Here is a 144179-nt window from a genome sequence, read left to right on the forward strand (position 1 = left end):
GAGCATACTGAAGAGACTGCCTCCATCTGTGAAATAACAGTAGTGGACGCACAAAGGCTGGTACGGGAGTGCGTTCACATAGTACAGTAATAATTGGATATTAAACTGATTATGGCTGAAGGCCGAGTATGGCAATAGTCATGTAAACACCTTATTCTGCTTATCTTCATGGGCGTATGGTCAAAATCGAAGTAAGCATACGATGACTAAAATACCTGGTTTTCAGATCAATTTTTCAAAATATTAGGACATGTAAACACCTTTATCGGCGTTCCAGCGGTTTGATCTGCGCATGTCCTAGCATCAGACCAGCCCTCTATAGGGTGAGTGAAGGGAGTTCGGAACAACTGAATGTATGCGTCTTAGAAGTAGTTTTCACATACACGCTATATATGTCCGAACTCAGAATCAAATATGCTTCCCAAAAATAACATGGTCGCTGTGGTAAAACGTTTATTTTGATATGGCGATTTTCTGCATTTATCAGTGCCATCCGTTAGCCTGATTTCAGATGTGTCCATGTAAACAAGATTATTAGGGAAATAGTTTTTCTTGCAAAGCATGTAAACGTTTTAATCGAACTATTATATGAATCTGACTATCCACAATAATTGCATTATTGTGTGCATGTTACCGTACTCAGTAAATCCTCCTCATGTTTAGTTTATCACAGGTATGTCATGTGTCACCTGTTTGGAAGAAATGTAAGTGAAGTTTATTAAGCAGTAAGTACCCTGTACTCAGTAAATCCTCCTCGTGTATATGTAACAAGTATCCCTTATGGTCATCTCTTGTGGACAGACTACGCAAACATAAATGGTACCGTAGATATGTCATGATACAACGGGGTGCGTTCAATAAAGTGCAGCATTAGTTCCGATCCTTAGATTTTCGTCACTGGTTATTTGGAGAAATCCCGATTTCGCAGGCGTTAGCATCTTTTGAATTAAGGAAAGGTTTCCGATTTTCTTTCTCTCTCTTCTCTTAACACGTAAGGACCCAGAATTTAATCGAGCATCTGACCAATTACGCAATACATTAGTTCTAGGTTAATTTAGGCAACATGCACTTCTTCCTCAACTAGATGTCTACCTCTGTGGATGAGAAGAAAAAATAACTGAAATAGCATTTCTAAAAGGTATTGTTCTGAATCCAACCAGCCTTTATAGATTAATGATATAAAATGTGCCATACTCTTGACATCAGACAGCAAGCTATGTCAAGTCTAAGTATACCCGGTCTATAATTATACTGCATGTTATATTCAGAAAGCCAAAAAACAGAAACCAGAGACTCTAAATAAAATTAAAATCATCTCAATATATCTAAGAGTACCCTCTTATCCACAGCAAATCATCAGTGCATTCAGTACAAATTCTTCACAGCACTAAAAATAGTGCACTAGCAGTGCAGAAGTTCTTCATGTTAAATACCTAAGGTCATAACTGAAATTGTTATTTTATCAAAGACATTTCCTAATTTCCCCAGTTGACATGAATTAGCATGCTATCTAATATCCTTGTCATCACATTAAGCTATCTGAGCTTGATTTGTTGAAAAATGACACACTCATGTCAGATCAGTGTCACAGATGCGTAGCTAGTGTTGCCTTACTCCCCACGGTAGAGCAGAGCCAAGTAACAAAACATACTTGTGTGTTAAGAGTAAACCCATGGAAGAAAGACTGACTGCCAGACATCACTGATTGTTTGGCTTGTATTCATGTTATCCTCCTGATGGCACTGACACAGATAGAGAATCAGCTGCCAGCCCCCTCCCTCTCTTCCTCTCTTCTGAGGAGTAGGCACTGATCTGCCAGAGGACCCTGTACCTCTCTCCGTTTATCTGACAGTTGATCCTCTTCCTCTGGGCACTGCCGCTACTGCCTTCCATCTGTGGAGGCGACCGTCAGGACAGGACAGACATGTCACTGTGGCGTGGCGACTGGGGAGGTCCCGTGCAGAGCTGCTTGTGATTTAGAAACTTGGCCTTGCCAGAAACCCTCCTCCTCACATTAATTTGTCATGCACAAGTTCACCACTCAACGCGCAGACGCACGCACGTACGCACGCACGCACGCACACCCCCCCCCCCCCCCCCCCCCCAAAAGGAGATCTCAAGACATTATAAGCAAAATGGAAAAATACAGGAAGCACAAATGATTGCCCAACAGGGAGAGAATGATAATCCTAATCAATATACTACTCTCCTCCACCCACCCAAATCACTAAGCTATAATCGGCACATTTGCCTGTATCATTCAGCCAGCTCTGGATGGTGATATGATGTAATATCATCAAGGGAAATTCAGATTCTTCCCTGATTCTTTTGTCAGTTCTGATAGGAGGCTACGTAAGGGGGAGAGGAGTTCCATGTAGACGGAGAGTAAACAAAACCTTATGACTGAAACACAGCGACTCTGTCTCTCTGTCTGTCTGTCTCCAGGGCTTTGGTCACAGTCACTTTTCTCATTTCTAACTTGTCAGACTCGGCTTCATCTTTTTTATCGCCATTGAAATCCCCATTCGCACCACGAGGCACTGGATGGAGCAACTTGATAGTGCAAATATGACAATAACACATTTGGACCGAAGAGCAAAGAGAATGTATACAGACACCACCACCAAGGCCTACTGAGACTGTAGACACTGGAGCCTATTACAGCCCATCTTTAATAGACACTATATCAGTGTTCTTTATCTATGCTGTCTGTTACTACGTAAAAGCTTCAAGAAGTGAGAAAGTAATCCACCTATGCCATGTTGTATAGGCTAAATCACAATCCTCCATCTTGGCCCCGGGGGCAGTAATATAGAATGAGGGTTTATTTCTGTGTCACTGCGGTCGGGTGAGACTGAGTAAGTACACCTTTCTTTCTTCCGTGCAGGTGAGTGTGTGATAATAGTTTGTGCAATCCAAGGCTGCTGGAGATAGTGCCTGCAGCACCCTGGTTAATTTGCTGTTGCCAGTGATGTGTTAAATGGCCATCTGTGAAAAGGTGAGAGCCTCAGTAATGACTTCCTGTCTGGATGAGAAGGAACGGTGGAGTTTGGGTCTGACTGGGAGGGGGGGGGGGGGGGGGGGGGGGGGTACTCACACTTGATGTTCCTGGTAAACTGGTATCATACTCACTGTACAGGGCAAGTTGAAACTGCATGCAATTGTGCCACTGGTGCTACACAACCAGAACTGTCAGTCAAAGTTACTTCCAGTGATATGGCACCATGGGGAATTTGAGAGTGAGTTTTGCTCTATTTCATTAATAAATTAAAACATGTTCTGTGTTTTCTGGTTCACTAACCACATTCGTTAATGATGGTTAGTTAATACAAATATATGCAGTATATCTATTTATGATTTAGAGCTCAGCAAAATTTCAGCAAGTAATTTAACCATTTCCAAAATCCCAGAACTAGATAAAATGCGTAGTGAGGAGTTATTACTGCACATGTTTTACTGGTCTTACCTCACCAAGTATAGTATAGATTGAAAGGGCCACATCAGCCATACTCAGACATTGCAGTTCAACTCCTGCCCTGTATTTGAGGGTATTATGCTGGTCACCTCTGAAATAGAGTTCTCCCACCTTAGAGAACGTTCACCAGTGGATAATTATCCCTAATCATCGCCTCAACAAGCCTACTGTGTAATTTTACAGTAGTCACTTTGGACAGCTACAGCTAGCTAGCATTCTGCTTTCAGCTTGATCAGCAATTCTCTGTGTAGGTTTGGTCACAGCAAGGTCATACCAGATCGACTTCAGTATTCAACGTTTGTCAAAGTCCCCAGGACGTTGGGAGATGCCTTTAATGCATCCACTAGGGGCAACGTGAGCGCCTATTACCATCTGGTACAATGGTTGCCAACTCCAGGCCTCATGTACCCCCAACAGTACGCATTTCTATTGTAGCTCCGGACAAGCACACCTGATTCAACTAGTCAACTAATCAACAAGCCCTCATTTAATATATGTTTTTTTATTAAAACATATTATTTGTATTTCATCAGTGGTCATGCTGCCCCCCCCCTATGATCATTCCACTCCACCTCCTCAACACTCTTTACTCTGCCTCCACACCACTGGACATTTATATGCCACAGTTGTTATTATTATTATGTATATAGTGCTATTTCTATTGTTTTATTACCATTTTCATGATTTTATTTAACTTAGTCCTGCATGTTGGAGCTCGAAAATTAAGATTTTCACTGCACCCTGCAACCCTCTACATGTGACTATTATATCATCTGAATCAATGAGTTGTCTGGGGGCTACAACAAAAATGTGTGCAGTTGGAGATACTGGAGGACTGGAGTTGGGAAGCACTGGTCTAGTAGTCTCAGAGGATCACAGGTTCAATCCCAGGGCTGGAGTTGGGAAGCACTGGTCTAGTAGTCTCAGAGGATCACAGGTTCAATCCCAGGGCTGGAGTTGAGAACCACTGGTCTAGTGGTCTCAGAGGATCGCAGGTTCAATCCCAGGGCTGGAGTTGAGAACCACTGGTCTAGTAGTCTCAGAGGATCGCAGGTTCAATCCCAGGGCTGGAGTTGAGAACCACTGGTCTAGTAGTCTCAGAGGATCGCAGGTTCAATCCCAAGGCTGGAGTTGAGAACCACTGGTCTAGTAGTCTCAGAGGATCGCAGGTTCAATCCCAGGGCAGGGCACTCGTTTTCATTTTTTCTGTTTCTACCCTATCCCAAACCTTAATCAGTTGGAATGAATGTCTAAACTTAACCCCCGGACAAACGTTGAATACTGAAGTGAGATCTTATTGGTAATTTACCTTTCACTCTAGACCGAATACTTTATGTGACGTGCCTGATATAAATTCTAATGGAAAATGGCACTTGCTGATTTATTGAGAATACAAAGCGTGTTTGACTGATTGGGATTCTACCTTGTTCCGTTTGATGGTGCGATTTCATTGAAACTAAATTGATAATTGAAAAGTTGGACTGTAAGAAGCAAACAAAATGTAACCGTATTAGATACTGCTTATCTGCCTCAATTGTTCAATACGGACCATGAACTCTGAAACAGAATCTAGCATGGGAGTGTTTGAGTCACAGTAATGACATTGTAGTCTCAGGGGGGAAATTCTGGGTTGATGCATGAACTAATTACATGCTTATCACACTATTTTACAAGGGAAATATTTTAAAGCGAATAACTAATAAAAAAAAATCAAAACAGTCCAAAAATCTGTGAAAAGGCTTTAACATTCAAGTGTTGATTTCTAGATCATTCAGCACAAATCTTTCTAAGGAGTGTTGTCACTCAGCTCTTGAGTGTGGTGGTGTGTGTGTGCGTGTGTGGAGAGAGAGAGAGAGAGAGAGAGAGGAGAGAAGGGGACTGCTGCCTGTACTGTGTTTTGTTCGATGGGCCACTCTCCTGGAGAGAGGCAAAGTGAGGACACACTCGCCAAAAGCGCTGTCCCCAGTCAGCCATGAAAACAGCATCAGTGTTCCTGCTGCTAAGCTGCCAGCGCTGAAATGAGACTGTCTAGTGACACAATGCCCTAGGAAGGCTCAGGTCAGCAGCCCTGCCTAGGCCCTCACAGAGGGCAGCCTGCCGTGTCACTTCAGCTGGCCGGCCCACTCTCCACACAGGGACGAAAGTGAGAGGACTGAGAATGTCCCCATAACAATCTCTACCTCTCAGAATGGGTGTTATTACTCAACAGGGACCAGTTTCTGTTTCTGAAAAGAACTGCATGGGCAGTTAACGATCAAATGTCTTAATTACTTTTTAATGAAAATTAAAAAAATGTTTTACCCACATAAGACAAAGTAACAAAATATCATGAAGGCAATGGTCTGAGCTCTAAACCCCAAAACATTCCAAAATAGTTTTGATGTTTAACATGCAGTCTAATTCTGTTTGCTCCCCAGGTCAAATAAGCCAGGTGCTCATGAATATAGAAGGAATTAAAGATGCGAGAAGTTATTAATTACAAGTTGGAGATTTTTAACAAGGTTATTCTTTCATTTTGCTTTCCAGTCAGAGACACGGCTGTCAGGTCATCTCCTGTTCTCTCTCCCCAGGTGGCCCTGAGGGCTGGATACTCAGACAGCAACAACAGCCCTCGCAATTCATCCAAATGCAACAGTCAGCAATGGTTCTCATAAAGGAAGGTTGGTACAGGAGTGTACATGGTTCATAAACACAGGTCAATGTTGAATGTGAAAAGGGCAGAACGATAATGAATACCGAAATGAAAACTGCACTTTAAAAAAATCTACTCATTGTTCATTTTACTTACTGATAGGAGTAAACAAATGTAGCAAGATTACATTTTCCAGTAGATGGCCAGTTAGAATCAAATTCCCAGACAGGAAATTAAATATTTTCTGTATCACCAGTGTGCATTGAAGAGCTCTCTCTCCCCCCATCCCAGCTCCATACATCAACCAGCGCATGGCTGTCTCATTGGGAACGCCAATTAGTTAAACTGAAATGTTCTGTTAGGAGGGTATTGTGATCAAGGCTGCTAACAATGGATAAATAGCAATCTCCACATGATTGCCTGTCAAACTGATTTATAAGAAGGAATTCGGAAAGAATCCCCCCCATGTAAATCCCGACGTCATTATTTACTTCTTAAAACCTGAATTCATACTTTTATTTCTTGGTTCAAAAATGCTCATCTAGACGTTACCACAGAGATATGCTATGAGATGGATGTAATGGAATTAAATCAAGAAGGAATACATAGAAGTGAAATAGCAGCAATGCTGCAGAGTACTTGGGTTGTGTCTGAAAACACAAGCCATCAAATCCTTGCTTCCTCCGTCCTTACCTCAATATACCTCTCAAAGCAAATGAGGCGTCGCTCCTGCTCCTCCCCAGAGCTTTGAGGAAACAAGGATTTAGGACAGCTAGGAACATTTTCAGACACTATTATGGACGCTGAGGAAACGAGAGCGTTCTGATAATTGAGCAGTTGCCAAGGACACTGATAACACACTGCAGAGATGGCAACACCCTCCTGTGTCCTGCGAGGTACGCTAATCACAGTGTTTGAGAGTGTGAACACAAGGCTTCATCTGCGGCGGGATAGAGACATCTTCATTCAGATTGCTCTTCCAAAAAGCAATGAATGTTACTGCTAGAACTGGATGTAATGCCACACATCTGGTGATAAAGCTTTTCATGTAATAGTGTAAACGAATTAGCGGGCAAGGCTAGATTTCATTCTCCTCATTCGTTCAGCGTTAACCATTGGGTATTTCTGAATGCCAGTGTACTGTGCTGGGTTTATACAGAGGTTGGTGCTCAGGATAAATTATGTAACATGGGCTCCACATAGTGGTGGCACAGGGAACAGGAAAATCAGACACCGTCACTGAGTAAAAGGGCAACCAACTACTGCAGTGCTCAGCAGAAAACATTGAGGAACATTCTGATGGAAATATATGACGTTAATTAGAACATAATGTTCCAGTGACGTGCAGACTGAGGAATCACGTCAGTTCTATTTATGACGCTGTCCCACTTCTATTGCGAGGAAGTATCGCTAATGTTGATGAGATGTAGCCGTCAGACAAGTCAGTCAAAACAAGAAAAAAAAAAAAATGTAATTCTCCTCACATGCTTGCACTGAACTTCTGTCCTCTGAATGAGACAAAATGCAAGGGGAGAACCAGCAAATTAATTCAGTGACAAAGCAGGTCTCCAAATGTCTCAAAACAGTAAATCAGTGTCATGTGTTTTAGAGACAAAACCAGAAATTCAGAATGTTGAAAAAAAGTAGAATTTTATTAAATTAGATTCTATTTTATCAAAATGTCAAGTTTCCAGGATGAAGAACATAAGTGCAAAACAGTTATTTTAGACAAATATTTACAAAACAGGTAGCATTCAGCCAAGTTGAAATAAGGCAGCTGTTTCATGTATCGTGGCATTTTTCAACACATCTACAAAAACATCCCCCACATATAAAACATCTAGGTGAAAAGGACAGTTCATTTCCCTATGACAGCATTTCACATTTTAAAGGCCATTTCATAATTTCCTTATGATAACATTCAATAGTTCAATGGCAATAAACACATTTTACAAAACAACTTAATACAAAAAGCTTAAATTCATATTTAAAAAACAGCTTACGAAAATTCATCAAAGCTTTCTCTTGTATTTACTCTGAGGGAATACTTTAGACAAGGCAAGGCGGAATACTGTAGGCAAGGGGAATACTGTAGGCAAGGCGGAATACTGTAGGCAAGGCAAGGGGAATACTGTAGGCAAGGCAAGGCGGAATACTGTAGGCAAGGCAAGGGGGAATACTGTAGGCAAGGCAAGGGGGAATACTGTAGGCAAGGCAAGGGGGAATACTGTAGGCAAGGCAAGGGGGAATACTGTAGGCAAGGCAAGGGGGAATACTGTAGGCAAGGCAAGGGGGAATACTGTAGGCAAGGCAAGGGGGAATACTGTAGGCAAGGCAAGGGGGAATACTGTAGGCAAGGCAAGGGGGAATACTGTAGGCAAGGCAAGGGGGAATACTGTAGGCAAGGCAAGGGGGAATAGCGCAACACAAGGCAAGGATACCAAACATAGTTGAATGGCAACCACTGATATACGCTGTTCAATAGTGCAACCCCATAGACTTGGAAGGCGTGCTGATTGTTGTCAGCTGATCTTAGTGTTGGCCATTTCAGCAGGTTGGGCATTTCAGCGGGTGTTCATGGAACAAACCTGTGCTTCGCTGAGGCTTCTCTCCAGCTCCTGAATACAAGGATAGATCAACTGACTGTGCAGCTGTGCCATTTTAAACCTGAAGGAAAGAGTTATAGAAAAGAAGAGTTGAAAGGAGCAGTATTCCCACTGATTTATCTTCACAGGTAGAAAGGGCCTGACTTTCCCCTCCCACAAAATAACTGTAGAAGCTACAGTGGCAAGAGAAAGTATGTGAACCCTTTGGAATTACCTGGGTTTCTGCATAAATTGGGCATCAAATTTGATCTGATCTTCATCTAAGTCACAACAATAGACAGTTTGCTTAAACTAATAGACACATTGTATTTTTCTTGTCTATATTGAATACATAATTTAAACATTCACAGTGTAGGTTGGAAAAGGTATGTGAACACCTAAGCTAACGACTTCTCCAAAAGCTAATTGGAGTCAGGTGGCGGCTAACCTGGAGTCCAATCAATCAGATGAGATTGGAGATAAATTTGATTAAAAATAAAAAATAAAAATAAAAATCACACAATTTGAGTTTGCTATTCACAAGAAGCATTGCCTGATGTGAACCATGCCTCGAACAAAAGAGATCTCAGAAGACCTAAGATTAAGAATTGTTGACTTGCATAAAGCTGGAAAGGGTTACAAAAGTATCTTTAAAAGCCTTGATGTTCAAATTGTCTATAAATGAAGAGCGGCACTGTTGCTACTCCCCCTAGGAGTGGCCGTCCTGCAAAGATGACTGCAAGAGCACAGCGCAGAATGCTCAATGACGTTAAGAAGAATCAGCTAAAGACTTACAGAAATCTCTGGAACATGCTAATATCTCATCAGTTGATGAGTCTACAATACGTAAAACACTAAACAAGAATGGTGTTCATGGGAAGACACCACAGAAGAAGCCACTGCTGTCCAAAAAAAACCATTGCTGCACGTCTGAAATTTGCAAAAGTGCACCTGGATGTTCCACAGCAATACTGGCAAAATATTCTGTGGACAGATGTAACTACAGTTGAGTTGTTTGGAAGGAACACACAACACTATGTGTGGAGAAAAAAAAAGGCACAGCACACCAACATCAAAACCTCATCCCAACTGTAAAGTATGGTGGAGGGAGCATCATGGTTTGGGGCTGCTTTGCTGCCTCAGGGCCTGGACAGCTTGCTATTGTCGACGGAAAAATTTATTCAAGTTTATCAAGACATTTTGCAAGAGAATGTTAGGCTGTCTGCCAATTGAAGCCCAACAGAAGTTGGGTGATGCAACAGGACAATGACCCAAAACACAGAAGTAAAGCAACAACAGAATGGCTTCAACAGAAGAAAATACACCTTCTGGAGTGGCCCAGTCAGAGTCCTGACCTCAACCCAATTGAGATGCTGTGGCATGACCTCAAGAGAGCGGTTCACACCAGACATCAAGATTATTGCTGAACTGAAACAGTTTTGTAAAGAGGAACGGTCCAAAATTCCTCCTGACCATTGTGCAGGTCTGATCCGCAACTACAGAAAACGTTTGGTTGAGGTTATTGCTGCCAAAGAAGGGTCAACCAGTTAAATCCAAGGGTTCACATACTTTTCCCAACCTGCACTGTGAATGTTTACACGGTGTGTTCAATACATACATGAAAACATAATTGTTTGTGCGTGATTAGTTAAAGCAGAGTGTTTGTCTACTGTTGTGACTGAGATGAAGATCACATTTTATGAACAATTTATGCAGAAATCCAAGTATACTTTTTCTTGCCACTGTCGATGTCTTTTACTCCCAGTGTTGCCATTAGGAAAAAGTTGTGCTGGTCAAACATATTTCAACTTGCCAGACTGATGCCAATGTGCAGTTTCTCTAGAGATAAATCAGATCAAGCCCGGACTGTGCGATGTAGTAGGCGGTTGTAATTTCCAACAGGCCAATGTTCTACATAGTTCAGCGCAGAAAACGTGGTAATTAACTACAATGACCATAATCCATTTGTCCGGTTTGTGTGTTTTCACACAACTTATTTACACATTAGGTAATAAAGCTAGAATCTATAACGTTTCTAGGCGCACTGGTGCTCCTAAATTAGAACTCCAGGCCGCACAGCAGAATATTTAGGGGCATATGCGAGTACAATGGTCGCACTGTGGAGCCCTGAGCCTCGTCTGTCAGACTCACTTTGTGAGCCGGTATCAGGTAATACAGTGTTGAAAGTTTGCTATAGCAAGAGCTCAAGACTAACAGGCAGAGTTGACAGACTAGAGAGATACGATTTAAAAACAACCAGAACCAACCTCCATGCATAGCCAAAGTGATTTATAAAGCACATTTATTTATCTGGTTTTATGCATTTTTACCATCCAAACGCTGCCAATTCTCAGTCAACGGAAACACAGTTTAAACCCAATACAGTGTTAACCTGTTAGGGCTAGGGGGCAGCATTTGCACGTCTGGATAAATTTTTTTTACCCGATTTAATCTGGTTACTAATCCTACCCAGTAACTAGAATATGCATATACTTATTATATATGGATAGGAAACACTCTAAAGTTTCTAAAACTGTTTGAATGGTGTCTGTGAGTATAACAGAACTCATTTGGCAGGCAAAACCCTGAGACATTTTCTGACAGGAAGTGGATACCTGATGTGTTGTATTGACTTTAAACCTATCCCATTGAAAAACACAGGGGCTGAGGAATATTTTGGCACTTCCTATTGCTTCCACTAGATGTCACCAGCCTTTACAAAGTGTTTTGAGTCTTCTGGAGGGAGATCTGACCGAACAAGAGCCATGGAACGATGATGTCCCATTAGACACCTGGCGCGCGAGTTCATGTTGGGTACCCTCGTTCCAATACGTTATAAAAGAGTATGCATTCGTCCACCTTGAATATTATTCATGTTCTGGTTAAAAAAGGCCCTAATGATTTATGCTATACAACGTTTGACATGTTTGAACGAACGGAAATATATTTTTTCCCCTCGTTCATGACGAGAAGTCCGGCTGGCTTACATCATGTGCTAACAAGATGGAGATTTTTGGACATAAATGATGAGCTTTTTTGAACAAAACTACATTCGTTATGGACCTGTGATACCTGGAAGTGACATCTGATGAAGAGAATCAAAGGTAATGGATTATTTACATAGTATTTTCGATTTTAGATCTCCCCAACATGACGTCTAGTCTGTATCGCAACGCGTATTTTTCTGGGCGCAGTGCTCAGATTATTGCAAAGTGTGATTTCCCAGTAAGGTTATTTTTAAATCTGGCAAGCTGATTGCGTTCAAGATATGTAAATCTATAATTTTTTAAATGACAATATAATATTTTACCAATGTTTTCTAATTTTAATTATTTAATTTGTGACGCTGACTTGACTGCCGGTTATTGGAGGGAAACGATTTCCTCAACATCAATGCCATAGTAAAACGCTGTTTTTGGATATAAATATGAACTTGATAGAACTAAAAATGCATGCATTGTCTAACATAATGTCCTAGGAGTGTCATCTGATGGAGATTGTAAAAGGTTAGTGCATCATTTTAGCTGGTTTTAGTGACCCTGTCTTTGACTTGACAAAACATTACACACAACTCTTGTAAATGTACTGTCCTAACATACTCTAAATTTATGCTTTCGCCGTAAAACCTTTTTGAAATCTTAAAACGTGGTTAGATTAAGGAGATGTTTATCTTTCAAAGGGTGTAAAATAGTTGTATGTTTGAAAAATTTGAATTTTGACATTTATTTGGATTCAAATTTGCCGCTCTTGAAATGCACCTGCTGTTGATGGAGTGCACCACGGGTGGCACGCTAGCGTCCCACCTAGCCCATAGAGGTTAACAATTCAATCAGAACACCTACGACCTGTGAAAAGGTTCCAAAGAAAGGAGGACTCTTACCTCCTGTGCAGCTCTATGGCTTTGCTGGGGTCTGGGCAATAGTGCTGTAGAGCTGTGACGCAGTGTGCTGCCAGCATGATGTAACACTGTTCCCTCACCGAGTTGTGGCTGCTGGTGTCCCACTGTGGCAGCTCGCTGGTGTACCTCCACGCCACTAGGGCGTGCTCCAGAGTAGACTCCCACTCCTCGTTCTGCAGCAGCAGCTGACCCCACTCCTGGCAGGAAACCTGGGAGGAAAAAGACAAGGTTCGTTCAAACACATAGCAGGTGATGCAGCATCTTACCAATCACCATGACAACCCATAATTTCTAGCTATTAAACCATCTTAGAAGCACTTAAGTCAAACACAATCAGCTTGAATAAAGTTAGTGTGTAAATCTTAAAATACATTATTTACTGCAAGGAGATTCAACTTCAGGTCAATTACCCAAGTTAAATTCACATAAGGGCAACTTAAAGAGCATAAAACAAAAATGTTGATACTCACTTTAAACACCACCAGGTGTGGATATGCCTTTCTGTAACAGTGTGCGTCTCTGTTGGACCCCAGGCGTGAGTAGGGTATAGATCTATAGACATTGGTCTTCTTCAGATGCAAGTCCTCCTGTATCGGTTTCAGGTCCGTAGTGAGAGCTCTGGGCTCCTGCCTCTGCCCCTGTTCTACTAGGATGAAAGATCTTATGAGCTGCACAAGCTGCTGGTTGGACAGGGGTGTCTGGTTGTCTTCCATTCTCTCACTTTGGGCCTCACTCCGACTACTCCCTGTTCTGTATATGGCTGGGTCCACTGCAAAACATACACCACCGTATTGGTCACAGGCCAACTAATATAAGACTACAAACTGAATGACATGATCCATTTAATTTGCTTACTAACATGAATGCCCACGTTTTGAGTTGCTGGTCAGGTTTCTGCCTCTAGAGGTGGTTGAGAATGGAGTTATGCGTGAACTTAGAACCTCCAGGTAGGACCTTCTCAGTCGAGCTGCAAAGAAAGATTTGGCATAACTTTAAAGTGCATTTGTGACTAACGTTACAGGATCATAGTTAACCCAGTTACAATATTACTCTATTTGTACTAGATAGCAAGGCAGATGCAATGTTTTGGTAACGTTACTTGCATAAAAAAAGAAAATAAATGGTCATGTCTTGCTGAATTAAAAGCTACCAACAGCTCACCCACAATCAACAATCTTTATTACTTAGCTAAAAATGTCCAATATCAGCTCGTTTGCTAGTTATAACTAGGTAAAGTTGTTATCAAAGGCTAACAATAGGTACCATGATGTGTCACTGCAATTGCTAACTCAAAGCTGGCTAACTAGCTAGTTGACCACACCAGTTAATATTGACTTATTTCCATTATTAGCACATTGACACGATTTGTTTGTTCAGACTTAGTGTTTTAATGGATCTTACTGGCTGACTTCATTGTTATGATTTAACATATTTAGAAAATAAGGTAGCGGTTACTTAGCTAGTTAGCCACATTTGTTCCCGGCGCGCGCTTACTTTACCAAGGACAGCTGTTATGATGCTGCAGTTGGAGGGAAATTTAGCGGGCTAACCAGCTAACGTTACCTACTTTATGAAGTTGTTGAAGTCAGACGTACCTGCAATTTTCGGCTGTGGAGCTGGGATTTCCATCAGGGCACGTCTTGAGTGACACATGGTTGCCATATTAGATACTTTGGATCAAAACGACAGACCTCTTGCAAAAAGTTTGCCAGTTATGTTGTTAGCTGTCTAGCTAGCTAGGAAGCTGTCTAGTAGTGTGCAGTCAACAAACTGTAAAGGTTGTACTAATAACGCGCAGCTATCGCCTGCCAAGTACCTCAAATAAATGCCATAAAATGTAATAGTTGCTGACAAAACTTTGCAAAGCTCTTCTCCCGCGAATGTATGACAAAATACTGCCGCAAGAACATAGCGCGCGGGCGTGTCTTCATTACCCATCAACCTGATTGGTCATTGTCGAAACAGGCGCGTGCATTTTTATTGGAGAATGGGATCTTGAATTGCGCTGTGTTGAAATACAAAAAAAATTAGCCGCTTCAGTACAGTAGGCCGACACATGTACTGTTGTGAAATATGACTTACATAGCCATTTGTGAAGTGGTTGAAGTCTGACATACCTGACCTTTTTGGCTGGGGGATAGTTAGCTGGGGGATACTTGCAAACATTTGACCAGTTCTGTTGTGGGCGACCATTGATGCACTTTCTTTTAATAACATGCAGCTGCCAAGCAGCAAACAAATGACAACAAATGTATTATGGCAATAGTCATTGCTACAAATAAAAAAAATCTTCTTCTGGGGGGTTTATCGGAGGTTGGCATCCAACGTTATGAAGCATTACCTCCAGCTACTGTACTGGCCTCTTACGAAAAAAGATTGCAGTAAGTAAGAGTGCAGTATAAACTGGGTGGTTCGAGCCCTGAATGCTGATTGGCTGACAGCCGTGGTATATCAGACTGTATAATGACATGTATTTCTACTGCTTTACTTAAGTTGGTATCCAGTTTATAAAAGCAATAAGGCACCTCGGAGGTTTGTGTTATATGGCCAATATACCAGAGGTGTGGACTCGAGTCACATGACTTGGACTCAAGTCAGACTCGAGTCACAAATATGATGACTTGCAACTCGACTTTGACTTTAACACCAATGACTCGTGACATAACTTGGACTTGAGCCTTTTGATACCCTCCCCAAGCCCAAATATAAAAAATGATGCTATTAAAAAAGGTGTGCAGCGCATCAACTCTTCATTTAACGGATTACAGTTTGAATCTGACAGCAGCCAATCAAATTGTGCCAGCTGAGAAAAAGTTGCACGTGGCAGTGCAGAGGAACGTCGGTGGGTGAATTCAGACGGAGCCCTTGGAAAGATGATACCCCAAATTATAATTTTCGGATATAAATACGATGCTGTAGTCATCAAAAACGGATTGTAACTTGCAAAACATGCGGGAAGAAAATTACAGACAGAGGCAACAATTTCCAACTCTTTTCGACATTTGAAGCTGCACAAAGAACGGTAAGTCGTGGCTAATATAGCCGACAGCTATATATAACTTTGCTAGTGTAGCATGTAGGCTAACGTAACGTTAAATCAATGAGCCTCCACACAGTCAGTCAGTGCAGGAACGTGATCATTGCACCCAAGATTGAGCTACAACTGGCCAGGCAGTTGGTAGCCTAAATCCTGCCTGATGTTACTGCTGTTCCTAAAACCACTGACATACGTTAGCCTACTGTAACCACACACAGAGAGGGTGTGTGTGTGTGTGTGGTGTGTGTGTGTGTGTGTGTGTGTGTGTGTGTGTGTGTGTGTGTGTGTGTAAGGTTGGGCGATTGGGTACAAGCCTACATCGCCCGATTGCGCGATCCTCGATAGTCGATCGCTATGGGGGGCGGGTCTTTCTCATGGCTACCCATGTATTTCCATGGAAATATAAAGTTTATTTGGAAAGTAATAAATATATATATTTTTAAAGCATTCATGATTTGCGTAAATGTAATATACTAACTATTACTCTTGGTAAAAATATGAATGGTATTACATTTGGTGAAGAGCACATAATAACTTGTTTAGGACTCGAAACTCAAAGTTTAGGATTTGAGACTTGACTTGAGACTTGTCGGTCTTGGCTTGAGACTTGACTCGGACTTGCCTGACTTGACTTGGGACTTGAGTGCTAAGACTTGGGACTTACTTGTGACTTGTAAAATAATGACTTGGTCCCACCTCTGCAATATACCACGGCTAAGGGCTGTGTCTAGGCAATCCGCGTTGCATCGTGCTAAAGAACAGCCCTTAGCCGTGGTATATTGGCCATACTGCAGTTCAACTGCAGTACACTGCATTTATTCTGCAATTACTGTGTCCAAAATCGACTGCAGTAACTGCACTTTTACTGCAGTTTCAAAACTGCAGTCTTTATTTGTAAGGGGCCTGTGGGCCAGAGAGGGAGGATCTAAATCCTACCTGCCAGCCCCTTTTCTCTTAAAAAATATAACAAAATATTTGAGACTGTATATCTGCCACGCTGATCCTCAACACAGGGGCCCATCATGGGTGTGTGCTCAGTCCCCTCCTGTACTCCCCATTCACCCATGACTGCATGGCCAAGCACGACTCCAACACCATCATTAAGTTTGCCGACGACACAACAGTTGTAGGCCTGATCACCGACAACGATGAGACAGCCTTTAGGAAGGTGGTCAGAGACCTGGCAGTGTGATGCCAGGATAACAACCTCTTCCTCAATGTGATCAAGACAAAGGAGATGATTGTGGACTACAGAAAAAGAAGGACCGAGCACCCCCCACCATCCCCATTCTCATCAGCGGTGCTGTAGTGGAGCAGGTTGGGAGCTTCACCAACAAACTAAAAAAATATATATATTTCACCTTTATTTAACCAGGTAGGCTAGTTGAGAACAAGTTCTCATTTACAACTGCGACCTGGCCAAGATAAAGCAAAGCAGTTCGACACATACAACAACACAGAGTTACACATGGAATAAACAAACATACAGTAGAAAAAGTATATATACAGTGTGTGCAAATGAGGTAAGATAAGGGAGGTAAGGCAATAAAAAGGCCATAGTGGCGAAGTAATTACAATATAGCAATTAAACACTGGAGTGATAGATGTGCAGAAGATGAATGTGCAAGTAGAGATACTGGGGTGCAAAGGAGCAAAATAAATAAATAAATACAGTAAGGGGATGAGGTAGTTGGATGGGCTATGTACAGGTGCAGTGATCTGTGAGCTGCTCTGACAGCTGGTGCTTAAGTGAGGGAGATATGAGTCTCCAGCTTCAGTGATTTTTGCAGTTCGTTCCAGTCATTGGCAGCAGAGAACTGGAAGGAAAGGCGGCCAAAGTAGGAATTGGCTTTGGGGGTAACCAGTGAAATATACCTGCTGGAGTGTGTGCTGCTATGGTGACCAGTGAGCTGAGATAAGGCGGGGCTTTACCTAGCAAAGACTTATAGATGACCTGGAGCCAGTGGGTTTGGCGATGAGTATGAAGCGAGGGCCAGCCAACGAGAGCGTACAGGTCGCAGTGGTGGGTAGTATATGAGGCTTTGGTGGCGGATATCATAAGGTGAATGCACCAATTTGTAAGTCGCTCTGGATAAGAGCGTCTGCTAAATGACGTAAATGTAAAACGGATGGCACTGTGATAGACTGCATCCAATTTGTTGAGTAGAGTGTTGGAGGCTATTTTGTAAATGACATCGCCGAAGTCGAGGTTCGGTAGGATAGTCAGTTTTACGAGGGTATGTTTGGCAGCATGAGTGAAGGATGCTTTGTTGCGAAATAGGAAGCTGATTCTAGATTTAATTTTGGATTGGAGATGCTTAATGTGAGTCTGGAAGGAGAGTTTACAGTCTAACCAGACACCTAGGTATTTGTAGTTGTCCACATATTCTAAGTCAGAACCGTCAAGAGTAGTGATGCTGGACGGGCGGGCAGGTGCGGGCAGCGATCGGTTGAAGAGCATGCATTTAGTGGAGGCCATGGAAGGAGAGTTGAATGGCATTGAAGCTCGTCTGGAGGGTTGTTAACACAGTGTCCAAAGAAGGGCCAGAAATATACAGAATGGTGTCGTCTGCGTAGAGGTGGATCAGAGAATCACCAGCAGCAAGAGCGACATCATTGATGTATACAAAGAAGAGAGTCTGCCCAAGAATTGAACCCTGTGGCACCCCCATAGAGACTGCCAGATGTCTGGACAATCATAGTCCAAACACACTAAGACAGTCGTGAAGAGGGCACAACAACGCCTATTCCCCCTCGGGAGACTGAAAGGATTTGGCATGGGTCCTCAGATCCTCAAAAACTTCTACAGCTGCACCATCGAGAGCATCCTGACTGGTTGCATCACCGCCTGGTATGGTAACTGCTCGGCCTTCGATCGCAAGGCACTACAGAGGGTAGTGCATACGGCCCAGTACATCACTGGGGCCAAGCTTCCTGCCATCCAGGACCTCTATACCAGGCGGTGTCAGAGGAAGGCCCCAAAAATTGCCAAGGACTCCAGCCACCCTAGTCATAGAATGTTCTCTTTGCTACCGCACGGCAAGCGGTACCGGAGTGCAAAGTCTGGGCCTAAAAGGCGAGAAGCCTTCTACCCCCAAGCCATAAGACTCTTGAACAGTTAATCAAATGGCTACCCGGACTATTTGCATTGTCCCCACCCCACCCCCCATTTTTACGCTGCTGCTCCTCTCTGTTTATTATCCATGCATAGTCAATTTACCTCTATCTACATGTACATATTACCTCAATTACCTCGACTAACCGGTGCCACCGCACATTGACTCTGTACCGGAACCGCCTGTATATGGCCTCGCTACTATTATTTTATTGTTGCTCCTTAATTATTTGTTATATTTCTTTCTTAAAACTGCATTGTTGGTTAAGGGCTTGTAAGTAAGCATTTCACTGTAAGGTCTACACCTGTTGTATTCGGCGCATGTAACAAATACAATTTGATTTGATTTTGTATCTAATGATGTTCTACTCAGTATGCTCTTTAAACTCAATTCCTGCACCCCCTTCTCCCTCATACTGCATCTCTATTTCCCTCTCATACTCCCCACACTATCAGTGCATGCTCTACTATCTCTGTTTCCTGGCAGTAATCATACCTTCCTGTGGTTGGGGATTAGAGGGAGTACAGCTCTGACCGGAAGTTACTTTTTGTAGCAGGTTAGCAGAGCATTTGAGCTAAACCTAACCCTTTTCCTAACCTTAATCTAAGTCTTCTAACCTGCCACGTTAATTATCCTAACCTGCTGCGTAAAATATCCTAACCTGCTACAAAAAAGTCTGGTCTTAGTGAGAACCCCTTCCTGTTGGACGCTTTCCTATCACATTTAATGTCTTATTCAACCTACAGTGTCCCACCCTTAGCCTTGTAAAGATGTCCTCCTCTCTTCTGTCTCTTCCTGCCGTCCTCCCCAACTTTCCTCTGTACTTGGAATAGATGCCTGCCCTTAGTGTTGCTGTTCCACTGCTCCTGCCATCTCTGCCCCACAACTGTCCTTATTACTCCCTTAAGCCTCTTCCTTGCTAATCGGCATCTCCACATCCACCTCCTCTCTCCTAAGGGCCTGTTTAGCCAGCACATCTACTTCCTCATTCCCTTCCACCACCACATGGGCTGGGACCAAATCACAACCTATCTGGATACCCATCTGTCTCACCCGGGCATGAATTTGGAGGATCTCATATAACAGGTTGGAGGCTACTGCTAAGAAAACTTCACAGATAATCTGCATCTCCCGCAAAGAATGAACCACGCAGGTGTGGTTTTCTGATCACCTGACTGATCCATCAACATGATTGGTCATCATCGAAACAGGTTTGTGCCTTGCAATTGGAGGATGTAATTTTGAATTGAACCATGATGAGAGCCTCTGATATACAGGTAGGCCTGCATTTACACAGTGGTGAAATTATGGGATGGAATACTGTGAGAATTAGCAATAAAAAAAACAACACAATTATTAGCTTGCACAATTCATATTCCCACCAGATTGGGAGTTTTTTTTTACGTCCCATATTTCAGGCAGAGCAAGCTGGGTTTCTTATATATAAAATAAAATGTAAATGTGTATATGTATATGTAGGTATAAAAACAATATTTATTGATAACCAAGTAATAGGCTGATCATTATATTTCAGAGATCATCACTGAGGACGTCGCATTCAACATAAAATACCAATAATACACACGTACATTATTGAAACTGTTAATAGCATTCCTTTTTTTTCCATTCATAGAATTATACAAATTAAGTAGTGGATGTAAATTAGATAGGTCTACCACATTAAAATGGCAATACAGTTCATGTTTCAAGGGGAAAATACACATTCATATTTTAATGGTATTAGCAATAACAGTAGCCTATATATATATATATATATATATATCATAATTGATCAATTACTGCAATTACTGCTCACCAGGGGTGCAACTTTGGTTTTAGAGGTGGGGGGAGATAATATATATATATATAACATTTATTTATATATAAAAAAAAAAAAATCCTACCCAACCACTCCGATGGTCCTAAAGTACAACGTTGCCTCGTTTTGTATCGCATTCCAATGATAAAACTGGGGACATGTCCCCAGTAAAAGTTGCGCCCCTGCTGCTTACACAGACAGATCAGTGAATTGTTCTTTGTGAAACACATATGCTAGTTAACCTAGGCCTACTAATCTTCCTATTTTGGTGTTTTCATGATCAATACCGAGGCACACAAAAGCAGAAGTCTTTGTAGCAACAGGAATACATCATAATTGAGATCCTAATGTGATGGTACATCCAAGTGTGTGACGTTATATTCTAGTGGGGCGGTTGACCATATTTAGGTTGTTGGCTGCACTCTGAGTACCCTGCAGCGCCTTCTCTGAGGAGAGAGCTGTCTGGGGCTGTCCTTTATTGCTCTGCCCTAGATTGACCGCACTGTTTGTTCCTTTTGTACTGTAGGCTTTAGGTTTGGGGATCCTGGTTGGGCCTGGGCGTCGGAATGCTTCCAAGGGGATCTGAGAATAGATGGAGAGAAAAAAGGATCAATATCCTTAAGATATATAACTGTAGGTTGTTTATCAAACTGACCACAAGATGGTGCCAAATAATGTTTTTTGGCATAGAGTAGCAAATATCTAGCAGTTTTTGACAAAACACATTACAAAATAATTAATTACATGCTTATTAAGACATGTACAGGCTCATGTATGCGTGCAGTATAACAAGTAGACTAATAAAACGTTACTCTTTAAGTAAAGCTTTGACCATTTTTTACAACACAACCAACCGCTGTAAAGAATGAAACTTAAGAAATCCATGATTCCCTTTCTGATACCGTCTTTGGAGTTTATAGAGCTATTCACACACAAGTAATTGTTTTGCTCCCAAAGAAGGCTTATAAGAGAGAGTGGGGAGGGAAAATGTTTGGAGACAGGTATTGGATCGTGTTTTAGCACCAACTGCCAAAACAGTCACAGGAAATGTCTCCCATGGGGTTTGCATCACTGCATTGTTTACTGCACAATCAGCTTAAACTGTCATCTAATGCTCCTAGCTCTCCGTCTCAGCTCTGCCAGAAGGTGATGTCATCGTAGGAGCTCTTCATGTTTGTCATCGCTCTGTGTTTAGTTTAAACCCCTCTCTGCTCAGTCTAAACCCCTCTCTACTCAGTCTATTTCCCCCCTCTCTCTTTGCTCAGTTTAAACCCCTGTTATTGCCCAGTTTAAACCCCTCTCTCTTTCTGCCCAGTTTAAACTCCTCTATCTCTCTGCTTAGTTAAACCCCCGCTCTCTCTCTCTTTGCTCAGTTTAAACCTCTCTCTCTCTCTGCTCAGTTTAAATCCCACTCTCTCTCTGCTCAGTTTAAACCCCGCTCTCTCTCGGCTCAGTTTAAGCCCTACACTCTCTTTGTACTCAGTTTAAATCCCTCTCTCCCCCTCTCTCTCTCTCTTTCTCTCTGCTCAGGTTAGACCCCCCTCTCTCTCTCTGCTCTGTTTAAACCTCTCTCTCTCTCTCTACTCAGTTTAAACCCCACTCTCTCTCTGCTCAGTTTAAACCCCACTCTCTCTCTACTCAGTTTAAACCCCACTCTCTCTCTACTCAGTTTAAACCCCTCTCTCTCTACTCAGTTTAAACCCCTCTCTGATCTCTCTCTCTGCTCAGTTAAAAACTCCCCTCTCTCTTTCTCCTCTGGCTTTAATGTAACTGCATGTGAGACTAGAGGGATGATGATGAGGGCACTTAGAGCAAAGAAAGACAAGAAGGGGAATATATGATGATGTGTGCGTCCCAAATGGCACCCTATTCCTATGGGCCCTGGTCAAAAGTAGTGTGCTATATAGGGAATAGGGTGTCATTGGGGAGGCAGATCATCATGCACATTAAGGCATTCTCCCAGACCTGTTGCACAATATAGGTTATTATACTGTAGTTTAAACGTTGCAGCTTATTTCATCACTCTTTCTTTCTCTGAGAGAGAGCTCTTGTGAGACACTCCAGTTTCATGCCGAAAGCTATTGAGTGAATCTACCCAGTCCAAGGAGTGAGTGATTAAACGCTGTTAAAGACCAACTGTAAGTGAGTGTGTATAAGTGTTTTATGGTTTCAAAAATTCATTCTAAAATGTGCAATGAACCATGTCCTTAAATCCATGCAGGACATAAATTTGAAATGTGTTTTGAAAATGAGGTTAATGGACCAGAAAATCTGTGTGGGTCATGTCAGGGGGCCATGTTGATTTTACACGGAATGACCTTTAATTATAAGCCTCCTCCCTTTGGAGGCATGCAGCAGGAGTACTAGAGTAAGCACTTCCTCTGCCACGGACAGACCAGCCTGCAGTTCAGTAGGCCGGCCTGCGTTCTGCAATACTGGCAAAGATGCACGGTTGTCTCCATGGCAACAAAACACAGGATTTGTTTGGTGCTTGGATTGTGGTGCGAGACACTATTTCACAGCACACTAATGGGCCTCAGGATCCTCTTCCATTCACAATATGAGGCCTTTGTTTGAAATGGGCCCTGCCCTGTCCGTTTATTTTCCTCTCCTTGATCATTGGGCCTATCGGTCAAGGTGTTTGGATACCATTGTGATGATAACACGCGAATCCCATCAACTCCTAAACTAGCCTGGGATTAGCCTATGCAGGGTCGCCAGAAAGCGCTTACATCCAGTTTTCAGGGATACAATATTTTCAACCTAACTTCTGTTTCCCCTGAATAACGGATGTGGGAACTCCACTCAGGCGTCTTTTTACGCCTGCTACATTAGGCTAGCCTGTGATGTACACTGAAGATTAGTCTTGCCTCTGATTGGCTACTGTACATTCTGTATTGAAAAACAGCACAGTGGATGATGGTGCTGTGTGATTGTATAGCTTACATAGGACCTTAGATTTAGCTGACATGCCAAAGGTCATGCGTCAAGTGAGATATACAAAAGGAAAGGGTGTCTTGGACTATGAAGCCATCATCCATACTACTTGCACTTTGCTCTCATTCGATATGGACTGTGATGTTATTTTGACATCAGAACATATGATCTGCCTGGCTCAAACAATGACCTCACTAGATAAGTACGATCAGATAGATAATGACATGGAGGATATTTAAGGACACAGCTGCTCTGATCCCTTGAATGAATAGCATCTTGTTTAGCCTGTAAATTATTCTTGGGCATTGAGAGATTGGGATCCTGTTTCCAAACGTCAATGCTCCCAGCCTGAATCGATTTAAAGCTTGATATAGACACCTCTTTATAGTGATACTGACTCAGAGGGTATTTGGATTGGGTGAATGCGTGAATAGATCTGACACATGTATGCTTCATTCAGGTGAGCTTTATATTACCAATGTCACTCAGAAGTCTCTTCATGATAAGCCAGTGCTTTGAGTGATGAGTGTGGATTTTCTTCATTCCTATACCGCAATCTATTTGCGTTGTTGTGTAGGTTGCACGATAATTTGCCATTAAAACAACTGTATGTATTTGCAAAAGAATCATACAACACTATGATGAACGTAAAGAATATTGATTCAAATTGATGCAGAGAGTTGCAGCAAAGAAACATCCACTTGGAGAAGACCCTCAATAGTTAAAGCACCTCTTGTTCGTCCAAGCTGACTTACATGTACTTTCCATGCTATCATTAAAGAGGAACTTCAAATTCACTCATGCTAGTCTTTACTCTTGGTAACTGGGTTTTTGTGTTTGGGATAGAAGGAGAAACTATGACATCACCAGCCTATGAATTTAACTCAGCCAAGAAAACACATGTCAGAATTCCCTGGCCTTTTTTTTCGTTTTCTAATAAATTATGGATGTTCACACAAGAGTTCTTCTGAGAGTCCTGCTAGTAAAAAACATAAATTAAGTGGCTCTAAAATGTGCTATTCATTGTATGTGTGTGTCTTGATGGTTGAAGGACAATGGACTGCTATCAGAGGTTGTATTGATTGAATACTATTTCAAATGGTCAAGGTAGCACTTGAGCAGTGAAAATTAGATCACAATGAAAAAATTAAATATAAAAACTAGAAGTTAGAAAACATGCATAAATAAAAAACATTTAAATATATATTTTAACCTTGAAATATATTCCTCATTTTCATCATTCAGCATGCAGGGTTTACCACTTCTGAATGAGTAAATGAAATATGCAAGCATGGATGACAAACTAAAACATAACTTTTGCACACTTTAATATTTAGAAAATAAATCAGCTTAAACAAAATGCAAGTTGTGTAATATGAAGTTTAAACACAATTGAAATGGTCCATCAGTAAATAGTCTTAGTACATGGTATATTTACCAAATAGCATATACAGTAAAGTTACCCCGGTGTTCAGTAAAAGTTTCTTACTACAAGTGCCTTCAAAGGGTTACTGTTTTGTTTTGTCTTTGAATGACAATTCATGCATGCAAACATCTTTCCAAACAGAACCAACCAAACAAACAAATCCCAAACACAAACAGAGAAGTGGTTAGGTCGGCCTCTCTTCATACAGATCAAGTAAAATGGAGGTGGATGGATCAAGATCGGATGACTAGGGACTGAGGAGGTTGGGTTAGGATAGGTGGTGGTAATGAGCGGCGGATAAACTAGGGCTTACTAATGGGGTGAGGTATCTTGGGATGGGGAATCAGTCAATCATAGGCATTACTTACTGTAATTTGTGAAGGCCTTTTGATTGGGGTGGATGTTGGCTTTATAGTGATGCTACTTGTGATTTTGCTGTTGCCTTTGACAGGGGTACCATTGGATAATACAGGAGATCTCTGCTCCTGCCCAGGTGAGTAGCATGGGCTCACAGGCTGGGGTGTAGTGTTTAAGCTCTGAATGAAGGGGCTCCCTAAGTGAATGTGGATTTTGTTGTCCTCCGTGGTGATGACGTTGGGGCCGGAGCTGTTGGACCTCTGAACCTGCCAGCTGCTCTGCCTCTCTGGTGTCACCCTGAAGACTGCATGACCTCCCATGACCTCTACTGGCTCCGTGGACAGGGACCGGTCAGGAGTGCCTGTTGTGACTGACACGATCTGGATGGGTGACATAGCCCTGTCTGGAGTGACTGACCCAGAGGAGTCTGGGGTCATCGCTCTAGAGTAGGTGGCCATGGTGAAGGGAGATATGGCTCGATCAGGAGTGCAGGGGGAACCATCTGACGAGGGGGACCTTTGACCTTTGTTTCTGGTAGTCGGGGAGATGGATGCGTTCTGAATTATGGTGATTCTTTGTTTGGGTGGACCTCCACTTGTGGGGATGACTGCAGTGCTGGTGTATGACTGGGTGTTTTCTGCGGTGGGGCTGGTGATTTCTAGCATGGTCATGTTATGCCCGTGGTCTGGGGTTACCTTGATGTGCAGTGGTTGCCCGGGGCTGTGTGTCAGAAACACGTCTCCTTGCTGCACATGGTTCCCATTCTGTCTGGGAACCTGCACTTTCCCATTGACTGGGTTGTGGCTTTCTTTGGTTTTGAGAAAGGGGACTCTCCTGATGTTGTTGTTGAGGTTGTTGACATTGTTGAAGAGGGAGGGGTTACATTGGGCGAGGGGCAGCTCATTGTTGTAGTTTGGATCGTCCTCAGAGTCACTCTCTTCGTACAGTTTTCCATTCACCACGGCCCGCTCCAGTGGGGTGATGCTCTTGTAATTGGGTCGAAGGTGATCTGCTGGATCTGTCTGTACCTCCTTGGTGCACACCTGTAAGTCTGAGAAACGTCTGCCGTTCATGCCTGGGCGGAGACTTTTGCTGAAGCGACGGTATCGCTCCAGCTCACGATTGAGGGTCTCCATCTCTCTGGCCAGTTCTTTATTTTTCACCTCTTGCAGAGTCAGTTTTCTTTGCAAGGCGGAGTGGTCGTTTTTCATGCGACAGATGTTTTCCTCTGTGCCCATATATTCATGGATCTTCTCTTTTAGGGCCACCACCTCTCGGGTCAGATGACTGGACTTGGCCTCTTCCTCTTTCAGGCGCTTGTAGAGGATGTGCTCCTGGTTGGACTCTTGCTTCTCTGCCAGTTGGTACTTTAAGAGCTTGTTCTTGGACATTTCCAACTCCTCCATCAAGGCCTTTGCTCGCTCTTGTTCCCTGGAGTATCTCTTCTCCATTGACTCAAACTCATCCTCAGTCTTCAACAAGTCGTCTTCGACAACCTTCATATCTTTAAGTTTTCGCCTCAGGCGCTCAACTTCCTGTGTAAGGTCTTTGACTTGGTAGTCCTCTTGTTGGGAGCGGTTGGCGATGGGCGCCTTGATGTTTTCCTCTTTGGCTTTGTTCCTCAGGAATTCCCTCTCTGCAGCTTCCAGTGACTGCAACCTCTTCTTCATCATGGTAACTTTGGACTGCATGTCGTTGCTCTTTTCCTCCTCGGCTTCGAGCTTGGCCTTGAGTTCATTCCTGTCCTTGGTGGCGCCACACATTTTCTCCTCAAGCTCAGCATTCGACCTTAGGGCTTTCTTGCTCTCCTCGATAAGCTTCTCTGTTACTGTTGTGACTTTGTCCTGCTCAGCTTGCAGTTTGCCAGTGCTGTTATGGACCTTGTCCTCCATCGCTTTCAGTTTCTCAGCCATGGTCTTCCTTTCATCCCCCAGCATGACCGTCAGCGTCTTCAGCTTGGTGAGGTCTTCCTTTAGTGTAAGCTCTGTCTTCTCCAGCTGACCCTCTACGGCCTCCAATTCTTTGACCCTCGCTTTCAGGATGTCCATCTCTCTGGACAGAACCTTTGACACTGTCCTCTCTTTGTCCAGATTGCACTTTAGCACGTTGCACTCCTGTTTGCTCTTGCCGAACGCATCCTCTAGTTTCTCCAGCTCCATGATCCTGTGGTTCAGCTTGTCCACATCAGCCTTCAGGCTACGGCTTTGGCTGGCTTCCTTCTCCAGCTTCTTGTTGAGGTCCCTGCACTGGTCCTCCATTCTGACCAGCTCCTCGTCCTTCCCCTCCATCTCCAGAACCCTTTTCCGTAACTCCTCCACCTCATCCATGAGGCTGGAGTTGCCACATTCCCCGCGGCTTATCTTGTCCCTCAGCTCCTGGAGCTCGTCCTCAGCCCTCCGGAGGGTCTTGTTGGTCTCCTCCAGTTCATCCAGCTGCCGGCTGAGTGTGGACAGTTTCTGCTTGAGCTGCCGGTTCTGGGCATCCTCGCTGGTCAGTTTGGCTGTCATGGTCTCCTGTTCCTGGTGAAAGTGACTGGCTTGGTCACCTAGCTCTGTCTCCAAGCGAAAAACTTTCTCCTCCCCCTCTTGCACCTTTGCATTAGCAGAGCTCAGCTCTTCCTGGGTGTGGGAGGCGCTGGCAGTCAGTTCCTGGCTCTTAGCAGTCTGTTGGGTCAATTGCTCTGTGAGGCGCTGCTGCTCGTCCACGACCATCAACGCAAACGACTTCAGCTTGGTCAGCTCCTCCTTTAGGCTGGTGACCTTCTTGTTGTTCTCCTCCTCTTTCCTTTCCTGATAGGCCTTTTCCTGGTCGATGAGCAACTTCAGTCTGAAAGAAAAACACAAGAAGAAGAGAAAAGTTTGAATAAAAAAGAATGTTGAACTTTTCACTGATACACACATTGGACAACTGACACATGGGTGGAGAAGGTGATGGATGACATAGGGAGCAACATAACACAACATCAATAATATAACATAAACAATATACAGTATATCAGCTTGGTAGAAAATTGTCATTCGTTGTTTGCTTGTGAAGTGTCAAATGTGTCTAATTCTTATTCCCAAAGTGCCATCGGGCCTATTATTAGTAAGAATGCAGACACACCATAAACACTCATGGGTATCACATTTGTCTGACCATACTGAATGGATTTCTGAAGGGGTTTGACATTTTATGTAATGGAAACTTTAACAGATCATAAATATAACTGTGCTAACTTTCCCAAGTCGGTAGCCTGACATACACTTGCAGTGTGTTCCTTTTAAGGTCCCCCGATACAGTGAGGGAAAAAAGTATTTGATCCCCTGCTGATTTTGTACATATGCCCACTGACAAAGAAATTATTAGTCTATCATTTTAATGGTAGGTTTATTTGACCAGTGAGAGACAGAATAACAACAACAAAAAATCCTGAAAAACGCATGTCAAAAGTGTTATAAATTGATTTGCATTTTAATGAGGGAAATAAGTATTTGACCCCTCTGCAAAACATGACTTAGTACTTGGTGGCAAAACCCTTGTTGGCAATCACAGAGGTTAGACGTTTCTTGTAGTTGGCCACCAGGTTTGCACACATCAGGAGGGATTTTGTCCCACTCCTCTTTGCAGATCTTCTCCAAGTCATTAAGGTTTCGAGGCTGACGTTTGGCAACTCGAACCTTCAGCTCCCTCCACAGATTTCCTATGGGATTAAGGTCTGGAGACTGGCTAGGCCACTCCAGGACCTTAATGTGCTTCTTCTTGAGCCACTCCTTTGTTGCCTTGGCCGTGTGTTTTGGGTCATTGTCATGCTGGTATACCCATCCACGACCCATTTTCAATGCCCTGGTTGAGGGAAGGAGGTTCTCACCCAAGATTTGACGGTACATGGCCCCGTCCATCGTCCCTTTGATGCGGTGAAGTTGTGCTGTCCCCTTAGCAGAAAAACACTCCCAAATGTTTCCAACTCCATGTTTGACGGTGGGGATGGTGTTCTTGGGGTCATAGGCAGCATTCCTCCTCCTCCAAACACAGCGAGTTGAGTTGATGCCAAAGAGCTCCATTTTGGTCTCATCTGACCACAACACTTTCACCCATTTGTCCTCTGAATCATTCAGATGTTCACTGGCAAACTTCAGACGGGCATGTATATGTGCTTTCTCAAGCAGGGGGACCTTGCGGGCGCTGCAGGATTTCAGTCCTTCACGGCGTAGTGTGTTACCAATTGTTTTCTTGGTGACTATGGTCCCAGCTGCCTTGAGATCATTGACAAGATCCTCCCGTGTAGTTCTGGGCTGATTCCTCACCGTTCTCATGATCATTGCAACTCCACGAGGTGAGATCTTGCATGGAGCCCCAGGCCGAGGGAGATTGACAGTTCTTTTGTGTTTCTTCCATTTGCGAATAATCGCACCAACTGTTGTCACCTTCTCACCAAGCTTGTAGCCCATTCCAGTCTTGTGTAGGTCTACAATCTTGTCCCTGACATCCTTGGAGAGCTCTTTGGTCTTGGCCATGGTGGAGAGTTTGGAATCTGATTGATTGATTGCTTCTGTGGACAGGTGTCTTTTATACAGGTAACAAACTGAGATTAGGAGCACTCCCTTTAAGAATGTGCTCCTAATCTCAGCTCGTTACCTGTATAAAAGACACCTGGGAGCCAGAAATCTTTCTGATTGAGAGGGGGTCAAATACTTATTTCCATCATTAAAATGCAAATCAATTTATAACATTTTTGACATGTGTTTTTCTGGATATTTTTGTTGTTGTTATTCTGTCTCTCACTATTCAGATAAACCTACCATTAAAATTATAGACTGATCATTTCTTTGTCAGTGGGCAAATGTACAAAATCAGCAGGGGATCAAATACTTTTTTCCCTCACTGTAGCAGTTAACTCTCATGTGGGTTGGAAACTCTACACGCCGTAGTAAAAGTCCAAAATAGTACTTCTTATAGTCAGTCCTATACAAATTGACTATCTAGATTACCCTTATTAGGATTTGCATTACTGATTACTGATGTCCTGTATTGCTTATCTACTGTTACTTGAAAGAAGAAAAATAATAGAGAATGGACTAAATGCAGTGTTTGTACTGTGTGAGGATGTTCCGTCCAAATGCACTCTGATCTTTGGCTGTGGTGGCTAGACTTTTCTAGAATGCTGAATGTTTACCCTGACCCCTATCTGACAAGAATACTCCCATCAGTCCCCATCAAACTGTAGACTAAACCCGTATTCAGCCACACTGCTGTTTTTGAAATGTCCCAGTGAATACAGTCCTCTTTCATACCTGTTAGAGGCAGCTACCCTGCTTAAAGAAACAACTAAGCTTACATTGCAGTTATTTTAACGTCTAGAGTGATATTGAGTTCATAGTGTGTACTTGTGAGCATGTGTGTAGGTGTATGCCCAGTGTAAATGTACAGTCTACTGTATATACAGCATATGTAACAGAATCACGGGGGAAGCTGGGGTCACGGTAGCTGGCAGGGCATGCATCGCACCGGGCCAGTGTGCCTCCGCTCCAGGCAGCGTCGGAGGGGATGTTATGACTGCTGAATGTGCAGCTGCCAGCGTGCTAGCACAGATGTCGCATTGGCATGGAACAATCCCCTAATTAAGGGGTTCCTCTACTACCCCCTGCCTCCCTCTCTCTCTGGTTATATATTTAAAGGAATCCCCCCCGCTTCCAGAGGCAATTACAGCCTGGCTGGATAAACAGAGGGCCTCTCTCAGGGATCACTAATTACACCTAGTCTCCTGTAGAGGAACATGATGTCAGTATGATAGCTGGTAGAACTGGGGCTAAGGCAGGTCCATGGTAGGGCTGAGGCTGTCCTATGTCCTATGATGTTAATCCCATGATGTTCCACATGTTCCACTGTGCCAGAGATCTGATGATCAAAGCTGATCAGCTTGAAGTTGATGTACAGTAGGATAGCATCAGATGGGGAGGAGTTTGTAAAGGCCTCTGGTGTCCCACTGAGAAAGTTCACAATGGGAATGTGTGGTATAGTCAGTTCTACAATATCTGAAGACATGTCTTTCTGGCAGAAACGATCATTTTGAAAAATCATCTAAATCATGATATTCTATTAACATTGCTGAGACGTCAGGGCAGAGCAGAGGAGTGGCAGCCATATAAAGGCCTGCAAATGTAGCTAGAATGTAGCTAGAGCTAGACTACTTTATTTGTATCCTTGTTTACTCTAGCAGTTATCTCCGCTACCCAGTTATGCTCCGTTTTCCCAGTGATGTAATCAAACCAGAATAGAATGTGAGCCGAGGTCCTGGACTTTAGACTCTGCTAGTTAGTACAAGTCATCCTGGTTTCCCCATTTTTAAACACAGAGGGTTACATTGTGAAGATACATTATGGAAACAGAAGATACATTCAGGGAAACTTCCACGTATTATTAATCAGGTGCTTGAGATCTGCCAAGGCATAATAGGCTATATGATGTCTCCGGAGAGGAATTACATGTATTCCCTAGGATCTTAATCGCTTGACATGAGAATACTGTGTCCCTCCTAAGGGACAATCATTGGATTCTGTTTCCCATGGACTCAGAATTCTGCTGGACTAGTGGGACTTGACAATCGAATAACACAACTTGGGAGAGCAGAAGTTGAACTGTCAGTGAGTCAACTGTGACTATATGGTTGAAAGGGGAATAAGAGGGGCATGAAGGTTACCACTTGAAATTCTCAACGGTTGCCAATGAATGATGTACTAGTTTACCCAGTCCATCCTGATACGGCTTTGCCATCAAACTTGGTTATACAAGATGTCAGCTGCAGAGAACAGCGACTTTGTTTATTAATCATTGAAAAACTACCAAATCCTATTCTAGATGAATTAATTCTATTGCGCGATTTAACTTTGGGATTTCACCGGAATGTTGATTACAAGGTACGGTAAAGGCCACACTTGATTGAACAATTTATTTTATCACTGCCAATTTTCCAAATAGAGTCAGTCTGTCTAAAATGGTACATTCCCATAAGGAGTTTCTATGTCATGGAAAATAGAGTGGTGCCTTCTGCATGGTAAGCAGTTAAGAAATGGGTGTGGGTGCAGATGGCTATTAACCCAAAGCCAACCATTCACCTACTGACCTCTTCTGAGCAACATCAGCATGCAGAGGGGAAAACACACACACACAGCCGGCAGCAGGATGTCACCATGCCCACCATTATGGCGAAGGCCACAGAGGGCTTTTCCTCACATTTAAACAAGCAGCTGTGGCCAGTGGCCTCAGAGCTGGAAACTACGGCTCAGACTCTGTAAACAGTGCTGCTGCTGAGATGATACAGGACATGCCAGTATTCTGTGTGTATGTTTTAGAAGTCAATGTCCAAGACAATGCCCTTGTTATAGGTCAATTTCCTGCCCTTTCCCTTAAAACACCCAATTTTATTTGGCATTTATATTAATAGGGAGTCTCATTGAGACCAAGCTTCTAGGCCTCTTTCACACGGGAGCATACACATCATTTACAGAAGACATGATAAAACAATGATCTGTTCATGTTTGATCCTGAACCCTGTTTTTAGTGTAAATAGATAGAAGCAGTCAGTTTGTTAGGAGGATTATTCCTGGAGTGCTTTATGAAAGAGACAGGAAGCTGACCAGCATACGTCCAGCAGAGGGCAATCAGTAAGCAGTATGGGCTCCTAAAATTATAGGCAATATTTGTATGACTTTAGTTGAATGACTGTGCTAGTTAAATATTTAATTTTTAATAATTACATTTTAGGGGTTTAGCTGGCTATGCTGTATGTTACACAACCAATAGCTCCTCAAAAAATATATATATATATTTTTCAGGTTGTTGAATTCATTGTAATATCTGAGTTTTATATTCAAACTTAACTTGTTGGTTCATAAATGTATCACTCAGAAGTGATACATTTTTCACAGGAGAGCAGGTTCAAATAACAATTACCATCTCTTTTATTTCACCAGGCACATTTCCCCCGGATTCTCACAGACATTAGAGTGTCGTGTGAGTGTTGAGTGGCCCGTTCAACTACGCTTAGGAAATGAACCACTGAATTACCCATAGCTTTAACTCACACACTGAATCAGCTTCTATCAATGTCCTCCCTCAATGGTACATTTGAAATTCACAATTAGGGAATAAACATTGTGCACAAATTGTTACAATATTTAGTTACTGTACTCAGCATCCGTTTAATTGTAATCACAGTTTCCAAAATATCAGACTGAAATTTGTCAAAATTGTTTCAGCATTTTTTCATGAACTTGTTGAATGAAACCTTTATTTGTAATAGATTGCCTATAATTGTATCCCAAAAGACACAACTTTCCCAGAGTCAGAAATCAATTCTTTACACTAACCCAACTGAATGTCAACATCAAAGCTGTATTTATCCCCCTTGCACTCAGTCACAGTGCTCCATAACGAACCAACAGAGCAGCTAAGTTGAGTTAAAGTTGCCTTGCCTCCTACCTGTTCCATAGGTCTATCCGTTGGCAGCCTCAGTGATTGAAGCTCATTATGTTGCCGTACTCTCTCTGTCTCTCAGCTCTCACACAGCGGTCTGTGATGTGGACATTCCAGCAGGGAGACCAAACAATAAGATATGTCTCACTGCATGCTCCCTGCCTATGGAGCATTACATCATCAACATGCCCTTATATGGAACTTTGTGTTGTACAGCCTCCCTGCCTCTCAAAGGGGTGTGTACTCCAGTGTGTGTGTGTGTGTGTGTGTGTGTGTGTGTGTGTGTGTGTGTGTGTGTCTGTTGTACAGCCTCCCTGCCTCTCAAAGCGGTGTGTGTGTGTGTGCGTGTGTGAGAGAGAGATTCTTTGCATGTGAGCTTAAGCGTATGTGTGTGTGTGTGTGTGTGTTTGTCCACCTAGGTGTGGTGTGGGCCTTAAAACAAGAACAGAGAGGAAAAGTATTGAGTGACGTCTGTAACGTGTGAAATATCTGCTCTCTCCGGTCTGTCTGTACTCCAGAGGCAGAGGGTGAGGAGAGACAAGCGATTTAGGTTACAACATTTCCTTCTGGTTTTCCTCAGTAAGAGTCATTTATTCAACTGAAGAAAAAACGACAAAATGAACTTGACCGACAACCGTGTTTAGTAAGGAAATCTGTGTGTGTTTGGAAATTATTCTTGTAATACACTATTAGAGCCGAACCGAATTAGAAACACGCCAAACATTTCTATGCAACACTTCACACAATCAACAACACAAACATACAGCAACAGTATAGGACACTACTAATCCATAATGTTGGATTGTCTGTAAGACTGTTATTAGGGACTGCTAATCGAGTGCTGTCTGGACTATTATTGCCGCGATTTCAACATGACCGTTCATCTAGAAACGATCCTCACATTTGCAGTACATCTCACAATTCACATTTACAGCCCTCTGTATTATCACAGACGGCTCATTGCTCAGTCTATTCTACAGTGAGCCTATCTTTCCCTTGATACCAAGACTCCTCTCTCCACTTCACACAGGCAAAATGATAGATTCACACTAAATAGCTGGCAGCGAACTACACTCAAACTAAGCTAGTACCCAACTGCATTAAGTTCAGCGGGCCAAAATACTGGATATAGCCTGCTAATAGAGATCATTGAGTAAATTGTCCTCCCATATTGGTTCAATGTCCCTATTGTCGAGTTCACAGCGTCAGCACGGACGTAACATGACATCAATCATCCTCGTTAGGGGGAATCAAGGAAACACTGGGACATTTCCTGTCCCAAAATCCTCTAAATCAGATGTCACAGCTTCACAATGGGCGCCAAAGCTCGGTTGCCAAGCTGTAGAAAATTAGGGAATACTGCCAAGACAATGTAGAATAGAGATGTCCATGGAAGTCCAGAGAGCAAGGAGCCCAACAACCCCCTTCCTCCTTGTTAGTGGTTTCAAAATGGCAGCAACCACAATGAAACAAATACGTCATTTGACACGGTGCAATCAAGTTTCTTGAGAACATTTTGTGGTGATAACCCAGATTATACAACGGACCAAAGGACCAAATACTGATTACATTTGACTCTGACATGATCTTTCTAGAATTTTTGGAACAATTTGTTTGTTCTTGACGTAAACACATTCCTTCATTTAGAAAGCCCAATTAGGGTTTGTCTATTTCTGAATTTGTACATTTCCAACACATCCTAGACAGAGTGCTCCTGATCCCAGATGTTCTTCATTGAACATGAAAGTTGGCCACACAAACATGTTCTCTATGTGATGCATCTGCCAAATTATAAATAGTGGAAAAACGAATCCCTGTTTTATGTAATGTCTTGGTACGCGAGTCTTCCTCTGATACCCCGAAATGGAATGTAGAGTATTATGAATCAGCTAGATTGAGTGAAAATGTGTGGTTTCAGAGAACATTTCCCATGAACACACAATCTTAGAGCTACATGTGTATCCACGGCTCCCAAAGTGTGTTGTGCTGAATAATGCGTATCTCTATGACGTTTTCGTATATACATGATTTGTAAAGCATTTATGTAGGCCTTTTAAAGGTCTTATGTCTTTATCAGGCCTTTGCAAGACATGATTGGTTCAAGTGACCTTCTCTTGAGACTTGCCAAGTGAATAAAAACAATGTTTCAAGCCATAAGTTCTTTACCATATAGGAAGAACCACCATGACCCACCATTTGGGAATCAAACCGTGCCCCGAGATGACAAATGGACTCTCTCCCTCCTGTGAGTGCTGTAGGAGTATGCAGACTGTTAGTGCTGTAGGAGTATGCAGACTGTTAGTGCTGTGGGAGTATGCAGACTGTTAGTGCTGTGGGAGTATGCAGACTGTTAGTGCTGTGGGAGTATGCAGACTGTTAGTGCTGTGGGAGTATGCAGACTGTTAGTGCTGTGGGAGTATGCAGACTGTTAGTGCTGTGGGAGTATGCAGACTGTTAGTGCTGTGGGAGTATGCAGACTGTTAGTGCTGTGGGAGTATGCAGACTGTTAGTGCTGTGGGAGTATGCAGACTGTTAGTGCTGTGGGAGTATGCAGACTGAGACACATGTTTGCGTAATACTCAATCCATGCCTGGGGCCTGAGTACCTGACACATATGACATCACTAGTCCCTTAATCAAATCCATATGGCTACTATGCCCCCCTCTCTCTCTCTCTCTCTCTCGCTCTCTCTCTCTGTCTCTCTCTCTGTCTCTCTCTGTCTCTCTCTCTGTCTCTCTGTCTTCTCCGTGTTTGTGTAAAGGCTGAACTGACTATGTAGTAGGCCAGAGTGAGTCTGGGATCCTTTGACCTCGTAACACAATAACCTGTCTGTGGAATCTGGCCATCCTGAGGGCTGCTTTAGTTCTACTGTCTCAGAAGCAGGCTACCTGATAGAAGTGTATCAGTGTTAGATAATATATAGTATTGACTACCACAGTATGAGTCATAAAAACAGAAATGGTTCCAATCGTTTTTTCACCATTCATTTTTTCCATCTGGGATTTTAGAACTACTTCAAATAAGGTCTGTGTTTCATGTAGGCTTACCCTGGCGTGACGTTTTGATAACCTGGTCTGTGTTTCATGTAGACTTACCCTGGCGTGACGTTTTGATAACCTGGTCTGTGTTTCATGTAGACTTACCCTGGCGTGACGTTTTGATAACCTGGTCTGTGTTTCATGTAGACTTACCCTGGCGTGACGTTTTGATAACCTGGTCTGTGTTTCATGTAGGCTTACCCTGGCGTGACGTTTTGATAACCTGGTCTGTGTTTCATGTAGACTTACCCTGGCGTGACGTTTTGATAACCTGGTCTGTGTTTCATGTAGACTTACCCTGGCGTGACGTTTTGATAACCTGGTCTGTGTTTCATGTAGGCTTACCCTGGCGTGACGTTTTGATAACCTGGTCTGTGTTTCATGTAGGCTTACCCTGGCGTGACGTTTTGATAACCTGGTCTGTGTTTCATGTAGACTTACCCTGGCGTGACGTTTTGATAACCGAGCAAATCTACCTTGGACAAGGTAACTTTGATCAATAATTAGCGTTGTGAATTGTTTTAAGTAAATTGAGGCTAATATATTGATAAAACACCTTGTCTGAGAGAGAATTACTCGGCTATCAAAACGTCATGCTAAGGTAAGCCTACACTGAACACACAATTCATTTACATTTTTTGCCAAATTCACGATGTAAAAAATAAATGGCGGAAAAAACATTGGAAACATTTCTGTGTTTTTATGGCAGACTATACTATACATGGTATACTATATCTATATGAAGGCAGTGGCATAATGGACAAAACAAGTGTGATATCACCAGGAGAGGATTATAGGTACAGTACCAGTCAAAAGTTTGGACACACCTAATCATTCAAGGTTTTTTCTTTAGGCAAGTCAGTTAAAAAAAAAATATTATTTTACAATGAGGAAGACATCAAAACTATTAAATAACATATATGGAATCATGTAGTAACCAAAAAAGTGTTAAACAAATCTAAATATATTTTAGATTCTTCAAAGTAGCCACCCTTTGCCTTGATGACAGCTTTGCACGCTCTAGCATTCTCTCAACCAGCTTCACCTGAAATGTTTTCCAACAGTCTTGAAGTACTTCCCACATATACTGAGCCCTTGTTGGCTGCTTTTCCTTCACTCTGCGGTCCAACTCATCCCAAACGATCTCAATTGTGTTGAGGTCGGGTGATTGTTTAGGCCAGGTCATCTGATGCAGCACTCCATCACTGTCCTTCTTGGTCAAATAGCCCTTACACAGCCTGGAGGTGTGTTGGGTCATAGTAGGACTATCATTTGTTTTTCAACAGGACTAAGCGCAAACCAGATGGGATGGCGTATCGCTGCAGAATGCTGTGGTAGCCATGCTGGTTAAGTGTGCCTTGAATTCTAAATAAATCCCAGGGTCACCAGCGAAGCACCCGCACACCATCACACCTCCTCCTCCATGCTTCATGTTGTGGGAACCACACATGTGGAGATCATCCGTTCACCTACTCTGCGTCTCACAAAGACACGGTGGTTGGATCCAAAATCTCAAATTTGGACTCATCAGACCAAAGCACAGATTTCCACCGGTCTAATGTCCATTGCTCATGTTTCTTGGCCCAGGCAAGTCTCTTCTTCTTATTAGTGTCCTTTAGTAGTGGTTTATATGCAGCAATTCGACCACGAATGCCTGATTCACACAGTCTCCTCTGAACAACTGATGTTGAGATGTGTCTGTTACTTGAACTCTGTGAAGCATTTATTGGGCTGCAATTTCTGAGGCTGGTAACTCTAATGAACTTATCCTCTGAAGCAGAGGTAACTCTGTGTCTTCCTTTCCTGTGTCGGTCCTCATGAGAGTCAGTTTCATCATAGCGCTTGATGGTTTTTGCGACTGCACTTGAAGAAACTTTCAAAGTTCTTGAAATTTTCCGGAGTGACTGATCTTCATGTCTTAAAGTTCATGTCTTCTGTATCCCACCCCTAACTTGTCACAACACAACTGATTGGCTCAAACGCTCAAACGCTATAAAATTCCACAAATTAACTTTTAACAAGGCACACCTGTTAATTGAAATGCATTCCAGGTGACTACCTCATGAAGCTGGTTGAGAGAATGCCAAGAGTGTGCAAAGCTGTCATCAAGGCAAATCGAGGCTACTTTGAAGAATCTCAAATATAAAATATATTTTGATTTGTTTAACACTTTTTGGGTTACTACATTATTTCATAGTTTTGATGTCTTCACTATTATTCTACAATGTAGAAAATAGTACAAAATTAAGAAAAACCCTTGAATGATTAGGTGTGTCCAAACTTTTGACTTATACTGTATACATAAAATTGACAATGTAACAGTTGAATTTTAAGAGCGACACCAAACAGGCCATAATTTAGGACAAAATAACTGCCATCACCTCATAAAGGACACACTCCTGTTCTAGCCTTTGGTGAGAGGACGGTGTGTGTGTGTGTGTGTGTGTGTGTGTGTGTGTGTGTGTGTGTGTGTGTGTGTGTGTGTGTGTGTGTGTGTGTGTGTGTGTGTGCGTGTGAATGCTCGCATTAGTGTATGTGTGTGTGTGTCGACAGGGCTGTGGTGTGTGTCTGTTGCCATTTCTGGGTGCAGGCAGCTGAAAATAATTACCTCTCAAGTGTTTGAACTGATGCTGCAGCTCTGGAGTGCTTTGGAGGAGGATGTTTCCAATGGCTGTTTCACAGGAGGCACAGTGGATTTCAAAGCCTGGGTCCTGGGGCCATTACAGACATAGGACATGGGGCCATTAAAAGGTCTTGGGGCAGTTACGGACAGAGGTCCTGGGTCCATTACAGACAGAGGTCCTGGGGCCATTACAGACAGAGGTCCTGGGGCCTGGGGCCATTACAGACAGAGGTCCTGGGGCCATTACAGACAGAGGTCCTGGGGCCATTACAGACAGATTAGTGAGGAGCTGGCAGGAATAAGCCTTCCCTGCATCCCAAATGTCACCCTATTCCCTATAAAGCACAGTGCCCTGGTCAAAAGTAGTGCACTATATAAGGAATATATACACACTACAGATGGGCAGGCCCCAAGTGTTGTCAGTCAGTTGAAGAGCACTTCAGCCACTAAGCAGCTATGGCTTCCTATGGGAGTACACTGCAGGGGAAAACACATTATTAGGCTACTTAACATGCTATTTTCCTATAGCTCTGGCTAGCCACAGTCTCTACTCCCTATCTTCAGCCAGTGATTAGTGCAGTGTCTGCTTTGCTCTGGCTTCTTAAACTGTATAGGAAGCACAGGAGAGATAAACAGACATTACTAACAGATCTGGGTCTGCCTGGGCGATCCTTAGATCCAGATCAGCTGTCAGTTGTGTCTAACGAGGGGCGACAGGTAGCCTAGTGGTTAGAGCGTTGGGCCAGTAAGGTTGCTCGATCGAATCCCCGAGCTGACAAGGTAAAAATATTTTGTTCTGCCCCTGAACAAGGCAGTTAACCCCCTGTTCCTAGGCCGTCATTGTAAATAAAAATGTCTTCTTAACTGACTTGCCTAGTTAAATAAAGGATAAACATTTAAATATCTGTTATTAATCCTTGGCCATATCCTCCTGGATTATCAGGAGTCTCAGGTTATCACAGATCTAGGATCAGATTACACAACCCTAAATCCCAACCTTAACAATAAAGAGCATGAAATACAGTTCCTTCAGAAAGTATTCATACCCATTGACTAATTCCACATTTTGTTGTATTACTCTGAATTCAAAATGGATAAAAAAAATGTATATATATCGCCCATCTATACACCCCATTGACAAAGTTAAAACATGTTTTTTGACATTTATGCACATTTAATTCAAATGAAATATCTAATTTACATATAGTGCCAGTCAAAAGTTTGGACACACCTACTCATTCCAGGGTTTTTCTTTATTTTTACTATTTTCTACATTGCAGAATAATAGTGAAGACATCAAAACTATGAAATAACACACATGGAACCATGTAGTAATCAAAACACTGTTAAACAAATGAAAATATATTTTATATTTGAGATTCTTCAAAGTAGCCACCCTTTGCCTTGATGACAGATTTGCACACTCTTGGCATTCTCTCAACCAGCTTCATGAGGTAGTCACTTGGAATGCATTTCAATTAACAGGTGTGCCTCGTTAATTTGTGGAATTTCTTTCCGTCTTAATGCGTTTGAGCCAATCAGTTGTGTTGTGATAAGGTAGGGGTGGCATACAGAAGATAGTCCTATTTGGTAAAAGACCAAGTCCATATTATGGTAAGAACAGCTCAAATAAGCAAAGAGAAACGACAGTTCATCATTACTTTAAGACATGAATGTCAGTCAATGCTGAACATTTCAAGAACTTTGAAAGTTTCTTCCAATGCAATCGCAACAACTATAAAGCGCTATGATGAAACTGTCTCTCATGACCGCCACAGGAAAGGAAGACCCAGAGTTTCCTCTGCTAAAGAGGATAAGTTCATGAGAGTTACCAGCCTCAGAAATTGCAGCCCAAATAAATGCTTCACAGAGTTCCAGTAACAGACACATCTCAACATCAACTGTTCAGAGGATACTGCGTGAATCAGGCCTTCATCGTCGAATTGCTGCAAAGAAACCACTACTAAAGGACACTACTAAGAGGAAGAGACTTGCTTGGGCCAAGAAACACGAGCAATGGACATTAGACCGGTGGAAATCTGTGCTTTGGTCTGATGAGTCCAAATTTGAGATTTTTGGATCCAACCACCGTGTCTTTGTGAGACGCAGAGTAGGTGAACGGATGATCTCCGCATGTGTGGTTCCCACAGTGAAGCATGGAGGAAGAGGTGTGATGGTGTGCGGGTGCTTTGCTGGTGACACTGTGATTTATTTAGAATTTAAGGCACACTTAACCAGCATGGCTACCACAGCATTCTGCAGCGATACGCCATCCCATCTGGTTTATGCTTAGTGGGACTATCATTTGTTTTTCAACAGGACAATAACCCAACACACCTCCAGTCTGTGTAAGGGCTATTTGACCAAGAAGGACAGTGATGGAGTGCTGCATCAGATGACCTGGCCTCCACAATCACCTGACCTCAACCCAATTGAGATGGTTTGGGATGAGTTGGACCGCAGAGTGAAGGAAAAGCAGCCAACAAGTGCTCAGCATATGTGGGAACTCCAAGACTGTTGGAAAAGCATTCCATGTGAAGCTGGTTGAGAGAATACCAGGAGTGTGCCAAGCTGTCATCAAGGCAAAGGGTGGAAAAATCTAAAATATTATTTTATTTGTTTAACACTTTTTTGGTTACAACATAATTCCATGTGTTATTTCATAGTTTTGATGTCTTCACTATTATAGTAAAAATATAGTAAAAAAATAGTACAAATAAACTTTTGAATAGTACTGTAAGTACTCAATACATGTTAGAATCATCTTTGGCAGCAATTACAGCCATGTGTCTTTCTGGGTAAGTCTCTAAGAGTTTTTCACACCTGGATTGCACAATATTTGCACATTATTATTTTTTTAATTCTTCAAGCTCTGTCAAGTTGGTTGTTGATCATTGCTAGACAGCCAATTGTAAGTATCGCCATAGATTTTCAAATTGATTTAAGTCAAAACTAGGCCACTCAGGAACATTCAATGTCGTCTTAGCAAGCAACTCCAATGTATATTTGGCTGTTTCTTTTAGGTTATTGTCCTGCTTAAAGGTGAATTTGTCTGTCAGTGTCTAATGGAAAGCAGACTAAACCAGGTTTTCCTCTAGGATTTTGCCTTTGCTTAGCTCTATTCTGTTTCTTTTTATCCTAAAAAATCACCTTAGTCCTTGCCGATGACAAGCATACCCATAACATGATGCAGCCAACACCATGCTTGAAAATATGAAGAGTGGTACTCAGTGATGTGTTGTGCTGGATTTGCCCCAAACACAAGGCTTTGTATTCAGGAAAATGTTCAAAATGTTTGCAGTTTTACTTTAGTGCCTTGTTGCCTTTTTATTTTGTACAGGCTTCCTTCTTTTCACTCTGTCATTTAGGTTAGTATTGTGGAGTAACTACAATGTTGTTGATCCATCCTCAGTTTTCTCCTATCACAGCCATTAAACTGTAACTGTTTTAAAGTCAACATTGGCCTCATGGTAGAATCCCTGAGCGGTTTCCTAACTCTCCGTGAACTGAGTTAGGAAGGTCACCTGTATCTTTGTAGTGACTGAGTGCATTGATACACCATCCAAAGTGTAATTAATAACTTCACCATGCTCAAAGGGATATTCAATGTCTGTTGTTTTTTTTACCCATCTACCAATAGGTGCCTTTATTCACGAGGCATTTGAAAACCTCCCTGGTCTTTGTGGTTGAATCTGTGTTTGAAATTCACTGCACGACTGAGGGACCTTACAGATAATTGTATGTGTGGAGTACAGAGATGAAGTAGTCATTCAAAAATCATGTTAAACACTGTTAAAGCACACAGTGAGTCCATGCAACTTATGTGACTTGTTAAGGACATTTTTACCCCTGAACTTATTTAGGCTTGCCATAACAAAGGGGTTGAATACTTATTGACTCAAGACATTTCAGCTTTTCATGTTTCATTTATTTATTTTAAAAAAAGTGTATTGTGTGTATGCAAATGACCAACAAACCTAAATGTAATCCATTTTAAATACAGGCTGTAACACAACAAAATGTGGAAAGAGTCAAGGAGTGTGTGTACTTTCCGAAGGCACTGTATATCTGACTCTGGACCAGCACCTGCTGCCATGCACATGGTATAAAGGCTCTGATCATAAACGTATATGTTGTGTATCAACCTGCATTATTTAATAGTAGTCATGTATCACTCCAAGACTTGTATTCCAGTCATCTTTCATACGCTCCAGATGGAAATGTATATATGACTGATATATGGAGATGACCTGCTCATGAACCTCAATGTCTTTCCCTGTCTGTCCTATCTCCATGAACATGAACCCAGGACTGATATGCTAGGCCTAGCTACTGTAGGCAGACCGATAATTCAGTAAACCTCAAATATGCTGTTGCTAAGCGTTAAATCACTGGTTGCCTTTGTTATTTACGGTTTGGGAAAAGGTGCTAAGGAGGGGAAGCTGCTATTTAACTTGTACAGCCACTCCCTTCCACCCCTACTGCTGTTCTAAGTGTCTAGTGTTCCTTCCAGCAAGGTCCCAGATTGAAACAATACAGGGCTAGGATTAGTGCAATTAACATACCTGCACTTCAAAGTCGAAAAACACCGGAGCTGCGTTAGATTACAGCTAACATAAGCAAAACTTGTTAAACGCAAGCCACTGGGGGCTGCAGCTGTAGCCTGGCACTAAAGTTGTTCTTAATAAAGATATATCTGTCATTTCCCTCTGCATGCATCATCTATAAACAGTGTTCAGTGATTATGTACAGCGGAAATGGTTTCCTAATCCATGGTTTCATTATTTTGCGATGCAACGGTGGAAGAATCCACAGACTATGTCCCCTATTAGGAAGTAATGCCCCCCGTGACACAACTTCATCGCGTAGCTATTTCAAAACAACCCTGGACCGTGGGGACACTTTTCTGTCTCTTCTCTGGAAACAATTCTAGAATTAGATTTAAACGTTACTTGTTCTACAGAAGAAGTAAGCAGAACAAGACTTTTACTTTAACCAGACACCCAAGAGAGAGCCAGGTCTCAAGAAGACGACCCTATTCTACTGTACATCTGTTATGACCATGACAAGGTGGGGTCAGATTGTGGGCTGTTTCCATGAATAGGCCTCTGATGGCACATTAAGGCACATCAATGACAAGGGATCGCTACAGCATCACTTCACATGCTTTATTACAGGAGTTGTCCACTCCCTAATCCTCCCTAGACCCTGCCTTATCATTCAGCTGGCTAGTCAGGGTTTCCGTTACAGCAAGCCAACCAACTGCTAGCTGGAGCTCTGGGTTGAACACACTGGCCTAGACAACAGATAAAGATGTGAGTCTGTGTGTTGACCAGGAATGTAAATGATGGTGGTTGGGGCTTTAGGCGTGACACTCACTAGAATTTACTTAGCAGAGACTCTAGATGGCAGATGACAGATTTCTTCTGTGGTGTGTGTGTGTATGTGTGTGTGTTTAGGTTGAGATTGTGGCTCATTGTGTCTGACTGAGAATGACATCATCCCCCGTCCTGGAGCTTCCATAAGGGATGAGAGGAAAGAGAGATGAGAGGATGGGAGGAGAAGGGATGGGAGGAGGAGGGCTGTGGTTTGGGATCGTGGTTAGTTGGAGAGAGTTCACTGTATTGTCTAGCTGCTTCCTGGCCAGGCAGCTCAGCTCTCATTGAGTGTCTGAAACACCCCCATCACCACGGCCATTATCTCTCCCTCATTGAATTCATCAAGCTTTCCTCAGCATGAGGCCTGTAGGCCTGATAAACAAGACATGGTGGACGTCACTACTACAGGCCCATGTCAGGGACTGGCTGACATAGACTTAGTGTTGATTTATTAATGAGAGCTTCCCTTGCACTCACGACTCACACGGCCCATGTTGATGCCGTCATCGTCTGGTCCGAGAGTGTTCTCACCTCAGCGACAAGACACAACAGATGGTTTGGATCTGTCTGAGCCCTTGGGGTCTCTACAGTGGGAAATCTTGGAGAGATGAGAGAGAGAATTGTAGAGTGGCCAAACTAGCCTAGCCCAGCCTAGGTCATCTGGCCCCTCCCAAGTGTGAAGGAAGACGTATAGAGGACGACTTTTAGGTTTGATATAAAGGTCTGCCATTGAGCCTAGAGCAGAGTCACCGTAGTCAAGTTAATGCACGTTGTCTACAAACAGTTATACCCACAATTTATAATTGGATGTTCAAGTTTGGACACTTCTACGGTGCGGCGGTGCCAAACGGAAGCGAGCCAAAACTTTACCGGCAGTCACAGACCCAAAAACCTACATCAGATTTGGTCTTTGTTATTTTGGGTAATCATAAAACTGCCAGTAATACATGGGAGCTTGAAACGTGAGATCATTGTGTTCTTTGTTTTAACAATGAGTGTGCTTTAAAATATGAGGTCATACTATACTTATATTAAATTAGAGATCCAGGCACAGTGTTTATGCACAGGGTTTTATTCTCATGTGCTTGCTTGTCCACATCGTTCCTACCTTCTCTCTAGCTACATACTGAACGTTTATGAGTATTGGCTAAACCATTCCCTGCTGTCATCCTGAGGATATATAGAAAAGGGAGGAGCAGGTGGAGGAGGAATGATGTATATTGTCCTCAATCTAACCCTAGACTTGTTAATCGGATGTTAATGTCTTGGTATGTGTGGTGCTAACTTGTTGCCGTGGTTAAAACTACATCTGGATCCCAAGTTGCAGAAGTACTGTAGTATCTATGGTACATGGTAACAACAAGCGTTACAATAGTATTCTACGTTTCAGTTTACAGGCCTACATTTTGTGTCGATTGGAACCATTTTCTTATGACTTGAGGGAGGCTGAAATATTGAATACAAGAAACACAAAAATACAAAAAAGTAACCAAAGACTGTAAACCCTTTGATATAACACCAGTTCAACCAGCAGCATCCCTGATAGACTTACAGTATCAGAACCTGACTTGTGTTCAGCCTCCTCACTCTGACCTTGATCCTTCCCAGTTCACTCTCTCTCTAAGCCAACTCTATGGCCTCTTCAACTCTCTAGACTCCTGCATGAACTTCTTTTGACCCCCCCCCCCCCACTCCAACTCTCAGTTCTCCGTAAGGCACCTCTTTTATTACCAGAGGATTACCTTGGGGGTGACCCCCACACATTTATCTCCAGATATTGGCTCCCTTTGCTCTTGCTGCTTGATACAGTCTGACAATATGTTTTTATGTGGAGGGAGAGAAAAGTAAAGTAAGGGGGGGAGTTAATGGTACTGTAGATATCTGATCCTGTTCACTTCCCCCTGGCCTCATGTGCTGTTGCTGTATCCTTTAATGTTACACAAATTGCCCTCTCAGGTTTCTCTAAACCTGTGGTAAACTGTACCCCTCCGAAACGCTCATAACATCAAGAGAATAATATGAGATCTGCATCAAACACCAACATAATACGATAATCACACACAGTGTGTTGCTTATTCGGTCACGTAGAAAGATAGAATGGCTGAGGGTAGAGCAGGTACTTGATTATTCACTTGAAATGGTTGCTCAAAAGCAGTTGTGCCAAGAACGGATTTGCTAACCACCATTTTGTAATTAGATGATGTTTCTGGGGGGGATGTTGTTTTTCTATAGTGCTGCAGTTGATGGAAGTAGTCTTTCCAGTTGTGTGGCCTTTAAAACTACTATAATTAGCCACTCCAGCCATTGGGCCTGCTGTATACTTGTTACAATTGACTGAGAACTGGTCAAGTCTCTGGATTGCTGTCGTAAAAAGCCTGGATTTCATTTTATGTTGAGCCATGGGTATTCACACGAATTGAATTACATTTCTATAATGTTCTCCAAGAAGCTTGGTGGGCTTGTAAAATGTTGAAGTGTTTTAATTTAGTGCTTTTTCACCTTGTCCACGTGGCTTTTGTGAACAACTTACATTAGTCTGGTTGTCTTGTATTTTGTGTCGTTGTGTTGCCATCGCAAGTGTTGCATTTGTCCGTTTTTGCTATATAGCCGAGTTTTGCCATTTTGAACATATACGGATTTCACAATCGTCTTCATTCCTATGACCTTTAGAATAAATGGAAAAGGTCTTCATCAGTCTTCACAGACACCTGCATTGGGCCAGGCCAGGAGAAGAGGAGGGAGACATTTCAGACACTACATTGTTTCTTATTTCCCTGGTTGAAACATCTCATCAAAGCCCCCACGATGCATTGGGACAGGGTGGTCCCTGTGACAGCTCTTCATTGTTTCCTGCCAAACACCTAGTCTAGTTTTACGGTTTGGTTTCTATATCATGACTTGACATCCGACCACCTTCAGTCTTGACAAGTTCTCCCAAGGCTTCAGGATATGGCCTTGAATTAATCTCTCCCATTTTAACCACAAACTATTCATCTGTCCCATTGTAACCACAAACTCAACCCCTTGTCTCAGTTTCAGCCAGTCTATTCTTCTTGGACTTGCTACATTTGAAAGTCGACACTTGTAAATTCCCTGTGTTAGTGAGGGTGAGTGGGGACATGTTAGATAACAGTTATTAGCAGACTGACCTAGCTTGCCTCTAACAAAGGGCTGCATTCACACAAAACAAGTAAACAAACTTGATGGCGGCCGTGTCGAGTCTGCGTCAGCAGCCAAATTCCCGTCAAGGAAAAGTAAATTGAACCTCCATCCCCATAAATGTTAGTAATGAACAGTTATCACCTCAAAATTAGCCGTTTCCTAACTCTTTGCGCGAGTTACGAGGTCGACTTTAGATTTTACACAAAGTTAATAAAACTGTGTGTACACACAGATGCTGGAAGTGTGTACACCACATGACCTTCCATGTTGATGGGATAGCCCCATGAATAATAGCAGATACAAATCCAACTCTGACTCATTGAGGACGTAACACAACATGGCCTTGGAACATTACTCCTAGTATATGGTGAATGCTCACGTTTACATCTGTGGAAAATCTGAAGTAAAACAAATCAAATAACATTTTATTTGTCACATGCGCCGAATACAACATAAAATGCTTACTTACAAGCCCTTAACCAACAATGCAGTTTTAAGAAAATAGAGTTAAGAAAATATTTACTAAATAAACTAAAGTAAAAATGTTTAATAAAAGTAACACAATAACAATAATGATATACAGGGGATACCGGTACCGAGTCAATGTGCGGGGGTACAGGTTAGTCCAGGTAATTTGTACATGTAGGTAGGGGTATGGCTTAGAATTAGTTGGTGTTTGTAACAATACAGAGTTGTATTTTTACATTTTTTTGTATTTAACTAGGCAAGTCTGTTAAGAACAAATTCTTATTTACAATGATGGCCTACACCGGCCAAACCCAGACGATGCTAGGCCAATTGTGCGCCGCCCTATCGGACTCCCAATCACGGTCGGTTGTGTTACAGCCTGGAATCGAACCAGGGTGTATGTAGTGATGCCTCAAGCAGTGCCTTAGACTGCTGCGCCAATCAAAATTAAGCAACACACAGCACTTGACATAAACCATTAGACTTTACATCAGGGGCAAGTCATGTCAGAGAGAAGCCCCTTATCTATGGTTGTTCTGAGCGATCCAGCCCCCTGGCTTGTACAAAACATGTTCATGTCTCTTTTGGCATGTGCTGTTACTGACTGCTCAATGTCATACGACATGACAGAATACAGAATGACACAAGATTGCAAATACACTGCTCAAAAAAATAAAGGGAACACTAAAATAACACATCCTAGATCTGAATGAATTAAATAATCTTATTAAATACTTTTTTCTTTACATAGTTGAATGTGCTGACAACAAGATCACACAAAAATAATCAATGGAAATCCAATTTATCAACCCATAGAGGCCTGGATTTGGAGTCACACTCAAAATGAAAGTGGAAAACCACACTACAGGCTGATCCAACTTTGATGTAATGTCCTTAAAACAAGTCAAAATGAGGCTCAGTAGTGTGTGTGGCCTCCACGTGCCTGTATGACCTCCCTACAACGCCTGGGCAAGCTCCTGACGAGGTGGCAGATGGTCTCCTGAGGGATCTCCTCCCGGACCTGGACTAAAGCATCCGCCAACTCCTGGACAGTCTGTGGTGCAACGTGGTGTTGGTGGATGGAGCGAGACATGATGTCCCAGATGTGCTCAATTGGATTCAGGTCTGGGGAACGGGCGGGCCAGTCCATAGCATCAATGCCTTCCTCTTGCAGGAACTGCTGACACACTCCAGCCACATGAGGTCTAGCATTGTCATGCATTAGGAGGAACCCAGGGCCAACCGCACCAGCATATGGTCTCACAAGGGGTCTGAGGATCTCATCTCGGTACCTAATGGCAGTCAGGCTACCTCTGGCGAGCACATGGAGGGCTGTGCGGCCCCCCAAAGAAATGCCACCCCACACCATGACTGACCCACCGCCAAACTGGTCATTCTGGAGGATGTTGCAGGCAGCAGAACGTTCTCCACGGCGTCTCCAGACTCTGTCACGTCTGTCACATGCTCAGTGTTAACCTGCTTTCATCTGTGAAGAGCACAGGGCGCCAGTGGCGAATTTGACAATCTTGGTGTTCTCTGGCAAATGCCAAACGTCCTGCACGGTGTTGGGCTGTAAGCACAACCCCCACCTGTGGACGTCGGGCCCTCATACCACCCTCATGGAGTCTGTTTCTGACCGTTTGAGCAGACACATGCATATTTGTGGCCTGCTGGAGGTCATTTTGCAGGGCTCTGGCAGTGCTCCTCCTGCTCCTCCTTGCACAAAGGCGGAGGTAGCGGTCCTGCTGCTGGGTTGTTGCCCTCCTACGGCCTCCTCCACGTCCCCTGATGTACTGGCCTGTCTCCTGGTAGCGCCTCCATGCTCTGGACACTACGCTGACAGACACAGCAAACCTTTCTGCCACAGCTCGCATTGATGTGCCATCCTGGATGAGCTGCACTACCTGAGCCACTTGTGTGGGTTGTAGACTCCGTCTCATGCTACCACAAGAGTGAGAGCACCGCCAGCATTCAGAAGTGACCAAAACATCAGCCAGGAAGCATAGGAACTGAGAAGTGGTCTGTGGTTACCACCTGCAGAACCACTCCTTTATTGGGGGTGTCTTGCTAATTGCCTATAATTTCCACCTGTTGTCTATTCCATTTGCACAACAGCATGTGACATTTATTGTCAATCAGTGTTGCTTCCTAAGTGGACAGTTTGATTTCACAGAACTGTGATTGACTTGGAGTTACATTGTGTTGTTTAAGTGTTCCCTTTATTTTTTTGAGCAGTATATAATTCCTCCAAAAAGATTTGCAGGAAATGCCACTGTGATTACGGGTAGATGCCATCAAAACACAAATGTTTGTTTGCCACATCCCAGTTTGAATGAAACATTTTCACAATTCAGCCAGACAGAGAGAGAGCCGTCCGGCCCGGAGAATGGAGAATGCATTCACCTCGACAAGAGATTTCAACTGGCAGCTCTGGGCTCCTTTTCCCCCATAATTCACTCACTATCTTGACACCATGTTGGCGGGAGAGCGTGAGCAGCTCCAGCACATTGTACAGACAGACACAGCTGCTGCTGCCAGCCTCAGAGACGTCATGTTCAAGTCTACGTCCAAAATGGCACCCTTTTCCCGTTATAGTGCAGTATACTTTGGACCAGGGTCCATAGGGCTCTGGTCATAATTAGTGCACTATATAGGGAATGGGGTGCCATTCGGGACGCACACAACCTTCAAGCTGTCAGTCGCTTCCTTTCAGCATGACAATATGAAAAGAACTTCCTTTACCCATGTTGTGCCAGCCATAATTTAAGAGGTACTGTGTAGGCTATCCACTCAAACAACTGCTACAGGGAGAGAGAAATCAGATTGCTGGTAAAAGTATCCTCAACATGTAATTCCTGGCACTTTTGCTCCTCTGTTGTAATTGAAGACTCGTCTTTACTCACTCATCAGATTCTACGGAGGCAGAACATGGGGAAGACATTTCAGGCTTACTGGTGTGTTAACTGCTAGATTTCCTTCCCAAAGTTCCATTTACTTTTTGGAATACCTCTGGGGGAGTGGAATGAAACCCTAATAGCTGGACACACTTACGCAAGGGAGGAATCCATTTATACAAGGGACAGTGACACAAACTTGGCAAATCTTAACTGGGCTTAAATTCCCCAAAAGTTGGAGAGTTTTAACAGTACATGAAAATGCGGGAGGGAAGGAGTGGAAGGCATAGTTCATTATGCAAAGCACTGATGTGCTTAATCATCCAAAGTCATACACTCTCTCTCTTTCTCTGTCTCACAGGGTGAACATAGGAGCTGAGAGTAGAGTATGTACTCTGTGTTCTGCCAGGCTAATCACTGCATTCTGTCAGAGATATGTAATCACACGACGCCATACAATGATGGCTACCGGACCTAATTGGCCCACACATTTCCAGAGGTAACGGAGAAACGTCTGACAGGTCTGCACACTAAGAAAAGCACTTACATGTCGTAAAACGGGCCTTTAATCATTATGTCCAAGGTTTTAGTTATAGTTCACCTCCTAGACACATTACTGGTTGAGGTTCAACTAGGTACTGCACTGTGGTAAAAATACGGTCATCATTATAGATCTTGTGTATTGAGTACAGTGCACTAAAAGTGTCTATTAGCTGTGCAGTGGGTTTTTAACAGGCTTTCTCATCACAATACGTAACCTGGTGGGATATGCTTCAGTTCTATTAGAGGCAGATCTTAGTGGAGCACACTGATCAAAGCGTTGGTCTCATCATTGTCACGTCCATGGCTAGACAATCCTCTCACTATCTGGCAGTAGAGGAGGAAGAGGAACTGTTGGCAGACTAGTCTGTCAGGTCACAATCAGGAATCAGCTCACATTTTCCAATCGGTCCAAGGCCACGCCTGTGTGACACAATTACTGTGTGTACAGGTGTGGGATATTAATTTGACCAGTTTCTCACAGCAGGAACGTAAATCCTGCAGCAACAGGACATGTGAATTATTATGTGGATTATAATTAAATGGACATTTTTGTAGGGGTTGATGCATTTTTCGTAAGGGAAAATCAAGTCTGAAATTTCAAAGTGGAAATTACAAACTTTAGAATCCTTTTTAAACCTCCCCTGGTTTAGGTGTTAGGTTTGATTTATTCACACCATAAAAAAGAAGTGAAAGACAAAACAGTAAAGATAAAAAAACGGGTAAAAACGGTGTGCAGGTGAGGTATGAAGCCCAAAAGGGCTTATATGAAAACCACACCATAACTATAAGTACAACAAATAAAAGTTTGCAACAGGGTGATCAAATGAACTGTAAAGACAGAAAAGAAAAGAGAAGTGGATTTCCCCTTAGGTTCCATATTTAGTTTAGTTTGTAGCTTCAGCCACCTCAAGAGGATACGTTTCTACCTGAATACACACTGTATCATGTGAACTGTGCCATAAAACATATATACAGGCTTTCAAGTTCAGACAAGAAAGTATTCAGAGAGGAAGTCATAAAACAAACCACATTAACTACAATAATCGTCTAACAAGTCTGGTTAGTAGGTATGGTATTTTCTTACGAAAAAAGCAGTATTCTTGTGAATGAGAGTTTTCAAAGGATGAATCGTAGGACACTGACACAACTCTCACACTGGCAGAAATTCTGAAAGCACGGAGTTATGCTGGCTGAATCGCTTAAGCCAAAATTTCCTCAGTCCGTATTTCCCAGAAGTGGAAGGTCAAAGATGTACTGACACAACCGGAGCCGAGTTCCAGCCCGCTTTGTTTGAACAAAGCACATCGAGGGGAGTCTGTGCCATCTGTATGTTTAGAAGGAGTTGGTGAATATGTCATAGCTGTGTGATGATTCTGGACCTCACCACAGTTCCTGTGGTTGGACCTTAGAGCACACCACTACACACATTTCAAACAATGTCTCCCCTTCACACATGGAAAACAAAGTCATTGAGAGTTTGCTTACTGCAAGTGTGTGTGTGTCTCTGCTCTTCTCCTTTCCAAGTCCATGACCTCTGTTTGCAACTCTTTCCACATCAAAAAGCAGCGATAAACGATCATATACATTTTTTACATTCCAATTAAAGATGGTTTCGTGTTTCTTTTATCTTATTCCTTGTGGGGATAAACATTATGCTGGCAAGTCGCAAAATTCTGTCATGTTTTCTCTATACCTTCAGCCCTACACTGAAATTCCAAACAGGAATGTACAGTATGCGTAAGTGTAGCAAAGCATTCTGGGAGCCGTGGCAATACAGGTGTGCTATTCCTTAATTAAAGTCATGACCAACTGTTAAGAGTCTTGGCTGGATGCTCTGGAATCTAATTGGTCAGCAACAGATGATTCATCACTCTGCTGCCTTTACTAGTTAATGAGAGAGTAATAGCCTCTAAAATAGATAGTCAAGATGTGACAGGGGATCCTGCTTGTGCCTGCACCAGTAACAGCTGGATGATAACTTCTTAAAACATAGTCCTGGACATTTGTAGTCGATCCTACCCTGAAGGGGTAGTCATACTGAGAGAGGTATGCTGTTCCTGCTCATACATTATAATGAATTCATGGAAGCAGATCAAAACGGTCCAATGTTCTATCTTCGAGAACTGAGAAGGAACTGCGTCCCAAATGGCACCCTATTCCCTATGTAGTGCACTACTTTTGACCAGAGCCCAATATGGGGTCCTGGAAAAAGTAGTACCCTACATGGGGAACAGGGTGCCATTTGGGACGCAGGGTGATAATAAGCATCACAAGGAATGGTGGAATGGCAGTGGAAGGTTCCAGATGCACCTGAATGATGTAATCATGACAGGGTCAGTGGACCGGCACACTGAGCCCCTGTGTGTGAGATGAGACTGTAGAGATGTAGAGAGAGAACACCCATCCATCTTACTATGCTGTCAAACCAATGACCAGAGCGCTACTTTTCCATGAGAAACATCATTTTTGTCTAAAGATATAGTCACCCACTAACAAGAAAAGAAAAACATCCAGATTTGCATATTAACATATTAGTAAACCAAATGAACCTTTCACCTTTCAAACCCAAAAGAGACAGAGTGAGCTGAAGTGCCTCGGTGCTGTACGTTACACACGTGTTGAAGTCATGTTTCAGACAACATCTGCTGATGGTTAGAGTGCTCAGTGCTACTCTGCTCTCACACCCCACTACTGCCACACACAAACACACTGTACACTGTAGTGAGGTCCTCGTGCCTGGACATGGCTCAATAGCCAATTAATCAGAGGGGGCTACTTGACCTCTATCAACCCCGCCCCCCCCCCTCCCCAAACCCTCTCTCCCCCTTAACTCCCAGATTAACATGCTACATGAGCTTTCCAGGACCAGGAAGGGTCACCCAACAGTTGGAGGCTCAGTGCCAAAATAAAGAGGGAGAAAGAGACAATGACAAATGAGAAAGAGAGGAGGAAATGGAGGGAGGGAGAGAGAGAGAGAAGAGAGAGAGAAGAGAGAAGGGGAGCTCTGGTGTCTCATCTGTTCTTAAATCCCTACACATAGCCCTTGTAGTATGTAATCACACTCACTGTTTGCCAGCAGGGTCCAGAAAGGAAATGACTACATCCAGCGAAAATGCATCATACAACAATGGATTAACGGGCATGAAATCAAAAACTGGTGCTGCGCAGTGCTCTTCAAATGGGTGAGCTATGGCCAAGCTTTAGTGCTTAGATCAAAGGGGCTATTGTCGCTCTCTTCAGACCAGTGATAATTGGTTTGTCCATCTACATTCTGTGTGTTCTGAGGTTTTGCTGTTTTGTGTTTCTTCCCCCTGTGATTATTTTGGGGAATGGCTGTCTTCAGAACAGAAGCTGCCACACGACGTATCAGGTCCTGAAATGGGACGACTGCTACAGTTAAAGTATTTATTGAAATTGCTTTGGGGAAGCATTTTTGCTGTAGACATCCAAGAGAGTCGAAGAGAATGTGTTTCCATTTTGAGCAAAAAGGTTTATGATGGTTCAAAGGAGCCTTTTTACCCCCTGGTTCATGTCCATGTTTGGTCCAAATGGTAAACACAAGACAAGACAGCAACACATGTGACAGTCTGTGTACGTGCTGGTGGGCTGTTGAATGTCAATACTCAGAGTTACTTTGAGAAAGTGACTCTACTGTTTCTTTGTCCAGGCCCAACTTTATTTAGTGATTTTGTTTGGCTTGAATAAACACTGTTTGTAGCCTAAATGATACAGTCTTAATAGGACAGAACCCTTCAGTAATCTTAAGGGTTGCTGACTCTCTAGACATTTGATAGTTTGTAACAGTATAGGATAATATCATAATTACCCAGAATTCAGCCATGTAAAAAGAATCAGTCTTTTGAGGATAGTTTAGACCAGGTATTCCCAAACTGGGTTTCCGCGCAATGCCGCCGGGGGTACGCCAAATAAAAATGTGATTCCATTTTTTATTTTTATTATAATTGAAAATTCTTCACATTTTCAAACAGTCCATTTATATTTTCCAACGGGGCTTTACATTTGATTGAGGTTTTCGTTTCACTGCCAAAAATTAAATGAAACCATCTAGTGATCAGCGAAATAACAACACAATGTCAAATACAGGTAGCCTAGTCAAATAATTAACATCCAATCACATTAACTGTTACTCTCTCATGGGAATTCCATTAACGGTCCGTATGTAGCCAAACGTAGCTGCTGATCATTCCGTTTGCTCGAAAATGGATAAATGGTTAAAAAAGTAAAGCCCGTGTCCATAGAGACACATACCAGCTCTACTAGTAGTACTGCTGCTACCAGCAGTACTTCACCTGCACCTGTCGACGACACAAGTTGTTCTGCTTCCACGAGCACATCCAAAGCTTGCATCAGTAATTCTATATTTGTTGTTAGCCCAGCTAGCATGGACACTGACAGTTGTGAATCTGATGCAGCCAAAGAGCTACTGCCCCCTTACCTGGGAAAGCACCGAACAACAGACAGGGACGTTGGACCATCAAAGAGGCGCAAATATGACGAGAACTACATTGATTTGGGTTTCACTGATATTGGGAGTAGTGCCTTTCCTCAGCCATGGTGTGTTATATGTGCAAAAGTACTATCTCACAACTCGATGAAACCTTTACTCTTGCACCGACATTTAGAAACAAAACATGCCAATTTGAAAAATAAGCCGCAGGAGTTTTTGGAGCGAGAATTAAGACAACTTTCGAGTAGTAAGACATGTATAAAAGCAACAAATACCATTACTAAGAAGGGGCTAGAAGCATCTTATATGGTGAGCTACCAAGTGGCTAGGACAGGCAAGCCCCATACTATTGTGGAGGACTTAATTCTTCCTGCTGCCGCAGAAATGGCTGGGACAATGCTGGGGGAAAGGCCAAAAAAACTATACAGACAATGCCTTCATCAAGCAACACTGTTTCACGTCGCATCAGTGACATGGCAGGAGATGTTTTGAAACAATTACTGCTTCGCATACATGTATTTTCTGCACTATGCAATGATATGGGCAGCGAGCATGTAATGCTTTTACAACATACAGAAGTGCGCTGGTTATCAAGGGGCAAAGTATTGACACGTTTCTAAAAAAATTGAGAGAAAAGCTTAAAGTTTTCTTTACTGACCATAATTTTGACTTGTCTGACCGCTTGCATGATGACGAGTTTCTCACACGACTGGCCTATCTGGGTGATGTTTTTTCTCGCCTGAATGATCTCAATCTAGGATTACAGGGTCTCTCCGCAACTATATTCAATGTGCGAGACAAAATTGAGGCTATGATTAAGAAGTTGGAGCTCTTCTCTGTCTGAATTAACAAGGACAACACACAGGTCTTTCCATCATTGTATGATTTGTTGTGTGCAAATGAACTTAAGCTTACGGACAATGTCAAATGTGATATATAGCGAAGCACCTGAGTGAGCTGGGTGCGCAATTACGCAGGTACTTTCCTGAAACGGACGACACAAACAACTGGATTCGTTATCTCTTTCATGCCCTGCCTCCAGTCCACTTACCGATATCTGAACAAGAGAGCCTCATCGAAATTCCACCAAGCGGTTCTGTGAAAGCTGAATTTAATCAGAAGCCACTGCCAGATTTCTGGATTGGGCTGCGCTGAGAGTATCCTGCCTTGGCAAATTGTGCTGTTAAAACACTGATGCCCTTTGCTTACCTATGTGAGAGTGGATTCTCGGCCCTCACTAACATGAAAACTAAATACAGGCACACACTGGAAAATGATTCCCACGAGCCGGGTTGTGACAAACTCGCTCTCATTCTTATGTTTAATAAATGTATTGTATAGCTTGTGTTTGGCAGGCTTACAATGATGGCAGAAAACAACATTTGAGAGTGTGCTGACCCTGGTGCTAGAGGGGGTACGCAGCTGGAGGTTGAATGTTTGAAGGGGTACGGGACTATAAAAAGTTTGGGAACCACTGGTCTAGACAAACAACCAGGGATTAGATGAGGTAAGGCAACACCTCAGAGACACCCACCTTTACTCTACCGTTGTTCCCCAAGCACTTCACGTGTTGCTCTAGTTCTGCTCTAGCCGGTCTCTGAGCGAAGACAGATGACGAAGACAGACGTAGAAGAAAACTTCCAGGTCTACTTTTTTTTTACAGTTTATGCACTCAAGCCCAAATCTGGATGTCCTCTAGTCTACAAAGCTATGGCCAAACTTTAGTCATTACCATGGCGACCTGACATCTTGTTGAACATGCAGTATGATTAATGCTCTTTTCCTCCTAGACCATTGTATTCTTTCTCTCCCGTATAAATCTTTCACCTTGTTCTCACAGAGTAATTAACGTGAACCCTGGACGGAGGGATATTTATCATGGCACTTCATCACTTCCTGACACGCTCCTCCGAACCGTGACTGAGCCCAGTCCTGCAGGCCCAGGCCGTGGCCGCGGTCCGCCAAGCCAAACACACCGACCGACCCAGAGAGGTTCTGATAATGCGTTCATCATAATTAGGGCATCTCGCTCTGGACTGGGCTGATGGCCAAATCTCTCTCTCTCTCTGAAGTGATTTGGTGGACGTGTGAATGAATCTGGCTGAGGCAGCAGGGGCGGCTAAGAGGGAGAGATGGATGGAGGGAGAGATGGAGGGAGGAGGTCATACTATACCTGTATGGTACAGTTTAGTCCGTTTTACACAGATTTACAATGATAGATGTCTCTACAGGAAGGCATAGCCTCAGTCAGAAGGTGAACTCCCTGTTAGGGCTTGAAAGTTCTCTGTCAGGGTGGATACACTTAAGCCAGATCTCTCTGACTTCACTTCACACTGACTGACATTGCCATATAAAGACATTACTATTGACACAGAGAATCTGCCAGAGTACGTGTTTGCAGAGAGAGAGAGAGAGTGAGATGTTGCTTATAACAACGGCAAAGGCAGTTTAATTTTGGGCCAAGTCATCGAGTTTGACTTCAACACACCCGATCTGAACACTATGGTCGAGTTTCTAAGTACCAGAATGATTCTGGGTCATGTTTGAGTTACGACACAATTCATGTCTGTAATAGGGAGACTCTGTACTCTGTCAGATGGTCTGTTAATGCGTATAGATGTCACGTCCTGACCAGTAAGGGGTCATTTGTCATTGTAGTATGGTTAGGGCGTGGCAGGGGGTGTTGTTTCTGTGTGTTTTGGGGTTTGTTTGTTTGTTTCCAGGGGATATGTTCTAGTTTTCTTTTTCTATGTTCATTTTCTATGTGTGGCTGAGTATGGTTTCCAATCAGAGGCAGGTGTCTTTCGTTGTCTCTGATTGGAAGCCATATTTAGGCAGCCTGTTTTTTCCTTTGGGTTTGTGGGTGGTTGCTTTCTGTATAGTCTGTGAACCTTACAGAACTGTTGATTGTCGGTTTGTTATTTTTGTTTAAGTGTTCACTCTCTTTAATAAATATACGAAGATGAGCACTATACCCGCTGAGCCTTGGTCTGTCCCTTACGACGCTTATGACAATAGAGTGTAATGTAGTGTTTGTTTTGGACATCTCCTTGGCATGTCCATTCATTTGCTGTAATATTATACATAGAGTATATTACAGTTCAATTATCACAGTTGCAGAAACCTGGATGAAACCTAAACGTGTGTAAAACTGGGAACCTTCAAGAAAGTTTTTCTCTGTATGTAACTACAGTCTGCTATTCATAATGTCGTTCTAAATTCCAGGTAAATACCAGCTAACCGTAAAGAACACGTATTACTCTAATATCTAGCCTACACAAACATCAGTATGAATCTGTCTATAGCAGCTATTCAGGATTGGGTTATTGTGCTTTGGAAGCCAATGAGTAACGTTTCTTCTGGCATTATGCATCACTCTGTCGTCTTACGATAACATGTCTCAACACAACCTGGGTTATAATACAGCCACGTCATTTATAAGGGGATTACCAATCAAAGGCAACCTGATACTGATGTATTGAATTATTTATCAAGCATTTGGTTTTAAGTCCCTCTTTTCTATGTGAAAACAGTAAATACAAATCATCCATAAAGGTTTTGGCATGTAGGTGTTCATTTCAAGATCATTCATTCAACACCTTGAGGAGCCTTTCGGAGGAGCGTGCTCAACTCTTGTGTGTGTGTGTGTGTGTGTGTGTGTGTGTGTGTGTGTGCGCGTGCATCCGTGTGTGTGTGTGTGTGTGTGTGTATATGTGCATACATGCGTGTGTGCCTGCCTTTGCGCATGTATGTTAAGTTGAGAAACAGAGCAACAAACAGACCTCTCTCGTTCCTGCTCCAGCAGGTTGGTGAACTCGTCACTCTTCCTCATGAAGTCTCCATGGTTCCTCTTCTCGTCATCCAGCTTGTACAGGGCGTGCTTGTGGGACTGCTCAGTCAGCAGCAGCTGCTCCAGCATGCGACGGTGGGTCTCCCTCTGCTTCTCCACCAGCTTGTCCAGCTAGGAGAGACCAGAGCGTTTACTGACCACTTCCTGTCACCTCTATGTGAGGTGATATCGGATGTATAAATGTATTTTAAAACGTGATTGTCCAGTCATGAGACAAAAACCCAAAGTTGATCTTCGAACCTACAAAGTAGCTACTTAATATACATTTTAGCAGACTCTTATCCAGAGTGACTTACAGGAGCAATTAGGGTTAAGTGCCTTGCTCAAGGGCACATCAACAGATTTTTCACCTAGTCGGCTCGGGATTCGAACCAGCAACCTTTCTGTTACTGGCCCAACGCTCTTAACCGCCAGGCTACCTGCCGCCCATATACTGTAGCTGGAGTCTCAACCCTTCCAAGTCGTCTTATCAGGGTGCTACACTTCACTGACCCCAGACTTTACTGAGCTGCTGTATTGTAAAGTCCATGGAGAATAAGAACACCTCCTCCCAACTGCCCACTGCACTGAGGATAGGAAACTCTGTCACCACCGATAAGCCCACTATAATTGAGAATTTCAATAAGCATTTTTCTACGGCTGGCCATGCTTTCCACCTAACTACCCCTACTGCATTCAACAGCACTGCACCCCCCACAGCTACTCGCCCAAGCCTCCCCCATTTCTCCTTCTCCCAAATCCATTCAGCTGATGTTCTGAAAGAGCTGCAAAATCTAGACCTCTACAAATCAGCTGGGCTTGACAATCTGGACCCTTTCTTTCTAAAATTATCTGCCGAAATTATTGCAACCCCTATTACTAGCCTGTTCAACCTCTCTTTCGTGTCGTCTGAGATTCCCATAGATTGGAAAGCAGCTGCTGTCATCCCCCTCTTCAAAGGAGGTGACACTCTTGACCCAAATTGCTACAGACCTATATCCATCCTACCCTGCCTTTCTAAGGTCTTCGAAAGCCAAGTCAACAAACAGATTACCGACCATTTCGAATCTCACCGCACCCTCTCCGCTATGCAATCTGGTTTCAGAGCTGGTCATGGGTGCACCTCAGCCACGCTCAAGGTCCTAAACGACATCGTAACCGCCATCGATAAGAAACAATACTGTGCTGCCGTATCCATTGACCTGGCCAAAGCTTTTGACTCTGTTAATCACCACATCCTCATCGGCAGACTCAGTAGCCTTGGTTTCTCAAACGATTGCGTCGCCTGGTTCACCAACTACTTCTCTGACAGAGTTCAGTGTGTCAAATCGGAGGGCCTACTGTCTGGACCTCTGGCAGTCTCTATGGGGGTACCACAGGGTTCAATTCTTGGGCCAACTCTTTTCTCTGTATACATAAATGATGTCGCTCTTGCTGCTGGTGAATCTCTGATCCACCTCTACGCAGACGACACCATTCTGTACACTTCTGGCCCTTCTTTGGACACTGTGTTAACAACCCTCCAGACGAGCTTCAATGCCATTCAACTCTCCTTCCGTGGTCTCCAACTGCTCCTAAACACAAGTAAAACTAAATGCATGCTCTTCAACCGATCGCTGCCTGCACCTGCCCGCCTGTCCAGCATCACTTCTCTGGACGGTTCTAACTTAGAATTTGTGGACAACTACAAATACCTAGGTGTCTGGTGTACACTCTCCTTCCAGACTCACATCAATCATCTCCAATCCAAAGTGAAATCTCGAATTGGCTTCCTATTTCGCAACAAAGCATCCTTCACTCATGCTGCCAAACATACCCTCGTAAAACTGACCATCCTACCAATCCTCGACTTCGGCGATGTCATTTACAAAATAGCTTCCAATACCCTACTCAACAAGCTGGATGCAGTCTATCACAGTGCCATCCGTTTTGTCACCAAAGCCCCATATACTACCCACCACTGCGACCTGTACGCTCTCGTTGGCTGGCCTTCGCTTCATAATCGTCGCCAAACACATTGGCTCCAGGTCATCTACAAGACCCTGCTAGGTAAAGTCCCCCCTTATCTCCGCTCACTGGTCACCATAGCAGCACCCACCTGTAGCACGCGCTCCAGCAGGTATATCTCTCTGGTCACCCCTAAAGCCAACTCCTCCTTTGGTCGTCTCTCCTTCCAGTTTTCTGCTGCCAATGACTGGAACGAACTACAAAAATCTCTGAAACTGGAAACACTTATCTCCCTCACTAGCTTTAAGCACCAGCTGTCAGAGCAGCTCACAGATCACTGCACCTGTACATAGCCCATCTATAATTTAGCCCAAACTACTACCTCTTCCCCTACTGTATTTATTTATTTTATTTATTTTGCTCCTTTGCACCATATTATTTATATTTTATCTCTGAACTTTCTTCAAACTACAAATCTACCATTCCAGTGTTTTTCTTGCTATACTTTATTTACTTTGCCACCATGGCATTTTTTTGCCTTTACCTCCCTTATCTCACATCATTTGCTCACATTGTATATAGTCTTTTTTTTTTTCTACTGCATCATTGATTGTATGTTGTTTTACTCCATGTGTAACTCTGTGTTTTTGTATGTTGTCGAACTGCTTTGCTTTATCTTGGCCAGGTCGCAATTGTAAATGAGAACTTGTTCTCAACTTGTCTACCTGGTTAAATAAAGGTGAAATAAATAAATAAATAAATAAATTGATTGTTGAGACTGTGCTACCTCAGCCATGGGCCTCTCGTAGATGTCTTCCTGGAAGGTCTCAGCCTTGCTCTGGACGGTGTCTCTCTGCAAGGCCTGAAGGACCTTCTGTGGGGTGACGAACCCATACTGGGCCTCCAAGAGGGCCAAGTCAATCTTCTCAGCCTTCAACACCGTGATCACCTCATCTCTGGCCTGTGGTAGGGGAGAGAAGGAGGGAGAGAGAAGAGGAAACAGTTCTATGAGCATGATAGCTAGACTACCCATAGTTTAGTATTACCAAGAAGAAAGACTACCCATGGTTTAGTATTACCAAGAAGAAAGACTACCCATGGTTTAGTATTACCAAGAAGCCTGTCCTATAGCTAGACTACCCATGGTTTAGTATTACCAAGATGCCTGTCCTATAGCTAGACTACCCATGGATCAGTATTACCAAGACGCCTGTCCTATAGCTAGACTACCCATGGATCAGTATCACCAAGAAGCCTGTCATATAGCTAGACTACCCATGGTTTAGTTTTACCAAGAAGCCTGTCCTATAGCTAGACTACCCATGGATCAGTATCACCAAGAAGCCTGTCATATAGCTAGACTACCCATGGTTTAGTATTACCAAGAAGCCTGTCCTATGGCTAGACTACCCATGGTTGGGCTCCCAAGTGGCGCAGCGGTCTAAGGCACTGCATCTCAGTGTTAGAGGCACCACTACAGACACCCTGAAATCCAGGCTGTATCACAACCGGCCGTGATTGGGAGTCCCATAGGGCTGCGCACATTTGGCCCAGCGTCATCCAGGTTTGGCCGGTGTAGCCGTCATTGTAAATAAGAATTTGTTCTTAACTTCATCGGGGTAGGGGGCAGTATTTTGATGTCCGGATGAAAAGCGTGCCCGTAGTAAACTGCCTGCTACTCAGGCCCAGAAGGTAGGATATGCATATTATTAGTAGATTTGGATAGAAAACACTCTGAAGTTTCTAGAAATGTTTGAATGATGTCTGTGAGTATAACAGAACTCATATGGCAGGCAAAAACCTGAGAAAAAATCCAACCAGGAACTGTGGAAATCTGAGGTTTGTAGTTTTTCAAGTGATTCCCTATCCAGTATACAGTGTCTGTGGGGTCATATTGCATTTCCTACGGCTTCCACTAGATGTCAACAGTCTTTAGAACGTTGTTTCATGCTTCTACTGTGAATGGAGAGAGAATAAGAGCCATTGGAATCAGATGACTGAGAAAATGACATGAGCTCAGTGGCGCGAGCTCAGTGGCGCGCACTCACGTGAGAGTTAGCTGTGCTCCTTTTCATTTCTGAAGACAAAGGAATCGTCCGGTTGGAATATTATGGAAGATTTATGATAAAAACATCCTAAAGATCGATTCTATACATCGTTTGACATGTTTCTACGAACTGTAATATAACGTTTTTGACTTTTCGTCTGAACTCACTGCGCGTGCACAGTGGACTTGGATTACTCGACTGAACGCGCAAACAAAATGGAGGTATTTGGACATAAAGATGAACTTTATCGGATAAAACAAACATTTATTCTGGAACTGGGATTCCTGGGAGTGCATTCCGATGAAGATCATCAAAGGTAAGTGAATATTTATAATGTCATTTTTGTCATTTCTGTTGACTCCAAAATGGTGGGTATCTGTATGGCTTGTTTTGATATCTGAGCGCTGTACTCAGATTATTGCAAAGTTTTCTTTCGCCGTAAAGCTTTTTTGAAATCTGACACAGCGGTTGCATTAAGGAGAAGTGTATCTATAATTCTTTGAATAACAGTTGAGTATTTTATCAACGTTTATGATGAGTATTTCTGTAAATTGATGTGCTCATTCACCGTAAGTTTTGGGAGGCAAAACATTTCTGAACATTACACGCCAATGTAAAATGGGGTTTTTGGATATAAATATGAACTTTATCGAGCAAAACATACATGTAGTGTGTAACATGAAGTCCTATGAGTGCCATCTGTTGAAGATCATCAAAGGTTAGTGATTAATTTTAGCTGTATTTCTGGTTTTTGTGATGCCTCTCCTTGCTTGGAAAATGGCTGTGTGGTTTTTCTTGTCTAGGTGCTGTCCTAACATAATCTAATGTTATGCTTTCGCCGTAAAGCCTTTTTGAAATCGGACAATGTGGTTGGATTAACGATAAGTGTATCTTTAAAATGGGATATAATAGTTGTATGTTTGAGAAATTTGAATTATGAGATTTTAGTTGTTTTGAATTTGGCGCCCTGCTATTTCACTGGCTGTTGAATAGTGTGTCCCGCAGGTGGGACGCTAGCGTCCCACATAACCCAGAGAGGTTTTAACTGACTTTCCTAGTTAAATAAAGGTTAAATAAATGAATACAACTGTTTATTATGACCAAGAAGCTAGACTACCCATGGTTTAGTATTACCAAGAAGCCAAGTGATCTGCCTCTCCTCACCAGATAACCCCGAAACAGCCAAACCCTTGCCCAGTCTCCGAGTCTCTCCTCACCAAACAACCCAGGACCAGCCAAACCCTGGCCAGTCCCACAGTCTCTCCTCACCTGCAATTCTCCCTCCAGCATGGAGAGCAGGAACAGAAGGTCGTCTCGGGAGAGGTCCCTGGCCTTCCCGCCTGCTGCCTTCTCCCTCCGACTGTTACTGCTGGCACTGCCACTCCCACTGCTACCGCTGCCCTCCTTTTCCTTCCTCTGGACAGTGCCTGTGTTTGTGCCTGTGTCATCGGGGGGCTCCCTGAGCCTAGCCCGTCCTGCACCCCTGCCCTGGGGCTCCTCACGTTCTGTGGCCCGCCGCTGTGATCGTGCCTGTTGCTGAGCCAGCTTGGCCTTTGCTGTGTCCTCTAGGCTGTTGCTACGGGAACGCATGGTTTTTTTACCTGGAGGGGGAACAGGAAGGAACATAGTGGGAGGAGATTGATAGGTGGGTTGGGGTGGGGTTGGGTGTAGCCGTGGGGTAAAGGGTTTGTGGGTTGAGGCGGGTGAGAGCTGTGTGAAGGGAGTGATCTGTTTTATTCAGCCCCGAAGCTCAGTCGTCCAGGCTCTGTATCATTGTATAAGACTGTGGTTTGGTTAAATTACTGACTCATGACAATGATGAAGCCATGAATGGCCCGACAGTCTTAAGCTCCATTCACTGTGTCATTTATCGTTTTCTGCGTTATATAGTACCGGGAAAGGTAAACGTTCACCTTAATGAAGAAATGATTGTGAATACAAATCCTGAATAGACATAGGCCAATCTCTTTTCTGTGTGTTTGATCTGAGGATGAAAAGAAAATTGCCTTGAATCATTCATTACATCACCAGTTGTATTAGTGGCCTGGCCTGGCTGACAGTTTATGAGTAAGAGGGATAGCTGTATGACTGCATATGTACACATGCAAGGCATGGAATGATTTGGGGATGATGTCATCGCCGCAAGCAGCAGTCTGCTTGAACAGATCTAAACTCAGAGATCTGGGCTCCAGGCGAGAGCAGACATATCCGTTAGTGAGTGTTTGCTTACACCATCACAATGCACTAGTCCCAGGAGGATAGCGTGTAATTCCGTAAACCTTCATCAGGGTTCTGTTGATGAGTAAACTGTGCCACAGTAGACACTAAAGCAATCAGGCCCTGTTTGGCCCTAATGGATTGCAGCTATTACTCACAGTTAGTCTTGCAACATTTGAGCTGTTCAAACAGACAAAGGGCACAGCTGGGATCCAGGTCGACAAGGAGCTGGTTACGCAACACCTCTAAAGAGTTCAACCCGGGTCACTGTCTTTGGCTGTCCCCATAGGAGAACCCTTTGAAGAACCCTTTTTGGTTCCAGGTAGAACCCTTTTGGGTTTCATGAAGAACCATTTCCACAGAGAGTTCTACATGGAACCAAAAAGGGTTCTACCTGGAACCAAAAAGGGTTCTCCTATGGGGACAGCCGAAGAACCCTTTTTTCTAAGTGTGTACTGCCAAAGTGCCAAACCTGACGATTGCAGAGTGCTCAGTGAGTGTATAATAATATCTAACAATCTCTTTGATTGACTGTCCTGAGAGCTCAGATATGCCCCAGTGTTCTCTGCTGTGCTGTGTGTGTTTGTGTGAGACTGAAATAGAGCTGGCTGGAGTGGAGCATCTGGCATGTCTCCATATCAACTCTGGCTGTTGTACGCTCACTTCCCTGACAAAGCTGTGTGTTTTGAGAGTAAACATTGCCGAGGGCCAACGCTACTGGTCAGTGTTGGGTTTGACAGTCACACCGGCTGTCCTGTTCCATGACTGTAATGGTTGAACGTAGGAGTGCTGGGAAACCTATACTGCGAGAGAACTATACTTCTCACTGGGAACATCTAGGGTTCCAATCCTAGGCTGGATCACTCCCTTTGGCACATCTATACTGGCTTTGTACACTACTTTTAGAGAAACATTGGTAACACTTTATTTTTTGAGCCTAGTTTCCTTTGGAAGCTCTCACCCATTTCACTCCCTCCAGATCATGTCATAGTCCAACAATAAAGTAAACAAAAACTAACAAGAATGTGCAAAGAGAGACTTTTGCTGGAAAGTACCAGTTATTCAAGCAAGCCAAATTAAAGCAAGGTTTGAGATGATGATGTTTTTGGAATTATCTCTGAACTTCTCAGAAGAGCACAAAACAAAAACACCAGTTATGTAACTGCTGATGTAGTCTATGTATGAACTATGAGCATGGTTTTTAATGTTGATGTGTAGTCTATGTATGAACTACAGTGCCTTGCGAAAGTATTCGGCCCCCTTGAACTTTTCGACCTTTTGCCACATTTCAGGCTTCAAACATAAAGATATAAACCTGTATTTTTGTGTGAAGAATCAACAACAAGTGGGACACAATCATGAAGTGGAACGAAATTTATTGGATATTTCAAACTTTTTTAACAAATAAAAAACTGAAAAATTGGCCGTGCAAAATTATTCAGCCCCCTTAAGTTAATACTTTGTAGCGCCACCTTTTGCTGCGATTACAGCTGTAAGTCGCTTGGGGTATGTCTCTGTCAGTTTTGCACATCGAGAGACTGAAATTTTTGCCCATTCCTCCTTGCAAAACAGCTCGAGCTCAGTGAGGTTGTATGGAGAGCGTTTGTGAACAGCAGTTTTCAGTTCTTTCCACAGATTCTCGATTGGATTCAGGTCTGGACTTTGACTTGGCCATTCTAACACCTGGATATGTTTATTTGTGAACCATTCCATTGTAGATTTTGCTTTATGTTTTGGATCATTGTCTTGTTGGAAGACAAATCTCCGTCCCAGTCTCAGGTCTTTTGCAGACTCCATCAGGTTTTCTTCCAGAATGGTCCTGTATTTGGCGCCATCCATCTTCCCATCAATTTTAACCATCTTCCCTGCCCCTGCTGAAGAAAAGCAGGCCCAAACCATGATGCTGCCACCACCATGTTTGACAGTGGGAATGATGTGTTCAGGGTGATGAGCTGTGTTGCTTTTACGCCAAACATAACGTTTTGCATTGTTGCCAAAAAGTTCGATTTTGGTTTCATCTGACCAGAGCACCTTCTTCCACATGTTTGGTGTGTCTCCCAGGTGGCTAGTGGCAAACGTTAAACGACACTTTTTATGGATATCTTTAAGAAATGGCTTTCTTCTTGCCACTCTTCCGTAAAGGCCAGATTTGTGCAGTATACGACTGATTGTTGTCCTATGGACAGAGTCTCCCACCTCAGCTGTAGATCTCTGCAGTTCATCCAGAGTGATCATGGGCCTCTTGGCTGCATCTCTGATCAGTCTTCTCCTTGTATGAGCTGAAAGTTTAGAGGGACAGCCGGGTCTTCGTAGATTTGCAGTGGTCTGATACTCCTTCCATTTCAATATTATCGCTTGCACAGTGCTCCTTGGGATGTTTAAAGCTTGGGAAATCTTTTTGTATCCAAATCCGACTTTAAACTTCTCCACAACAGTATCTCGGACCTGCCTGGTGTGTTCCTTGTTCTTCATGATGCTCTCTGCACTTTAAACGGACCTCTGAGACTATCACAGAGCAGGTGCATTTATACGGAGACTTGATTACACACAGGTGGATTCTATTTATCATCATTACTCATTTAGGTCAACATTGGATCATTCAGAGATCCTCACTGAACTTCTGGAGAGAGTTTGCTGCACTGAAAGTAAAGGGGCTGAATAATTTTGCACGGCCAATTTTTCAGTTTTTTACTTGTTAAAAAAGTCTGAAATATCCAATACATTTCGTTCCACTTCATAATTGTGTCCCACTTGTTGTTGATTCTTCACAAAAAAATACAGTTTTATACCTTTATGTTTGAAGCCTGAAATGTGGCAAAAGGTCAAAGTTCAAGGGGGCCGAATACTTTCGCAAGGCACTGTATGAGCATGGTTTTTACTGTTGATGTGTAGTCTATGTATGAACTATGAACATGGTTTTTAATGTTGATGTGTACGCTATGAAAGAACTATGAGCATGGATTTTAATGTTGCTGATGTAGTCTATATATGAACTATGAGCATGGTTTTTAATGTTGATGTGTAGTCTATGTATGAACTATGAGCATGGTTTTTACTGTTGCTGACGTAGTCTATGTATGAACTATGAGCATGATTTTTAATGTTGCTGATGTAGTCTATGTATGAACTATGAGCATGGCTTTTAATGTTGATGTGTAGTCTATGTATGAACTATGAACATGGTTTTTAATGTTGATGTGTAGTCTATGTATGAACTATGAGCATGGTTTTTAATGTTGCTGTGTACGCTAGGTACGAAACCACAAACATAGTTTGTCGATGAGCACACTTTGTTTTGCTGTCTGTCAGCTTGGCCAAGTTGTGAAGAGGAATCTGCCAGAACACAATTAGTTAGTCACCATATGAGTTAAGAGACCTTGCATGGCCTCCTCTACTGCTAATGATGATGAGGTGCACGACAGTGGTATTATTTTACCAGAACATTCCCTCCTGCATAGTGTTCTGAACAGCAAACAACATCTTCACGTCAAGTATAATCCTGGGGAGAGTTCATAACGATACAATCTGTAACCTGGAAATGACCACTGAACAGATTCCCAATCCCCAGAATGTACCTTTAAAGTCAACTCACCTACAATTGTATAAGGAAGGTGATTGTTATGAAATACTGATACACTACAGTAAACCCAATGGGCAAAACTGGTTGAATCAATGTTGCTTCCATGTCATTTCAACCAAAAATGTCTATGCAATGATGTTGAATCAACATGGAAAACTGATTGGATTTGCAAAAAGTAATCAACGTCAGGGTATTTCAATTTTTTTTTACCCACCTTTCAATCTAAATCCAATGATATGGTGAAATGTTTTGCTTAACTCACATTAGTTGACAACTCAACCCAATGTAAATCAAATCTAGATGTTGAACTGACGTCTGTGGCCAGTGGGAACACTGAAGAAAGCACAATGCCATGACAGTCTTCTCCCCATACATGTAGTAAACTGACCAGACTAGTTTGACATTCATACTCTGTGACACTATGAATGAAAGAGTTTGTAACGTGTGTGAATCTGCCCAGAGAGATTACATTTAATCATGATTTGTTTTCCTACTAATCTGGCCAGCTGAACATCACACAGTGTGAGTCCCAAACGGCCCCGTACTAAAAACATAGTGCACTACCTTTGACCAGAGCCCAATAGGCCCCAGTCAAAAGTAGTATAATGCATAGGGAATAGGTTACAATTTGGGAAGCAAACAGTCATTGTGTCAAACCGGCTCAGGCCCTTTCACATCTCATTGTCTCAGTCTTCTACAGGTCCACAATAGGAGCAGGATCACAGCCAAAAGGTGATGTAATGATAAACAGCACTTCATACTGTTTGTAGAGGATTAGCTATTGCTTTTGGCAGAGAGGACATTACCATATGCACGCAACATGGACTCATGCTTGTGCATGTCTATAGGCCTATACTTTGCATTTTAAGTAATATCAGTCACACACACACACACACACACACACACACACACACACACACACACACACACACACACACACGGTACTAACTAGTACAGGTAGGTAGATACTACCTCTATAGCCAGTACACAAAGCTTGCCTGAAAGACCTGTAACATATCTGTAACATACCTGTAACATAACACAGTCATCATTCCTCAACACAAACTTTGTCTAAAATAGAGTAGAAAATCGTTTGACAAGTATCATGACATCCTGATGTGATTATTACCAGAGTAATGACCTAGGAAAGAGTGCTGTGAGTTTGGGGGGATGTGAGGTTGGGTTTATAAGGCTGCACTGTGCCCTCGGCTTGATGAGGTCACAGACCTGGCAGAACTAGACTCAGCCTCTATCTTACTGAATGGAAACAAAGTTTGTCAAAGGCGCCTGACCTTTACATTGATGCCTTGCCTGCCTCTCACGCTCTCTCTGACGTGCTTAATCATCCAAAGTAATAGTTCTCTCTCTCTCAGGACAGAAGCTGCTGCTTGTAATTCAGACTGTAGTCTGCTCTTACATACAGTTGAAGTCGGAAGTTTACATACACTTAGGTTGGAGTCTCGTTTTTCAACCACTCCACAAATTTCTACAATGACCCCAAGCATACTTCCAAAGTTGTGGCAAAATGGCTTAAGGACAACAAAGTCAAGGTATTGGAGTGGCCATCACAAAGCCCTGACCTCAATCCTATAGAATATTTGTGGGTAGAACTGAAAAAGCGTGTGCGAGCAAGGAGGCCTACAAACCTGACTCAGTTACACCAGCTCTGTCAGGAGGAATGGGCCAAAATTCACCCAACTTATTGTGGGAAGCTTGTGGAAGGCTACCCGAAACATTTGACCCAAGTTAAACACATTAAAGGCAATGCTACCAAATACTAATTGAGTGTATGTAAACTTCTGACCCACTGGGAATGTGATGAAAGAAATAAAAGCTGAAATAAATAATTCTTTCTACTATTATTCTGACATTTCACATTCTTAAAATAAAGTGTTGATCCTAACTGACCTAAGACAAGGAATTTATACTAGGATTAAATGTCAGGAATTGTGAAAAACTGAGTTTAAATATATTTGTCTAAGGTGTATGTAAACTTCCGACTTCAACTGTACATATCACTTGGTAACGATTAAATCTTGACGATTATGCGCGACACACACAGCAGTCCTGGCAGACAAAACCCATCCTCCCATGAAACCTCTCTGCTCTCCAGACCCTGACCGTGGGACCTGTCCCACATGGACCCACACCATCTGAAACACTTGTTTGAGTAACGCAGACTGATATTGTATTTCAAGCCAACTCTTCACATTCTATATACTGCATTGTATTTACCATTAACTTATTTATTACCAGAAGTCAGTGCATGGTCTTTAAAAGGAGTATTTTCTGTTCCGGTATACAGATAGGGTTATGGTGATGACTTCACTTTACGTGCGTGGGGAGGAGGATTGGAGGGATGGCGGAATGAAGGAGTGGGGAGGCTGTTAAACAGAGAGGTCGAAAGGAGAGAATGCAGGTGTGCTTTTAACACACTCCTCTTTTTCCCTTGCACAAACATACAAACACACACACACATAGTATGCACACACACATATGCAATGCACATACCTAGGTGCACACAAAGACAAATAGAACATTTCCTCTTAGATCACTGAGATTTCCTCTTGATCTGTATTTACCTATTTCATAATAATTATTAGTTCTTTTGGATCAGACATGATGTATTTTATAACAATTTACACAAAACTCTCATTACCGCAACAGTTTTCAAAGTCCAAAAAATATATAAATAAAGGGTTGTTTGAGAATAAGAACCTCATCCTGAAGGCATATAAATGAAAAACATTTACTTAACTAAGGACTACTCCTCTAGATGATGCATCGTGGGGGAATAAAACTTTATTGAAAAATTGATGGGAGATTTTTTCAGGAATTTGAAAAAGTGTTACGGTAATGAGACATGTTCACAAAACACTGTGTTTGTACGTAATAAATATTATAGTTTTATGTACACTTCAGCTAGTATACAGTACCTTTATGATTTATGAACAAACTACAGCAACATATTTTGTGTTTTATTGAAATAAATTACATTGTAGCTATAGGCTAGACTCTAATCCCTCTGTTTAGATATCTAGCTATAGGCTAACCTCTAATCCCTCTGTTTAGATATCTAGCTATAGGTTACCCTCTAATCCATCTGTTTAGATATCTGGCTATAGGTTACCCTCTAATCCTTCTGTTTAGATATCTGGTGCAATAGGCTAGCCTCTAATCCCTCTGTTTAGATATCTAGCTATAGGTTACCCTCTAATCCATCTGTTTAGATATCTGGCTATAGGTTACCCTCTAATCCCTCTGTTTAGATATCTGGCTATAGGTTACCCTCTAATCCCTCTGTTTAGATATCTAGCTATAGGTTACCCTCTAATCCCTCTGTTTAGATATCTGGCTATAGGTTACCCTCTAATCCTTCTGTTTAGATATCTAGCTATAGGCTAACCTCTAATCCCTCTGATTAGATATCTAGCTATAGGTTACCCTCTAATCCCTCTGTTTAGATATCTGGCTATAGGTTACCCTCTAATCCCTCTGTTTAGATATCTAGCTATAGGTTACCCTCTAATCCCTCTGTTTAGATATCTGGCTATAGGTTACCCTCTAATCCCTCTGTTTAGATATCTGGCTATAGGTTACCCTCTAATCCCTCTGTTTAGATATCTAGCTATAGGTTACCCTCTAATCCATCTGTTTAGATATCTGGCTATAGGTTACCCTCTAATCCCTCTGTTTAGATATCTGGCTATAGGTTACCCTCTAATCCCTCTGATTAGATATCTAGCTATAGGTTACCCTCTAATCCCTCTGTTTAGATATCTGGCTATAGGTTACCCTCTAATCCCTCTGTTTAGATATCTGGCTATAGGTTACCCTCTAATCCCTCTGTTTAGATATCTGGCTATAGGTTACCCTCTAATCCCTCTGTTTAGATATCTGGCTATAGGTTACCCTCTAATCCCTCTGTTTAGATATCTGGAGCTGTAGGTTACCCTCTAATCCATCCGTTTAGATATCTGGAGCAGTAGGCTACCTCTCTAATCCCTCCGTTTAGATATCTGGTAGCAATAGGCTACCCTCTAATCCCTCTGTTTAGATATTTAGCTATAGGCTACCCTCTAATCCCTCTGTTTAGATATCTGGAGCTATAGATTACCCTCTAATCCTTATTTTTAGATATCCGGAGCTATAGATTACCCTCTAATCCCTCTGTTTAGATATCTGGAGCTATAGGTTACCCTCTAATCCATCTGTTTCGATATCCATGGCTAGTCTCTAATCCCTCTGTTTAGATATCTGGTCATATAGGCTAGTCTCTAATCCCTCTGTTTAGATAACACACCACAGTCAACTCATCCTGAAATCTCTAAAACACAGTTGTCTAACTCATTCCACAGAGGACCGAGTGTCTGCGTGTTTTCGCTCCTCCCTTGTATATGATTGATGAATTAAGGTCACTATTTAATAAGTAACTCCCTTCACCTGGTTGTCTAGGTCTTAATTGAAAGGGAAAACCAAAAACCAGCAGACACTAGGCCCTCCATGGAATGAGTTTAACACCCCTGATCTAGGGATGTCAGCTGATGGACACTATGACATATCCAACACACAGAGTTACATCACTTTTATCACGCCATTTCAGCACTTGCATTTGTACGCTTTAATTGCACATTCCAATGTTTCATTTCCATAGTGTAGGCTATAGCATTTCTCTCAGGGGACATGATCAAGAACTAGAGAGGTCACAGAATAGGACAGACAGTATGGTATGCGACAACACAATGTACTGTAAATCAAGGAAAGAGAGAGCACTAGAAAGTCACTGCGACGTAAAACCAGATCAGATTACTCTTCTCTTCTCCCTTTCTTTCAGACTCATTGTGTAAGAAGCATGAATGCAGGCAGGGGTGGATAAATGATCATTCACGTCAGTTGTTCAACTATGTAATCGTAGATGACTTATTGTGCAATGATTTACGAGAGCTATCTCTCATTTGGTACTGGATGTTTTCCCTCCAGCCTAAATGCCAGAGGTAACAGATTCCCGTCCTCAGTTTGTAAAGACTGTTAGTATTCTCTGCTTCACATTGTATTGTTGTTTATCACAATGAGACAATGGGAGATTCATCCCTGCCTATCCTCTCTGACTTGACCTATGCACTGACACAGACAAACACAGACACAGATACCGGTGTGTGTATGTTGTGTTCTCGTAGTGTGACACAGTACAGTTAGCAGCTGGTGCGGAACCTAGTAATACAGTACAGTTAGCAGCTGATGTGTAACCTAGTGATACAGTACAGTTAGCAGCTGATGCGTAACCTAGTGATACAGTACAGTTAGCAGCTGATGTGTAACCTAGTGATACAGTACAGTTAGCAGCTGATGTGTAACTTAGTGATACAGTACAGTTAGCAGCTGATGTGTAACCTAGTGATACAGTACAGTGAGCAGCTGATGCGTAACCTAGTGATACAGTACAGTTAGCAGCTGATGTGTAAGTTAGTGATACAGTTAGCAGCTGATGCGTAACTTAGTGATACAGTACAGTTAGCAGCTGATGTGTAACCTAGTGATACAGTACAGTTAGCAGCTGATGCGTAACTTAGTGATACAGTACAGTTAGCAGCTGATGTGTAACCTAGTGATACAGTACAGTTAGCACCTGATGTGTAAGTTAGTGATACAGTTAGCAGCTGATGCGTAACTTAGTGATACAGTACAGTTAGCAGCTGATGTGTAACCTAGTGATACAGTACAGTTAGCAGCTGATGCGTAACTTAGTGATACAGTACAGTTAGCAGCCGATGCGTAACTTAGTGATACAGTACAGTTAGCAGCCGATGTGTAACCTAGTGATACAGTACAGTTAGCAGCTGATGTGTAACTTAGTGATACAGTACAGTTAGCAGCCGATGCGTAACTTAGTGATAAAGTACAGTTAGCAGCCGATGTGTAACCTAGTGATACAGTACAGTTAGCAGCTGATGTGTAACTTAGTGATAGAGTACAGTTAGCAGCCGATGTGTAACCTAGTGATACAGTACAGTTAGCAGCTGATGTGTAACCTAGTGATACAGTACAGTTAGCAGCCGATGCTAACCTAGTGATACAGTACAGTTAGCAGCTGATGTGTAACCTAGTGATACAGTACAGTTAGCAGCTGATGCGTAACTTAGTGATACAGTACAGTTAGCAGCTGATGTGTAAGTTAGTGATACAGTTAGCAGCTGATGTGTAACTTAGTGATACAGTACAGTTAGCAGCCGATGCGTAACCTAGTGATACAGTACAGTTAGCAGCTGATGCGTAACTTAGTGATACAGTACAGTTAGCAGCTGATGTGTAACTTAGTGATACAGTACAGTTAGCAGCCGATGCGTAACCTAGTGATACAGTACAGTTAGCAGCTGATGTGGTACTTAGTGATACAGTACCGTTAGCAGCCGATGTGTAACCTAGCGATACAGTACAGTTAGCAGCTGATGTGTAACCTAGTGATACAGTACAGTTAGCAGCTGATGCGTAACCTAGTGATACAGTACAGTTAGCAGCTGATGCGTAACCTAGTGATACAGTACAGTTAGCAGCTGATGCGTAACCTAGTGATACAGTACAGTTAGCAGCCGATGCGTAACCTAGTGATACAGTACAGTTAGCAGCTGATGCGTAACCTAGTGATACAGTACAGTTAGCAGCCGATGTGTAACTTAGTGATACAGTACAGTTAGCAGCCGATGCGTAACTTAGTGATACAGTACAGTTAGCAGCTGATGTGTAATTTAGTGATACAGTACAGTTAGCAGCTGATGTGTAACTCAGTGATACAGTACAGTTAGCAGCTGATGCGTAACTTAGTGATACAGTACAGTTAGCAGCTGATGTGTAACCTAGTGATACAGTACAGTTAGCAGCCGATGCGTAATTTAGTGATACAGTACAGTTAGCAGCTGATGCGTAATTTAGTGATACAGTACAGTTAGCAGCTGATGCGTAACCTAGTGATACAGTACAGTTAGCAGCTGATGCGTAACCTAGTGATACAGTACAGTTAGCAGCTGATGTGTAACCTAGTGATACAGTACAGTTAGCAGCTGATGCTTAACTTAGTGATACAGTACAGTTAGCAGCTGATGTGTAACTTAGTGATACAGTACAGTTAGCAGCTGATGTGTAACTTAGTGATACAGTACAGTTAGCAGCCGACACGTAACCTAGTGATACAGTACAGTTAGCAGCTGATGCGTAACCTAGTGATACAGTACAGTTAGCAGCTGATGCGTAACCTAGTGATACAGTACAGTTAGCAGCTGATGTGTAAGTTAGTGATACAGTTAGCAGCTGATGCGTAACCTAGTGATACAGTACAGTTAGCAGCCGATGTGTAACCTAGTGATACAGTACAGTTAGCAGCCGATGCGTAACCTAGTGATACAGTACAGTTAGCAGCTGATGCGTAACTTAGTGATACAGTACAGTTAGCAGCTGATGTGTAACTTAGTGATACAGTACAGTTAGCAGCTGATGTGTAACCTAGTGATACAGTACAGTTAGCAGCTGATGTGTAACTTAGTGATATAGTACAGTTAGCAGCCGATGCGTAACTTAGTGATACAGTACAGTTAGCAGCCGACACGTAACCTAGTGATACAGTAAAGTTAGCAGCCGAGGCGTAGCCTTGATGCCACCTTACTGTCCTTCTGTATTTGACCATCATCAATCATCCATGATGCTTTATACTCTACTCCATGATTCACCTTTTCACTCTCCTAAAGTATTTCACACCAGCACCTTGGCCTGGGACTCTCATACCACAGTCATGCTCGGAGTACGACCTCCAAACTGTTTATAGCTGTGCCTATGGAGTTTCTTAATCATCTGGATATTCTCATCCTGAATTCCAACATGCCTACTATCTACACTTGTTATTATGTTAAAGTTAGTGTTAATATCAGTAAGTGTTTATGCATGTGTGGTTATTAGCGTGTTAGTAGCGAATAAGGGCTACTTTTCTCTCCAAATACTGTGAACTGAAAGTGGGAAAGGCCTACAGGCTTTTCCATCCAGCGCCAGCCCCTAGAAAATGAATTGTTTACAAACAGCAGGGTGATCTCCTTGGTTACGGGCAGCGATCACAGTTCAGACTCTGAGGTGGATGGGGCGCCGGGCAATAAAACCGTTCCCTGAGTTTCCTGCTACAACAGAGAACTCATTTGAGAATTCCACAACTCTGAGATAAATCAATTGCTGGGGACACATGGCTGTAATTCCTCCAAACTGACCAGAGAGATGTTCAGGAGCGGGTCATGTGAACAGGATGTTTTAGTACGGCCATAAAGTATGCCATTCTAAAACGCCTCTATATATGATGTTGTTGTAGACCTATATTTCCGTTGCTGTCGTGTGGGTCTATAGCAGGGAGTGTAAATACTAAGCCACAGTGGTAGCCACAGTGCTCCAAGTGATGCAATCGAATCAACTTTAGTTATCTAGAGATAACCAAGTGTTGACTTTTAAATGTTTTAATTTGCAGGAGTGCCTCTTGAGATTGTCATGAGTGGACTTTAACTTTAAGTATATTGCGTCACTACATTCTAATTTCTGTCACCACACCTACAGAATAGCTCATTGAATTAAAACATAACCTTCAAGCCAGCATGGCTACAACTCATACCAAGAATGATCCCAACTTCATGAGCCCCAGAGTACAGAGTAGACACACAGTGACATATGACATGACACGTGCATGAGTGCAACACAGTCCCAAGGGTCCCCAGAAAGAGAGAGGACGAGGGGTGAAACCTGATGATGAATTACAAGACACATGAAAATACAACACAACCCTGTGCTGGATGCAAACATCCAAACCTCCTCCTCCTCGTCGAACTCCCACGCAGCGGCCAAAATAAATAGAGGAATCTGTTCAGAGTCTCAGGCCTCGCTCAAGTAGCATGACACAAGCTGTTGACAGAGGGACAAAGGGCTTTGTCCCCCTGGGAGGAGAGGAAAGACAGATCCTGTCTCTACACAGAGGTCCTGCCAGGTTTGGCTTGAGGGGTCTGTCTGGAAAGACGTCCATGCATGTGTGCGTGCGTGTGTCAGTCTGTCTGCTTATGTTGAGGTGTAGTGGTTGCCATGGGGATTATATCACATGATCTCATGGTCTGGGCCAGATGCCAAACTCCAATCCCACTTTTTATGACCGACCAGGAATGCAAAAGCACCTAGGGTTGGTCTGTCTGTCTGTCTGTCTGTCTGTCTGTCTGTCTGTCTGTCTGTCTGTCTGTCTGTCTGTCTGTCTGTCTGTCTGTCTGTCTGTCTGTCTGTCTGTCTGTCTGTCTGTCTGTCTGTCTGTCTGTCTGTCTGTCTGTCTGTCTGTCTGTCTGTCTGTCTGTCTGTCTGTCTGTCTGTCTGTCTGTCTGTCTGTCTGTCTGTCTGTCTGTCTGTCTGTCTGTCTGTCTGTCTGTCTGTCTGTCTGTCTGTCTGTCTGTCTGTCTGTCTGTCTGTCTGTCTGTCTGTCTGTCTGTCTGTCTGTCTGTCTGTCTGTCTGTCTGTCTGTCTGTCTGTCTGTCTGTCTGTCTGTCTGTCTGTCTGTCTGTCTGTCTGTCTGTCTGTCTGTCTGTGTACTGCTCTACTCTAATTTTCAGTCTATAAAGTATAAACTTATTGCCTTGTACTGTACTTTTGAGCTTTGGTATTCATGAATCTGTCTATCTCTGTGAGTGTGCTCTTCCATACAGTATATTTGATACTGACTCTCTTGTTTCATTAGTTGGCAATGGGGACAAACCGCAATATCATCTTTAGCAACACACTGTACCTTTTAATTTATGCAGGTGATTATGATGAGAGGTGTCAGTTAGTGACACCCACCACCCCCTGGTTTCACACCCTGACACCAGAGCCCAGGGAGGAAGCTGCCAAACCCTCAGGAGTACTGACACAGACAGATGTTCCTGGATTTTCCATGGATGTGTTTTTGTAGAGAGATGGGGAGACAGACACAGTATGTTTTCAGGTCATGGACATTAATGTTGGGTCTCTTCTTAAGGAATACGGTACAAAGAGCCTGGTCCCAGATCTGTATAGATCCTCTCTGTTATGTTCGTTCATGGTGATGCCAAACATGACAACAGTAGTCAGAGCAGAGGACTTGGCTGAAGCACACTGTATATATCTGGGACCAGGCTATATTACAATATTTGGCTGAAGCACATGCAGTATTATCTGGGACCAGCAGGCTATGAAAGCGTGGTGCATTCTCATGGAAATATCCACTTCCACCCGCCCGGAGCACTGGCATATCAACACAGCGGTTGGCGGTCGCAGACAAGACTCACCGGGTTGGGTGTGAATACCTGGGATGTTCTATCACCACATGGGCCCCCCGTCCCGGGGCAGAAGACACATCATGATGAACTTTACTGGTGCAGCCAGCCTGGTACCCTCCATTCCTACCTCCATAGATAGTATGGTCAAGACCCCATACTTACACTGCACTTGTTGCTGTCCTGTACATGAAACCTCACCTGGGACATGTTCTATGCTATCAAATCTAATTTTATTGGTCACATACACATTTTTTGAAAATGTTATTACAGGTGTAGCGAAATGCTTGTGTTCCTAGCTCCAGCAGTGCAGTAATATCTAACAATTAATAACAATACACACAGGTCTAAAAGAATAGTGCATTCGGAAAGTATTCAGACTCCTCGACTATCACCACATTTTGTTACGTTACAGCCTTATTTTAAAGATTAAAAAAAATAAAAAATCCTAATCAATCTACAAACAATACCCCATAATGATGAAGCAAAAACTGTTTTTTAGATTGTTTTGCAAATTTATTCAAAATTAAAAAACTATTACATAATTATTCAGACCTTTTACTCAGGTCTTTGTTGAAGCTCCTTTGGCTGCGATTACAGCCTCGAGTCTTCTTGGGTAAGACGCTACAAGCTTGGCACACCTGTATTTGGGGAGTTTCTCCCATTCTTCTCAGCAGATCTTCTCAAGCTCTGTTAGGTTGGATGGGGAGCGTCGCTGCACAGCAATTTTCATGTCTCTCCGGAGATGTTCGATTGGGTTCAAGTCCGGGTTCTGGCCACTCAAGGACATTCAGAGACTTGTCCCAAAGCCACTCCTGCGTTGTCTTGGCTGTGTGCTTACGGTCGATGTCTTGTTGGAAGGTTAACCTTGGCATTCAGGCCAAAGAGTTCAAGCCTATGTGTTTGTAGCTTCAACCCTGCAGCACACACACACACACCAATTGATTAATGGACTGCTGAATATATCTTTTTTTCTCTTGCTTTGTTTGCTTTTTCCATATGTCTATCTCTAATATGCTACCCAGGAAAGAGATGAAAATAGCCCATATGAATATATGCAGCCTTAGAAATAAGTTTAATGAAATCAATAATTTGCTAACATCAGATAACATTCATATATTAGCCATTTCTGATACTCACTTAGATAATTCATTTGATGATACAGCAGTAGCAATACAAGGATATAACATCTATAGAAGAGACAGAAATGCTTATGGGGGAGGTGTTGCTGTATATATTCAGAGTCATATCCCTGTATTGCTTGGAGAAGATCTTGTGTAGAGTGTTATTTTGTTAGCACAAAAAAAAGAAGAAAAAAAATGTATGAAATGTATGCATTCACTACTGTAAGTCGCTCTGGATAAGAGCGTCTGCTAAATGACTAAAATGTAAATGTGAAATGTTATTGAAGTGTTGTGGTTGCAGGTTCACTTGGCACATCTAAAGCCTTTTCTTTTGGGGTGTTGCTATAGGCCACCAACTGCTAACAGTCAGTATCTAAATAATATGTGTGAAATGCTTGATAGTGTATGGGATGTAAACAGAGAGGTCTGCTTTCTTGGGGACCTGAATATTGACTAGTTTTCATCAAGCTGTCTGCTCAAGAGGAAGCTTCTCACTGTAACCAGTGCCTGTAATCTGGTTCTTGTTATTAATCAACCTACCAGAATATTTACAAACACTACAGTACCAAGATTATCCACATGTATCAATCACATGTTTATTAATATGTTGATTACTGTACCCATTGGATACAGTAATCACAATATAGTGGCTATATCCAGGAAAGCCAAAGTTCCAACAGCTGGGCCTAAAATAATGTATAAGAGATTATACAAAATATTTTGCTGTGACTCTTGTGGATGATGTTAAAAATATTTGTTGGTCTGATGTGATTAATAAGGAGCATCCAGACACTGCATTTGATGAATTTATGAAATTGCTTCTTCCAATTATTGTTAAACATGCACCTGTTAAGAAACTGACTGCTAGAACTGTTAAGGCTCCATGGATTGATGAGGAATTGAAAAACTGCATGGTTGAAAGAGATGGGGCAAAATGAGTGGCTAATAAGTCTGGCTGTACATCTGACTGGCTGACTTACTGCAAATTGAGAAACTATGTGACTAAACTCAAAAAGAAGAAGCCAAGATCAATGATATAAAGAATGATGGGAAAAAAACTTGAGTACTTTAAATGACATTATGGGCAGAAAGACAAATTCAACTCCATCTTTTATTGAATCATGGCTTATTCATCACAAAACCATTTGATGTTGCCAATTATTTTAATGATTACTTCATTGGCAAAGTGGGCAAACTTATGCAGGAAATGCCAACAACGAACAGTGAGCCATTGTACTCATGCATAAAAAAAACAAATAATGAAAGAAAAGCATTGCAGGTTGAATTTTGTAAAGTTGGTGTGGGAGAGGTGGAAAAATTATTGTTATCGATCAATAATGACAAACCACCTGGCATTAAACTTAGATGGAAAGCTACTGAGGATGGTAGCTGACTCCATAGCCACTCCTATCTGTCATATCTTTAATCTGAGCCTAGTGTAAAGTCTTTGTCCTCGGGTCTGGAGGGAAGCCAAAGTAATTCCGCTATCCGAGAGTGGTAAAGCGGCCTTTACTGGTTCTAACAGCAGACCTATAAGCTTGCTGCTAGCTCTTAGCAAACTGTTGGAAAAAATTGTGTTTGACCAAATACAATGCTATTTCTCTGTAAACAAATTAACAACAGACTTTCAGCATGCTTATAGAGAAGGGCACTCAACATGTACTGCACTGACACAAATGATGATTGGTTGAAAGAAATTGATAATTAGAAGATTGTGGGAGCTGTACTGTTAGATTTCAGTGCAGCCTTTGATATTATTGACCATAACCAGTTGTTGAAAAAACGTATGTGTCATGGCTTTTCAACCTCTGCCATATTGTGGATTCTGAGCTATCTATCTAACAGAACTCAGTGTTTTCTTTAATGGAAGCTTCTCTAATGTCAAACATGTAAAGTGTGGTGTACTGCAGGGCAGCTCCCTAGGCCCTCTACTCTTTTCTATTTTTACCAATGACCTGCCACTGGCATTAAACAAAGCATGTGTATCCATGTATGTTGATGACTCAACCATATACACATCAGCAACCACAGCTAATTAAGTCACTGAAACCATTAACAAAGAGTTGCAGTCTGTTTTGGAATGGGTGGCCAGTAATAAACCCGTCCTGAACATCTCTAAAACTAAAAGCATTGTATTTGGCACTAATCATTCCCTCAGCTGAACCTGTTAATGAATGGTGTGGCTGTTGAACAAGTTGAGGAGACTAAATTACTTGGCGTTACCTTAGATTGTAAACTGTCATGGTCAAAACATATGGATTCAATGGTTGAAAAGATGGGGAGAGGTAATAACTAAAAGCATTGTATATGGTACTAATCATTCCCTCAGCTGAACCTGTTAATGAATGGTGTGGCTGTTGAACAAGTTGAGGAGACTAAATTACTTGGAGTTACCTTAGATTGTAAACTGTCATGGTCAAAACATATGGATTCAATGGTTGTAAAGATGGGGAGAGGTCTGCGTTTTTGACAACACACTCCAAAAAGTAAGTTCTGCAGGCTCTAGTTTTGTCTTATCTTGATTATTGTCCAGTTGTGTGGTCGAGTGCTGCAAGGAAAGACCGAATTAAGCTTTAGCTGGCCCAGAACAAAGCATCACGTCTTGCTCTTCATTGTAATCAGAGGGCTCATATAAATACTGTGCATGCTAGTCACTCTTGGCTAAGAGTTCAGTAGAGACACTGCATCACTTCTTCTTTTAATAAGAAACATTAATGTGTTGAAAATCCCAAATTGTTTGCATAGTCAACTTACACACAGCTCTGAGACACACACTTACCCCTCCAGACATGGCACCAGGGTTATTTTCACAGTCCCCAAATCCAGAACAAATTAAAGAAAGTATACAGTATTATATAGAGCCATTTTTGCATGGAACTCCGTTCCATCTCATATTGCTCAAATAAACAGCAAACCTGGTTTACAAAAACAGATAAAGCAACACCTCACGACACCATCCTCTCCACTATTTGTCCTAGATAGTTTGTGTGTAGTTCTGTCCTTGAGCTGTTGTCTATTAATGTTCTGTATTATGTCATGTTTCATGTTTTGTGTGGACCCCAGGAAGAGTAGCTGCTGCTTTTGAAACAGCTAATGGTGATCCTAATAAAATACAAAAATACCAATCTTGGTTTCATCAGACCAGAGCATCTTGTTTCTGAGAGTCTTTATGTACTTTTTGGCAAACTCTTAGTGGGCTGTTATGTGCCTTTTACTGAGGAGTGGCTTCTGTCTGGCCACTCTACCAATCAGGCCTGATTGGTAGAGTGCTGCAGAGATGGTTGTCCTTCTGGAAGGTTCTCCCATCTCCACAGAGGAACTCTAGAGCTCTGTCCATCGTGTTCTTGGTCACCATGACCAAGGCCCTTCTCCCCCGATTTCTCAGTTTTGCTAGCCGGCCAGCTCTAGGAAGAGTCTTGGTGGTTCCAAACTTCTTCCATTTAAGGCCACTGTGTTCTTGGGGACCTTCAATGCTGCAGAAATGTTTTGGTAGCCTTCCCCAGATCTGTGCCTCAACACAATCCTGTCTCGGAGCTCTACGGACAATTCCTTCGATCTCATGGCTTGGTTTTTGCTCTGATAAGCATTGTCAACTGTGGGACCTTTATATAGACAGGTGTGTGCCTTTCCAAATCATGTCCAATTCATTGACTTTACCACAGGTGGACTCCAATCAAGTTGTAGAAACATCTCAAGGATGCTCAATGGAAACAGGATACACCTGAGCTCAGTTTCGAGTCTCATAGCAAAGGGTCTGAATACTTATGTAAATAAGGTAGTTATGTTTTTTGTTATAAATTTGCAAAAAAAATCTAAAAACCTGTTTTCGCTTTGTGATTATGGGGTATTGTGTGTTGATTGATAAGGGAAAAATAAATAATTTAATACATTTTAGAATACAGCTGTAAAGTAACAACATGTTGAAAAAAGTTAAGTGGTCTGAATACTTTGAGAATGCACTGTAAAATAATGGAATTAGAAATCTAACAAAAAACTTTCTGGGCTAATAATGTAAGAGATAACACAACATTTGTTTTACAATATTGCAAAGTTTCTTAGGAGCTAGAAGCAGAGCTGCCATATCTGTTGGCGCCATCTCATATAGCTATAGAGATGTCACTAGGCTATGTTGAGCCAGCAATGGAAATGATCGCCTATCATAAATCTCTATGGTAAATGTTACTCTCAAATGTCTGACATACTGTAGGACAGCCTACAGCATAAACTTGAGTTGTAGCGTCCTCTAAACTGTTTTCCTATGCAGGAAGAAGAGTACTCACTCCATAGGGTCTCCTGTGGAACAGTGGGTAGAGGATGGCGTTTGAAACTTTAGGGCTGTGGGTTCGACTCCCACGGGGGACCAGTACAAAAATGCCAAATTACAGTAAGTCGCTCTGGATAAGAGCGTCTGCTAAATAACTGAAACGTTTAAAAAAGGAATTGGCCTGAAGCTGTACATTCTGGTGATGCTTTTTACAGGATAACCTGCAGATGGCAGCAATTTGTAACTTTTGGGACTTTGTCCTTTATCCTGCACACAAGCGCCACAGCAGCACTGAGTAAGAACATCATTCTTAAAGGCACTATGCAGGCATCATGACCCTTCTCCCAATGAGCCTATCCTCTCTGGCAGTTCTGGGCAGAAGTCACCTGTAAACACTGATTTAGGGTTAGTGACTTTTCCCCAATTCTTACTTTCACCATAAGGGAAAGAAATGTAAAGCTGACCTTAGATCAGTGTCTCTGACAAAGGACTGACAAGAACGCAGAAATGGGTAATAGGGTCCATTAGGCTGGTCATCAGGTTGTCAGTGTGTCTGTTACAGCCTAGATCCCTCTTAATGGTGATTCCTCCTTTCACCACGTCCTGTAACTGTCAATGTCTAGGCCTGACTCACCCTGACCTGTCTGAGAGATCAAATCAAATCAAATTTTATTAGTCACATTCGTCAAATACAACAGTATTTCACCTTACAGTGAAATGCTTACTTATGAGCCCCTAACCGACAGTGCAGTTTAAAAAAAATAATAATAATACTAAAATCCGAAATAAAAAGATACCTAACACTACGACCTTACGACCCCAAGTGACCTCACAACAAGTCAGTTGATTCCTTCTCATCGTCACGCCAACTGAAGTACACACAACTATCCGTTTGCGGAGGTTGAAAATCCCTCTTTGTAGGGTTTTCTAATCTCTCAGTGTTTCTGGTTGACTCTTTCTGACCGTTCATCTATTGGAGAGGAGTGACACCACCTTGTAACCCTTCACGGTCTTGTCTGTTGTCTCCCCTTGAAAGAGTCCCATATCCGCTTCTCTGGTCTATTTCTCCCATAAACGCAGGTTATGCCTCTCTCCGCCCACGTTCAATCTTACAATGATAGCCTATCTATAGATATCCTCAGTATTTTGATGCTTCCGGAATCGTACGATATGGGACAATGAATGTAATGGCACTGTGTGCCAACCACTGAACTAAGAACACCTGGCCCTTTCTAAGAATCTAAGAATACTAGAATAAGTTAAGCATACTATGATCCAATTAGTCCACTTGATGTCAAAAACTTCAAGTTCCATTTTTCAGACTTTAGCTTGGAGCTTTATGCCCCCTACTGGGGAAAGGGGAAGGAAACATGTAAAACAAGAAATGGCGCTGCAGTATGGAAGAGGAGAGAAGAAATGGTGGAAATTCAGCTAGACCTCCATACTATACACCCTGCATACCATACACCCTGCATCCCACTGCTGGCTTGCCTCTGAAGCTAAGCAGGGTTGGTCCTAGTCGGTCCCTGGATGGGAGATCTTATGCTGCTGGAAGTGGTTTTGGAGGGCCAGTAGGAGGCACACTTTCCTCTGGTCTAAAAAAATATCCTCAGAAGTGCCCCAGAGCAGTGATTGGGGACATTTCCCTGTGTAGGGTGCCGTCTTTCGGATGGGACGTTAAATGGGTGTCCTGACTCTGTGGTCTCTAAAGATCCCATGGCACTTATCGTAAGAGTAGGGGTGGTAACCCTGGTGTCCTGGATAAATTCCCAATCTGACCCTCATACCATCATGACTATCTAATCATCCCCAGCTTCCAATTGGCTCATTCATCCTGCCTCCTTTCTCTTGTAACTATTCCCCAGGTCATTGCTGTAAATGAGAATGTGTTCTCAGTCAACATACCCGGTAAAATAAAGGTTAAAAAAATAATACAGAACACATTGATGCTAGGAATGTAGACCAGTTATGTTATCAGGCAATCCTCACAGTTGAAAGGCTCATATGTGAAGAGGCCAACTAGGCTATATTGCAAAGGTCCCTTCCTTCTCAGTAAACACCAGGCCTATACAAAATACCCACATGGGATTATAAAATATCACTGGATTCATTCTGCTGAGTAGGAGTCATGAAAGCCAAAAAAAAGAGAAATGGCTCGACAGATATGTGAACCATATCTATGCTTTGTCCTTAACATGTACCACTGTTGAGCAAGACGTGGCTATGGCTATTAGCTTTGCTGCTAATTTGGCCCTGCTAGCTGTTGGAGTCGGGCTAGCCTAGCCTTCACGCATATATGCTCTTTGGCTGTTGGAGTGGGTCAAGCCTAGCCTGTGATGGCTGCTGCAGTGGGGCTAGCCTAACCTAACCTAGCCTAGCCTGTGCTAACTGCTGCAGTGCTAGCTGTTGGAGTGGGGCTAGCTGTTGCAGTGCTCGTGTTGCCGTTATTAAGCCTCTGTGCTTGCTGCTTTGCGTGATGTATTGTTGTCTCTACCTTCTTGCCCTTTGAGCTGTTGGCTGTGCACAATAATGTTTGTACCATATTTTGTTCTGCTACCATGTTGTGTTGCTACCATGTTGTGTTTCTACCGTGTTGTTGTCATGTTGTGTTGCTACCATGCTGTGTTGTCATGTGTTGCTGCCTTGCTATGTTGTTGTCTTAGGTCTCTCTATGTAGTGTTGTCTCTCTTGTCGTGATGTGTTTTTTTGTCATATATATATATATATATATTTATATATTATTTATATATTTATTTATATATATTTATTTATTTATTTATTTGTTTGTTTGTTTGTTTTTAATCCCAGCCCCCGTCCCCGCAGGAGGCCTTTTGGTAGGCCGTCATTGTAAATAAGAATTTGTTCTTAACTGACTTAGCTAGCTAAATAAAGGTGTGTTTATGTGCCCAGACTTGAGGCGGGATGATCTCTCTGTAATCCACGCCTGCCCAACGCCCCGCTACCTGCTATAATTAGGGTCACTCGATCCGCCCCACTACGGGGGGAGGGGGTGGGGGGTTAAATATATACCTGATACATTTAAATATATTGGGAAGATGTATTTATCAAATATATAAATAAATAAAATATATTTACATTATTTGTGAAATGTATGTGTAAAATACACACTCACAACTTCTTCTACCCCGATGATAATGTCGAGTCTCATTGACCTCTGCTACCTTAGCATTAGGTTTCCAAAGTGGCGTTTTGCACTGATTGAAGTGGATTGTGTGACATCAATAACCGATCATAGTTTTCACTTGGATTCACCTGGTCATGGAAAAAGCAGGTGTTCTTAATGTTTTGTATAATCAGTGTATAAACCTCTATGTAGAAGTATATGAAAATGGCAAATTTTGTAATATGCCCATATATTTTTGTACATATATATAAATCTGTACATATCAGGTTTAAACATATATTTCGATACCTGTAATTTACATATACAGTTGAAGTTGGAAGTTTACATACACCTTAGCCAAATACATTTAAACTCTGTTTTTCACAATTCCTGACATTTAATCCTGGTAAAAATTCCCTGTCTTAGTTCAGTTAGGATCACCACTTTATTTTAAGAATGTGAAATGTCAGAATAATAGTAGAGAGAATAATTTAGTTTCTTTCATCACATTCCCAGTGAGTCAGAAGTTTACATACACTCAATTAGTACTTGGTAGCATTACCTTTAAATTGTTTCACTTGGGTCAAACATTTCGGGTAGCCTTCCACAAGCTTCCCACAATAAGTTGGGTGAATTTTGGCCCATTCCTCCTGATAGAGCTTGTGTAACTGGAGTCAGGTTTGTAGGCCTCCTTGCTCGCACACGCTTTTTCAGTTCTGCCCACAAATTTTCTATAGAATTGAGGTCAGGGCTTTGTGATGGCCACTCCAATACCTTGACTTTGTTGTCCTTAAGCTATTTTGTCACAACTTTTGGAATTATGCTTGGGGTCATTGTCCATTTGGAAGACCCATTTGCGACCAAGCTTTAACTTCCGCTGATGTCTTGAGATGTTGCGTCAATATATCCACATAATTGCCCTTCCTCACGATGCCATCTATTTTGTGGAGTGCACCAGTCCCTCCTGCAGCTAAGCACCCCAACAACATGATGCTGCTATCCCCGTGCTTCACGGTTGTGATGATGTTCTTCAGCTTGCAAGCCTCCCCCTTTTTCCTCCAAACATAACAATGGTCATTATAGCCAAATAGTTATATTTTTGTTTCATCAGACCAGAGGACATTTCTCCAAAAAGTGCGATCTTTGTCCTCATGTGCAGTTGCAAACCGTAGTCTGGCTTTTTTATGGCGGTTTTGGAGCAGTGGCTTCAGGTTATGTCGATATAGGACTCATTTTACTGTGGATATAGATACTTTTGTACCGGTTTCCTCCAGCATCTTCACAAGGTCCTTTGCTGTTGTGCTGGGATTGATTTGCACTTTTCGCACCAACGTACGTTCATCTCTAGGAGACAGAACACGTCTCCTTCCTGAGCGGTATGACGGCTGCGTGGTTCCATGGTGTTTATACTTGCGTACTATTGTTTGTACAGATGAACGTGGTACCTTCAGGCGTTTGGAAATTGCTGCCAATGATGAACCAGACTTGAGGAGGTCTACACATTTTTTTTATGAAGTCTTGGCTGATTTCTTTTGATTTTCCCATGATGTCAAGCAAAGAGGCATTGAGTTTGAAGGTAGGCCTTGAAATACATTGAAATACATCCACAGGTACACCTCAAATTGACTCAAATGATGTCAATTATCCTATCAGAAGCTTCTGAAGCCATGACATCATTTTCTGGAATTTTCTAAGCTGTTTAAAGGCACAGTCAACTTAGTGTATGTAAACTTCTGACCCACTGGAATTGTGATACAGTGAAATAATCTGTCTGTAAACAATTGTTGGAAAAATGTCTTGTGTCATGCACAAAGTAGATGTACAAACCGACTTGCCAAAACTTTAGTTTGTTAAAAAGAAATGTGTGGAGTGGTTGAAAAACGAGTTTTAATGACTCCAACCTAAGTGTATGTAAACTTCCGACTTCAACTGTACGTAAATACATGTACATACATGTACATATACCAGCCTGACACTGTGATTGTAATATTTTCTGTTTAATCCATGTGGTGTTTTTAATCAAACTAAATGGTTAGCCACACAGTGAAAACATCCATAGTTGATTTCTAACCAGTTTAGCTCACTGTTGCTCACGGCAACAGACCCTCAAGGGTAGTTGTCTGCCTGTCGGCCCGTCAGACTGAAATCTCATGTATCTAAGAATTTGGACAGCTACAATATCAGTTCAATAAGCTTTGAACTCTTTACTAAGAATAACACATATTGTTATTTGCTAGCGCAGCAGGCTGAGGTAACCAATTAGGCCATTGAGCAGATGTCGAGGTCACAATGGATGTCATTCTTCCCCCTTGATGGTGATTAGTTAAGCATTAAGCATCTCCTCATTGATTGACTCGCTGGGAAAGAGGGAATTGATCGGCTATTTAAAACCACTCACTTGTATTGATCGTAATGTATTGACTAACACTGGCTGGTGTCTCCCGTTTGGAGATTTGAACCTTTATGCTAACAAATCTATTAACTTTGCACTTGAAAACGCTCTTAATCTAACGACCGCCTCAGACTACTCGTAGAACAGCTAAGTGCGTCGTTAGTTGCTTTTTTGCCCTCCCAAGTCACTTTACACACAGATGATCTCCGCTAAACATAGAATCCCATGTTTTATCTGTCTCTCTGTGACTGCTGATAACTTCACAACGAAGTTGACTACAAATACTAAGTTGCCTACAGTAGGCTACAGGCCTATGTAAATCATATTGCAATACATTTAATGTTCAATCAATTGAGTTCTATTTTGATACTTGTATGCTACTGTCTATAATTTGTCTCAATATATTTAATGATGTGTAACAACATGTGCGCAATGATGTGCCAAATCTTGATTTAGTGCATTATAATAAGCTGCCTAATATTTGCAGCCATAGGTGATAATATCTTTCTAGGAGCTGATCCATCGTCAGTACTGTGGAATAATTATAATGTTAAGGTAAGATTTGAATAGAGAAAGCTGATCCGAGAGCAGCGTTGCCTTTCGATCCTATCAGTATCGACCCATGCCTCAATGACACACTTAGCGAACGTTCTCTATACGTCGTGTTTTGGGAAACCTATTTTACATCTTCGGCCGTTGTAGGAAAGATGCATCGTTAAAACACTCGTAAGACTAAATGCCAACACTTTTGGGAAACCTGGCCCAGGTTGATTATTCCTGGCAATGATTAGCTAGCGAAGCATGGCTGTAGATCTAAGTGATCTGTTGTGGTATCGATATAGCTGTGGACCCCAGGAAGAGTAGATGCTGCTTCTGCAAAGGCTAATGAGGATCCAAATAAACAAAACAGCTACCAACAGCGAGCCCCTAACTACCAAAACCACCTAGCAGGTAATTTGGGTCACATTCAGATAGACATGTCATAAAAAGAGCTGACAAGATTCCTTACTCTACATGTAATAGAGCCATGTCTGTTCTACTAAATATATTTTTATCTGAATGTTCCACACCACTGTGCCCTACTTCCTTTACTGGTATCCTGAGGGAAAGACGATGTGGAGAAAAGCTGCAGTCTAAGTGAGATTGGACCATAGCTTAAACTAGGCCTGTTATAAGGTCTAACTGGACTATATGGCAGACAGACGGTGTTCTGTACCCTCCTCACACCTCATGGGTAGCTCAGTTCTGGGCCCCATGCCAGCCTGACACTGCACCATGCTGTGTCCTGGAGGCCAGAGCTCATATCCAGTGCTGTGTGTGTGTAACATGCCTCAGTCAATCAGTAGCCTTAAATAAGAAGGGAACGGTTGAGGGGAACATGTTCTAGGGGGAGAAAATAGCCTGATAATTGCTCCTGACATTTGATGAATTCCAGAGTGGCACAAGATGTGGCTGTGACAAGATACGCTGTCTGTCATTTTTAGTATGACCGTCCCTAGCGACGTGATGTCATAGACGGGACAACAACAAGGGTCACTGCAACCAGTGGGGCCGTTTTTAACCAATTGGAACTCAATGACCTTTTATTCTTTCACTAGCTCGCATTCACTAGCCCAGTCAAAACTGTTCGCTGCTCTGGCACCCCAATGGTGGAACAAGCTCCCTCACGACGCCAGGACAGCGGAGTCAATCACCACCTTCCGGAGACACCTGAAACCCCACCTCTTTAAGGAATACCTAGGATAGGATAAAGTAATCCTTCTAACCCCCCCAAAAAAAGATATAGATGTACTATTGTAAAGTGGTTGTTCCACTGGATATCATAAGGTGAATGCACCAATTTGTAAGTCGCTCTGGATAAGAGCGTCTGCTAAATGACGTAAATGTAAAATTTAGCAAGGAACCCAGTACTTGTGCCGTCTTATCCTATCCTTCGACCTCATGGCTTGGTTTTTGCTCTGACATGCACTGTCAACTGTGGGACCTTATATAGACAGGTGTGTGCCTTTCCAAACCATGTCAAATCAATTGAATTTACCCCAGGTGGACTCCAATCAAGTTGTAGAAACATCTCAAGGACGATCAATTGAAACAGGTTGCACCTGAGCTCAGTTTTGGATCGCATAGCAAAGGGTCTGAATATTTATGTAAATAACGTATTTCTGTGTTTTTATTTTTTATAAATTAGCAAAAATGTCTAAAAATCTATTTTTGCTTTGTCATTATGGGGTATTGTGTGTAGATTGATGAACGGGAAAAAAACGATTTCATCAATTTTAGAATAAGGCTGTAATGTAACAAAATGTGAAAAAAGTGAAGGGGTCTTAATAGTTTCCGAATGCACTGTATATGTTCAATCCAGAAATGGTTCATCCAATCGGCCTAAAACCTAATCCCTTCTTTATTCACTAGCTCACCAGCAATATGTCTCACACCAGGCTTAGTCTGGACCTCAGGCTGAGCAGGTCCAGCCTCCTCTGGCAAGTTTAGAAGCTGGGGATTCACCCTGTAACACCCCAGCTATAGGATTCCACAGAAACGACACTTTCAGACATTAAAATGAGGCCTTTTCGTCTGCTGCTGAGTGTCTAATGCAGCAAGGACGCTCATCCATCACTCCAGGCCTAATGTACTGTGTATAGACGCAGCAAGTGGCCAATGCTCCCCGCCTGCTCTGTGGCTTTAGGAGTCTGACCAGGATACAATCAGACCAACCATTTAATGTGTATATTTGTTTACTTACGCCATATCACTACCACTACATACACCTGTCTCATCCTGAAAGCTGTACAATCTTAGAAAAAAGGTAAAACCCTATGCTGTTCCATGTAGAACCCTTTCCACAGAAGGTTCTACATGGAACCACATAGGGTTTTACGTGGAACCAAAAATAGTTCTTCAAAGGGTTCCCCTATGGGGACAACCGAAGTACCCTTTTAGGTTCTAGATAGCACACTTTTTTCTAAGAGTGAACCTATTTCTACCTATCTGTGAGAGGAGTCTATCAGCTGTTTTTACAACGCAGCACCCAAAGACCATTGTGTGATTTGACTTGATTGTAGGGAAAAAGGTATGTTGCACTGTGTAAATACTGCAGTGCAGGCTTGTTTTGACAGAGCTCATGGTCACTCTGGTAGCTAGGCCAGAAGGTCTCAAGAGGGACTAGTAAATAACTCACTTCTCTGCCTCCCTACGTATTCTCTAACTGGGGAGAGAGAAGTCCCTACAGCTCTGAATTCTCCTTCAACCCACAGATACAACAACTGCAGTGCAGCGTGAAGCTATGCTGTGATTCTAAATGACAAATAGAGGATTAAAAATAAACATGCTGATATGTAACTTCAATGTGCAGCAAGGCACAACGTTGTGGCTGGCAGGCAGAAGGAGGAGGAGATGTGGGGGTGAACAACATTAGAATTTATCTTCAGATATATATATATATATATATATATAGAGAGAGAGAGAGAGAGAGAGAGAGAGAGAGAGAGAGAGAGAGAGAGAGGAGAGAGAGAGAGAGAGGAGAGAGAGAGAGAGAGAGAGAGAGAGAGAGAGAGAGAGAGAGAGAGAGAGAGAGAGAGAGAGAGAGAGAGAGAGAGAGAGAGAGAGAGAGAGAGAGAGAGAGAGAGAGAGAGAGAGAGAGAGAGAGAGAGAGAGAGAGAGAGAGAGAGAGAGAGAGAGAGAGAGAGAGAGAGAGAGAGAGAGAGAGAGAGAGAGAGAGAGAGAGAGAGAGAGAGAGAGAGAGAGAGAGAGAGAGAGAGAGAGAGAGAGAGAGAGAGAGAGAGAGAGAGACTACACCAGTGGCATTCTGTAAGGAAACAGGATACCTGGTCTAAAAAGGAAGCAACCTCGCTGCTCTTTGGGGAGCTACATGTGCTTGGCTCAGGTCCCACTGGCACTGGTCAACCCCCGCTACAGCCCCCATCTCAACCCCCTCTCTAGCCACTGTCTCTCTGACCATCCCCCATCTCAACCCCCTCTCTAGCCACTGTCTCTCTGACCATCCCCCATCTCAACCCCCTCTCTAGCCACTGTCTCTCTGAACAGCCCCCATCTCAACCCCCTCTCTAGCCACTGTCTCTCTGACCATCCCCCATCTCAACACCTTCTCTAGCCACTGTCTCTCTGACCATCCCCCATCTCAACCCCCTCTCTAGCCACTGTCTCTCTGACCATCCCCCATCTCAAGCCCCTCTCTAGCCACTGTCTCTCTGACCATCCCCCATCTCAACCCCCTCTCTAGCCACTGTCTCTCTGACCATCCCCCATCTCAACCCCTCTCTAGCCACTGTCTCTCTGACCATCCCCCATCTCAACCTCCTCTCTAGCCACTGTCTCTCTGACCATCCCCCATCTCAACCCCCTCTCTAGCCACTGTCTCTCTGAAAATCCCCCATCTCAACCCCTCTCTAGCCACTGTCTCTCTGACCATCCCCCATCTCAACCCCCTCTCTAGCCACTGTCTCTCTGACCATCCCCCATCTCAACCCCCTCTCTAGCCACTGTCTCTCTGACCATCCCCCATCTCAACCCCCTCTCTAGCCACTGTCTCTCTGACCAGCCCCCATCTCAACCCCCTCTCTAGCCACTGTCTCTCTGACCATCCCCCATCTCAACCCCCTCTCTAGCCACTGTCTCTCTGACCATCCCCCATCTCAACCCCCTCTCTAGCCACTGTCTCTCTGACCATCCCCCATCTCAAGCCCCTCTCCAGCCACTGTCTCTCTGACCATCCCCCATCTCAAGCCCCTCTCTAGCCACTGTCTCTCTGACCATCCCCCATCTCAACCCCTCTCTAGCCACTGTCTCTCTGACCATCCCCCATCTCAAGCCCCTCTCTAGCTACTGTCTCTCTGACCATCCCCCATCTCAACCCCCTCTCTAGCCACTGTCTCTCTGAAAATCCCCCATCTCAACCCCTCTCTAGCCACTGTCTCTCTGACCATCCCCCATCTCAACCCCCTCTCTAGCCACTGTCTCTCTGACCATCCCCCATCTCAACCCCCTCTCTAGCCACTGTCTCTCTGACCATCCCCCATCTCAACCCCCTCTCTAGCCACTGTCTCTCTGAACAGCCCCCATCTCAACCCCCTCTCTAGCCACTGTCTCTCTGACCATCCCCCATCTCAACCCCCTCTCTAGCCACTGTCTCTCTGACCATCCCCCATCTCAAGCCCCTCTCTAGCCACTGTCTCTCTGACCATCCCCCATCTCAACCCCCTCTCTAGCCACTGTCTCTCTGACCATCCCCCATCTCAACCCCTCTCTAGCCACTGTCTCTCTGACCATCCCCCATCTCAACCTCCTCTCTAGCCACTGTCTCTCTGACCATCCCCCATCTCAACCCCCTCTCTAGCCACTGTCTCTCTGAAAATCCCCCATCTCAACCCCTCTCTAGCCACTGTCTCTCTGACCATCCCCCATCTCAACCCCCTCTCTAGCCACTGTCTCTCTGACCATCCCCCATCTCAACCCCCTCTCTAGCCACTGTCTCTCTGACCATCCCCCATCTCAACCCCCTCTCTAGCCACTGTCTCTCTGACCAGCCCCCATCTCAACCCCCTCTCTAGCCACTGTCTCTCTGACCATCCCCCATCTCAACCCCTCTCTAGCCACTGTCTCTCTGACCATCCCCCATCTCAACCTCCTCTCTAGCCACTGTCTCTCTGACCATCCCCCATCTCAACCCCCTCTCTAGCCACTGTCTCTCTGACCATCCCCCATCTCAACCCCCTCTCTAGCCACTGTCTCTCTGACCATCCCCCATCTCAACCCCCTCTCTAGCCACTGTCTCTCTGACCATCCCCCATCTCAAGCCCCTCTCCAGCCACTGTCTCTCTGACCATCCCCCATCTCAAGCCCCTCTCTAGCCACTGTCTCTCTGACCATCCCCCATCTCAACCCATCTCTAGCCACTGTCTCTCTGACCATCCCCCATCTCAAGCCCCTCTCTAGCTACTGTCTCTCTGACCATCCCCCATCTCAACCCCCTCTCTAGCCACTGTCTCTCTGAAAATCCCCCATCTCAACCCCTCTCTAGCCACTGTCTCTCTGACCATCCCCCATCTCAAGCCCCACTAGCCACTGTCTCTCTGACCATCCCCCATCTCAACCCCCTCTCTAGCCACTGTCTCTCTGACCCTCCCCCATCTCAACCCCCTCTCTAGCCCCTGTCTCTCTGACCATCCCCCATCTCAATCCCGGCCCCTCTAGCCTCTGTCTCTCTGACTAGCCCCCATCTAAAACCTGGCCCCTCTCTGGCCCATGTCTCTCTTACCAGCCCCCATCTCAAACCCGGCCCCTCTCTAGCCCCTGTCTCTCTGACCAGCCCCCATTTCAAACCTGGCCCCTATCTAGCCCCTGTCTCTCTGACCAGCCCCGATCTCAACCCGGCCCCTCTCTAGCCCCTGTCTTTCTGACCAGCCCCCATCTAAAACCCGGCCCCTCTCTAGCCCCTGTCTCTCTGACCAGCCCCGATCTCAACCCGGCCCCTCTCTAGCCCCTGTCTCTCTGACCAGCCCCCATCTCAAACCCGGCCCCTCTCTAGCCCCTGTCTCTCTGACCAGACCCATCTCAAACCCGGCCCCTCTCTAGCCCCTGTCTCTCTGACCAGCCCCCATTTCAAACCCGGCCCCTCTCTAGCCCCTGTCTCTCTGACCAGTCCCCATTTCAAACCCGGCCCCTCTCTAGCCCCTGTCTCTCTGACCAGCCCCGATCTCAACCCGGCCCCCCTCTAGCCCCTGTCTCTCTGACCAGCCCCCTCCATGGCCTCCCTCAGACCACATGATGGACAAACCACAAGACCTGGTCCAGCACTAACACACTGGGTTCAATGAGTCCAGGGCTTGGTGCTATTGGATTTGTTGAATTACAGTACCAGTCAAAAGTTTTGACACATCTACTCATTCAAGGAATTTGCTTTATTTTTACTATTTTCTACAATGTAGAATAATAGTGAAGACATCAAAATTATGAAATAACACATGGAATCATGTAGAAAATAGTAAAAATAAAGAAAAACCCTTGAATGAGTAGGTGTATCCAAACGTTTGACTGATACTGTAGGTGTGGTTGTGGTTGTGCTGAGCTGGAACAAAAGCCTCCATGCACAGTATCAATGTCCACAGCAGTAGGAGGGGCAGCTTGTGGGGGATGTCGGTTTTAATGCAGTCAACACCTGTGTCAACTTTCTGAAGAAACTCCCTGTGTGGTTTCAGTTCATCTGCAATTGGGGCCAAAGAAGTGTTACTGCAGAATCCAACTACTGTCATGAGGAGACAGATGAAGTGTTAATGAAGCCTGGCTAACACTCCGGCCAGCCCCCCTTAAACCCTTAGTGAAGGGATTTGGCTGAGGGGAAGACGGGAGGAGTCTACAGCCATGCTTGGTATTAGGGGCCACGGCCTCACATACACATGTTAATGAGACAGAATGATGGTGGCAGTAACTTGTGACGATCTCACTGCCTGCAGACATGGCTTCATATCTGGCCTTACAGCAGCATCAGCTGTACCTGTTCATGTATTCATTTGATACCTGCACGGACGCACAAACACACACAACTCTGAAGGGAAACACTTAACTAACCCATTTCCCCTCTAGCGCTAGACAGCAGGAGGTGTGACTAATGCTTGTCAGTCTGATGTACTGATTACTGCCCCACTTCCCCCAAACTGTCAATCACACTGAAGGAACCAGACGGCAGAGCATGCCGGTGGCAAACCAAGGTAACAATCTCTACGGTAACCATGGGCTCAACACTGCATCAGTATCCCATCCAATCCATCACTCTGCACAAATGGCCCAATGGAATTTATAAGCCCAAATCCCTGGGCTCTGCTGATTCAGCTGTTCCTTGATCCCCCTCTCCTCACCCCCCTGCCTCCCTTGTTCACCCCACACATACTGTACACTCCTACTGGGACTTCACATGTAACCTGGGCATACACCAGTGGAGGCTGGTCAGGGGAGGGCAGCTCATAGTAATGACGCTTTGATACTGTTCCATTACTATGAGCCCGACCTTTGATTTAAAGTTTTACCAGCCACTGTCATCCACACACCCTCAGACCCTCCCTAGGCCCTAGCTGTCTCACCACATCCACACACTCTCAGACCCTCCCTAGGCCCTAGCTGTCTCACCACATCCACACACCCTCAGATCCTCCCTAGGCCTTAGCTGTCTCACCACATCCACACACCCTCAGACCCTCCCCAGGCCCTAGCTGTCTCACCACATCCACACACCCTCAGACCCTCCCTAGGCCCTAGCTGTCTCACCACATCCACACACCCTCAGACCCTCCCCAGGCCCTAGCTGTCTCACCACATCCACACACCCTCAGACCCTCCCTAGGCCCTAGCTGTCTCACCACATCCACACATCCTCAGACCCTCCCTAGGCCCTAGCTGTCTCACCACATCCACACACCCTCAGACCCTCCCTAGGCCCTAGCTGTCTCACCACATCCACACACCCTCAGACCCTCCCCAGGCCCTAGCTGTCTCACCACATCCACACACCCCCAGATCCTCCCTAGGCCCTAGCTGTCTCACCACATCCACACACCCTCAGACCCTCCCCAGGCCCTAGCTGTCTCACCACATCCACACACCCTCAGACCCTCCCTAGGCCCTAGCTGTCTCACCACATCCACACATCCTCAGACCCTCCCTAGGCCCTAGCTGTCTCACCACATCCACACACCCTCAGACCCTCCCTAGGCCCTAGCTGTCTCACCACATCCACACACCCTCAGACCCTCCCTAGGCCCTAGCTGTCTCACCACATCCACACACCCTCAGACCCTCCCTAGGCCCTAGCTGTCTCACCACATCCACACCCCCTCAGACCCTCCCTAGGCCCTAGCTGTCTCACCACATCCACACACCCCCAGACCCTCCCTAGGCCCTAGCTGTCTCACCACATTCACACACCCCCAGACCCTCCCTAGGCCCTAGCTGTCTCACCACATCCACACACCCTCAGATCCTCCCTAGGCCCTAGCTGTCTCACCACATCCACACACCCTCAGATCCTCCCTAGGCCCTAGCTGTCTCACCACATCCACACACCCCCAGACCCTCCCTAGGCCCTAGCTGTCTCACCACATCCACGCACCCTCAGACCCTCCCTAGGCCCTAGCTGTCTCACCACATCCCAGGCTTACAGTCAGATTACAACGCCATAGGAGGCAGGCACCACAGACAGGCCACACCATGCCAGAAATACTTTAAGAAATGAGGAGATGGGAAACTCATTGGCCAATGAATAGAGGAAAGTACTATGCTGCCCCACCCAGCAGACTGTCAACCATCACGTTCATGTTGTCATGCGGTTGCTAAGCTAATCGTCAAGCAATCCCTTCTAAAAGTCATGCTTTGTGAACAACAGGTGTGGACTAACAGTGAAATGTTTACGGGCCCTTCCCAACAGCGCAGAGAGAAAGAAAATAGAGAAATAATAGAAAAGTAAAACACGTAATAATAAAATGGTATGAAGGTATGAGTCGAGAAACCTGCCTATTGTCCTCAAAAGTACAAAATGTCACAATTTCAAAGCTATATGATATTACAGAGAACAAGTTAATTATCTCACATCTCAGATAAGATTTATAATGTTGTGTTTCTTGTTCACGTAATTCATGCTAATGTTGGATTTTGGAGCTGGCGCACAATTGACTCCCATTGACTCCTTGAAGGAGGGCACTCCTTGTGGGATTGTACCCAGAATGCACCGCACGGCCCATTGACAACATACGGGCAAGATACACATATAATATGAATCCAATGACGTTTCCCATCTCCTCATTTCTTAAAGTATTTCAGGTTAGGCCTGGTTGTATGTGTTAGCCTGTTGCTTGGACTCACAAACCACTCTGTTGGGTCTCAAGCCTTTTAAAAGTTCATATGGAGCATTGCTGGGTGTCCTTCTGTCAGGACAAATATTTGCTTGCAGCATAGATTAGTGTTGGGTTTAGGTTTAGTGTTAGGCTTATCAGGGGCATGTCTAGAGAAGAGCATGGAGCTTCGGCAGGTTCTAGATGAGGGAAGACAGACACCAACCATTCCTGTTTTATGCATGGATTGATGACCTCTAATGTTCAGCCTTAACGCTGGAGGGATTGACATAAAGTTCTGAACTATAGAAAGTATGTCCACAAGGAGAAAGGTAGGCGTTGACACCTAATGCCTTGGTGACTGTTAATGTTCACACTTAAAGCAAGACGGATCAACCTAAAATGTCTGTACTGTCACCGAAGATGACGTGGTCCTTTCCATGTTACACAAACATCCAATGTGCTTTACCACTGTAAGGTTGCCATGCCAAACCCTGGAGCCTCCCGGGAATTGATAACATAAATGTAAACAATGTTGAAGGAGTTCTAATGGTCTTTAGGTTAGGAACCCTGAACGACCGACTCCTCTTGGGTCACATATTGACCATTCTGTACCCACTAAATGAGCTACTCTAAACGTGGGAATGATCTGCTCTAGCTTGAGAAATGACGACCAAACACAGAGGGGCTTGTTTTGGGCGCCATGTTTGCGCCAGTCTGATCCACAGCCAGAAGAATCTGATCGCTGCTAAAATGTATTGTTGACGGCCAGGCATCCGCCTCCCTCTCCTTGCTCTGGGACGGCACTTTCAAAACGAACCTGCTGGGTGAAGGCCTGATAACCCGATCTGGCTCGGCCCCTCCATATCCCCCACATCCCCCTGGTGATCTGAGACGCACAGGGCCCCGAGCCTGGACCCGCTGCCCTTTGGAAATACCCTGCTGCTATCACTGTACCACTTCAATGTAGAACATCCATAGGCCATCTTTGTTGATCTTTGTCTTTAATGTGTGGTAAGGAAATTGACTAGAAGGTAATCAGAACTTAACGTCACTACTGCCCAGTGGACTAGGTGGTAACTACTTCCTGCACTTCTCAGTTGACAATCGATAGATATGTTCATATTAGCTGCAGTCAATCACATGGGATTATGTTTAACTGGAAACTGATCTACACTCTTAGAAAAAAGGGTTCCAAAAGGGTTTTCCGGGTGTCCCCATAGGATAACCATTTTTGGTTCCAGGTAGAACCCTTTTGGGTTCCATGTATAACCATCTGTGGAAAGGGTTACACCTGGAACCAAAAGGGTTCTTCAAAGGGATATGCTATGGGGACAGCCAAAGAACCCTTTCGGTTCTAGACAGCACCTTTTTTTCAGTACAATATTCTATCCAGATATACAAACATAACATCAATACTCATGCAGATATGCACCCAAAACATCAATAATGATGCAAAGATGTCAAATCAACAGGAGTCAATAGGATTGATAGTGGATCTGTAAACCAACTCCCTCAGCAGACCTCACTGAGAATACAACAGTGAGCAGAGTGGTCTATGTGGTCACTACATGTTCCCTTCATGCAGTCTACCTGCCCTGTCTGATGAGCCACAACACCGTCACAGCAACACCCACTCAACACAAGCCTGTCTCCATACACTGCAGAATGCACATGATAAACTGAATGAAATACTGTAGACAAAGAGGGTTGTCATGGGTACAGAGAGAGAAGTCCCTGTAGTTTGACCTCCCTCTCTGGGTTTAGCTGCAGCGTGTAGCTGACAACCAGTCTTACCTCAGAGAGCGGTGAGTCAAATCTGTAGTCCAGACTGCTGCTTGCTGCTAGTGCTGCAGTGTCACTGTGTTGCTCTGTAGCCTCCTGCCAGCAGAGAGGAAATGTTATCCAGTGTGTAGTGTTTCCACGTCTTCCTTCCCTGATCGAGCCCTTTTTCTCCTCTCCTGTGTCCTCAGCTTGCCTCTGTCTGTACAATCCAGTTAGAGCGATGGGGGAGGAGGAGGGGGGTGAATCACTCTCCCGCCGATGCTGACGGAGAGAGGAGCGTGCCTGGGAGGGAGAGAGACAGAAAGAGGGGGAATGAGACGCTGCTGTGATAGAGGACTGGATAGAAGGACAGTGTGGTGCAGTGGAGAGAAATGACTGGGGAGGGAAGGAAGGAGAGAGAGAGGGAGGGAGGGGGTAAAGGGACAGATAGGACCTGGCATGCAGATATCAGCCTCGCTGCTAAATTTAACCTACCCCTAATGACACACACACACACACACACACACACACACACACACACACACACACACACACACACACACACACACACACACACACACGCACACACGCACACACACTTGGCCAGATGGTCCTGTCAGGGAACTGATCCCTAAGGAGTCTGGGACTGTCCTCGTGGAGATAGAGAGAAAGGAAGGAGAGAGAGAGAGAGGAAGGAGAGAGAAGAGAGATGGGGGGGTTCACTTGTTTCAAGTGCCCAGGGGTAGGTTAGTCAGTTTGGGATTGGTTGATTGTTGTTTTATGAAGAGAGTGAAAACCTTGACAAGGGAACATGAAGTATAGACAGTTCCCAAGTTGAAAGCGACTGGCCAGTAAGACCCTAATAGCATCTACCATACACATCCTAGAGTTCTATATGTCATTCTATGGAATCTACCTTCATCAGGACAGCTTTGGAAAGCTGATCCCTACATGTAGTCAGGAACATAGTTTTACTGAAGACACTGGTACCCACGTCACCCACAGCTTAAACAATAGGTGACACAAGGTGACAGAGTAAAATGCATTGTAGTTTTTATTTGACTCAGGTGGTCTATTCTGGATGACAATAGAGTCCGGGTGACCATGTCACCTGCTCTGGTACCTTAGGACAAGGCATTTGATTTGCATGTGGGGACTCAAAATGTTGGTCTGATAGGAGCATAGCAGTATTCAAAACAATGTCAAGATTCTATGATAATTTGCCAGTCAACTCTGAAAATAATTGAAAACTGTATTTTTCAAAGAATCACTGAATTTCACAGCATGTTTTTACCCCTTTAAAACCCAGTATTCTATTCCAGAAGTATACTGTTCTATGCTTGGACCTTCACTGAGGCATGCTCTCCTGTGGGACTGTTTTCTGTCCGACCACGGCAACCACGGGACTACATCTCAGACTCCTTTCAATGTGTCCTTGGCTCCGTGCGGGTCTGTGTTTTCAATCAGTGAGCAGTGCTGCGGTGGGTGTGTGGGTGGGAAGGCTTTTCCTCTGGCCTTCTCCTGAGTAGCAGTGGTGTCAATGTTTCAGTGTCTGTAAGTGTGTCTGGACTGACACAAACTACGTGTGTGGTGAGGTAAAGGGACATTCGAGGCTTCCATTGTGTCAGTCCCCAGCTGTCATCGGAACCTCTCCTTGACACATACACATACATCTTGTAAGAAACAGACTAAAAGGTGGGCCTCACAGTGCCTGCTAGGAGAGGTAGAAAATATCCCCTTATAGATTTAGATCTCAATGGGCTCCCATCAACTCTGACCTTATTTACAATGTGCTGGGGGTTGTCATGGAGATGTGGCGGGGCCTGTACTGTCAGAGCCACCTGTTGTCCTACTCAGGAGAACAATAACGCAGGACAGCATGACAATACACAGTCCCCACTGTAAAATAAACTGTTGGAATACAGGAAAATAGATTATATAGCCAGGCTAACTTTTTCCAGAGAGTTGAGAGGAGTCTCTTTATAGTGTGTGCAGTTCAAAAACACATTGAGTTGCCAACTACACACATCATTCATCAACTCACTATGAACTCTGAGGGACGTTCCTGTCTAGCCTGACTCCCAACTCTGTTTGTGCTGTCTTGTGCAACTTTGGCGTGACGTTGACATAGCGGTTGGCAAGACAGCACAAACAGATGAGCGACTCAGGCTAGTTCCTGTGCCCTCAGATATAACTAGTTCATCGTTGGCCTTGCGGCCAGTCACTGTGGCATGATGGATGTGATCTGCCTCTTGGGGAGGCTGTGCTGAATGCCTGCGCTGATGTATTTCATTGACAGCTATGTCAGCCATTTTGAGAGTGATGTACAATCATTATATCCCAGCTAGGTTTATTTACGATACGTATCCTAGCAATTTAACATCCTCTCTAATTGACAACGTGAAGTAAGAAAGTTCATATAGCCATCAGTTACTTTCAGTCATCAGTAAGAAATAGTCAACTGGAGAAAAATGACTATAAAATATCTCGACTTCTATAAAAGGGAGCTGGATAGAATATTGACATTGAAGCATCTCAGACCTGGGACGATAAACGGAAAATGATCGACCCCGACCAAACTGACCACTTATCGTGGACATTTTGCTGATATCGTTCATTATGATAAATAACCCATAGGGCCGTACTAGAGAAATGTGTAGTTTGAAATGAAATAAGTTTGCTAATATGAGTGATTGTTGAGGCTTAACTTAACCCTGCCCACAAATCACAAGCATCACAAAATGAACCTCACTTACAGCTCCCAGCGTGGTCCAGCTGAATGTGCAGGGCTAGACGTTTCCACCTGCCCATCATCTTTCATCGTCACCCAGCCCGCTGGGAGCCTTGCAAGAGGGGGAAGGCTATTCCCATCACACCTTGCAGGAGGGGGAAGGCTATTACCGTCACATCAATGATCTGAGCCGTGATCCATCCCACTGAGTATATGTATATATAACACCTCCACCTGGAGAAGGAGGGAGGGAGAGAGAAAGAGAGAGGGAGAGAGAGGGAGGGAGGAGGGAGCGAGGGGGAGAGAAATAGGGAGAGAGAGGGAGAGAGAGGGAGGGAGCGGGGGGGAGAGAGAGAGGGAGAGAGTGTGGGAGAGCGGGAGAGGATTCCAGAAATAGACCCCTATACCAAAGACTGGTAACCAGAGAGGGGCATGCTCCTCAAGCGTACCATGGGTCAGTCCGGATAGAGAATACTTATGATGAAAGCTGAAGGATGTATGGGTCATTCAACCCCACACAGGTCTAGACCACTGACCTATAGACTAGGGTACTCTGGGTAATGAGGCACAACATCTAGCTCCTCTCCCCTATAGGCTAGATCTTTAAGGACTCTATGACCTCATCCTCTCTCCATCTCTCCCATTTTGTTGTCCATCATTTAATGGCTGCTGAGCTGCACAATGCTATGCCTTTGACCTCCGCCAAAGTTAAGTGCTTTTCATTGTACCTACCAGACTAGTGCTCCATCCCAAAAGGACTCAAACAGTACACACACACACGCACACATGCATACACGCACACACACATACACATGCACACACAATAACAAATGGGCCATTATCGCTAATAAAAGGCTCTCGGGTGCAGAGATGCTTCCCAGAAAGACCCTTCACAGCTGCTCTCTCCAGCCAGCGTTAGCTTAATGCGATACAGTTGAAGGAAACAGGTGGTGCAGTGGTAAAATAACCCTATGGAGACTACCTTTTTACCCTACAGTCTATTCCCAATGTGATGACTGTTTAATGCACTTTTTAGGACATCACTTTGACTGCCTGGGTCTCAGAAGCATTGCTGATAGTGGAATCAGCCCCTGTGTGCTATTGACAGAATGAGCTACAGATGCTTGGTGAGGAAAAAAGAAAAAATACATTGACAGTTTATTTGTTAAGCTATTGCTCATCCTGCAAACGTGCAGTACCATATGGAATTTCCAACTTCCCAACTAGTGCTAAAATGTATATTTTGTTTCTTTGCCTGTATTAAACAACATTTCTGTTTCACAGAATTTTTGAAAAACAAACTTCTCGGTGTCTAGAGGAAAAACTAAAGGGCTTGTTCCCAGAGGGAGAACTAAGGGGCTTATTCCCAGGGGGAGAACTAAGGAGCTTGTTCCCAGGGGTAGAACTAAGGAGCTGGTTCCCAGGGGTAGAACTAAGGGGCTTATTCCCAGGGGTAGAACTAAGGGGCTTATTCCCAGGGGGAGAACTAAGGGGCTTGTTCCCAGGGAAGAACTAAGGGGCTTGTTCCCAGGGGAATAACCAAGGGGCTTGCTCCCAGGGGAAGAGTAGATTGGTGTAAAGCCATGTGACTCTCCTTCTCCTCCCTTGGCCCTAACCTCCTGGGAAGCAAGTGTTGTAAAGCTCAGATTTACACCCCCCGTTCTCTTCCTCAGTGTGATGGACCCGGTCAGACAGTTTAAAAACAGAAGTATTTATGACTCAGCATTCACTCTCATCTTCCATTCCTGGAGCTCTCTTGAGCATGTGCCTCAGCCTCAGCCTGGCTGGACGGACGGCATGAAGAGCAGGTTTAAACTTAGCTGTCAGTTCTGCTTGGCTATACAGAGCCTTCGGAAAGTATTCAGACCCCTTGACTTTGTCCACATTTTGTTACGTTACAGCCTTATTCTAAAATTGATTAAATTAAACAAAAATGGTCATCAATCTACACCCAATACCCCATAATGACAAAGTGAAAAGAGGATTTTAGAAATTTTAGCAAATACAGAAATACCTTATTTACAAAGGTATTAAGACCCTTTGCTATGAGACTCGAAATTGTCTCAGGTGCATCCTGTTTCTGACCGTGCATGTCAGAGCATGGTTTGTCATTATGGGATATTGTGTGAAGATGGATGAGGGGAAAAAAAACAATTTAATCAATTTTAGAATAACGCTGTAACGTAACAAAATGTGGAAAAAGTCAAGCTGTCTGAATACTTTCCGAATGCACTGTATGTTCCCTTACAGCTTGTGTTTCGGTGGAAGCACACGGTGTGTTTGTTCTCAGTTCAAAAACATGTATTTTTTAGCTCATAAACATAGTATGAAATTCACTTTTTATTTAGAATTATATAAAAAGGTCTCCTCATAGTGTTTGATATTGCTGCTTCAGGTCATAAGCAGATTGTGGCTGTCTGCTACTGATGTCTGCTAATGACCTTCTTGATCCAAATCAGTCAGGTTTCAAGGCTGGTCATTCAACTGAGACTGCTCTTCTCTGTGTCACGGAGGCTCTCCGCACTGCTAAAGCTAACTCTCTCTCCTCTGCTCTCATCCTTCTAGACCTATCTGCTGCCTTTGATACTGTGACTCATCAGATCCTCCTCTCCACCCTCTCCGAGTTGGGTATCTCCGGCGCGGCTCACTCTTGGATTGCGTCCTACCTGACAGGTCGCTCCTACCAGGTGGCGTGGCGAGAATCCGTCTCCGCACCACGTGCTCTCACCACTGGTGTCCCCCAGGGCTCAGTTCTAGGCCTTCTCCTATTCTCGCTATACACCAAGTCACTTGGCTCTGTCATATCCTCACATGGTCTCTCCTATCATTGCTACGCAGACGACACACAATTAATCTTCTCCTTTCCCCCTTCTGATAACCAGTTGGTGAATCGCATCTCTGCATGTCTGGCAGACATATCAGTGTGGATGACGGATCACCACCTCAAGCTGTACCTCGGCAAGACGGAGCTGCTCTTCCTCCCGGGGAAGGACTGCCCTTTCCATGATCTCGCCATCACGGTGGACAACTCCATTGTATCCTCCTCCCAGAGTGCTAAGAGCCTCGGCGTGACCCTGGACAACACCCTGTCGTTCTCAGCTAACATCAAGGCGGTGACCCGATCCTGTAGGTTCATGCTATACAACATTCGCAGAGTACGACCCTGCCTTACACAGGAAGCGGCGCAGGTCCTAATCCAGGCACTTGTCATCTCCCGTCTGGATTACTGCAACTCCCTGTTGGCGGGGCTCCCTGCCTGTGCCATTAAACCCTTACAACCTTCCCAAGTTCTCTCACGTCACCCCGCTCCTCTGCACACTCCACTGGCTTCCAGTTGAAGCTCGCATCTGCTACAAGACCATGGTGCTTGCCTACGGAGCTGTGAGGGGAACGGCACCTCCGTACCTTCAGGCTCTGATCAGGCCCTACACCCAAACAAGGGCACTGCGTTCATCCACCTCTGGCCTCCTGGCCCCCCTACCTCTGCGGAAGCACAGTTCCCGCTCAGTCCAGTCAAAACCCCCCCCCCCAAAAAAAGATATAGATGTACTATTGTAAAGTGGTTGTTCCACTGGATATCATAAGGTGAATGCACCAATTTGTAAGTCGCTCTGGATAAGAGCGTCTGCTAAATGACGTAAATGTAAAATGGTGTCTGAGCACTAAAGCCAGGTACACATCACTGTCCCATTGTTGTGGCACAGGGCTCTGATGTGGACAAGGAGGAGAGAGCAGATCTGGTTTCAAAGGACAACTCCTGTAGAAACTGTTGACACTGCATTATGCTATTTTGATACCCGAGCAGACAAGGTGAAAAATATGTCGATGTTGTTGAGCAGGGCACTTACCTCTAATTTGCTCCAGGGGCGCCATACTACTATAGCTGACCCTGTAAAACAAGACATATCACTGTCTGCACCTATCCTGTGTATGTGACAATAAAACATGATTTATTTGATTTCTTTCACTCCCTGAGCACTAGTTGATGACGTGGACGTGGAATAAGGCAGCCCCCCGCACCTCTATAACGACAGTACTGATGATTCCTCAATGCAGGTGCAACCTCTTGTCTCCCTCTACTGGTCATATACTACTAGTACATGTTCTCATCTGCAGCTGGCCCATTTGATCTTTGCTGTTTTCCCCTCTGGATGTCTCCCTGCTCCAGACCATTTTTAGAGGTGCCAAGAGCCTTGGCATTTACAGTCAGTTTAGGGAGGATTTAGCCTCGCTGGAAGGTAGAATTTCAAGAAATGCAATTTACCATCCATTATGTTTTATGTTTACTGTATTTATATTATACATGATGTATGTTGACTGTGTAAATTCCTCTGTCTGTATATTAGTTTTTTTTATGTACAGTAGGCTAAAAATCCTGCAACATAATTTAATATCTCAGTATTGTCAGATCAGACCTCCCCCTCACCTACCGTTAACCAATAATGTCAATGCAGAGATATACGGAGTCCCCCACATTGTTACAACATTTAAGAGGTGCACAGCGATGCGGTACAGAGCTCAATTTAGCCTCCGCCCCGCTATTGCGTCTCAGACCACATTTTCGGATCAAGCATAAATTGGCTCTTAGCCACGGCCTCGCGAGCATTACAGGTGCGCGCCAAAACATGATTTTCATTTGATTGTCACAGAACGCCCCTTTTCTTTTTATTAATGGTTTAGTCAACAGATGGTGCAATTTGACTATTTTAGGTTTCAACACAACAAGAAAAATGAATCTCTCAAAGAATTCCGTTGCAAAAAGGAGAAACAGAAATGCGACCAAAGGAAAAAAAGTAACTCACAAGTCAGATGTTTCACCAGCGATCAGTAGACTCATTCAAGACACTTCAAATCATATTCCATTGGGACGACAACTTCAGAGGACGCCGCCAACGTCAGAGTTGAAAATAACTTGCCCGTTGAGCTTTGAAACACAAACGGTAGGCCGAATCTCGTTCACCACACTTCTGCCTTCCTCACAAAGAAGGGCACCTATTGGTAAATGGGTTAAAATGTAAAAAGTAGACATTGATATCCCTTTGAGCATGGTGAAGTTATTAATTACACTTTGGATGGGGCGTCAATACACCCAGTCACTACAAAGGTACAGGTGTCCTTCCTAACTCAGTTGCCGGAGAGGAAGGAAACTGCTCAAGGATTTCACCATGAGCTCAAAGGCTACTTTAAAACAGTTTGAGTTGAATGGCTGTGATAGCAGAACTGAGGATGGATCATCAACATTGTAGTTACTCCACAATAGTAACCAAAGTGAAAAGGAAGGTACAGGTGTCCTTCCTAACTCAGTTGCCGGAGAGGAAGGAAACTGCTCAAGGATTTCACCATGAGCTCAAAGGCTACTTTAAAACAGTTTGAGTTGAATGGCTGTGATAGCAGAACTGAGGATGGATCATCAACATTGTAGTTACTCCACAATAGTAACCAAAGTGAAAAGGAAGCCTGCACAGAATACAAATATTCCAAAACATGCATCCTGTTTGCAACAAGTGACTAAAGTAATACTTCAAAAAATGTGGCAAAGCAATTTTAACTTTGTGTCCTGAATACAAAGTGTTAGGTTTGGGTCAAATCCAATAAAAAACATGAGCAGGCGCACACCCAGAAAAAAATGATTTAGTGTAAAGGCGCTGACTAACGGAGAATAAACTGTAAACTATAAAAACAAAGACTCGCACACTCCGTTTGTATAACCTCCCAGTAATTTGTAGGTAAAAAACCACAAACATTTTGGCATCACTGTGCTTTCTTCAGGGTGGGGCAAATCCAAAACAACACATTACTGAGTACCACTCTCCATATTTTCAAGCATAGTGGTGGCTACATCATGTTATGGGTATGCTTGTAATCAATAAGGACAGTGGAATTTTTCTGGATAAAAGAAAATGGAATGCAGCTAAGTACAGGCAAAATCCTATTGGAAAACCTGGTTGTCTGCTTTCCACCAGACACTGGGAGATGCAGTCACCTTTCAGCAGGACTGTAACCTAAAACATAATGCCAAATCTACAATGGAGTTGCTTACCAAGAAGAGTGAATGTTCTTGAGTGGCCGAGTTAGATTTTCAAGCAGATGTAAGTCAAAACTATGGCAAGACCTGAAAATGGTTGTCTAGCAATGGTACCTCAATGGTACCTCAGGACTGTAACCTAAAACACAATGTCAAATCTACACTGGAGTTGCTTACCAAGAAGAGTGAATGTTGCTGAGTTAGTTTTGACTTAAATCTGCTTGAAAATCTATGGCAAGACCTGAAAGTGGTTGTCTAGCAATGATAAACAACCCATTTCACAGAGCTTGAAGAATTTTGAAAAGATTAATGGGCAAATGTAGCACAATCCAGGAGTGGAAAGCTCATCCAGAAAAACTCACAGGTGTAATTGATGCCAAAGGTGATTCTAACGTATTGACCCAGGGTTTTAATACTTATCTAATCAAGATATATATTAGTGTCTTATTTGTTGTGCATTTTTTACAAATGTAAAATTTTTCTTCCACTTTGACAGAGTATTTTGTGTTGATGGTTGACAAAAAAATGAATTAAATACATTTTAATCCAACTTTTTATCACAACAAACTGTAAAATCAAGGGGTGTGAATACTTTATGAAGGCACTGTAGTTTGTAGGCCAACTTGAGACAATTATTGTCGAGGGTAGACGTAGCCAACTAATTAATTTCTATACGTTACAATTTTGTCTTTCCATCCAGATTGAAACCACCCCTGGGCAAGAACTATTGTCTCCCGCGCTAAATATGACCAAGGACCTTTACACAATCAAGCTTGCAGAAACGGAAACATGCCGACGGTCTCGCATCATTTCAAGCACACGTGGGTGTTTCCCATATTGTACACAATCCTATAGCTGTATATTTGTACCAATATGTGATTTGATATGTCTGAGGTGACAAACATAAACACACAGGGGTGTCGTGCACCCCCAAAATCTGAGGGGCCAAAAGTACGTGAGGATGGGAGGGTGGTCTGGAGGGGGGCTAGGCCCCATCTGCAAGTGGGAGAATTTAGCCTGAAATGTATTTTTCCTGCAATTTAGAGCCATAATCATTATGCTTAAATATACATTTTTGTACATAGAATTTTCTGCATATGTAACCATACCTCTTGAGCTGTCTGTATCCTCCTGACTGGTGGTTCTTTCTTTGCTAATATCTGGGTTAAAGATCGAAAGGAATGTGAGTCTTGTTCAGTTCATTTAGTAATTGCTTGCTTTCCTAAAGTCTTCCAACCTTACCAGCAGGCATGCCAAATATTTCTGTAGTTGTCACGTGCCGAATACAACGTGTTTAGACTACCGTGAAATGCTAAGATGGTTAGACAAGCTAGCTACTCTAACTTGATTAGTAGCCTGAAATGGCTTATTGGTAGCTAGTTATGAGGTTGGGAGATTGATAACCTATCTGGCCTAGCTAAAACCAACTTCATAAAATTGCTAGGTGGCTAGTAGTATTTCAGATTAACGACAACTATATATACAGTTGAAGTCGGAAGTTTACATAAACTTATGTTGGAGTCATTAAAACTTGTTTTTCAAACACTCCACACATTTCTTTTTAACAAACTATAGTTTTGGCAAGTCGGTTAGGACATCTACTTTGTGCATGACACAAATAATTTTTCCAACAATTGTTTACAGACAGATTATTTCACTTATAATTCACTGTATCACAATTCCAGTGGGTCAGAAGTTTACATACACTAAGTTGACTGAGCCTTTTTAAAGAGCTTGGAAGATTCCAGAAAATGTCATGGCTTTAGAAGCTTCTGGTAGGCTAATTGACATAATTTGAGTTAAATGGAGGTGTACCTGTGGCTGTATTTCAAGGCCTACCTTCAAACTCAGTGCCTCTTTGCTTGACATCATGGGGAAAATCAAAAGAAATCAGCCAAGACCCCAGAAAAAAAATTGTAGACCTCCACAAGTCTGGTTCATCCTTGGGAGCAATTTCCAAACACCTGAAGGTCCCACGTTCATCAGTACAAACAATAGTACGCAAGTATAAACACCATGGGACCACGCAGCCGTCATACTGCTCAGGAAGGAGGCAAGTTCTGTCTCCTAGAGATGAACGTACTTTGGTGCGAAAAGTGCAAATCAATCCCAGAACAACAGCAAAGGACCTTGTGAAGATGCTGGAGGAAACCGGTACAAAAGTATCTATATCTACAGTGAAACGAGTCCTATATCGACATAACCTGAAAGGCCGCTCGGCAAGGAAGATGTCACTGCTCCAAAACTGCCATAAAAAAAGCCAGACTATGGTTTGCAACTGCATATGGGGACAAATATCGTACTTTTTGTAGAAATGTCCTCTGGTCTGATGAAACAGAAATAGAACTGTTTGGCCATAACCACCATCGCTATGTTTGGAGGAGAAAGGGGGAGGCTTGCAAGCCGAAGAACACCATCCCAACCATGAAGCACGGGGGTGGCAGCATCATGTTGTGGGGGTGCTTTGCTGCAGGAGGGACTGGTGCACTTCACAAAATAGATGGCATCATGAGGAATGAAAATTATGTGGATATATTGAAGAAACATCTCAAGACATCAGTCAGGAAGTTAAAGCTTGGTCGCAGTTTGGGTCTTCCAAATAGACAATGATCCCAAGCATACTTCCAAGGTTGTGCAAAGGATGTGCTTAAGGACAACAAAGTCAAGGTATTGGAGTGGCCATCACAAAGCCCTGACCTCAAGTGTGTGTGAGCAAGGAGGCCTACAAACCAGACTCAAACCTCACCAGCTTTGTCAGGAGAAATGGGCCAAAATTCTCCCAACTTATTGTGTGAAGCTTGTGGAAGGCTACCTGAAACGTTTGACCGAAGTTAAACAATTTTATATATATATATATATATATATATATATATATATATATATTTATTTATTAATTAATTAATTAATTAACAGGACAGTTCTGATGGGGCACGTGCCCCTGGGTCCTCTGAACACACATTTCATTAAAGTTCCAATTCTTATCTATTATAATGTAGTCCTATGTCATATGATTCTACTGTAGGTCTATTAATCTGAATGTTAAATGCTTTGCTGTATGATGGTGCAGAAGCTTGTAATGAAAAATATATTATTAGCACAATCCACCAAATGTTTATTAGCACAATCCACCAAATGTTATCAATGTACATGTTCAGTCTGTTCTGGGAGCGTGCTGGAAGAGGACCCCTACTCATTGATAAGAGGCATGCAGGGCTATGAGGTTACCCCGGCAGACCTTGTATTCCTGAAGAGAACCATGCAGGAGAGGCAGATCAACATCTTACAGGTGAAAATCCATTTCTGATGGTGAAAACACCCACTTGATTATTTTAATGACTGATGCTCATGGTACCTCAAATTGAAATTACGCAGCCATTTTGTGCTGCTTTGATCACACATTTAAAGCTAGCGTCAATATTCCCTCAATCACCTGGGGACTGTTCTTTATTCGCACTCATAGCAAAACTTTTTTGCAGCAAAATGTTTTGCCATGAAAAATTCAGGTAGGTTTCGTTCTGTTTGTGTTTTCTCCAGTTTGGTTCAGTTTGCAACAACCAATGTTTTGCATTGAAAACGAGTGTTTCTATTGGACAAATTCAGGTAGGTTTGGTTCCATTTGGCTCTTAGTGAATACATCCCGTTAGGGCCTACTTGATACAGTTGAATGATGTTATGTTCAAGGCTGTCATTGTGTTTCCTATGCAGAGAGAGCTGGATCAGTTACTGAGGCAGCGGAGGAACCAGATGCTGACCAGGAATCTGTCCTTGGCCTCCAGAGAGAAGATCCAAACTGACCTTGATGAGGTGAGGCCACGTGTTACTCTACAGTACTGTAGCTACTAGGGATGTGACAAATGTACAATTGTTCTTAACTTTTAAACTGCTGTTATGTTTATACGCTAAGAAAACTCAGATATGGTCCTTCGTATGACCCTGTGTATGTATGAATGAATGAATGAATGAATGTATGTATGTATGTGAGCGTCTATTAGCTAGACAGGACTGAGGTACACTGAACTGCATTGCCCCTTAGTGGTCATACCAATGTTTCTTTTAATTAATTAATTTATATAGATATACATTTTTTATATATAAAACTTTTTTTATATATAAAAAAAATTGTATGACCACTAGGGGGCAATACAGTTCAGTCTACCTCAGTCCTGCCTAGCTAATAGACACCGCTCATCTTACTGCTGTCTCCCACCCACTCAGCAACAATGATAGTTAATGCTGTTTTAGGTTCTCTGCTGTGTCCCTCTCCTCCATGTTTTCAGGACTTTGCTACTGTTGCTTCCCTGTCTCACTCTGACATTTCTACAACTGTTAAATATGATGACGTGCAGAGCGCTTTTATATCCGTGACTAATCATTTGAAAGATGCATATCTCCTCCTAATAACGTTACAGCATTCTTGCGTTAGGTATTTGTTACATTTGTATTTTTCCCTTTATGATGATGGGGATCTGTTAGTGGTAGTTTTGTGATAACTACACTGAAGGTTCTTCAGTTAGGGATTTTCTCCTTTAAACGTTCACACCACTACTAGATACTGTCCTATGCTGAATGTCATGTTGCCAACCTTTAAAGTTATGACCTTGAGTTAACACTGCCTCTTAACTTTACTGTGCTATATCTTATCATTTATCTATGCAAATGTTTATATATTCAAAATGTTCACATACTCATATTCCTAATGTTTGTGGATATGTCAATGCATTCTCTGAAAATTGTTCTGTTGGACATCACGTTTCAGAGCCTGTCCTGTGAGCAGACTGTTCAAATGGGGCAAGTGTTCCTCTCGAGGAAGCTGAGCTCAACGGAGGTAGAGGCCCTGGACTCCAAGTCCCTCCTGGCCCAGATAAAGACTGCTGATGTCCAGCAAGCTGTAGAGGAGGAACAAGCTGAGATCACTGAGCTAGAGGACAGAGTGGCCAGAGCCTTGGAGCTCAGGTAGCTACAGTGAGGGGGGAAAAGTATTTGATCCCCTGCTGATTTTGTACGTTTGCCCACTGACAAAGAAATTATCAGTTTATAATTTTAATGGTAGGTTTATTTGAAGTGAGAGACAGAATAACAACAAAAAATCCAGAAAAACGCATGTCAAAAATGTTATAAAATGATTTGCATTTTAATGAGGGAAATAAGTATTTGACCCCTCTGCAAAACATGACTTAGTACTTGGTGGCAAAACCCTTTTTGGCAATCACAGAGCTCAGACGTTTCTTGTAGTTGGCCACCAGGTTTGCACACATCTCAGGAGGGATTTTGTCCCACTCCTCTTTGCAGATCTTCTCCAAGTCATTAAGGTTTCGAGGCTGACGTTTGGCAACTCGAACCTTCAGCTCCCTCCACAGATTTTCTATGGGATTAAGGTCTGGAGACTGGCTAGGCCACTCCAGGACCTTAATGCGCTTCTTCTTGAGCCATTCCTTTGTTGCCTTGGCCGTGTGTTTTGGGTCATTATGCTGGAATACCCATCCACGACCCATTTTCAATGCCCTGGCTGAGGGAAGGAGGTTCTCACCCAAGATTTGACGGTACATGGCCCCGTCCATCGTCCCTTTGATGCGGTGAAGTTGTCCTGTCCCCTTAGCAGAAAAACACCCCCAAAGCATAATGTTTCCACCTCCATGTTTGACGGTGGGGATGGTGTTCTTGGGGTCATAGGCAACATTCCTCCTCCTCCAAACACGGCGAGTTGAGTTTATGCCAAAGAGCTCCATTTTGGTCTCATCTGACCACAACACTTTCACCCAGTTGTCCTCTGAATCATTCAGATGTTCATTGGCAAACTTCAGACGGGCATGTATATGTGCTTTCTCGAGCAGGGGGACCTTGCGGGCGCTGCAGGATTTCAGTCCTTCACGACATAGTGTGTTACCAATTGTTTTCTTGGTGACTATGGTCCCAGCTGCCTTGAGATCATTGACAAGATCCTCCCGTGGTGTTCTGGGCTGATTCCTCACCGTTCTCATGATCATTGCAACTCCACGAGGTGAGATCTTGCATGGAACCCCAGGCCGAGGGATATTGACAGTTCTTTTGTGTTTCTTCCATTTGCGAATAATCGCACCAACTGTTGTCACCTTCTCACCAAGCTGCTTGGCGATGGTCTTGTAGCCCATTCCAGCCTTGTGTTGGTCTACAATCTTGTCCCTGACATCCTTGGAGAGCTCTTTGGCCTTGGCCATGGTGGAGAGTTTGGAATCTGATTGATTGATTGCTTCTGTGGACATGTGTCTTTTTATACAGGTAACAAGCTGAGATTAGGAGCACTCCCTTTAAGAGTGTGCTCCTAATCTCAGCTCGTTACCTGTATAAAAGACACCTGGGAGCCAGAAATCTTTCTGATTGAGAGGGTGTCAAATACTTATTTCCCTCATTAAAATGCAAATCAATTTATAACATTTTTGACATGTGTTTTTCTGGATTTTTTGTTGTTATTCTGTCTCACTGTTCAAATAAACCTACCATTAAAATTATAGACTGATCATTTCTTTGTCAGTGGGCAAATGTACAAAATCAGCAGGGGATCAAATACTTTTTTTCCCTCACTGTAGCTATCTCACTTCATGTTACTGCAGTGGCCAGGATCATATTTATTAGGCACCAAATGGAAGAACATTTACTGGAAAAGGGGCAGGAAAACAGGCTGGGACTTACAATAAGAAGCATTCGTTTTTGTTCTGATGCAAAACGTTTTGCTACAGTGTGCCTTAATGAATATGACCCATGGAAGACATGGCCAGTGTGCAGTTTGTTGATGTTTACAGAAACAGGAGTTCTGGCTTTATATTAATATTATTGTTTCTAATTTCAGAGCGAGAGGGGAGCAAAGACAACAGGAGATTGAGAATCGGAACAGAGCCATCCTCACGAAAAAGGTGTTATTTGTTCAACACTTGTCACCATGTAGTTTTTAGTTATATGATGAATCACCAGCAGTACTGTACAGTCATGGGCCAGTTCTTTCTGGACATGTATAACTGATGAGCACTGCTTCATCTCTAAGGCAAACATCAAGCATCTGATGAAGGAACTATCAGAGCTCAAATCCCAATTGGCTGGGGCAGAGGTAAGTCTGTATGTAATGTAATAAGCTCTGTGTCTGACCTTGTGGTGTCTGGGGTGTTGGGAATTTTCAGTCGCTTTGAAAAATATTTGTACTTCCTCAAAAGAGATTCCATGAGCCAGTTCTTTGTAACTTCACAGGTGTCTTTGCTAGCCACTCAAGGCGAGATGGACACTTTGAAAGACACAGAAAAAGAGGATGACACAGGTCCCAAGGAGGCATTGCAAGTCGCCCCAAGCCAAGCAAAAGCTCCCAAGGCACCCAAGAAAAAAAGGAATGGTGGAGAAACAATTACCCAACAGGCCGAATTAAAGCTGAAAATACACCTACCATAGTTGGAGAGTCCCATATGCCCAGTGGTCTCAGATGATCTACGAGAATAGCTACCAAGAAGAGCTGCGTTGAGAATAAGCCTGTTTTGAGGAAAACTCGCCCTGTCAAAGCAAGCATTTCACTTTGAGAATTTTCCTTCTCCACTTTTCCTGAAACTTTTGAGTTTTAAGGAGTTGTTTTCCACTGCTTGTTTGGTACTGTGGTTAGGTTTCCATCCAGTTGGCAACGATTTTAATGCAGATATTCAAAAGTCTGCACAGAAACAATATATGCGTTTTTCCCACCAGACGTGCTTTCATCAAACTAACTTTTTAGCGGATAAAATGTTGTGCGTGACAGTGCACATAACACAAGTTTTCATGTACAGAATAAAATGAAACGGATGTTTTAATGTGTCTCCATAGCATTTTCTATTCTATGGATGGTTTTGTCACACACTGCAATAAATACCATACTTGCCCAACCTGGTTTTTGGCTGATTCGCTATAGACTACAGTGTGCTGATTAAAGTGGACAGGGTAGGTTATACACTGAGTGTACAAAACATTAAGAAGCTCTCCCCATGACAGACTGACCAGGTGAAATGTATGATCCCTTATTGATGTCACTTGTTAAATCCACTTCAATCAGTGTAGATGAAGGGGAGGAGACAGGTTAAAGGATTTTTAAGCCTTGAGACATGAATTGTGTATATGGGCCATTCAGAGGGGAATGGACAAGACAAATGAACAGGGTATGGTAGTAGGTGCCAAGCGCACCAGTTTGTGTCAAGAACTGCAACGCTGCTGGGTTTTTCATGCTCAACAGTTTCCCATGTGTATCAAGAATGGTCCACCAGCCAACTTGACACAACTGTGGGAAGCATTGGAGTCAACATGGGCCAGCATCCCTGTGGAATGCTTTCAATACCTTGTAGAGTCCATGCCCCGACGAATTGAGGCTGTTCTGAGGACAAAAGGGGGTGCAACTCAATATTAGAAAATTGTTGTTAATGTTTGGTATACTCAGTGTACGATGAGATATGGATAAAGGCAGCCAATCACTGTTCATGTCACCCGTATCATTCAAATGATGGCCTAACCTCAATATATTTGCATGAAAATGAAAAGAAGCTGATCACTGTGGCGTTTAACCACCAGTTATTGAAACAACAACAAAGCAGCCACCCCGGCTGCGTTTCGGTGAGAAACTGAGGGAAGGGGCTGGAGAAATATCACCACTCAAATTCATAGACTGAGCCATGGATGCAAGCAGTGACCATCCATGATATCAACATTATAGTTTGAACCATGTTTTGAAGCTGTAGTGATGTTTTTTTACCAATACTTTGAGTAAAACAAGCTCATATTTGGGGTTCTGATGGGGTATGACAGAACTAGGGTCATTAGTAAGTTATATTCTTCAATGTGTAATGGGTATTCAGTATATCATTAATTTAGAAGTCCAAAAATGGAAGTAGCAACTAAGGATTCCAGCAATAAAAAAATCAAGATGTTGAGTGAAATTGTATTCTCCTTTTCATCTATTCTAAATTTGTTTGGCTCTGTGTACAGATTGATCCTCTTGTACCTTTGATCAGATATATTGCTGAATAGACAAATACTGTTATTACTGGATTAGAATCTTCTAGAAATGGATTTCTCTTAGACCAGTGTTTTCAAATATAGAATAATAGAGCCCTCTTGTGGACACTTTGGAATCTGACATAATGCAGGATCTGTTAGTGTAATTGGTATGTATAGTTGTGAACTCTAGAATGTCTACAGAGCAGGCCAGGGATATTTCTGCTGATGCATGTCTTTCTGTGTGCCAAGTTGGCGACAGTCTAGTCAAGCCCTGGACGAGTTTTAATATGAAGGAAACTGATGTCCTGCTGCATATGATCGCAACACTGAGTCATAACCTTGGCCTATTGGCGAGACCAGTGTTCAGATTATCCTCAGTGACCCTGTAGCTAACAGGCATCTTATACACATTTTCTCATTTTGACGTCACTCCTCTTAAGAAGCTTGAGAACACACAGATGCTCTCACTCACTCTCACTCATCTGGTGTACAGCAGCTCGGCCCAGTGGAGAGGGAACAGTAGGAAATGGGTGGTGAACAGCAGAATTACCCAGAACTCCCAGTTATTCTTGGCTACCAGACAAGGGAGCTGAGACGAGGAACGAGATGGCTGCCATATTGTTAACATATCACAATCAAGCCTTCTGTGTCTTTTAGAAGAGAGTGGAGGAACCCGTCCCAAATTTCTGTCCACTTTATTTCAGTTGGAGCAGAGAGCATTGGCACATTTCCTTTAGACATGTAGATTTAGAAATTGTTGAAATGCTGTTGACGTTTCCCAGACTTGCCCTGACAGTTTCATGCCACACTGCAGTATTCCAGTCAGTCATCTGAAAGAACAATTTTCTTATTCTTTATCCCACGTGAAAGTTCACTGTCTTTCTCACTCCTCTGCTCTCCTGTCTTGATCTCGAGGTCTGGGATGTAATGCTCTGTGCTGTGCCACATTGACATGCATTTTCAGTAAACTGCACAGTGAGTCATTTACTCAGTGAGATTAAATAGAATTCAAATTATATTTTTGTGTAAGCATGCATTTTTCCCATGCAGAATTTTTCTGTAGTGCAGATTTGATTGAATGCAGCCCTATGTTCCCTCAATACATACAGTATCTGTTGAAGTGGGTCAGGCGCCTCCACGGACTGATGTGGTGTATTTCTAGTACTGTAGATCACCTAGTCCTTTCTGTTTGGCTCTGCAGTGTGAAAGGAGACCGATTACCGGTATGTGGCCTTGTATTCAAAGTAGTGCTGGCTGTACAGTTTGCTCTGGGTGGATTGACTTGTACTTCCCTCTTCAGAAGTGCTTCACGTGGTGAACACAGATGCCCTATTCATCATCCAGCAGGCCTGTCCTCTGCAGTCCCTAGTCTAGACAAGAACCAACATGCCACCCTCTGTCATTGTGCTCTGTGCCAGCAGATCAAAGTCGAAAGGGACAGGATGCAGCTTTGACAGGAACCAGGCTTATATCTTTACTGTTTGGTCGTCATCCTGGCGAATGACATAAACGAGTCCCTGCTGCTAGCGTACCTCAAGGAATTTATATTTCTGCTACAGTACCTTTTTTGTTTATTTCAAAATTGAATCCGTCGCAGATGACGACATGGTAATGATGGATGGTTGTTTGCAACCGGTGGTCACATCTGTCAATCAGGACAGATTTTATCTGTTGAAAGATTCATAAGGACTGCTGTGTATAAACATAGTAGGCTGATACAGGCAGTCGGGCAAACTCGTTACTGTCCCAGCCATATCCATTCCTCCCCCTTACACTGTAATGCTAATTAGCATAGTAATTTGACATACTGTTGCACAGTGCCTGCTGATGTGGCATTGTTCGGGGGGGTGTGACGGTGCAACGTGCGATCTGACTCTGCAGGGTTCAATCAGCGTCTCTCTGCCTGTTTAACTTTCCTCCTCTGGCTCCAGACCCCCAGTGTTTCATATGACATCTTTACTAGACAACTGCGCTGCCCAGTCGGCTTGTCCTGGAGTCGTCTGTCTCACGAGCCTTAGTAGAGGCCAGGGTAAGTGATCTATTACCCTCGGTCTGTGAGCCCTGGGCTGAGCTAACTCAACCCTCTGGCCTTTTGGAAGGGAGTGGTGGATCTACCTCCATGAACCCACTCCCCTGTTCTCTGTCCATGCCAAGATGAAGGACAATGGGACCAGGCCTCTCTGACCAGATGGTTGCTCTGTAAAGAGTGAAGGTTATAAAATATGATTGTGAAACTGCAGGACAGCAAGCGCATGAGTCCATGGTCTGAATATGCAGGGGTATATGTACTGTAGTCTGTTTGGATCAGAAACTCTATCTCCAGACACTCACTAGCTTGTTTTGGGCTGTTCAGCTAGGTTCCGCCGCGGCACATTTCATTAACCTGAGGTAGTCCGTGCCTGATTCCACATATTCAAACCCTTTGGTACAAGGAGACGCTAATCTGGAGTGAAATGCAGATTCTGTGAAATGGATGCTGCTGTTCAAAACAGTTTAATACTTCCCTGAAATGTTTCATATGGCTTATTTTTTATTTAAGTACTTTGAAATATTTTGACCAATATTTGCTAATGCTGGGCCAGCCATTGTTCAGAAGCTTTCTGGGTATGAGTGATTCACCTCAAATATGTCAAGTCAAAGAACCAGATCGTGTTTATAGACTGTGTCCAAGCAGACAGGGGAGATCCCAGGCCAAGAAGCTGTGGGCAGAGAATTATCCCCAAATTGCTCATGTCTTTCTCTCTGCGGTCGGTGGAAACTTTCTCTGGGTTTAAACACTTTTAAATGACCACTTTACCTGTTGTTTCTGCCACAGGAAAACAGATAACACCTCTGTCTCCAACCGCGCAGTACTTTATTCTGCGTCTCTTTTTGGATGTATTTTCAGTGAAATTATATCGATACTAAAAGAGAAATATAAACGTAAGTCTAGAAACAAACCGCATCCATATTGATATCTGTTTTTCTAGAATCTATTTTGTCTGCCCGTCATCCTCTAGACTTCATGTGGACTCTGTAATATCTGGTTCTACCACAAGGAGGTGGTGTGGGACATGTCTGACATCTGTGTAAACCTTGGGCCTATCATAGAGGTTAGTCAGGACAACCCAGAATGCGACGGAATGGAAGACACACACAGACACGGTCATCTAATTTCCATCGCTTAGCACTCTGCCAAAGTCATCTGTCGTCTCTAGTGGTGTTGTTTAGTTTGGACAGTCCCTTACTGCCAAGTAAAACCCTATAATAGTATATTACACACAGAATGAGCCCGGCTAACAGTATGTGAATTAGTGGCACATGTAACAGTAGTCGTGCCAAGTCTAACTGGGCAGCAGGAGCGGGTGCACTGTGAACACATCCAACCGCTCTGTGGGACCAGAGTGTGAAACCAGCCACTCAAGTCCCCGGCCAACACCGATAAAATCCCAAACCATCAGTGTTTCGCTCTAGACAATTCTCCCTTTTGTTGTTCCACAGCATTAAACAGTAATAATGACTATAGTTTATATACTAGATTGATTTATCAAGGATGGTGGCCAAATTGGACATCTATATATTGCTATATTAAATGTTCACTCGCGTTAGGCTGAGATATTAAGACCTCTTTACTTGTCTTTGTACTGGTGCAAGTAGGCCTATGGACCGACCAAGAAGTAAACATCTGAAGTTTTTCTTTTTTACATGGCATCAATTTGGTATCTTTCAATTATAAGATCATTTGTGTTTTGATTATAGAATGTTGAATGATTTGCAGGAAATGCTCAATATTGTTTCAATTTACAGCTGAATGTGATATATGCATTAATGTAATTCACATTATCATTAAGAATAAAGGACTGTTCAATCAGATTACACAAATCATTCACATGATCAATCAAGTTATAAAAAATATGCCCAGAATATCTACCTCCCCTCCCTGCTCCAAATATCCTCCGAATACACCCTCCTCTCCACAGCTCTTTTGGATAACACAGACATCCGCATGTTGAGAGAGTTTGATAAACGCTTCAACCCACTGATTGAGCGATTGCAGCGGGATTAGGATGAACAGTTAGTCTTCCATCTAGCAGTTGTTTGTATAACTAGTTGGATGAAAGAGCAGCAGTGTGTCATTGGTTTCTGTGGCACCGTTACAGCCAATGGAGATGGACACCGTTCCTGTTCTTAATGTACGTTCTCAACATGCCCTTTCTCCTCTTTTGATCAATGTTTGAGGAGAGAACACTGTGGCTTGTCCTACATCTGTGTGCAGCAGAGAGCAGCCAGCAAAGCTCTGAAGTCATTTGTTTTGCTACTCTGTGTGGAATGGCCTGGGGAAGAGAGGGGTGTTTTGAGGGGGGAGAAGTGGTAGCAAAACAAGCATGGCAGCGGCTCCACTAAGTGTTGGCTGTGATGCTGAAGAGGAGCGTGGAAATAAAACACACCAGACTAAACATTTACACACTGTCTGCATGCCAGCTTGGTTTCCGACATGGGATGGTTGGAGGCTGGGGGGTTTAAGGGATGACATTCGCTGCCAATAATACCTCCACCCCCCGTTCTGTATACATTGTACATTCTATTAGAGTGAAAATAAACTCACATAAGGCCATTTTACTTTCATCATTAGAAATGAAAGTAGAGTGAAGGGTATGTCCAGACAAGCATTGGGTTTGAGGTATGAATAGTCCTGAGTCCCCTTTCAACAGTTACCCCCCTCTTTCTCTCTCTCTCTCTCTCACACACACACAAAGCGACCCGCTCTCCCCCTGCGGCCTCCAGCCCACAGCATCAGGTTTGGGCTCTGTCGTTGGTTTGTTTTAGAATACCAAAGCCGTGAGCACCTCAGACAGTGCATACGCCTCTCAACTCCACAAATATGTCAGAAGCATATTAGACAAATATTCCCTCCAAGTGCAGTGCCAGTGTACACACCCCAGAGTTCCTCCCATCTATCAATTCATGCTGAAGTGTTACTCTGGAGGCAGGAGATTTACGGTTATCAAAGTGTCCTTTTGGCTGACCCGTTAGCTAGAGGCTATGGAAAGGAGAGACAAGGGCAAGGCTACACTGACTGTGCTGTCCCAACAGCTTATCACATGCAATAGTGATTACTGCATTTCTGCTGGATGCTATGCTACCTCGCGTTAGCTAGCGTGTAGACCAGCGGTGCCATCTACTGGTCGATCATGGAGTGCTTGCCAGTCGATCGTGAGATGATTATACATCTACTTAAATTCAGCCACAAATCAACGCCTATAATCTTTCTGTTTTAACGTTTAACAGTCCTCCATTCACAGCAATGTCTGAGAAGTCAGGTGATTTACATAAAATATGACCAGTCCCTGCCCACTTATTGACGTATGCCTAGTTAGCGCGGTCAGATGTCGTCCGCCAACTCCAAGTCGAGGTCACGGTGATGCCAGGCAGGTAGCTAGCTAGCTAACTTTGTAGCCAGATTAGTTCTTAAGTTGTGTGGTTGACAGCAGCAATAATGAGTGGAGGGAAGGATACAAAAAAACTGAAAATATAATTTCCACAAGAAAAGGAGGATTATTTTTTCGTCATGTCAAACTCAAAAAGTGTGTGCCTCATCTGCCATAATAGCATCGCTATCCCAAAGAAAGGTAACATAGAACGACATTTTAAAACCACACACAAAACCCAGGAAATAGATTTTCCAGCAAAGACTGAATTACAGAGAAGAAAGGTACAAGAACTAAACAATGAACTGGCAGAGCTGCAGTCACAAGGCCTGTGACCAAAGGGAAACGGCAACCATAGCATTTTATCGTGTGAGTTGTGTTCTTGCTAAGCATAAAAAGTTGTTCAAAGATGGAAAGATGATCAACGAAGCATTTATTGAGGCTGCAGACTCGCTGTTTGAGGATTTTAAGAATAAGACTGAAATTATGGCTGCCATCAATGACATTCAATTGTCCAAAAATATGGTGACAAGAAGATGTGAGGGAATAGCAGAGAACCTTGTGCATCAACTGAAGAAGGATATTGACATCTGCGAGTGTTATTCCCTCCAGTTTGACCAGTCCACAGATATGGTAGATGTGGCACAGTTATACCTTTTCATCAGAATGGTATTTGACAACATGAAAGGACATCCAAGGGGCGAAGATATTTTTCAAGCTTTTAGGGAGTTAGCTAACAAATTCCAACTGCCCTTTTGTAAGCTTGTCTACAACCCTGCCGATGGGGCACCCACTATGGAAGGCCGCATTAGTGGGTTTGTTGCATTGTGCAAACGAGATGATTCTTTCGCCGTCTTTCTTAGTTATCACTGCGTAATTCATCAGGAAGCTTTGTGCAGGAAGATGTTAAACATGAAAGAGGTGATAGATGTTGCGATGAAGATTGTGTGTTCTATTCGAGCAAGAAGCCTACAGCGGAGGCTATTTCACGCTCACTTAGAAGAGACTGAAGTGGGGCCAATATACCCCGTGGGTAGTGGGGCCAATATACCCCGCCACAACGCTGAGTGCCTGGATACAGTCCTTAGCCGTGGTATATTGGCCATATACCACAAACCCCTGAGGTGCCTTATTGCTATTATAAACTGGTTACCAACGTAATTAGAGCAGTAAAAATAAATGTTTTGTCATACCCGTGGTCTACGGTCTGATATACCACGGCTGTCAGCCAATCAGCATTCAGGGCTCGAACCACCCAGTTTATAATATATTATAACACCATCGGCATTGAGGATAGCACTGTCCAGTGTGCTATTTTCCAAAAACAAGTCCAATTGACCATGTACATTCTTTAATATTTAGAGTCATCTGCATATTCAAAAGGCATATTCATGCATATTTATGTATGTTCATGCATATTCATGTTTATTGCACTTGGCCTCGCATCTGAAATAAAGGCCAGGCAGTTGTTGAAGTCCCACTTTTCATCCCGTCGACTCCAGACGATAATGTCGATGATACACTTGGTCTGCATATTTGTGGCTTTGTAAATGGCGTCAGATCATGGAAAGGGGGCTCATCAGAATGGTAATGTGAGTCTCACTTCTGAATAAAAGGTGAGTGGAATAGAATGGAGGGAGGCTGAACTCCATGGTTGTCACTAGTTAACACAGACACAAAGTCAAAATTGGCTAAAAAAGAAATAATAAAAACAAACATTTGCCTTTTGGTCTTAAGTTAAGGTTAGGGTTAGGCATAAGGCTAGTGGTGTGGTTAGGGTTAGGCATAAGGCTAGTGGTGTGGTTAGGGTTAGGCATAAGGCTAGTGGTGTGGTTAGGGTTAGGCATAAGGCTAGTGGTGTGGTTAGGGTTAGGCATAAGGCTAGTGGTGTGGTTAGGGTTAGGCATAAGGCTAGTGGTGTGGTTAGGGTTAGGCATAAGGCTAGTGGTGTGGTTAGGGTTAGGCATAAGGCTAGTGGTGTGGTTAGGGTTAGGCATAAGGCTAGTGGTGTGGTTAGGCTTAGGCATAAGGCTAGTGGTGTGGTTAGGGTTAGGCATAAGGCTAGTGGTGTGGTTAGGGTTAGGCATAAGGCTAGTGGTGTGGTTAGGGTTAGGCATAAGGCTAGTGGTGTGGTTAGGGTTAGGCATAAGGCTAGTGGTGTGGTTAGGGTTAGGCATAAGGCTAGTGGTGTGGTTAGGGTTAGGCATAAGGCTAGTGGTGTGGTTAGGGTTAGGCATAAGGCTAGTGGTGTGGTTAGGGTTAGGCATAAGGCTAGTGGTGTGGTTAGGGTTAGGCATAAGGCTAGTGGTGTGGTTAGGGTTAGGCATAAGGCTAGTGGTGTGGTTAGGGTTAGGCATAAGGCTAGTGGTGTGGTTAGGGTTAGGCATAAGGCTAGTGGTGTGGTTAGGGTTAGGCATAAGTCTAGTGGTGTGGTTAGGGTTAGGCATAAGGCTAGTGGTGTGGTTAGGGTTAGGCATAAGGCTAGTGGTGTGGTTAGGGTTAGGCATAAGGCTAGTGGTGTGGTTAGGGTTAGGCATAAGGCTAGTGGTGTGGTTAGGGTTAGGCATAAGGCTAGTGGTGTGGTTAGGGTTAGGCATAAGGCTAGTGGTGTGGTTAGGGTTAGGCATAAGGCTAGTGGTGTGGTTAGGGTTAGGCATAAGGCTAGTGGTGTGGTTAGGGTTAGGCATAAGGCTAGTGGTGTGGTTAGGGTTAGGCATAAGGCTAGTGGTGTGGTTAGGGTTAGGCATAAGGCTAGTGGTGTGGTTAGGGTTAGGCATAAGGCTAGTGGTGTGGTTAGGGTTAGGCATAAGGCTAGTGGTGTGGTTAGGGTTAGGCATAAGGCTAGTGGTGTGGTTAGGGTTAGGCATAAGGCTAGTGGTGTGGTTAGGGTTAGGCATAAGGCTAGTGGTGTGGTTAGGGTTAGGCATAAGGCTAGTGGTGTGGTTAGGGTTAGGCATAAGGCTAGTGGTGTGGTTAGGGTTAGGCATAAGGCTAGTGGTGTGGTTAGGGTTAGGCATAAGGCTAGTGGTGTGGTTAGGGTTAGGCATAAGGCTAGTGGTGTGGTTAGGGTTAGGTTTTTTTTTTTTATGTAAGAAGAGAAATTGTAGAAAATGGGCTGGTTTAGCCATGATTATGACTTTGTGGCTGTGGTAACTAGACAACGAACTCCATGGCTCCATTTACTTTGGCTAGACCAGTGGAAACAAAGATCTAACAGTCACCAGCTAAGATCTAACATTCACCAACTAACACATGAAGCAACCATTACAGGACAGAGAAGGGAGACAACTCCTTTAAGGGAAAACCCACTCAATGTTTTGCATGTCAGCAGTCAAGTTTTCAAGATATTGGACTTTCAAGAAGCAAAGTGTCACTTGCCACATCCTATGAGGCATTTTGCACCATCATGATGATGTGACAATTTGCTTCTTGAAAGTCCAATATCTTAAAAACTTGACTGCTAACATGCAAAACATTTTGGGACTGTATCAACAGTGGACTAAGGAAAACAATACCAAAATGTATTTTTTGATTGGATTTTTCCTTTAACCGGTCCAACATCAATTACAGGACAACAATCAACTAGAGCCATGTCTGGACAGTATGAGAATCATATTTCTGTTTAATGGTCATCTGATGTCTTAAAGCTGTGGAGTTCTCAACCTTTATTTTATTGATTTTAAATGGTTTGTAAAGGTTTTATAGTTAGCGTATAGACAGTGCAGTCACGTATACGTTTGTTAAATAATATAATACTGGTTTATATTGTCAGTAACGTACTTCCTCTCTGACACCCTCAGTTCAGCAGCTCTGGAACTGGTAGCTGGACAAAGCACATTGTATATCGTCTGGTGGGGAATCTCCCTTAGTCAACACAGTCTGTGTGTAGTCTCACGGCAGGCAGGATTATTAGTGCCCTGCGCTACCTCCACAAGCCGCCCTGTACCGTACGCCAGTAAAAACGGTTCTAGTGTAGGACTCAGTGAGGGCTTAATCCATCAATGCTCAGCAAACAGGGACTGGGGCTCTTCTCTCTGCTGGGGAAACTCTGCCCTCCTGGAGACACACTGGGAAGAACAACAGTTAGAACAATATGCTCCAAAGTCTGTCCTTTCTTTCTTTCCTCTTTCTTTCTCTCTTTTCTCATGTATGTCTTTCTCTTGCTCTCTCTCGTTCTCATCTTGCTCCTTCTTAACTGAGATGTTTGATGTTCAAGTGTTTCATTAGGATTGATGCGTACTGTAGTATGCTGAGTCTGTCTCCTGCTCAAGGAGTTCATCTCTGACCAACAACAATTGGTTTCTATCATGTCGGGCCAAGAACAAATGAGCCACATTGCGTGTGTGATGAGATGAAAAGGATAGCTAGACACAAAGGGTCTCCCGAGTTGCACAGCTGTCTAAGGCACTGGATCTCAGTACTAGAGGTGTCACTACAGACCCTGGTTCGATCCTGGGCTTTATCACAACCGGTCGTGATCGGGAGTCCCATAGGGCGGCTCACAATTGGCCCAGAGTCGTCCAGGTTAGGGGAGGGTTTGGCCGGGGTAGGCCGTCATTGTAAAATATGAATTTGTTCTTAACTGACTTGCCTAGTTGAATAAAGGCTAAATAAAAAATAAAATGTATAAATAAAAAATAATTGTGATGAGTTTAGAGGCTTGAAAAGCAGTAGTACTATTTGGAAGGGCTGACTTTGGTTATTGCCAAGGACCAAAGCGTCATCTTCTCTGAGTGGCGTCTCCATCTCTGCAGCCTGCTGCATCTGGCCAGGCCTCTGTGACCTCTGCTGTGTGGTACAGGATGCCTGTGTCACTTTACTCTGGTTCTCCAAGGAATGCTTGGAATTGTTTGCTCTGTCTGCTTCAGTGCTGCTTCTGGCAGGGCCTAGCCTTGTGCTTCCACATCACCTGGCACGAAATTTATGAATTTTAGTTTTATCTCGTCTGTCTAAAGGGCTTGGGGTTGCGGTCTACAAACCGCAGGCTGTAATAACATGTATTTGTCTTGTGTGGTGTTTGTATGGGTTGGTTGTGCCGAGGAGGGATGGTATGAGGGTCGAAATGCATTAAGTTCTCAAAGACAGGAACTGGGAAAGCAGTTGGCGATGTTGGAAAATGACAGCGTTCCGGCCAAATTGGAAAGTGGAATCCGTAAGCCACTATTGTTGTGCAAAGATTAATACAAATGTTTCACCATGGATAGAAATAATACAAGATCTTATAACTTCATCTGACACATCAACCATGGAATTCTATTAGTTAGCTTCCTCTGCATTAAAGAATGTTTCTGCTCAGCATCACACTCATTCATTTTTATATACTTGAAAACACATCGTGTTAAATGTCAAAATATTTCCTGACCTTTCATTACAGTTGTGGTTTATGTTGTCAAGGGAGACATGAACAGTGTGATTTTAGCGCAAATTACCCATGAACACTGACGGTAAATCCTTTCCCAAACTGCCTATTGAGAGAGCGTGCAAAAGAGTGATTAATCATTTGAATGTGCTCTCTTTGATTGGTTTATAAAGGAGAAAGTAAAATGTATTTCCCCTGGCAGATGGCTGGTAGCAGTCCTATCCCAGTCTGATCCCTATCAATCTCCGTAAAACAGTTAAGTGAAAATTCTCTCTTCACATTGATGCAAGTATGTGAAAATCAAACTTTCTCTTGATAGAGACTATGGAACCGTCTGAAACTACATGCTACCACTATTACTCAACTGCTCCATTACACTGTAATATCATTGTTTACAAGCCCTGCCTAGGGTACAATCTGAAGATCCTAGGGTACAATCTGAAGATCCTAGGGTACAATCTGAAGATCCTAGGGTACAATCTGAAGATTTGTTGTTATGTTGTGATCTATAGCCCCAGAACCAACCATACCTCATGTACTGTACTGTCCATGGGAGCAGCCCCAGAACCAACCATACCTCATGTACTGTACTGTCCATGGGACAGTCCCAGAACCAACCATACCTCATGTACTGTACTGTCCATGAGAGCAGCCCCAGAACCAACCATACCTCATGTACTGTACTGTCCATGAGAGCAGCCCCAGAACCAACCATACCTCATGTACTGTACTGTCCATGAGAGCAGCCCCAGAACCAACCATACCTCATGTACTGTACTGTCCATGGGAGCAGCCCCAGAACCAACCATACCTCATGTACTGTACTGTCCATGGGAGCAGCCCCAGAACCAACCATACCTCATGTACTGTACTGTCCATGGGACAGTCCCAGAACCAACCATACCTCATGTACTGTACTGTCCATGAGAGCAGCCCCAGAACCAACCATACCTCATGTACTGTACTGTCCATGAGAGCAGCCCCAGAACCAACCATACCTCATGTACTGTACTGTCCATGGGACAGTCCCAGAACCAACCATACCACGGAGGCTGCTTTCAGGATTCTTCTCCAACATGCTGTTTATTTAAAATCCCACCCTAGAGTCATTATTTTATAATCAATACTCTAGTGAAAGCTTACTTAATTTCAGTGGATGTGTGAGGGTTTTCACTAGTGAACACAAGACACAAAGTCATAACCCAGCCACTCTAAAATCAGATTTTAAACCTAACACCAACCTTAACCCTAACCTTAACCACACTGCTAACCTTATGCCTAACTCTAACCTTAAATGAAGACCAAAAAGCAATTCTGTAGCCAATTCTGTAGCTGTGGAATCTGACTGTGTGGCTGGGTTATCTAGTGGAGACCGTGTGAGGGCTGTGAACGTCCTGATGAACTATCAAACATGCTTGGTATTTAGTTTTTGCTGTTCCTGCGGTAGATTCCATGGAACGCCTGAATTTCTGTTGAGAATGTGTTACATGAACTAACATCAATCTTAAACTTATTAGATCTGTTAAACAGGATTTTTATGACTCATGAGGTCCCCAGCTCGGCTGGTATTTGTAATAATGACGTCGCTGACTGTGTCTGGATGTCATTGCTGAGTAGCCTACAGATTATAATGATTAGTAATGACATGTTTTAACTCTCAGACTGGGTAGTGGCTGGGTCAGCCAGCCCCCTCAAGCACATGTCAGACATAAGGTGTCCAGTTCAGGACAGTGTGTGTGTGTGCGTGTGTGCGCAGGGGGGTGGAGGGGGGTGGAGGGGGTGCAGTGAAGTGCTGGAGACACTCGTCTGGCCTTGCAAACAGCAACCCCATGAGGAACTCACCCTGGGCCCTCTTCATCCTCGTCCAAAAACCTCCCGCTGGAAGAGTAGACCGTTCACTGCATACTGTACTGTATGGCCCAGTGGGGAGAGAGAGACTCTGGGTTGTAACTACACTGTACTGTATGGCCCAGTGGGGAGAGAGAGACAATGGGTTGTAACTACACTGTACAATACTGTATGGTCCAGTGGGGAGAGAGAGACAATGGGTTGTAACTACACTGTACAATACTGTATGGCCCAGTGGGGAGAGAGAGACTCTGGGTTGTAACTACACTGTACTGTATGGCCCAGTGGGGAGAGAGAGACAATGGGTTGTAACTACACTGTACAATACTGTATGGTCCAGTGGGGAGAGAGAGACTCTGGGTTGTAACTACACTGTACTGTATGGTCCAGTGGGGAGAGAGAGACAATGGGTTGTAACTACACTGTACAGTACTGTATGGCCCAGTGGGGAGAGAGAGAGACACTGGGTTGTAACTACACTGTACAATACTGTATGGCCCAGTGGGGAGAGAGAGACTCTGGGTTGTAACTACACTGTACTGTATGGCCCAGTAGGTTAAAGGTCAGACTAGACATGATGGATGAGATGAGGCAACTCCCAGTCAGCATTTTCCTGTAGTAAACTGTAGGATATTTATATTCCAATATTCTGTTTTTGTTGTAGTACTTTGGATATACAGTATGAAGCTATATTCACTCCCTTGTACAGTTTTCACATTGTGTTGTTTATTCATGTAAAGTAGGACTATTTGCAGGGCCTGTAAAGTATGGACTGGTGGTAGCAGGGGCGAAAATCTGATATCCACTTTGGAGGGGACAATTACATGAAATTTTCTCAAGAGCAATTCCTGAGGGGGACACCAAAAGTAGTGCTGTAACACATAGCCTACATTGTAATATGGTAAATGTATATTGAGGAACCAAAGAAATAAGGTGTTTGCCGTACTCCTAACTACCGGTACCCAAAACTACACAACTAATCACAACAGCAATACCATTGCCTTCAACAAATCTTAGTTCAGTCACCAGTTTAAGTTGAGAGTGGGGGTATCTATGGCATTTTCCAATTATGTTCCTATTTTACAAGTCAAAAAATTTGAGAACCTTTCATAATGTTGCCAAACAAAGACTCAACAAACTTACCTGAGACTCCCTGTCTCTGCCAGTCTGTCCCTGCATATCTGTCCCCAACTCTGCTGTCTGTGTGCCATCTGTTGCCTGCTCTGCCTAATGACATCATTGTGAAACATTTCCATTAGAATTTCATTTCTTTCTTATGAACATTTTATCAACTAGTCTTTGAGATATTAGGCTACTAGGGTTCTTACTATGCGTTTTGGTGTATTGAAAAATACTCTGATGTCCGTCTTTTATTTTTCTGCCATTTTTCTACCTGGCTGGCTACACACACAGTGTGTAGGTTATTTACAGTAGGAGATGGGCTTATATCATCTTCAATCATTCTATATGGGCTTCGATCTAAAAGGTAGCTAGCAAATGTGAAACGGATTAAAATGACAAGAGTTGACAGCTGTATGAGTTCACCATTTACACAACATATGCTGCAACCTTTTGTAATTTTAATAGTTTGTTTCATATTGGCTGGCTTCCAACAATAGCTGAATTTGCAAAGCTAGCGAGCACCAATTCTGTTTCAGTGGTGTTTGCTATAATCTTTGCTACCCGGGTTAAATAAAGGTGAAATAAAATAAATAAATAAAAGTTCCCTTGCGACAATTTAGCTTTTGCAACGAGACCATTAAATATATTTAAGACAATGGTAGATGAGAGTGTAGTTCTGTTCAGTATGGACTTCAGTTTATCGCTAACCTTATCACAGGGACTTTGAAGCACTAACTTACATCATCTGCATGCTGATTCCATCTTTGACGATGCCACATAAATGAAATAGGTACTAGCTAGCTTAATAGTTAATATTTGCGCGCTAGCTCTGCATATTCAGCTAGTGTGTGTGTGCGCGATTGACTGGATAAACCTCACGGCAGTTACGTAGCAAGCTAAGGAACTGGCAGTGGATCAAACCATTGTGAGGCAAATGGCGGGGGGGTCGCAATCTTTTGAAACTTAAAAACGCGCTATTAAGTGTCTATAATCAGCACAATTGCTTTCATTGCGTATTATTAATATTATTTAAATTACATAGTTATGTTTCAGTGATATATTGGGGGGGGGGGACAAATCATATTTTTCCCAGGATGGGGGGGTCGTGTGTCCCCCGTCCCCCCCGGGATTTCCGCCCCTGGGTGGTAGAATTGTAAATATATTATTGATACAATTAGGCCTCTCCATGTATTCACCTATCACCTCGAACAGCATATCCCAACCTGTTGGTCACCGTTAGACATTTGAAGGAGTTTCACAAAGCACACAAGATGATATTGTGGGCATCCCAAAACAAAACTCTCAATCCAAACCCACCCCCGACACGTCTTTCAACCGGTTGCCATGGAAACCCGGACAAATGTGAAGAAGGAAAGAAAGAAAAACAGAGGAGGAGAAGGGGATAATGTCTTTTCACCTTGCTATGCTTTGAGCTCCCTGGTTTAAACCAAATCTCAAACATTTGCTTCAAACTTTAACTAAGTGTGTCCAGACATTGGCCAGACAGACTGTCGAATCCTTAGACGATGACTCAGTGCCTTTCATGTAGGAACGTTACTCAGGTTTTTGGATCTACCTAAATTGATTAATTTGCTCCCTCTGATCAACATGGTTTCCTGTCAAAATATATGGCTGCTGTTCCAAGGGAAGAGTTGGACCAAAACTTTCAGCAGAACAGAAACAGTTTGGATCGCGGTCACGGGCAAATAAATAAACCATTTGAACAGGAGAAGTCTCAGCGTCTCTGTGAACGCCACAGTTTTCACTCATAGATTATCCAGTAATCAGACGGTGAAGGATTCCCTTGACGTTCACAGCCATGAATTGTGCTCTGAAATAAATAGCAGAATCCTCTGAAGACACAGGAAGAAGTGGAGAATCACTCTTGGATTCTCTTGTCGACTTGCCAGCATTTTTAAGATAGTGAACATGCATTGACTCAATAATTAAAGATTATTAAGATTAGATATATTTTTTAAGTTACTATGTCCATGTTCAATGTCTTATTGATGTAAAGTGACTACAACTTCTATACATGATCAATCCATGCTAAAAGAAACGACATGATATACACAGTGCTTCAGAAATGTCAACACACGTGATAATGAAAAGGATAAGGTCAGGGATCAATATGTCTTTGTAGAGTTGTAACCTTATACACTATACATTTCCTTTGCAAATGTACTTGCAATGGCAGGTTCTGACCACAAAATGGCATACTTCTTGCCCAGTTACTGTGCAAAGGAATGTAAGCAATATCGTGGACAATCTATTAATGTAAACATGAAAAAAATAACATTTTGGGACTTTGTTGCTTTCTAAGTTGTTATTCCCTGATACAACATCGAAACATGATGTATCATTTTATTCTACTGTAAGTTTTCCTGAAAAATATGTTTTGTGTGAGCGGCCAGAGAATTTGTCCTGCCAATGTTCCTTGGTTAAAAATGTTTTCACCTTTTCAGGAGTTGTCACGTCCTGACCATAGAGAGCTCGTATTTTTCTATGGTAGAGTAGGTCAGGGCGTGACTGGGGGGTTTTGTCTAGTGTATTTATTTCTATGTTTGGTTCTAGGTTCTTTTTTCTATGTTGGGTTTTTTGTCTAGTTTAAATTTTTCTATGTTGTGTTCTAGGTTCTTTTTTCTAGGTTGGGGTTTTCGTATGATTCCCAATTAGAGGCAGCTGGTCATCGTTGTCTCTAATTGGGGATCATATTTAAGTTGTTGTTTTTCCCACTAGTGTTTGTGGGAGATTATTTTGAGTTAGTGCATGTTGTACCTCTTCGTCACTTTTTAAATTTTTAATAGTTTATTGTACTGCATAGTTTCACATATAAATAAAGATGTGGAACGATACGCACGCTGCGCCTTGGTCTCGTTCATACAACAACCGTGACTGGAGTACTGAAAATATGCCACCCTCACAGGCACTGCAGCTGTTTTAAGAAATTACTTAACCTCAGCTGAGTCGGAAGAAACCGGAAGCATCTGGTTTTCAGTGAAAAAGGAAAGAAGAAGTGGTTCCGGTTCTGCCACCCCGCTTTATTCCTTAGTCACCAAGTCAGCCTATATAGTGATCTACAGTGCATTCGGAAAGTATTCAGACCCCTTGACTTTTTCCACATTTTGTTACGTTACAGCCTTATTCTAAAATTGATTAAATTGTTTTTTTCCCGTCATCAATCTACACACAATACCCAATAATGACAAAGCAAATTTCTTTTTTAGAAATGTTTGCAAATTTAAAATAAAAAACTGAAATATCACATTTACATAAGTATTCAGACCCTTTACTCAGCACTTTCTTGAAGCACCTTTGGCAGAGATTACAGCCTCGAGTCTTCTTGGGTATGATGCTACCAACTTGGCACACCTGTATTTGAGGAGTTTCTCCTATTCTTCTCTGCAGATCCTCTCAAGCTCTGTCAGGTTGGATGGGGAGCGTGCTGCAAAGTTATTTTCAGGTCTCTCCAGAGATGTTCGATCGGGTTTAAGTCCGGGCTCTGGCTGGGCCACTCAAGGACATTCAGAGACTTGTCCCAAAGCCACTCCTGCGTTGTCTTGGCTGTGTGCTTAAGGGTTGTTGTCCTGTCTGGAGCAGGTTTTCATCAAGAAACTCTCTGTACTTTGCACCATTCATCTTTCCCACGATCCTGACGAGTCTCCAGTGGCTGCCACTGAAAAACATCCCCACAGCATGATGCTGCCACCACCATGCGTCACCGTAGGGGTGGTGCCAGGTTTCCTCCAGATGTGACGCTTGGCATACAGGCGTCACATCTGAGTTCAATCTTGGTTTAATCAGACCAGAGAATCTTGTTTCTCATGGTCTAAGAGTCCATTAGGTGCTTTTGACAAACTCCAAGCGGGCTGTCATGCGCCTTTTACTGAGGAGAGGCTTCTACCTGGCCACTCTACCATAAAGGCCTGATTGGTGAAGTGCTGCACAGATGGTTGTCCTTCTGGAAAGTTCTCCCATCTCCACAGAGGAACTTCGGAGCTCTGTCAGAGTGACCATCGGGTTCTTGGCCACCTCCCTGACCAAGCCCCTTCTCCCTTGATTGCTCAGTTTGGCTGGGCGGCCAGATCTAGAAAGAGTCTTGGTGGTTCCAAACTTCTTCCATTTAAGAATGATGGAGGCCACTGTGTTCATGGGGACCTTCAATGCTGCAGAAATGTTTTTGTACCCTTCCCCAGATCTGTGCCTCAACACAATCCTATCTCAGAGCTCTACGGACAATTCCTTGGACATCATGGCTTGGTTTTTGCTTTGACAATGCACTGTCAACTGTAGGATGTCATATAGACAGGTGTGTGCCTTTCCAAGTCATGACCAATCAATTGAATTTACCACAGGTGGACTCCAATCAAGTTGTATAAACATCAAGGATGATCAATGGAAACAGGATGCACCTGACCTCAATTTCGAGTTTCATTGCAAAGGGTCTGAATACTTATAGTTATGTAAATAAGTATTTCTGTTTTTTATTTTTTATAAATTAGCAAAAATGTAAAAAAACAGTTTTGCTTTGTCATTATGGGGTATTGCCCGCTTGACCCTATCCCCTCCTCTCTTCTCCAGACCATTTCCGGAGACCTTCTCCCCTACCTCACCTCGCTCATCAACTCATCCTTGACCGCTGGCTACGTCCCTTCCGTCTTCAAGAGAGCGAGAGTTGCACCCCTTCTCAAAAAACCTACACTCGATCCCTCCGATGTCAACAACTACAGACCAGTATCCCTTCTTTCTTTTCTCTCCAAAACTCTTGGCCGTGCCGTCCTTGGCCAGCTCTCTTGCTATCTCTCTCAGAATGACCTTCTTGATCCAAATCAGTCAGATTTCAAGACTGGTCATTCAACTGAGACCGCTCTTCTCTGTGTCACGGAGGCTCTCCGCACTGCTAAAGCTAACACTCTCTCCTCTGCTCTCATCCTTCTAGACCTATCTGATGCCTTTGATACTGTGAACCATCAGATCCTCCTCTCCACCCTCTCCGAGTTGGGCATCTCTGGCGCGGCTCACTCTTGGATTGCATCCTACCTGACAGGTCGCTCCTACCAGGTGGCGTGGCAAGAATCCGTCTCCGCACCACGTGCTCTCACCACTGGTGTCCCCCAGGGCTCAGTTCTAGGCCCTCTCCTATTCTCGCTATACACCAAGTCACTTGGCTCTGTCATATCCTCACATGGTCTCTCCTATCATTGTGACGCAGACGACACACAATTAATCTTCTCCTTTCCCCCTTCTGATAACCAGGTGGCGAATCGCATCTCTGCATGTCTGGCAGACATATCAGTGTGGATGACGGATCACCACCTCAAGCTGAACCTCGGCAAGACGGAGCTGCTCTTCCTCCCGGGGAAGGACTGCCCTTTCCATGATCTCGCCATCACGGTGGACAACTCCATTGTGTCCTCCTCCCAGAGTGCTAAGAGCCTCGGCGTGACCCTGGACAACACCCTGTCGTTCTCAGCTAACATCAAGGCGGTGATCCGATCCTGTAGGTTCATGCTCTACAACATTCGCAGAGTACGACCCTGCCTTACACAGGAAGCGGCGCAGGTCCTAATCCAGGCACTTGTCAGCTCCCGTCTGGATTACTGCAACTCGCTGCTGGCGGGGCTCCCTGCCTGTGCCATTAAACCCTTACAACTCATCCAGAAGGCCGCAGCCCGTCTGGTGTTCAACCTTCCCAAGTTCTCGCACGTCACCCCGCTCCTCCGCACACTTCACTGGCTTCCTGTTGAAGCTCGCATCTGCTACAAGACCATGGTGCTAGCCTACGGAGCAGTGAGGGGAACGGCACCTCCGTACCTTCAGGCTCTGATCAGTCCCTACACCCAAAGAAGGTCACTGCGTTCATCCACCTCTGGCCTGCTTGCCTCCCTACCTCTGCGGAAGCACAGTTCCCGCTCAGCCCAGTCAAAACTGTTCGCTGCTCTGGCACCCCAATGGTGGAACAAGCTCCCTCACGACGCCAGGACAGCGGAGTCAATCACCACCTTCCGGAGACACCTGAAACCCCACCTCTTTAAGGAATACCTGGGATAGGATAAAGTAATCCTTCTACCCACCACCCCCCCCCCCCCCCTCCCCCCCCCAAAAAAGATATAGATGTACTATTGTAAAGTGGTTGTTCCACTGGATATCATAAGGTGAATGCACCAATTTGTAAGTCGCTCTGGATAAGAGCGTCTGCTAAATGACGTAAATGTAAAATGATTTAAATGTGTGTAGATTAATGAGGATTGTTTTTATTTTATCGATTTTAGAATAAGGCTGTAACATAACATTTGGAAAAAGTCAAGGCGTCTGAATACTTTCCGAATGCACTGTAATTCCCCCATATCTTACTTAACACCACTGCTTAAACTTATCTAAGCCTAAATTCCATGTTATCCACTGTTGCACATGGATATTAATCTATCATCATTTAGGAGAAATGTAGGAGTACTGTTTGGGGGTTCTGGTGTCCAAGAAGTTCATTCAAGAACAACAACAGTGCCTGGTGTCTGCTCCATGCAGACGAGGAGTCAACAGAGCCAAGTTCTTTGTGTCCCCAGACTCAATAATAATGGTAAATAATACAATGTGACTAACAGTACAGAATGAGTCAACATCTTAGTATATGTGGCCCCAGTGGGAATTGAACCCACGACCCTGGCTCAGCTCAGCAGGATTTAGCATCACAATCTCTTTATCTCAATCTCTTTGTTCAAAGACTCAATCGTGGACACGCTTACTGACAGTTTTGACTGCTTTGCGTGATGTATTGTTGTCTCTACCTTCTTGCCCTTTGTGCTGTTGTCTGTGCCCATTAATGTTTGTACCATGTTTTGTGCTGCTACCATGTTGTGTTGCTACCATGTTGTTGTTATGTTGTGTTGCTACCATGCTGTGATGTCATGTGTTGCTGCCTTTCCATGTTGTTGTCTTAGGTCTCTCTTTACGTAGTGTTGTCTCTCTTGTTGTGTTTTGTCCTATATTTATATTGTGTTCATTCATTTTTTTTTAAATCCCAGACACCCATCCCCGCAGGAGGCCTTTTGCCTTTTGGTAGGCCATCATTGTAAATAAGAATTTGTTCTTAACTGACTTGCTTAGTTAAATAAAATAAAAATAAATTTTAAAAAAATCACAGGAGAGGACGTTTTGCTCACAGAGGTGGTCTGCTCACATTGCCCCTGCTGTAGGTGTCGTGACCAGTGACTTACCCTCCACAGGAAACGTCAGTTTGGGATAATGACCTGTTTCCTCACATGGAGGCACGCTGGTGTATTTACGTTGCTCTGTTATTTACCCCTGACCTCACCCACCAGAGGGAAGTCAATGGTGATGAATGGGACTGCAGGCGTTTGTGATGTTTAGAAATTCTCTGTGTGTGTGTCATCACGTGGATGAATGGTATACACTGGATGTGTACATTAGCCTACTGACGTTTAGGGTCCTGGGTTACTAGGGTTACTGTATAATGTTTAATGGTATGGGCATTGTTGAAATTGCAAAAGACTAGCTTAGTCTTAGCTAGTCAAACGACATGTTTCTGTAGCTTGCATTTTCTACATCATATTTTAGATGACCCAGGTTATATGTTTTAGTATTAGTCCTGGTCCAGACATACTCTGCTGGGGTCCATGCTCATACGTTCCCATGTTCCTCTGATTCGTACTGCCTCCTTCCCTCCATAGAGAGAGGTTAGTTGTTTATGTGTGAACGGGTCGTCTTTGGGATGACGGGGTGCTGGTTTGACGGCTGGCTTGTCTGGGACAGAGGCTGGAGTTGTCAGAGCTAGAGGGATGAAGGGAAGAGATGGGACTGGTAAAAAAGGTGGAAGAGACAGGGGCCTGTTGAAACGGAGGATGAGGGATAGCACCTCTGTGGAAACCGCTCGCCAAGCTCTCTTTCTACTTCAGCTACTTGGCACATGCTCGGATTGATGCTCCAGCTGAGTGAGAATGTTATGTCTTATTTTTTGGGAGCTATGCGTAGTCCCTGGGCAGCAGAGCGCAGTGCTGCATGTGGCGAGGAACTAATCCTTAACTGCTGTGAGCGTGCATTACATGACCCAGGTCAAAAGCGTGAGCGTGTAGCGCCGTGATGGGGTTGAACGGGGTTACCATGCAATAACAATAACAAGCTGATGCCTTACAGCTACTTTGATGACCAAAGCCAACCTCATGGTAAATGGCTGTTGTTGTTGGGGAAATGCCAACCTCATGGTAAATGGCTGTTGTTGTTGGGGAAATGCCCCCCTCATGGTAAATGGCTGTTGTTGTTGGGGAAATGCCACCCTCATGGTAAATGGCTGTTGTTGTTGGGGAAATGCCACCCTCATGGTAAATGGCTGTTGTTGTTGGGGAAATGCCACCCTCATGGTAAATGGCTGTTGTTGTTGGGGAAATGCCACCCTCATGGTAAATGGCTGTTGTTGTTGGGGAAATGCCACCCTCATGGTAAATGGCTGTTGTTGTTGGGGAAATGCCACCCTCATGGTAAATGGCTGTTGTTGTTGGGGAAATGCCACCCTCATGGTAAATGGCTGTTGTTGTTGGGGAAATGCCACCCTCATGGTAAATGGCTGTTGTTGTTGGGGAAATGCCACCCTCATGGTAAATGGCTGTTGTTGTTGGGGAAATGCCACCCTCATGGTAAATGGCTGTTGTTGTTGGGGAAATGCCACCCTCATGGTAAATGGCTGTTGTTGTTGGGGAAATGCCACCCTCATGGTAAATGGCTGTTGTTGTTGGGGAAATGCCACCCTCATGGTAAATGGTTGTTGTTGTTGGGGAAATGCCACCCTCATGGTAAATGGCTGTTGTTGTTGGGGAAATGTCATTGGAAATGGTTGTTGTTGTTGGGGAAATGCCACCCTCATGGTAAATGTTTGTTGTTGTTGGGGAAATTCCACCCTCATGGTAAATGGTTGTTGTTGTTGGGGAAATTTCACCCTCATGGTAAATGGCTGTTGTTGTTGGGGAAATGCCACCCTCATGGTAAATGGCTGTTGTTGTTGGGGAAATGCCACCCTCATGGTAAATGGTTGTTGTTGTTGGGGAAATGCCACCCTCATGGTAAATGGCTGTTGTTGTTGGGGAAATGCCACCCTCATGGTAAATGGTTGTTGTTGTTGGGGAAATGCCACCCTCATGGTAAATGGCTGTTGTTGTTATTGGGGAAATGCCACCCTCATGGTAAATGGTTGTTGTTGTTGGGAAAATTCCACCCTCATGGTAAATGGTTGTTGGGGAATTTCCACCCTCATGGTATATGGTTGTTGTTGTTGGGGAAATTCCACCCTCATGGTAAATGGCTGTTGTTGTTGGGGAAATTCCACCCTCATGGTAAATGGTTGTTGTTGTTGGGGAAATTCCACCCTCATGGTAAATGGCTGTTGTTGTTGGGGAAATTCCACCCTCATGGTAAATGGTTGTTGTTGTTGGGGAAATTCCACCCTCATGGTAAATGGCTGTTGTTGTTGGGGAAATGCCACCCTCATGGTAAATGGCTGTTGTTGTTGGGGAAATGCCAACCTCATGGTAAATGGCTGTTGTTGTTGGGGAAATGCCAACCTCATGGTAAATGGCTGTTGTTGTTGGGGAAATGCCCCCCTCATGGTAAATGGCTGTTGTTGTTGGGGAAATGCCACCCTCATGGTAAATGGCTGTTGTTGTTGGGGAAATGCCACCCTCATGGTAAATGGCTGTTGTTGTTGGGGAAATGCCACCCTCATGGTAAATGGCTGTTGTTGTTGGGGAAATGCCACCCTCATGGTAAATGGTTGTTGTTGTTGGGGAAATGCCACCCTCATGGTAAATGGCTGTTGTTGTTGGGGAAATGTCATTGGAAATGGTTGTTGTTGTTGGGGAAATGCCACCCTCATGGTAAATGTTTGTTGTTGTTGGGGAAATTCCACCCTCATGGTAAATGGTTGTTGTTGTTGGGGAAATTTCACCCTCATGGTAAATGGCTGTTGTTGTTGGGGAAATGCC

At 43.5% G+C, this 144179-nt stretch overlaps 3 protein-coding genes across 11 annotated transcripts; 1 reads left to right on the plus strand and 2 right to left on the minus strand.

Annotated features, from left to right (window-relative positions):
• Positions 1–7740: 7740 nt before the first annotated feature.
• Positions 7741–14517, minus strand: LOC106574774 (uncharacterized). Of its 3 annotated transcripts, none has more exons than XM_045711119.2 (5): positions 14186–14517; positions 13462–13557; positions 13061–13359; positions 12573–12799; positions 7741–8774 (listed from the first exon to the last, which is right to left on the minus strand). In XM_045711119.2, the coding sequence occupies exons 1-5, from the start codon at positions 14250–14252 to the stop codon at positions 8672–8674; spliced, it is 792 nt and encodes a 263-aa protein (XP_045567075.2). In that variant the 5' UTR covers positions 14253–14517; the 3' UTR covers positions 7741–8671. The 3 variants fall into 3 exon arrangements, with proteins under 3 accessions (XP_045567075.2, XP_082819133.1, XP_045567074.2); XM_082963007.1 differs by having other exon boundaries at positions 12671–12799; positions 13450–13557; XM_045711118.2 differs by having other exon boundaries at positions 13450–13557; positions 14186–14513.
• An 834-nt stretch (positions 14518–15351) lies between these two features.
• Positions 15352–119351, plus strand: LOC106574607 (uncharacterized). 6 transcript variants are annotated; one of them, XM_045697963.2, is made up of 10 exons: positions 15352–15612; positions 19712–19954; positions 112181–112301; positions 114636–114766; positions 115015–115080; positions 115186–115284; positions 116237–116433; positions 118304–118367; positions 118496–118558; positions 118696–119351. In XM_045697963.2, the coding sequence occupies exons 3-10, from the start codon at positions 112226–112228 to the stop codon at positions 118888–118890; spliced, it is 891 nt and encodes a 296-aa protein (XP_045553919.1). In that variant the 5' UTR covers positions 15352–15612; positions 19712–19954; positions 112181–112225; the 3' UTR covers positions 118891–119351. The 6 variants fall into 6 exon arrangements, with proteins under 6 accessions (XP_045553919.1, XP_045553917.1, XP_045553921.1 ...); XM_045697961.2 differs by having other exon boundaries at positions 15378–15612; positions 19701–19954; XM_045697965.2 differs by lacking the exon at positions 115015–115080 and having other exon boundaries at positions 15380–15612; positions 19701–19954.
• On the minus strand, positions 20218–103033 carry LOC106574771 (filamin A-interacting protein 1-like). Of its 2 annotated transcripts, XM_082963008.1 has the most exons (6): positions 102758–103033; positions 65404–65735; positions 62874–63047; positions 60093–60271; positions 25294–28108; positions 20218–21144 (listed from the first exon to the last, which is right to left on the minus strand). In XM_082963008.1, the coding sequence occupies exons 2-6, from the start codon at positions 65722–65724 to the stop codon at positions 20938–20940; spliced, it is 3696 nt and encodes a 1231-aa protein (XP_082819134.1). In that variant the 5' UTR covers positions 65725–65735; positions 102758–103033; the 3' UTR covers positions 20218–20937. The 2 variants fall into 2 exon arrangements, with proteins under 2 accessions (XP_082819134.1, XP_082819135.1); XM_082963009.1 differs by lacking the exons at positions 60093–60271; positions 62874–63047; positions 65404–65735; positions 102758–103033 and adding an exon at positions 33743–33995.
• Positions 119352–144179: the final 24828 nt, after the last annotated feature.

This window comes from Salmo salar, chromosome 16, assembly GCF_965601325.2.
Source record: "Salmo salar chromosome 16, fSalSal1, whole genome shotgun sequence".
In the NCBI taxonomy this organism is placed as follows: Eukaryota; Metazoa; Chordata; class Actinopteri; order Salmoniformes; family Salmonidae; genus Salmo; species Salmo salar.

What these genes read in the sequence shown, in the direction of transcription:
- LOC106574771 (XM_082963008.1), bottom strand. Translation starts at nt 65,724, where the DNA reads ATGCGTTCCCGTAGCAACAGCCTAGAGGACACAGCAAAGGCCAAGCTG. An exon ending in ACGAGAGGCCCATGGCTGAG is followed by an intron (nt 60,272 to 62,873) that starts GTAGCACAGTCT and finishes GGTCTCTCCTAG; the next exon opens with CTGGACAAGCTGGTGGAGAA. An exon ending in AAAGGCCTTCACAAATTACA is followed by an intron (nt 21,145 to 25,293) that starts GTAAGTAATGCC and finishes ATCTATTCTCAG; the next exon opens with ATCCCCTTGGAAGCATTCCG.
- LOC106574607 (XM_045697959.2), top strand. Translation starts at nt 114,524, where the DNA reads ATGCTTTGCTGTATGATGGTGCAGAAGCTTGTAATGAAAAATATATTA. An exon ending in GGCAGATCAACATCTTACAG is followed by an intron (nt 114,767 to 115,014) that starts GTGAAAATCCAT and finishes TGTTTTCTCCAG; the next exon opens with TTTGGTTCAGTTTGCAACAA. An exon ending in TCCAAACTGACCTTGATGAG is followed by an intron (nt 115,285 to 116,236) that starts GTGAGGCCACGT and finishes ATCACGTTTCAG; the next exon opens with AGCCTGTCCTGTGAGCAGAC.
- LOC106574774 (XM_045711118.2), bottom strand. Translation starts at nt 14,252, where the DNA reads ATGGCAACCATGTGTCACTCAAGACGTGCCCTGATGGAAATCCCAGCT. An exon ending in TCCACAGCCGAAAATTGCAG is followed by an intron (nt 13,558 to 14,185) that starts GTACGTCTGACT and finishes CTTTCTTTGCAG; the next exon opens with CTCGACTGAGAAGGTCCTAC. An exon ending in GCCATAGAGCTGCACAGGAG is followed by an intron (nt 8,775 to 12,572) that starts GTAAGAGTCCTC and finishes TCTTTCCTTCAG; the next exon opens with GTTTAAAATGGCACAGCTGC.